Genomic DNA, 136,442 nt, shown 5'->3' with positions numbered 1-136,442 from the left:
TAAATATTTAAAAATTAAATCAAAATTAGAAATATCCTTATTAACACTGTTTTTTCAGTCAATAAATCCTTAAAAGGTCTTATAATTAAGGATCTTGTGACCTCCTGAACCACACAGTAAAAAGGGGAATGGAACTCACCCTTCCCATCTATGCAGAAAATAAAAAGAAATAAATCACATCATCTAAAAAAAAGTAAAATCCCATTTTAAACCCATTAAAAATTCCTCCCCAAATCCCCATTCTGGCAGAGCAGGGAAGGGACAGTGGATCAAGGGAGGGGGCCCCGGGGTGGGACAATAAATGATGTTTGCAGCGCCAACCAGGGGGAAAATCCCACTGCCAAAATCAGGGGAAAATCCCACTGCCAACCCCGGGGGAAAATCCCATTTCCAGCCCCAGGGGAAAATCCCACTGCCAAAATCAGGGGGAAATCCCACTGCCAACCCCAGGGGAAAATCCCACTGCCAAAATCAGGGGGAAATCCCACTGTCAACCCCAGGGGAAAATCCCACTGCCAAAATCAGGGGGAAATCCCACTGCCAACCCCAGGGGAAAATCCCACTGCCAAAATCAGGGGAAAATCCCATTTCCAGCCCCAGGGGGAAAATCCCACTGCCAAAATCAGGGCAAAAATCCCATTTCCAGCCCCAGGGGGAAAATCCCACTGCCAAAATCAGGGGAAAAATCCCATTTCCAGCCCCAGGGGGAAAATCCCACTGCCAAAATCAGAGGAAAATCCCACTGCCAAAGCCGGGGGTGGCAGCTCCGGGAGAGCTCCGGAGGGGATCGGAACTCACCTGGCCGGGGGCAGAGCGGGGACATTGGGAGGGACCGGGGATAAAATCCATCCTGGGGACACCGGGAGGGACCGGGGATAAAATCCATCCTGGGGACACCGGGAGGGACCTGCCGGGGGTAAAACCCAGCTGGGACACCCGGGAGGGACCGGGGATAAACCCAGCCTGGGGACATTGGGAGTGACCGGGGTTAAACCCAGCCCGGGGACATCGGGGAGGGACCGGGGATAAACCCAGCCCGGGGACATCGGGGAGGGATCTGGCAGGGTATAAAACCCATCTCCAGGGACACCGAGAGACGGGGCTGGGACATGCTCACCTGGCTGCTCTCCTTGGGATGAAAAAGCCAAAGGGATGTAGAGCTTTCTGCTGCTTTTAAGGAGAATTTCTCTTTCCCCTCGGATTTACCTGCACAGGGGATGCACAAGGTGAGCAGCAGTGCAGAGAGAAACAGGGATTTGGGAAGGTTTTGTAGAAACAAGAGAAGTATCAAGGACCGAACCAGGGATTTGGGAATGTTCAGTGCAGACAAGAGAAGTAACAAGGGCTGAACCAGGGATTTGGGAATGTTCAGTGCAGACAAGAGAAGTAGCAAGGGCTGAACCAGGGGCTCCTGCACCTCTCTGCTCCAGGATTATTTTCAGCCCAGGCAGAGAGGGAATTGCAGCTGCCTAACGCAGGGTTAGTGTGACAGGGGACAGGTGACAGCTGACAACCTGCCCTGGTGTTGGGGACTGCTGGAGGAGGCACATCCAGCCCCGCAGCCAGGGGCAGAGGAGCTGCAGCTCAGGAGAAACAGGGAAGGGGACAGCAGGACATCAGAGAGGAGCCTTGGAGCTCTGTGCTCCTGCAGAGGCTCCCGGAGGGATGGAGCCAGGCTGGGGCTGGAACAGCTCCCACCAGAGCCCACCTGGGCACGGCCAGGGGCTGCTGCGCCTGGCAGGGGACCCCAACCTGACGGTGCTGCACACCCGGGACGAGGAGCTGGCCAAGGCCGAGGTCGGGGTGCTGGGCACCATCCTGGCCGTGGCCACCGTGGGCAACCTGGGCGTGCTGCTGGCCATGTACCGGCTGAGGAGGAAGATGAGCCGCATGCACCTCTTCATCCTGCACCTGGGGCTGAGCGACCTGGGCGTGGCGCTGTTCCAGGTGCTGCCGCAGCTCCTCTGGAAGGTCACCTACCGCTTCCTGGGGCCCGACCCTCTCTGCAGGGCCGTCAAGTACCTGCAGGTGCTCAGCATGTTCGCCTCCACCTACATGCTGATGGTGATGACCCTGGACCGCTACCTGGCCGTGTGCCGCCCGCTGCAGTCGCTGCAGCAGCCCAGCCGCCAGGCCTACGCCATGATCGGGGCCACCTGGCTGCTCAGCTGCCTGCTCAGCCTGCCCCAGGTCTTCATCTTCTCGCTGCGGGAGGTGCGCCCGGGCTCGGGGGTGCTGGACTGCTGGGCGGATTTTGGGTACCCGTGGGGAGCGCGCGCTTACATCACCTGGACCACGCTGTGCGTCTTCGTGCTGCCCGTGGGCGTCCTCAGCGTCTGCTACAGCCTCATCTGCCACGAGATCTGCAAGAACCTCAAGGGCAAGACCCAGAGCGGTGCCCCCGGCTCGGGGGCAGCCGCCGCGGCCGCCGCCGGCCCCGGGCAGCCCTCGCGGGTGAGCAGCGTGCGCACCATCTCCCGCGCCAAGATCCGCACGGTGAAGATGACCTTCGTCATCGTGGCCGCCTATGTCACCTGCTGGGCGCCCTTCTTCAGCGTGCAGATGTGGTCAGTGTGGGACCAGGATGCTCCTGATGAGGGTGAGTTGTCGGAATCTGTGATATTTAAATGATCCCGAGATTGTAAAAGTCGCTGTCTGTCAGCCCCCTGCCAAAGCAGAAGCCATAATTGGTCTGTGCTGGTTTCCAGGTTGTTTATTCTGTTGATCTCTCACATGTTCTGCTGCCCTGCCCAGCTCTGTCCTGCAGGGCAGCGTGTGGGGCTCTGCCCTCAGTGGGATGTGACAAACATTAAATACCAGAAACTCCCTGGGCTGGATTTACAAGAACGTGCCAATATCTGTCACCTCCGTTGGACAGTGTGTCCCCAGCCTGAACCAACAGAAAAATGCCAACACCACAGTGAGACATGGAGGGCATGAAGAAGGAGAAAAAGGACAAGGCACACCCAATTTCCTCCAGCTTGTCCCCTTTGGACCCTCATCTAGAATCCTAAAATTTTACTTTTGCACCCGTGCCACACTTAATTATTACTTATATCAAACACTCATAGCTTGTAGTTCATGCTGTAAGATTGAAAACTCTTTTCCATGGCCAGAGATCACAGCCAGTGTTTCTGGGGGCTCTGTCCAGGGGGTTCCTGACCCTGCCAGGGTCCCAGGGCAGCCAGGGCAGCCACAGGGGAGCCCTGGATTCCCACAGAAGGGGAGGCAGTGTAGGTGCTCACTTGGAAGGTTTGGACTGTTCACACAGTGAGTGGTGAAGGGACTGGGTGGGACCAGGATGCTCCTGATGATGGTGAGTGGTGAAGGGACTGAGGCACGGAGCCCTGGGGACATCAGGAATTCAGTTGGGTTTTTAACAAATAAGAGCTGTCTGTTGTCTTGTCATTTAAAAATAAAAATCATGGGGAAGGCTACAAGTTTTTTGCCCTGTAATGCTTATAAAATACAAGTTTCAGAGCCAAATCATTCCTTCCACTGGAAAAAAATACTGAAAAGTGATTTCTGGCCATCATCCATAGTGATGTGCAAAGACATCCTTGCCACGTGTCTTTCCTCTCCTCTGGGAATTTTCAGAGGTTTCAGAAGTGGATTTCTGAGTTGAGTATGTTGAATGTTTTTCCCTGTAAATCTTCAGTAGTTTTCTAGTACTGCTGCTAGAAAAAGGGACTTCACCCAAGACTGGAAGTCCTCTGGGAGATGCTTTGGGCAGCAGAGAGGCTGAAGGAAAGCCCAGAAGCTGCTGGGTCTCCCCTCTCAGAGGACGTGTCCAGCACATTGGCACTGCCAATGGAGGGTAGAGCCTGGCACTGCCAGCTTTCCATCCCCCAGGAATGCCAGTGGGATGGGAATGTGAGCCAGGAGAGCCCCCAGCTCCTGCCCAGCCCCTGGGGATGTTTCATCTCTCTCTTGCCTTGCCAGAGTCCTCCAACGTGGCTTTCAGCATCACCATGCTGCTGGCCAGCCTCAGCAGCTGCTGCAACCCCTGGATCTACCTGTTCTTCAGCGGGCACCTCCTGCAGGACGCCGGGCACTGCCAGGGCTGCTGGGGCCGCCCCCGGGCCGGGCTGCGCAGAGCCAACTCCACGGGGAGCCTGTGCAGCAGGAAAACCACCGTCCTGAGCCACAGCCACCAGGGCCACCAGGAGCACCAGGGACACCAGGAGCACCGGGAGCACCGGGAGCACCAGGCCGGGCTGCCCCTGCACGGGGACAGCGCCAGGGAGCTGTACCCGCCCTGCGATGAGGGTGTGACAGAGGCGGGCATGCTCTAGGCTGTGACACTGCCAGGTGTGCCAGGTGTGCCACTGCCAGCCAGCTGTGACACTGCCAAGTGTGGCACTGCCAGCCAGCTGTGACACCACCAGGTGTGCCTGGTGTGCCACTGCCAGGTGTGCCAGGTGTGGCACTGCCAGCCAGGTGTGACACCACCAGGTGTGCCAGGTGTGGCACTGCCAGCCAGGTGTGACACCACCAGGTGTGCCAGGTGTGGCACTGCCAGCCAGGTGTGACACCACCAGGTGTGCCAGGTGAGACACTGTCAGGTGAGACATCACCCACCCTGTTGCTGCAGAGCACGGCTCTCCCCACCTGGTGGCACTTCGGGAGCAGGGGATCCTGAATCTCCGGGAACAGGGAATCCTGAATCTTTGGGATCAGGGAATCCTGCACCCTTCAGGAACAGGGGATCCTGAATCTCCGGGAACAGGGAATCCTGAATCTTTGGGATCAGGGGATCCTGCACCCTTCAGGATCAGGGGATCCTGCATCATTCAGGAAGGGATCCTGGATCTTCGGGATCAGGGGATCCTGAATCTTTGGGATCAGGGGATCCTATCCTGAATCTTCGGGATCAGGGGATCCTGAATCTTTGGGATCAGGGGATCCTATCCTGAATCTTCGGGATCAGGGGATCCTGAATCTTTGGGATCAGGGGATCCTGCATCCTTCAGGATCAGGGGATCCTGCATCATTCAGGAAGGGATCCTGGATCTTCGGGATCAGGGGATCCTGAATCTTTGGGATCAGGGGATCCTATCCTGAATCTTCGGGATCAGGGGATCCTGAATCTTTGGGATCAAGGGATCCTGCGCCCTTCAGGAGGAAAGGATCCTGCACCCTTCGGGATCAGGGGTTCCTGCATCCTTTGGAATCAGGGGATCCTGCATCCTTCGGGAACAGAGGATCCTGCATCCTTCGGGAACAGGGGATGCTGCATCCACCAAATCCTCCTGGAGCGACCGGAGTTTTCGTTCCCAGCTGCCAGCAAAGCAGCCGGAGCACGGCAGGCGGCAACGCGCCTCCATCTGCTGCGGAGCTCGCCGCCGCTTCCTCCCCTCGCATCCTCGGGGCGTTGCTGGCCGAGCAGACCGCGGGGCCAGAGCTGTGCCCCGCGGGGCTGCAGAGCTCCTCTGGCCCGGCACTGCCCCCGGGGCTGTCGCGTCCCCCCGTGCTGGGCTCAGCTGTCCCCGCTGTGCCCGCTGGAGCGCCCCAAACGCGGCACTGGCACCGCCGAGGAGCCGCTGGCCCTGCTCCAGCTCAGCCGGGCACATCCTGACTGCCCCCGTGCCCTCGCCCCATCAGCTCCACTCCCAGCCCCATCCCGTGCCCTGACTGCCCCGTGCCCTGACTGCCCCGTGCCCTGACTGCCCCGTGCCCTCGCCCCATCAGCTCCGCTCCCAGCCCCATCCCGTGCCCTGACTGCCCCGTGCCCTGACTGCCCTGTGTCCTCTCCCCATCAGCTCCGCTCCCAGCCCCATCCCGTGCCCAGCGTCTGCCGCATCCCAGGGATGCTCCCACCCTGCTGCTGCTGCTGCTTTTGGCTGATTTTGCAGGAGCAGGGGCCCAAAACCACCCCGGGCTCGGGGAGCAGGGAACTCGGTCCTCCTGCAGGCCCAGCCTGCTCCCAGGAGATGTGCAGGAATAAATCATGGATAAGGCAGGAAAGAGCATCCATTAGCTCAGTGGAGCTCAAAAGCTGCCGAGGGTGATGTACAGGTGTCCAGCGAAGGTTCCAAATTCCCTGCCAGCCAGGGGCATTATTCCTTTCACTATCACAGGCTAAAGCTGGCAAAATAAAACAGTAAGAGTAAAATATTTTGAAATCTTCAATATTTTCACTTTTTAAGTGCCAGGCATTTGAATCAGATTTCTCAGAAGCTTCCACTCAGTGGTTTTGGCCTCACCTCCACTCACAATCACACCTCTCCTGGGTTTTCCAACGTTACCCAGGAATTGTTGGGGTTTTTGGAACATTTTCCTTTACGTGCCCTTAGAGCTGGGCCAGATCAGCACCACAAGGTCATGAAAGCAGGAGTGCCTGGCTCCCCCTGCCACTGATCAATCCCAAATCAATCGTCTCACAACCTTTCATTAAATCCCAGCGTCACTGAGCCCATTTAAAACACACTTGGGGCAGCTCCAGCCCTGAGGAAGGGGAGGCAGCAGCTCCATCCCTCCCTGTGCTGGGAGGCAGCAGCTCCATCCCCCTCACAGAGGCAGTGTTCTCATTCCCAGGCACTCTGGAAGTTTATTTCTTGAAAATTCAGAAGTAACAAAATGCAGAGTGAGGAGCAGGGACAGGGTGAGGTGGGGAGAGACCGACCCCAGCACCTGGAGCAGGGACAGAGCAGGGAAAGCAAAAGGTGGGAGACAGGGAGAGCGAAAAGCCAGTGGAAAAACTGTATTTTACATGATTTTATGAGGCTGATGAGCAAAACAACATCACTGAGAGGAGCTGCCAGCCAGCTCAGTGCAGGTTTTGAGGATCACTGCATCTCCCTCCCTGAATTGCCCATTTTGAGAGGCAAGGGGGGGGATGTTCATTTTGTTTTCATGAAACGAGGGAAAAAGGGCCATGACACAGAAGTGGAGAGCTGATTCCAGCCTGGCTGGGAGGAGCCCTCCCCTGCCCCACCCCACAGCCCTCAGGAACAGTGGAGGCTTTAAGGAAAAGCCAAGGAAGCTTTGTGGGTGGGGGTGGCACAAGCGCTGCAGCCCGTGCCAGGCAGTGCCCCAGGGGAAGGGGACAGTGCCAGCTGTGCAGCTGCTGGGGGCTCCGGGCACCTCTGAGCAGCAGCACCCTGGTGTGGCAGCTTCACCCTGGTGTGGCAGCTTCACCCTGGTGTGGCATCTTCACCCTGGTGTGGCATCTTCACCCTGGTGTGGCAGCTTCACCCTGGTGTGGCATCTTCACCCTGGTGTGGCATCTTCACCCTGGTGTGGCAGCTTCACATCAGTGTCACAGCTTCACCTCGGTGTACTCCACACCCTTGGATGCCCTGGGGCTGGAGAAGGGCCAGAAATGTGTTTTCCTCTTCTTCGGGTCCACGTTGACATAATCCATCCCAGACTTCATGTTCTCGTAGTCCTGGGCAGAGCCTGGCTCGTGGCCTTTCTCTGGGAACACCAGGGATGTGTAATTAATGTTTTCCTCTAAGCCAGGGCCCTGCAGGAGCAAAACGAAGCCCAGGTCAGGCCCCAGCACCCAGCCAGGAGCCTTTGCCCTTAAACCCATGCACCAGTTCAGGGGATCATGGAATGGGTTGGGTTGGAAGGGACTTTAAAGCCCACCCTATTCCCCTTGCCATGGCAGGGACACCTTCAGGCTGCTCCAAACCCCATCCAGCCTGGCCCTGGGCACTGCCAGGGATCCAGGGGCAGCCACAGCTGTGCCAGGGCCTCTCCATCCTCAGAGAAAAGATTTTGTTTCCTAATTTTCCTAAAGTGCCCAGGGATGTTTCCCTCTGAACAGGGGACAACAACCACCTCAGCCCTTATTTATGGAATTTTAATGTGCTTTGGTGGATTTGCCCCTCCTGATGCTGCTCTGGGGGTCTCAAGCTGCACACAGCACCAGGTGGGCTGGGGATGATTTTGCCTGTGGTACCTGAGGGCAGGAAGGGTTGTCCGAGTCCTCCGAGGTGTCTGAAGATGTGTCACTGCTCCCTTAAAAACAGGAAACATTTACCACCCCAGCACTTCCCAGAGGGATAAAGGGGAAAAGGGATCATGGGAGGAAAAGCAAACACGCTCAGAAGTGAAAATTCTGATCCACAAAGCATCAGTGTGATCCCTCCCAGCCTCACTTCCCTGGGAGAAAGGGGGCAGGCAGCAATGGGAAGAGGAGGCAGCTCCTGCTTGACCCTTCACCCACCCCTGCTTCCACTCCCGGGCTGTCCAGAGCTCGTGAGGAAGAGACATCACACAAATGCCACCCAAAAATTCCCATCCCTGTGCCAGGACAATGCCCCATTGCTGCAGAGCCCCTTACCTGCGTAGGCTGCTGATGGTTTTTGTGCCCCGGGGTGTTTCTGTGCCGTGTCCCCTCCCGGAGCTGGGCTGGGGTGAGGGCTGGGATGCTCCCCAGGGCTGCTGCTCCCCTGCATCCTGCAGGAATGCTGGGCTGCGAGCAAGAGGAGAGTGAGCCCTGCTGCCTGCTGTGCCCAGCACGTCCCAGCCCCAGGGCAAACCAGCCCTCCCCAAAATAAAGATTGCTGTGCTCTGGAGCAGGCTCATTTCCATCAAATCAATCCCTGAGATCATCCAGGGCCCTGTTCTCCCACCAGGAGAGGCTCCAGTGACAAATCACAGGGTCAGGGCCTCTTCTTGCAAGTTTGGAATGATTTTGACCCAAAGCAGAGCCAGGCTCTTTGCAAATGTGAGCAGCAGTTGGTGTGAAAGAATTCCCTGCTAGAAATTGCAGCTTCATCTGAATTAATACTCTGTGAGCTGATTCTTGGTGTTTCCCCAGCACTTTACTAAAAGAGCAATAAAAGAAAACAGTTTTGAAGCAGCACAAGGTTGTACAAAGCTCACCGGTGTGTACAACCATGTCACCCATGTCACCACAGCTCCCAGCCAGCCCAGCCCAGCCCTGCCCCTTTCCCATCCCACACCCAACCCCAAACCAGGAAATCACCAGGGAAAGACATTTTTTAATTACCAATTTTCCTGCTGAGCATGGTGTAAAGGGCCAGCAAGAGGAGAGGGTAGAGTATCAAGGTGCCAAGTGAGGTGGCAGCAGGAATCCAGCTGGACGAGAGAAAACCATTCAGTCTCACTGAAATCACCAAATTCTTTTCAATCCCCCCATGGCTTCAAGGCACATTTTAGGTTTGCTGGTAGCTTTCGGTTTTGCTTTTTGATTTTGGGGTGACGTGGCCCAAAACGTGGGGCTTGGTTTTCAGGAATGATTTGAGTTCCCTGCCCCTCATTTTTAGGGCCTATCCCCAAAAGGGTTTTCAAAAGCCTCAAGTGGGGGAATGTGGTGCTGGAGGGGAGAGAGGCACGACAGATATGATGGAATTATAGAATTGTGGAATGATGGAATGGGCTGGGTGGGGAGGGACCTTTGAAGGTCACCCCCTGCCATGAGCAGGGACATTTCCAGCCAGACCAGGTTGCTCAGAGCCCCGTCCAGCCTGGCCTGGGGTGGAATTATAGAATTGTGGAGTGATGGAATGGGCTGGGTGGGGAGGGACCCTCAAAAGTCACCCCCTGCCATGAGCAGGGACATTTCCAGCCAGACCAGGCTGCTCAGAGCCCCGTCCAGCCTGGCCCGGGGTGGTCCCAGGGGTGCTGTGAAGGGCTCTGTGCCCCGGGGTGCTGCACTCACCATGCACAAAAGCTCATCCTCCTGCTGAGGCGTCTCCAGGGCCTGGGGGGACACAGAGAGGCAGCAGGACCTGGTGGCAAGCAGAAAAATGGTCCCATTGAGCCTCACGCTGCTCCACACGAGCTGGAGATCAGGCTCAGCACTTGGAAGCAGAGGTTGCATGTTGCAGATGTGAAATAAAGGGTTTTTATTTTATCCCAGCCCTCCCCCTGTGAGAATCCCTCTGGTTCACACCATCACAGAGGCACAGGCTGTCCCTTATCACTGAATTAATGGCTTTATACAAGCTCATATCTGAGACTTGTCTGGACTTTCTGGGTCCCACCGCAACAGAATTGAAATTTGTTCTCCTTGCTTTAATACTCTCTCGTGGTGCATTTTGTTTTATTTTCTTTTTCTCTTTTTAACCCACCAAAAAAAAAAAAGAAATAAAAAGACGAAAACTACAAGATGAAAAAAAAAAATTCATGGAAAAAGTAACCAAAGGAAGGTCATGGGTTGGTGTGAGACTCTTGCTCAGTCAAGGTCCAGACAGAAATACCAGAGGTGCTGCAACACCTCAGTGTCTGAAACACCTCGGATTTAATACTGTGAGAGCTTCAATCCTGGTGAGGTTAAGAGGGTTTAAGTCAGAAAATCAGAAATCACCAATGCCTGGGCTGGGCCCCTTGGCTTGGGATTTCTGGCCATAACACTCAAGAGATTTACAATAAAAGATAGGGGTGTTCATTTTGTAAAAATAGCAGTGGGGTGTGCCTTTTGTGAGCTTTCACTTGCAAAAAAGCACTTTAAATCCTCCCTCAGTGTTATACACTTGCTATTTATAAATGGCTGATAGGGAGACATCTTCAGCTGAGGCTTTAATACAGTGATTAAAGCAGCCATGATAATTTGATTGATAGGCTGATGGATAAATTGATAGAGCAAAGGCATTATCCATCCTGTGGAGCAGATTCTATCATTTCCTCTATGACACATTTCTGAGCTTAATTCATCAAAAGCTTTCCTGATAACCACCAATCTCTTGCAAAATTCCACTCATGCAAACAGTTTGATGACTGCCAAGCTGAAAGTTCATTTCTTGCAGAAATTTTCCCCCTCCCTTACTGAATAAATCTGTCCCTAAATATCCTTCTCAACAAGCTGCCACTCTCGAAAGGCTCATTTCCTACTGTGGGGCAGGAGATGCTGCTGCAGCAACAGATAAGGATCTGAAAAATGAGCTGTTCAAAAGGAAATTGCAAAATAAACCCCAAATCCAACTATCAGCAGCTTCTGTGCCGAGGTGGCTCCGACAAGATGGAGGCGCAGATAGCGGGTGGGTATCAAAAAATCTGATTTGAGACAGCAGCCAGTGAGAGCCTGGCACCAAATGTGCTTTTTTGGGGGGCCTCAGGGAACTTCTGTGAGCCAGCAGCCTCCAAGATTTCAACCCTTTCTCAAGAAAATGCTGAAATCAAGGCTTGCAGGGAGCTGCTCCTAGGCCGGGCAGCGAGCGTCAACCTGAGGCTAAATGTGAGTGAAAGCTCCAGAATGCCCCAAATGATTTTAATCCCACTTGAGCCAGGCCCAGCTGGCTCACGGAGGCTCAGGATGGCACCAGCACATGCCAGGGGGATTCCCAGCCCAGCTCTCTCCTGCTGTTCCACCCTCTGCTCCTGTGCCATCGCACCCCCAGCGCGGTGCCCAGCGCCGGCTTACCTGGGCTCGGCTTTCCAACCTTCCCTTCCCTTCCCCACGGCTCGGGGCGGCTGGGGCTGTGCAGGCAGCAGGATTTGGGGCTGTTTCAGCAGGATCTGGGGAGGTTTCAGCAGGATTTGGGGCCGTTTCAGCAGGATTTGGGTGCAGAGCGGGGTCTGGCAGCGCGGCGGTGCCGGATGCGGTCACGCTCTACCCCCAGGTCAGAGGCACCGAGGAGCCCACACGAGTCCCATGACACCTCCCCTCTGCCAGCGGCCTCATTTTAATATATTGGGGTGTTTCTCTGCTCTTCTGCAGCTGTTTTGCTCCTGCAACCCTCCATCAATTCTCTTCCAGCAGCTTTGTCCCAAAATTCGGCTGAGCTTCCTTGGAGCCAAGCGGTGCTGGGGGAGCTGTGCCCAGCTCAGCTCAGCTGCCACCCAAAACGACCTCTGGGTGCTTCCAAGCAATCATTTTCCACGGGGATGAAGCATTTTAACATCACCTGGCTCCATGGCTGCTGGGGCTGGGTGGGCCTCCACCTGCCCACACTCTGGAAAATGTTCTGCAAGCTTTGGGGTGCAAGCAGCAGCCTGGCAGATCCCAACCTGAGAGTTCCCCAGAGGTTTGGCTGCTGCTTCATAGGAACTGGGGGGTTTGTAGCCCTGGAGGTGCCCCGGCAGAAAGGAACAAGAAATTCCCTTTTTGTCAAGGTGCCTGACTCATGGGGATGGTGCCTGCTTGCCTTTCAACATCTCAGCTCACAGCAATCCTGTCCCAGGGATGGAACATCCCAAAGGATCCCCCTGGATTAGCTAAAAGCAAAATGAGGATTTCAAAAAGCATCACCTACCCCTGGAGCTGCATCACAAGTTGGGGTCACTTCCTAAATTCCTGCTCCCACCATCCACCAGCTCCATCGTCAGAGGTTGGTCCTGCTCTCCTCACAGCTGCTGCACCCCAGGTAAATATTTTGGGGTTTATTTAACCGAAACTTGCTTGTTTGTTGATTTTTTTTTTTCAGGTGAGACTTTGCTGCTGCAGCGCTTTCAAGTGCTCGGTGGTGGATACGCAGATTAACAGGTGGGAGAAGTGTCTGATAAAGGCAGGAAAAAAGGGTTTTTTACAAAACACTGCTGGGGCACAGTGTGAATCAGCCAGGGCAGTGGCTCCACTAAAGGAAATGTGTAAGAAGGAACACAGATAACACGTTTTTAGCCTGAGAACAGGTTTTTTTAAACAAGGAAAGTGCTTCACACACAGCTGGTGAGAGGTATTTTTTTCATCCAAGGGGAAAAATCTGATTTTGATCCAACTGTGTGGGCCTGGAGGGGTGGGACAGAGCTGGGGACAGCCCCTGCCTGGCAGAGGCCATTCCTTTCTGACCAGACAAATATTGCAGGAGCTGGGGTCACCTTTCCTCAATTTCTCCAGCACAGGCTGGTCCTGCCAAGCTGAGGGACACCAAGGCTTGGAAATTGGGCATCTCTTCCCTCTGCATGGTACAGCTGGAATATGTATGAAACAAAGCCTTTTTGACCCAATTTTCTGTGCAAATCCAGCCCAGTTGCTCCCTAAACACAGAGAATAAATAACCCCACTACTTTGTTCTACTTGGATTAACAATTTTGAAGTGGCCCTACGAGTTGAACTTTAAAATTGCTTCTAAAATAACTCAAAAGTCAAAATAGATTTGCTTAGCTGCAAAAATTTCTAAATGAAAGGTCTGGCCTTGTTATGACTTTCATCTTCCTATTTTAATGCTGAATCCGCTGCCAGGAGGTTGCAGATTATGATGATCCAATTGGGGGATATTTTCCACAAAATAAACTATTTCACTTAAAGTGTTTGGCGTGTCTGTGCTGCTGCTCACCCTCACTTTTATCTCCAAAGCCCAGTGACCCTCCAGGCTGGTTTTCTGATAGGATTTTTGGGTTATAAACCATGTCTGGAACAATCCACTTGCTGTTTTCAGCTTATCTGGCACTTGCTGCAGCTGCTTTTGTTTTAGGAAGTTTCTTTCTAATCCATGAATATGTGATTAGGACAAGGAGGGAGGGTGGTACATTAAACTGCATCTCAAAAGGGAAAATAGAGAATAAATTTCTATAAAAGCCACTCAGTAAAAAAAAAATATTGCAGCATGGGGGAGTGCAGGGAATTTTCATTTGTTTTTGAAAAAGCAGCTGCATTTGCCATCGGCATCAACTGTGCTGTGCCCAACATTTTCCTGCTCACATCGAGAAATATTTGATGGATTTTTTTAAAGCTTAATCTGCCCGCAAAGCTGGGGAGAGGAGGGGCCTGGCAGCATCTCCAGGGATGGGGACACAAGATCCCGGTGACAGCAGGACGTGACTCAGCTGTCCCCAGCCACCCTGGGTACCTGTGCCTCACAGATGAGGACTTTAATTTCCTGGGTGAGGGCTTTAATTAGATAAAATAGAATTCGATAAAACAGGCTCGCTGAGACAAACAAAAAATTGATTAGCACGGTGCTAAACCCTGTTAATCACGTGAATGGGGCCGGCTGAGAACCTTTAGCACATCGGTTCTTTTAGTGCCAAAACCACGGAAAAGAAGGACAATATGGAAAATAAGGGCCTGGGAGATGGAGGCAGGAAAATCCTCACCTGCCCCCACTTGCTGCCCTCACTCACCTCCCCCATGTCTGAAGGTTTTATTTGTTCGTCAGCATTTTCTGTTTGCACTCGCTGAGGCTTTAATGAGACACCCGTGCTGGAGAACACAAAGCTGCCAGGGGACGAGCCCATCGGGGCCTGCCGAGCAAGGGGAGCTGTCTCCCATGGCAAGCTGCTCCTTCCCAGCCTTTGCAAGGGCAAACTGAGCATTCCCGAGCTGTTCATCACTGCTAATTAGTCTTTGACTATTCCAATGAGCTCGCTGGCTGATGGTACAAACACATCCCTTTCGTGCAGCTGCTGGGATTTGGGGCACCCCAGGGCCACTGGTGGCGCCCTGGGGTGGGGCTGGGGAGTGAAGGAGAAGGGAAATGTTCTTCTAAAGCCTTTTGGGGGGTTTCCACCAGTCGGATAAGGTGCTGGGGTGGGCACTGGCGCCAGGATGGGGATCCCGGTCTGCTCCCTCTGCGGGATCTCCAAAATCAGCCTGGCACCCACAGGCCCCCAGCGCCGTCCTCACCCAGAAAAGCAAACGTGACCCCGGAGCGCCCGCTCAGCCTCGCCTGGGCCGTGGCCAGTGATTCACTGAGGGTGCCCGAGCCCGGTGTTGACTCTGGCAGGGCCATTATCGAGCCTGGCACCGCGGGTATAAGAGCGGCACCGCGGCGGGCGCGGGCACCGAGCCACGCCATGAGGCGCCTGCTGCTCCTCGCCGCGCTCTGCCTGGGCCTGGCCGGCGCCCTGAGGAGGTAAGGGGGTCCCAAGGGTGCCAGGGATTCACTGCCAGGGCGGTGATGGGTGGCAGAGCTCAGCTGGGCACCCCGCGGCTGTGCCGGAGCGGTGGCACCACGCTGGGATTTCCGGGGTGTCCATCCCTCTGGGCAGAGCCTGGCGGCAGCAGGAGCGGCTGTGAGGGGATTTGTGCAGGCAGGGAGGGCAGAGAAAGCCAGGCTGGATTCCCCTTGGCACAAAAGTCCTTCCCCTCGGTGGCACCGAGCTGCCCCTGCTGCCAGTGCCAGGGCCTGGGCGCTCTCCTGCCATTCCTGCGCCCCAAAACACAGCCAGTGCCCCTCTTCTGCTGGGCCTCGGCTGGAAATGGCTGCGGGGGGCATGTGGGTGCTGAACCCCCATCCTGGCAGTGCCAGGACCCTCAGGGTGGGCACAGGATGTGGGCAGCACCCATGGGGACGACCAGGACCCTCAGGGTGGGCACAGGATGTGGGCAGCACCCATGGGAGCGACCAGGGTACTCAGGGTGGGTATGGAATTTGGGCAGCACCCGTGGGAGTGACAGGACCCTCAGGGTGGGCACAGGATGTGGGCAGCACCCATGGGAACGACCAGGACCCTCAGGGTGGGCACAGGATGTGGGCAGCACCCATGGGAGCGACCAGGGTACTCAGGGTGGGTATGGAACGTGGGCAGCACCCATGGGAGCAACCAGGGTACTCAGGGTGGGTATGGAATGTGGGCAGCACCTGTGGGAGTGACAGGACCCTCAGGGAGGGCACAGGACCCTCAGGAAGGTCATAGCACCCTCAGTGACCATGCCCTTCCCCTCAGGGTGGGCACAGCACCCTCAGGGTGGGCACAGCACCCATGGCACTGACCAGCACCCGCAGGGCGGGCACAGCACCCCCAGTGACTGTGCCCTTCCCCTCAGGGTGGCCCAGCACCCATGGCAGTGCCCAGCACCCTCAGCCCCGTGCCCTCCCGCAGGGTGGCCCAGCACCCATGGCAGTGCCCAGCACCCATGGCAGTGCCAGCACCCTGAGCCCCGTGCCCTCCCGCAGGGTGGCACAGCACCCATGGCAGTGCCAGCACTCATGGCAGTGCCCAGCACCCATGGCAGTGCCCAGCACCCATGGCAGTGCCAGCACCCATGGCAGTGCCAGCACCCTGAGCCCCGTGCCCTCCCGCAGGGTGGCACAGCACCCATGGCAGTGCCAGCACCCATGGCAGTGCCCAGCACCCATGGCAGTGCCCAGCACCCATGGCAGTGCCAGCACCCTGAGCCCCGTGCCCTCCCGCAGGGTGCCCCTGCGCCGCCGCCGCTCGCTGCGGGAGCTGCTGCGGGAGCGGGGGCGGCTCTCGCAGCTCTGGAGAGCGCCGGGCGGGCCGGCCGCCGGCAGCGAGGACTGCGCCGCCTTCGCGGAGAGCAGCGAGCCCCTCATCAACTACCTGGACGTGAGCAGGGGCACACGGCGCTGGCAGCGCCCGCACTTGGCCCGAGCGGTGCCCGGCCGCTTCCCGCAAACCCCGTCCGGGCAGTGCCCGGCGTGCCGGGGCTCGCTGCCTGCCCGTTCCTTTGTCCCGGGGAGCGCAGGATGAGGACAAGGGGCGGCATCCATGGCTGGCACTGCCAGCGCCCTCCCTCCCTGACGCGCCCTGCACGCCCCCCGGGCACAGATTCACTCCAAAATTCAAGATACACGATTTTCAGGGCAGAGCCCCCCGTAGAGGTGGAGGGAGCTACCCAGGGGAATCCCACAGCCCCAGAGAATCCCACTCCCCTGGAAGATCCCACACCCCAGGAGAATCCCACTGCCCAGAGAATCCCACTGCCCAGGGGAATCCCACTGCCCAGAGAATCCCACTGCCCAGAGAATCCCACTGCCCCAGGAGAATCCCACTACCCAGGGGAATCCCACTGCCCAGGGGAATCCCAATCCCCAGAGAATCCCACTGCCCAGAGAATCCCACTCCCCATAAAATCCCGCTCCCCAGAGAATCCCACTCCCCAGAGAATCCCACTCCCCAGGGGAATCCCACTGCCCAGGGGAATCCCACTGCCCAGGGGAATCCCAATCCCCAGAGAATCCCACTGCCCAGGGGAATACCACTCCCCAGAGAATCCCACTCCCCCAGGAGAATCCCACTGCCCAGGGGAATCCCAATCCCCAGAGAATCCCACTCCCCAGAGAATCCCACTCCCCAGGAGAATCCCACTGCCCAGAGAATCCCACTCCCCAGGAGAATCCCACTGCCCAGATCCCCCGCCTGGTTCCCCTCAGGGCCCAGCCTTGCCAGGAAGAGGCAGAGGCCTGTACCCACCATGCTGCCTTTTGTCCTCAGTCCCCGTTGCTGTTCCTTAAATATTTGTCTCCTTTATTCCACCTGGCAGGGCACGGATCAAACACTGAGCCCCATCCGTTCCCTGCAGGCACCCCAGGTTTTTTTTACCAGCATTTCTGGCTGTGCTGGTGGCTCACGGTGCTCTCTGCCCCCTCTTTGACAGATGGAGTATTTTGGGCAGATCTCCATTGGGACACCACCTCAGAATTTCACCGTGGTGTTCGACACGGGCTCCTCCAACCTCTGGGTGCCTTCTGTCTACTGTGTCAGCAAAGCCTGCAGTGAGTGGGGAGCCCCTGACCCCAGAGAGGCCAAGGGCCATCAGCCCCAAGGCCGTGGCGACAGAAATCCAGGGGTGAAAGCAGGGGTGACAGCTCAGCAGGGGACAAGGGTGGCTTTTGGGGATGTCAGAGATCAGCCAGCTCCAGAGAACCCAGAGGGACCAGAGCATCCCTGAGTAGTCCCAGGGCTACCCCGGAGCCAGTGGGAATTGGGGACTGGGAGTGGATCCACAGGGAGTTGGGAAATGGACTGGATCCTGCAGGGAATTGGGGAATGGGGCTGGATCCTGCAGGGAATTGGGGAATGGGGCTGGATCCTGCAGGGAATTGGGGAATGGGACTGGATCCTGCAGGGAATTGGGGAATGGGGCTGGATCCTGCAGGGAATTGGGGAATGGGGCTGGATCCTGCAGGGAATTGGGGAATGGGACTGGATCCTGCAGGGAATTGGGGAATGGGGCTGGATCCTGCAGGGAATTGGGGAATGGGGCTGGATCCTGCAGGGAATTGGGGAATGCACTGGATCCTGCAGGGAATTGGGGAATGGGACTGGATCCTGCAGGGAATTGGGACTGGATCCTGCAGGGAATTGGGGAATGGGACTGGATCCCACAGGGAATTGGGACTGCTGCTGGCTGTAACCAGGGACACCAGTGCTCATCTCGGGACTCATTAAATGTTGCTGATCCTGCTCCCCCTAACAGCCCTTGCACCCTCCACCAGATTGAAATAGGAGAGGTTTTCTCCCCCCTCAAAACTCCAGCACATCCCTCAGCAGAGCTCCCATAACCAGGAATTTTGGTGACACCACGCTGCTTCATCATTTTGCCTCACTGAGGGCTCCTGGCAGCTGTGGCCATACAAAATAAAAGACATTTCTGGTGACAGATCCCATCTCTTTCCCCAGCTGAGCACACCAGGTTCCAGCCAACCCAGTCCAGCACCTACCAGGTGATAGGGACCCCCTTCTCCATCCAGTACGGCACTGGGAGCCTGACGGGGATCATCGGATCCGACCAAGTAGCCGTGAGTGACTTTTGGGTTGCCCTGCTCTGGACAATGTGCCTGGGACTTGCCCACGGGCTCGGCCCCACCACAGAACCCTCTCCCCCCTGCAGGTTGAAGGTCTGGCCGTGAGCAACCAGCAGTTTGCAGAGAGCATCAGCGAGCCGGGAAAAGCCTTCCTGGATGCTGAGTTCGATGGGATCCTGGGGCTGGCTTATCCCTCCCTGGCCGTGGATGGGGTCACCCCTGTTTTCGACAACATGATGGCCCAAAATTTGGTGGAGCTGCCCATGTTCTCCGTCTACATGAGCTCGTACGGACATGGCTTTGCTCTGGGATGTTGCTTGGAGTCTGGCATTGCTTTAGGGAGCAGGAGGGGCTGCTAAAATATAGATATTTTACTGAGATAATGAAGGGGGCTTTGGTACCAGATTGAGCATCGCAGAACTCTGGCTTTACAGCATGTGTGGGGAGAAAGTTGGGGTAAATTCATGCTAAATGGACAAAAATCCTTCATGTGTCCTCCTCCTCCCTGCAGGAACCCTGACTCCCCGCAGGGAGGAGAGGTGCTTTTTGGGGGTTTTGACACCTCCCGCTTCACGGGCACCCTGAACTGGGTGCCAGTCACCCAGCAGGGCTACTGGCAGATCCAGCTGGACAAGTGAGTGGTGCTGGGCAGGGAGGGAGGGCAGGGCAGGGCTGGCAGAGCACGGCAAATCCCTCCTGCTCCTTCTCCCTTCCTCCAGCATCCAGCTGGGTGGGACAGTGACCTTCTGTGCCAACGGCTGCCAGGCCATCGTGGACACCGGGACGTCGCTCATCACGGGCCCCACCAAGGAGATCAAAGAGCTGCAAAACCTCATTGGGGCTGTGTCTGTGGATGGAGAGGTGAGAGCCAGGGTGGGGACAGGAGGGGACAAAGCCTTGGGGACCCTTCCCTGCTGAAAGGGCCCCCCTGGGCAGCCCCTGAGCCCCCAGCTCTGTTCCAGTACACCGTGGAGTGCAGCAGCCTCAGCTCCATGCCTGACCTGACCATCACCATCAACGGGCTGCCCTACACGCTCAGTGCCCAGGCTTACACCCTCATGGTATGGCTGTGGCTCCCTCAACCCCAAATCCCAGCTGCTCCAGTGGCAAAGGTGGCCCAGTGTGTCCCCAAGGGTGACAAACCCCACCGGTTTCTGCCTCGCCACCATTCCTGGGTGTTTCCAGGTGCACGAGGCTCTCGGCTTCATCCCCAGCTTTCCACTTCTCTTCCTCCAGGAGTATGCTGATGGCATGGCCTTCTGCACCAGCGGCTTCCAGGGGAGCGACATCCCCCCTCCCACAGGACCCCTCTGGATTTTGGGAGATGTTTTCATCCGTCAGTTCTACTCCGTCTTCGACCGTGGCAATAACATGGTGGGATTGGCCCCTGCTGTCCCTTAGGGCTGTGACATCCCTGGGGCAGGAGAGGAACAGACCTCAGCAGGGCAGTGGATGTCACCCTGTCCTCCTCAGTGTCCCCAGGGGGTGAAGACACCCAGGGATGCAGTGAAGAGTCCAGCAGAGGTTCAGTCCATGCCAGGACACTGTGATATAAAAATGTCTCGAGCAGCTCTGTGATCTGCTCTGCACATTCTCTGTTTTTGAATCCTGAGCCAATAAAAACTTCAATAAACCCAAATTTCTCATGCTTCTGTCAGCAGCAGCCCAGCAGAAATCCTGCACGTCTCAAAGGGTTATACTGGGGGTTCAATCCTCCTTGCCCACATCCTGCTCTCCTCCCTGGGTGATCTGTGGCACTGCCAGAGCTGCACTCCCAGCATGGCTGGAGCTTCCCTGGGATTTCCACGGGGGCAGAGAGAAGGGGATGCTTTGCCCAGGTAGAGCAGAAATCCCTGGAGGTGGCTGTGGCAATCCCTGAGCATCCCAGGCTCAGGGCAGGAACCGAGGGAGCACTGGGAATGCACCTTTCCTCAGCTGGGGCTCGTAAACAAGAAAGGAGACCGGAAAGACCCTGGGGCTCTTTCTGTGCCACAGGACTCCCAGAGCCACCGGTGATTTCCAGTGAATTTTGCTTTGATTCCCTTGGGGAACTCACAACACAATGTGCATGGTGAGGCCTTGAAGCAAAAAGGGCAAAGCAGCTGCTGAGCCCCGGGCTGGGCTGGCTCAAAGTGTGGGGGCATGGGGGGCTGCAGTGGGGCCATGGGGCTCCCCGGGAGTCACCCTGGCACACGTGGCTTGCTGACAAGGCACGAGTGGCACTGGCTCATGAGTGATGCCCGCTGAGGCAGCGAGAAAGGGAAGCACAAGAAAGGTTATTTTTATCCAGGCCTTTGCTCTCTTTTCCCCACTGACCCTGAAGCGAGGCCAGCAGTGCCAAGGCCAGGCTGCTGGAGTGTCCATGTCCCAGTCCAGCTTGGTGGCTGCTGCAGGCCTCCCAGAGCAGAGCAGCCTTCAGGGCTGGGCCTGGGAGCTCTGGAATATTCAGATCTGGTTGTAAACTTTGCGGCTGAGCCTTGTGGTTTGCAATAAAGGGAGATATCTGCCTTACCCAGAGGCACTGATTGTGCCGCTGACCAGCGTGGGCTCTGACGTTTCCTGTGTTGACTTCACCCCTGCTGCAGTCCCAGATAAGGTGCTGGGGCTGCTGGACAAAGGTCTTCTGTCCCTCTTCCACCTTAACCCTTAGAATGCCAAGGTGCTGCCAAGGAGCTGGGGAGGAGCATCCAGCTCCCCCAGCATGACAGGGGCCACCCAGTGTCCCCAGACAGCAGCTGGCATGAGAGCTGGCCTGGCCTGGAGTTGCCCAGGACTGCTCTGGTGATGTTTTTGGGATCTCAGGGCATTCCATGCCCTCTTGGCAGGTTTGGGGGGGGAAGAGCATCCTAATAAAGAGCGATCCTTCTGCCCCCCGAGGAGGCTGAGCATTTGGATGCCCTTTGCTTCCTTCCACTTCCCTCACTCCCACGGCCCTGTAGGGCACAGCCTGTCCTCTCCTTATCCCCATAAGCCTTTCCCCCAGCTGTGTCAGCCCCAGCCTGGGTTTTATCACTTTCCTCACAGTCACAGGCCACAAAACCCACGCCTTTTCCTCAGAACTGCTGACGTGGGGGAGCAGCCAGGACGGGACTGAAGCTGTGGTCTCTGGAGCTGCTCAGCGACGCCTTGGCCATCACCTCCTCCCCACCACTGCTCCCACTGCCTTCATCCAGGCAGAATCTCAGCCCAGGGAGAGAGCAAACTTTGGGAAAATCCCTTTTCCGCGAAATCAAACAAAAGCCAGAGCTGAGGCTGATGTACCCTGGTGGGTACAGCCATCCTTGCTAAAAGCAGAAGTGGCCGTGGGCATCAGCTGCAGTTTGGGATCGACCACAAACCCCAGCCCCAGCAGCGTGGAGAGGCTTTGATCATCTGATAGGGTGAGCAATGCCCCGTCCCACCAGGGACATGTGAGAGGAACAAGGGCAGAAGTTGTTGCAGGGGAAGGTTGAACTAGAAATTCTCTGTGCAGGAGCAAAGGTGAAGCGGGATGGTGAAAAAGGGCTGAAAATGGGGATTAGGAGAGCTGCTCCAGGGAAATGTCAGCCTTTTACCCACCACTGGTGAGAACTGGCTCAGGTTCTCCTGCTTCAGCCCAGTTCCTCCCAGCGCCTGCCCTCTGGGGGGAAAAACAGATTTTTCTGGCCAGACAGGTCCCAAAATTACACCTGGAGAAGAGGGGGAGGAAGGTTTGTCCTGCTGAGTGCAACGATCCTCCCTGAGATCCCATCAGGGTCTGCAAGAGGAAAAAAAAAAAATCTACAAAAATGCTGGAAGTGGAAAAACAAAAGCCAGTGGTCTTGGAAGGATCCCAAAACCTGGGCACGGGGACCACCATTGGCTGGGGGGCTGCTGGTTGAGGATGAGGGAGGGTTCAGAGGTGGGGGACACCCCGCTCCCACTGCAAAGCCCAAATCCTACAGAGTGCTTGGCAAAGACACGGGACCTGCCCTTGCACGTCGGGAAGCAGAGCTCTGCCTTCGCGGCCGTGGCCAAGCAGGTTTTCCCACTCCAAAGAGCCCTGAGCACCCGCCTGGTGCTGGCATTGCTGAGATCCCCCAAATCACATTTACTGATTGAACACATCCTCCTGCAGATGTCACCAGCTCGGCTTCCTCTTTTTGGGGTGTTTCTGGGTGCCCGTGCTGTCTCTGGGTGCTGGGTGGGACCCCTGAGGGCTGGGGGCTGCAGGGATGACATGAGGGGCTGGAAATGCTCGTGATTCCCACCCTGCCCCTCTCCTGCCTGGAAAAGGACACGAAGCCACACAGAGCTCCTCACAGGGATCCCAGTCCCTCCTCACCCGTCCCAAAATCCATTTACCCCATCCCACGATATCAGAGCAAAGTCCGGCATGGCTCCAGGGATGCTGCCACAGCCCCGCCCGGCTTTTGTCCTCATCCCTGAACAATTCCCCAGCGGGGACGCAGATAAAGGGTCCCGGGGCGGTGGCAGAAAGGAACCGAGGGGATTCTGAGCCAGAGGAGAGGCCAAAAGTGAATCCCAAACTCCAGCAGCGGAGGAGAACTTTGTTCCCCTTCCCCATCGGACCCCGAGCCGCGGCCACTCGGCAGAGCCGGGAATCGAGGGCAAATCCATGGACATCCCAGCGCCCGGCCGCGGCTCCTCCGGGCCCGCCGGCATCTCGGCCCCTTTCTGCTGATGTCACGGAGCGGGGCCCCGCAGCCGCCTTCCCCGGCAGGGCAGGGACCGGCCGCCCCTTCCCGGATCCTCCTCTCGCCTCGCCCCCGCCCGGCCCGGTGCAGCGGAGCCGGGAGCCGCGGCTGCCCCGCCGGCCCGGCAGGTGAGCGCTCTGCAGGTGAGTCCCCGGGGGCAGCCCAGACCCGCGCAGCGGCAAAACTCCGTTTTGACTTGAAAAACATCTGGCCTTACCGAAGAGCTGGCGAAAGCTCCGGGGAGTTCGTGTGTGCTGAGACGCGAGGCTCTGCCTGTGCCCAGGATGCTGCCCGCGGCTGGGCACGGGTGGCAGAGGGGCGCAGGGGGGCTGGAGCCCACACTGAGAGCTCCCCGCTGGTATCCAAAGGGAAGGGCGCAGGGCTGGCCAGCGCATCAGGGAAAAATGCAGGGATGAGGCTGCCAGCGTTTCCATCCGTGCCTTGGCCGGCGGTGTCGGAAGCTGCCGCGGGGATGGGGCTTGCTGCGGCTGCTGGGGGATGCTGGTGCCACCTGAGGAGGGGGTTTCAGGGGTCCTGGCCAGGCTCAGAGCATGTGGGGACACTGGGACATAATGGGGACAAATTCTGAGGGGACATTTCGGGGTGCTCCTGGGCGGAGATGCTCCTTGGGCTGTGCTTGAGGCGCCAAGGAACTCCTTCTGGCTGGGGTCTGATTTAATAAATTTAATTTTCAGCAGGACCCCAGGCGTGTGTGCCAGGCCTCGGGGGCGGGACTGAGCTGGAGAGGGGGTGGGAGAAGCAGGGCTCCCAGCAGGTTTGAATGGTGATGAACCGGCGAGTCTGGGCGTGCTCCGGCTCCTCGGCAGCCGGCGGGGACGTGGGCCGGGCTTGGCACGGCGGCTTTTCTCTCCCCACCGTTCCTGGGACACGAGTGCCGGCATGGCACGGGCATGATGCTGGCACGGTGAGGGCACAGCGACATCCCGGGGTGGCAGGGTGGGAGCAGGGACAGGACCCCAGGGATCGCCAAGGTGCCACCCCCAGAACCCCGCGAGCCCCTCTCGCCCCACAGGGCCTGCCCATGGATGCCAGCAAGAAGGTGGATCTGAAGATCATCATCATCGGAGCTCTGGGGTAAGGAGCTGGCGGGCAGGGAAGCCCCCCGCGTGTGGTGGGTGCCCCCTGCCCACCCCAGAGCCTCACCAGTGCCCCTTTCCTCATCACCAGCGTGGGCAAGACCTCCCTGCTGCACCAGTACGTGCACAAGACGTTCTACGAGGATTACCGCACCACGCTGGGCGCCAGCATCCTCACCAAGGTCCTCGCCGTGGACAGCACCCCCCTGAAGCTGCAGGTGAGCGGCTGAGCTGGCACTGCCCCGGTGCCCACCCTGACCCCAGCTCTGTGTGTCCCACCCTGGCCTGCTGTGCCCAAATGGCACCAGGGTCACGAGGAGCACAGCCCGACTTTCAGAGACGACTTTCAGAGACAAATTTTCAGAACTGATTTTCAGAGCCTGATTTTCAAAGCCTGATTTTCAGACTCCAATTTTTACAGGTGATTTTCAGAGCCTGATTTTCAAAGCCTGATTTTCAGAGCCAATTTTCAGAGCCCGATTTTCAAAGCCTGATTTTCAGACTCCAATTTTTACAGGTGATTTTCAGAGCCTGATTTTCAGAGCCGATTTTCAGAGCCTGATTTTCAGAGCCGATTTTCAGAGCTGATTTTCAGAGCCTGATTTTCAAAGCCTGATTTTCAGACTCAAATTTTTAAAGGTGATTTTCAGAGCCTGATTTTCAAAGCCTGATTTTCAGAGCTGATTTTCAGAGCCTGATTTTCAGAGCCAATTTTCAGAGCTGATTTTCAGAGCTTGATTTCTAGAGTCTGATTTTCAGAGCCCAGATTTCAGAGCTGATATTAAGAGCGGATTTTCAGAGCCGATTTTCAGGGCCCAATTTTCAGAGCTGATTTTCAGACCTGATTTTTAGAGCCTGATTTTCAACATCCATGAACTGCACTGGAATCCCACAGGATTTCTGAGGACTCAGCTCCCCTTGAAGCTGCTCCTCTGGGCTGCAGCACCCACCCTGCTCCTGCCTTGTGCCCTTCTCTGCCCTAGATCTGGGACACAGGGGGACAGGAGCGATTCCGGTCCATGGTGTCGACCTTCTACAAAGGCTCCGACGGCTGCATGCTGGCCTTCGACGTGACAGACAGGGAGTCCTTTGAGGCCCTGGACAACTGGAGAGATGATTTCCTGGAGAAGGTCATTCCCAGGGAACACGATTTCCCCATGGTGGTGCTGGGGAACAAGATAGACCTCAGTGACCGGCAGGTAAGGGAGGAGGAGGGAGAGGAGGATGAGCAGTGGTGGAGTGTCGGAATCTGAGGTATTGATGACTCTGAGATTGTAAAAGTCTCTGTCTGTCAGCCCCCTGCCAAAGCAGAAGCCATCATTGGTCTGTGCTGGTTTCCAGGTTGTTTATTCTGTTGATCTCTCACATGTTCTGCTGCCCTGCCCAGCTCTGTCCTGCAGGGCAGCGTGTGGGGCTCTGCCCTCAGTGGGATGTGACAAACATTAAATACCAGAAACTCCCTGGGCTGCATTTACAAGAACGTGCCAATATCTGTCACCTCCGTTGGACAGTGTGTCCCCAGCCCGAACCAACAGAAAAATGCCAACACCACAGTGAGACATGGAGGGCGTGAAGAAGGAGAAAAAGGACAAGGCACACCCAATTTCCTCCATCTTGTCCCCTTTGGACCCCTCATCTAGAATCCTAAAATTTTACTTTTGCACCCGTGCCACACTTAATTATGACTTATATCAAACACTCAGAGATGGTAATTCACCCTGTAAGGTTGAAAACTCTTTTCCATGGCCAGAGATCACAGCCAGTGTCTCTGGGGGCTCTGTCCAGGGGGGTTCCTGACCCCTCCAGGGTCCCAGGACAGCCAGAGGGAAGCCCTGGATTCCCACAGTGAAGTCACCACCCCTGGAGGGATTTAAAACTTGTACAGATGTGGCACTTGGAGACGTGGTTTAGTGCTGGGTTAATGATTGGACTTGATGATCCTAAGGGTCTTTTCTAACCCAAACAATTCCATGATTGGGATGCTGTGGGGTCCTAATGGCTTTGTGGGCTGATCCTTCACCTCAGAACCAGCCTTTTTCTTATCCTCACATAAACCAGAGCTCCAGGCAAGGAGTTTATGGAGCACTCCTCCAGCACTCTGGGAGGGGATGAGAACATCCTCCTGCTGCTCTCTGGGGCACAGACTGTCCCCACCAGAGGCAGCAGGAATGACAACCTCGGGCGCTGCCAGCACCCCTCACCCCCTGGATGGGTGAGGAGGGTCCCATGTCCCATCCCTGAGCTGTGGCTCCACCCTGCTGTCCCTCAGGTGCCCAAGGAAACAGCCTCAGCCTGGTGCAAGGAGAAGGACATTCCGTATTTCGAGGTCAGTGCCAAGAACAACATCAACGTGGCCGAGGCTTTCGAGACCCTCGCGAAGCAGGCGCTGAGCACGGTGAGCACCCTCCAGCTCCGAGCTGTGCTGGGGGAGGATTTGGGGGAAAAACCGGGCTCAGCCAGGGCTGCTCTGACAGATCCTCCCGAGCGGAGCAGCTCCTGCTGCCACAGAGAGCCCCGGGGATGAGAAACGCGGAAATGTTTGATCCCAAACCAGCAGGAGCAGGAATTGCCACAGTGATGGGAACGCGGCGTGTGGCACCCACAGCGCGGCAGCACTGTCCTCTAGCGGCCGTGCCACGGGGACAGCGGTGTCCCCAAGCCCTGTGCCAGGTGTCCCCAAGCCCTGTGCCAGGTGGCTTTTGCCAGGGTTTTGCCAATAGTCACAACCCAGGGCTGATCCTTGGGGCCATCGGTGTCCCCAAGCCCTTTGCCAGGTGGCTTTTGCCCAGATTTTGCTGTTAGTCACAAGCCAGGGCTGATCCCTGGGGCCATCGGTGTCCCCAAGCCCTGTGCCAGGTGTCCCAAGCCCTGTGCCAGGTGTCCCCAAGCCCTGTGCCAGGTGTCCCAAGCCCTGTGCCAGGTGTCCCCAAGCCCTGTGCCAGGTGTCCCAAGCCCTGTGCCAGGTGTCCCAAGCCCTTTGCCAGGTGGCTTTTGCCCAAATTTTGCCATTAGTCACAAGCCAGGGCTGATCCACGGGGACATCAGTGTCCCCAAGCCCTGCACTTAGTGGTTTCTGCCTGGATTTTGCCATTAGTCACAAGCTAGGGCTGATCCATGGGGACACTGGTGTCCCCAAGCCCTGTGCCAGGTGTCCCCAAGCCCTGTGCCAGGTGGCTTTTGCCCAGATTTTGGCATTAGCCACCAGCCAGGGCTGATCCACAGGGACATCGGTGTCCCAAGCCCTTTGCCAGGTGGCTTTTGCCCAGATTTTGCTGTTAGTCACAAGTCAGGGCTGATCCAGGGGACATCGTTGTCCCCAAGCCCTATGCTACATGGCTTTTGCCCAGATTTTGGCGTTAGTCACAAGTCAGGGCTGATCCCTGGGGACATCAGTGTCCCCAAGCCCTGTGCCAGGTGTCCCCAAGCCCTGTGCCAGGTGGCTTTTGCCCAGATTTTGCTGTTAGCCACCAGCCAGGGCTGATCCATGGGACATTGGTGTCCCAAGCCCTGTGCTACATGGCTTTTGCCCAGATTTTGGCGTTAGTCACAAGTCAGGGCTGATCCCTGGGGACATCAGTGTCCCCAAGCCCTGTGCCAGGTGTCCCAAGCCCTGTGCCAGGCGGCTTTTGCCCAGGGCTGATCCGCTCAGGCTGCCTGGGGGCTGCGGTCACTCATCCTTTCCCTTCTCCGGTTCTTTTCCAGTACAAAGGGATTTTTGAGAGTTATTTAACCGACTCCATCAAGCTCACTCCCAACGACAAGCCCAAGCAGAGCTGCTGCTGACCCCGGCGCCGCTGGAGCCCGCCATGCCCACAGGGACTGGCCATGCCAGGGCACAGGACGGGCACCGCTGGGCACACCAGGGCCGGCTGCCTGCTCATCCAAGGATTTGCTGCTTCCCAGGGCTCTGGAGCTGCTCTCCCCATCGCCTCAGTGGCACGGTGGCACCCGAGCGGGCGATGTCCCCGCGGTGACGGTGCCAGGGGCGCGGGCAGTGCCCCCGACGCCTCTGCAGAGACCACGGCCTTGGCACCACGGGTCACCCGTTCCCAGAGCACAGCCTGGTGGTCCCGCGGCTCAGGGTGACACGGGCTGGCCTGGGGGGACAACTGGGGCTGGTGGCCTCGGCACAGGGACCAGGCAACTATTCCGTGCCTCAGTTTCCCCTCCTCTCATATCCCCCATCAAACACCTTCCCCCTCCCGCCTCACTGGGGAGGATTCTCAAAAAAGCTGTTTGTCAGGGGTATTCTGTTTTTTTTTTTAAAGGAAATTAAATATTTCATTTTTATTTATATTTATGTGTTGCAAAATGCTCCCCAGGTCCCGGAGCAGGAAGGTGGGGTGGGGGCCCCAGACTTTCCTCCCTGAGCCTGTTCAGCTTCTCAGGGCTGGGGGATGCATTTTGGGTTTGGCTTTTTTTACTATTATTATTATTATTATTATTATTATTATTATTATTATTATTATTATTATTATTATTTTCTGGTGCAAATTTTGTGCCGGGGAGAGAGGAGGTGTGCAGTGGCTGTGCAGAGGTGGCGTGGGTCGGTCCTTCTGTCAGCAGAGGGAGCTGAGGGCAGAGGTTTTTGAGTGTTTTTTTTTTTTTTTTTTGCTCTCCAGGCCATTTAATGTCTGTCTTGCCCTCAGTGTCCTCTCTTCCTCCTTGATTTTTTCCCCAGGTTTTGCATCATCTCCGAGCTTTGTTTTGGTGTCTTTTGCCCCTTTCCACTGCACCTCATTTGCTCCCAGACTATTTTTTTGTGTTCACTGCATGTCCAAATCTCCTGGATTTTTTTTTACGATTGACATTTCACTTGATCATACCTCATTTTCATAGTGTTACAGATCCATTCTTTTCACAAAATTCCAATGGGGATCAAAGGGGCAAGCTTTGGTCCACAGCCCTGCCCTCGCTGGCATGCCATGCCTTTTGCTGGCTTTGGTTTGGGCCGAGGTTATTGAAATTTTTTCTTCTTGCTTTGCAGGCCATTTCACATCTGTCTTGCCCTCAGTGTCCTCTCTTCCTCCTTGATTTTTCCCCAGGTTTTGCAGCAACTCTGAGCTTTGTTTTGGCATCTTTTGCCCCTTCCCACTACACCTCATTTGCTCCCAGACCATGTTCTTATGCTCACTGCATGTCTCAATTTCCCTGGTTTTGGGTTTTTTTTTCCTTTCAATGGTATTTCATTTGATCATATCTCATTTCCAGAGTCTTTGGCACTCAGATTCCCAGGGAGGTCAGCAGGGACCCCTCCTGCCATCCCTCCATCCCCCTCCAGCCCCCCGCACCCACTGCAGCGGTGCCGCAGCTTCCCGCAGGCTGCCCTGGCATCACCCGGGGCTGCCCGTGGGGACAGCACCCATGGGTGGCACTGCCAGGGGCTGGGGCTGGCAGGTGAGCTCAGGAAGGGTGAAAGCTGAGCGAGGGCTGGGCACGGGGGGCGTGGGGGCTGCAGAGCTGGAGCTGGAGAGAACGGAGAGTTCCCACCCTCGTCCTTACGCAACGCTTTGCCTGTTTATCTGGGCACTGGGCCGGGGAGAGGATTTGTCCCTTCCTATGAGGAGGAGAGGGGCATTAACTATTTCCTGCCCACCTTCTGGACGCCCTCTCCCCACCCTGTCCCTGCCCGGAGCCGCCCAGCATCTCCCGGTTGGTCCTGGCACCCGCCGGGGCTGTTGGGACGGCTCTGCCGGGCACTGGCCGTGCCAGCAGCGATGTTGTTTCTCATCACACCCTTCTCCCAGCAGCTCCCAGCGCTGGCAAACAGGAACCTGATCTGTTTTAGCCCAGCACGCAGCAGTTCGGACCGCCCGGGCTGAGCAGGTCACACAAATGCACCCAGGGGAGGGGATCCTCCCTGAGCCGGGGCTGGCAGCCCTGGCACAGCCCGGGGCTGCTGTGGGTGCTGCAGCCCGTGAGGGGAGGAGGTGGTGCCGGGTGGGAGCTGCAGGCTTGGCTCAGGGTCCGGCTGGATGCTCTGGACAGGGCTGGGGTCACACCTGGAGCTGCAGGCACAGCTCTCTGCAGAGCCCCCGGGCAGGCTCAGACTTTGTGCATCATTCCAGACGCGGGACTTGGGACTGTGAAGGATGCTGCAGCCTCGGGAGCTGGCAGGATCTCCGGTGGCATCACCACCGTGTAGAAATCCAACACAGCTCGCAGGGGTGCAGCACCGTGCTGGAGCCAGCTACTGCCCTCCAGCTTTTCCTCTCCCTCCATCCCTGCTGGCCAGGCAGCCCTGGGACAGCCAGGAGAGCGGGCAGGGTGGCACGGTGCCAGGCAGGATGCTGGCAGGAGCAGCCCGAGGTGCTAAACTGGTAACACTATCCCGCGGCCGAAACCCGATAATGGACAGGGGGAGATTTGCAACACGTGGGATTAACAAGGTCAGCTCAAGATTTTCTCAGGGTGAAAATCAAAGGGGAAAAATATTTGCCTTGTGTGACTCAGTGAGTTCCTGACAAGCCACCTGAGTTCCTGAGCTCACCCCGGCGGAGAGCCCGGCCTGTGGCCACTGCTGAGGAGCCAGACTGAGCCCTCCTGGCCACAGTTTAATATCCAGACACTTCCCAGCTGCTCTGCTGTCCCTACAGGCTTTCATTCCCAGCAAAAATCAGTAAAATCCCACCCTGGTGCTGGTCACCAAACACCAAGCCTCATGCAGAAGATCTGCCCTCAGTATTTGAGGAATTAGCACCCCACACTCACCCTAAATCCCCGACTCCCAGTTTGCTTCATTGTTCTGAGGTTCAACGACCCCTGAGAGCTCTTCACCAGCCCTCACCCCCCCTGCTCTGACAGCCCAGCCTGATGGAGCCTGCCCTGCTGAGCCCGGCTGGTTCCAGGGGGGTGGGAGAGGGTGGGTTTGCATCACAAATCCCCCTGCAGGGCTGGCAGAGAGTGGCTCCTCCGCTGCTCCTTCCCGAGACACATCCCAGGCACAGGCAGCAGTGCCCAAGAATGACAGAATCGATAATTCAGGTTGGAAAAGCCCTCTGAGATCATCAAGCCCACCATGAAATGATGTGCCTGAATGTCCACCTACCCCAGCCTGTGGCACCTGGAGATGGGTGGGATTAAAATCTTTTACTGAAATGTGAGGATTTAAATAAAGGCACTGGAAAATACCTTCAAAAGCTGCAAAAAGAATCAAAAACCACCAAGTTTTCCTGCTTGTAAGCAGAAGCCCCATTAACCTGGAGCTGGGACTGAGGGTAACGCAGTGGCTTCAGCCACTTCAAAGCTGACCTGATAAACGCCAGCGGTTCAAAGTTCCAGGTAAACTTTCAAAGGCGTCAGACGTGAAAAACAAAGCCAGGGCATCACGCAAACCTTATCTCTGTCCCGTGGTGCCACCGGCCGCAGGGCAGTAAACACCTCCGGAGGTGTCAGCACGGCCCCTGGGTCACCGGGGCCACTCCTGGTCGCTGTCACCCGGCAGCGACCGGCTCGGGGTGGTGGCCTGGCCTGTGGCACACTGCGATTTCTTTCCAAGAAAGCTCCTGGTGCTGCGAATTACCTGAAGGATTGCTGTGCCTTTCCTCAGTCGCCCCCGGAGTGAGGGGGTGGCACTGATGGGGTTGGTGACTGTTCCCCCAAGGTGTGACTGTCCCCCCAAGGTGTGACTGTCCCCACAAGGGACACACAATCAGCCCAGGTTTGAGGCACAGCTGTCCCCTCATCCTCAGCCCCGCTGCCCACCCAGCCACAGTAAATGTTGGTGCTCCTCCTTCCCCCCAGCCCACGGGAGCTGCTGTCCCGTGTCCCACCCCAGAGCACTCCCGCGTGTGGGGCTGTGTGGGGTCACAGGCTGTGCCTGGCCCCGGGGCTGGGACAGCGGGCTCTGGGGACACGGAGGGCTCCGAGCCAGCACGGGGGAGGACTAGGGGCTGTGGCAGTCCGGCAGCCAGCGCTGGGACATGCTGAAGTCAGCAGCCAGCCCGAGCCCCAGGATCAGCATCAGCGTCAGGATCGGGATCAGGATCGGGATCAGGATCAGGATTAGGATCAGGATCAGGATCAGGATCGGGATCAGGATTGGGATCAGGATTGAGATCAGGATTAGGATCAGGATCACGATCAGGATCAGGATCAGCATCAGCATCAATATCAGGATCAGGATCAGGATCTGGATCTGGACCAGGATCGGGATTGGGATCAGGATCAGGATTGAGATCGGGATCGGGATCTGGATCAGGATCTGGATCAGGATCAGGATCAGGATCAGCATTGGGATCAGGATTAGGATCAGGATCCGCATCAGCATCAGCATCAGGATCTGGATCTGGATCAGCATCAGGATCAGGATCAGCATTGGGATCAGGATTAGGATCAGGATCAGGATCCGCATCAGCATCAGGATCTGGATCAGGATCAGCATCGGGATCAGCATCAGGATCGGGATCAGGATCAGCATCAGGATCAGGATCGGGATCAGGATCAGGATCAGGATCTGGCCCTGCCAGCCTGGCATGGGGCTGCCCCACTGTCCCACTGCGTTCCTCTGGGTTTTGCAAAGCCCCACAGAGGTGCTGAGGGCTGTGGGAACAGGATCCCACCGTGGGACAGAGCCCGGAGCAGGAGCAGCTCCAAAAGCAGCCGGAGAAACTGCGAGGGGCTGGTTTGATCAGGATTTGATCCTGACTGGTTTGATCAGGTGGGATCCTGACTGGTTTGATCAGTTTGGGATCCTGACTGGTTTGATCAGGGTGGGATCCTGACTGGTTTGATCAGTTTGGGATCTGAACTGGTTTGATCAGGTGGATCCTGACTGGTTTGATCAGGTGGGATCCTGATTGGTTTGATCAGTTTGGGATCTGAACTGGTTTGATCAGGTGGATCCTGTCTGGTTTGATCAGGGTGGGACCCTGACTGCTTTGATCAGTTTGGGACCCTGACTGGTTTGATCAGGGTGGGACCCTGACTGGTTTGATCAGGTGGATCCTGATTGGTTTGATCAGGGTGGGACCCTGACTGCTTTGATCAGGATGGGATGGGATGGTCCCACGCCAAGGGCCGGGCAGCAGCTCCGCGGTGGCCGGGGCAGCACCGAGCAGGGCTCACACGGGAGGCTGTGGCCCTTGGCACAGGGCTGGGCACCCCCTTCCCATGGGAATTGCAGCGTGAGTTGGACCTGGCGAGCAGCAGCCGCCTCAGCCTCCTGCTCCTGCTGCCCGAGGAGGAGCTCACTGTCCAAATTGCCCAGATTTGGGTGTGAGGTAGGCTGGACTCTGTCCTGGGTGAACAAGCAGCTCCTCAGAGTGTGGACAGACACAAACAATGGTGATCTGCAGCTCCACTCGTGCTCAGCGCAGGGGAAATGTGGATTTGATCACTCTTGGTGACCATTTCCCTCTGTCCCAGGGTGAAAATGTGGGGAACAGAGAAATGTGGATTTGCCCAACCTGTGAACTCTTGGTGACCTCTTCCTGCTATTCCAGGATGAAAATGTGAGGAACACGGGGGAAATGTGGATTTGGCTCCTCTCACTGCCCTGGCTGAGCTCGCTCAGATCTGCGTGAGGCCATCAGTGATGAACAACACAGAGAATAGAAAATTTCAGTTTTTCCAAAGCTGCTGAATGGAGTTTCAAGATTAAATACTTCAAATTGTGTTATAAAGTTGATTCTGGCCCATTTTGGTATCACCAGCATCCCTGGGGATGGGGCTGCACCAGAGCAGAAGCCAGGGCAGCAGCAGAGCCTCCCTCAGGCCCTGGGTGAGGCTCAGGGTGGTGAATCCCTCTCCCACCAGGTTCCACCTGGACACTGCATCCCTCCGGCCCCAGATGCTTTATTTATCTTTAATTCCCTTTAACCAGCCACTCTTCCAGGGCAGGCTGGCACCTCAGCTGGCCCCTGGCCTCATGACAGGGCTGCAGCACCAACACTCCTAAAACTCCCCAAAAAGGCAAAGCAGGCAGCACTTTCATCTAAAATCTAAAATCTGCCTGCTGATCTCTCTGGCCAGAGACGACAGGGCCTCCTCCTGCTCCAGCTCCTCACGTCCAACACCTGAGCTCCTGGCAGGCATGACCTCAGAGCCCTGAACAATTTCAGATTTATTTCAGGGCTTATCTCCCTCCCATCGAAGCGTTTGGGCCTTAATGAGTTGCCCAAGGGCACACAGCAGCAGTGATGGGACCACAATGACTTTCCCCCAAGGAAAGCCTCACGTTCTCCTCCACACACCTTCCCAATTTTTTTTTTTTTTTTTGAGGGAAAATTCCTTTTTTTTTTTTCAGATTGGGAAACCTCCCTTCACAGGAATTCAATGGTTTAAGTGAAAAAGCCTCATTTGGGTTGACTCTGCTGGGTCAGAGTGGGCAGGAAGCCTTGAGGGGTGGGGGAGGCAGTGCCTGGAGCCAGCCCCCAGCCCGAATTCCAGGAGAATTGGATGCTCCACTGGCACCCCTTGGCTTGGGGGCCCCCAACACTTCAGGGCTGCTCCAAGGGTAGGAATTTTTGATGCTGGGGCTGCTCCCACCCAGCCCCAGGAGCTGCTCGTGGCCCTAGGCCTCGGGCAGACCTTGCTGAGCAGATTTGGAGCTCCCCAGATAGCTTACACCTATTTTACAAATAAGATAAGAGCCCTTGCTCAAGGTGACCTGAGGGTTGTCCAGAGAGCAGGGGCCAGTCCCGGGTGAGGGCACACTGCCCAGGTGTGTGCCAGGTGCTCTCTGCGGGCTGGGCAGTGTTTTTTGGAGGTGGAGATCCTTGTGGTGCTCCAGAGAGGAATCTGGGTCGGTGGGGTTGGCTCTGACCACCCAAACGTGCTCTGCTCCCCAAGCCAGGGTGTCTCACCCCACAAATCCTTCACTTTGGGGGTGTGCTGCAGCCCCGGGAGGAGCTCCCCAGTGCAGAACAGGCTGTGGCAGGGCTGACCCCACAGACACGCGCGGGTGACACGGTGCCAGCAGCGGGGTGGCCATTCCCTTGCCTCTGGAGATGTCCCCACAGGGCTGGGGCAGGCTGGAAAAGCCCTGAGGAGCTGTGACCCAGCAATTCCCTCAGAGATGAACCCCAAAACCCCAGAGCCTCTCCCAGCCCCGAGAGCTGAAGGGCCCCGAACGCCCCCGCTGAGCCACGGGGGCAGCTCGAACCTCCCGAAGCCTTCCTGCATTCCAGCCTTCATTTTGGTGCTGTAAATAATCCTGCTGCCTCCTCTGGAGCACGGTGTTCCTCATTCCTGCCCGGATCAGGCCGCTGTCCCCTGTGCCAGCCAATGACACCGAGCGGGGGTGGCAGTGCCAGCGGTCCCCTTTCAGGTGGCAGCCGTGGCTCCAGCCCTGGCACCACGGAGCCAGCGGGATGGTGGCATCCAGCCCGGGCCCTGCATTCCTGGGAGAGCAGGAAATGGTGATAACCAGCCCTGGGAATGGCAGAGCTCTGTGCAGTGCCCCTGGTGACACTGGCAGTGCCAGCCCCTGCCCACCCTCCCGACAGCTCGGAGCATCCTGCAGCTCTGGGCACGGCCATCGCCTGCTCCAGGAATGGTCACCTCATTCCTGTAGGAATTTGGCAGCCCAGATCTCTGCTTTCCCACCTGGCTGAGGGGTTTGAAATGCTCCTGAAGGGACAGACAGACAGGGAAGCAGGACACCCCGCCTGTGTAGGTGTCACAGCCTGAGCACGCGTCAGCCATGAGGAACAAGCCCCCAGCATCTCTCGGCCTGTCCAGCACCTCCCAGATCCTCATGGAAACCCCAGATTCCCTCCTCAAAGGCTGCCCCGCTCCACCTGCAGCATCTCCATCCCCAACCCCATGTCCTTCCCACACCTGGGCCTGCACAAGCCCTGTTTCCTCAGCAAAACCACCCAAAAACGAGGAGCAGATCTGGCTGCAGGGGTGGGGATGGGGATGGGAGGGAAGGATGGAGAAAGGAAGGCTCCTACAGGTGCCATCATCTCCCAGGAACCAGCTCCCTCTGCCCCAGGGCACGGCTGCCTGCCCCTGCTGCCCCCAGCCCCAGCCTCCCACTGAATTATTACCACTGAATTATTACCACTGAATTATGGCCCCGTTAAGTTCAACGTATCTGCTAAAATTAATCATCTGCAAATGAATCCACACATTCCAGCACATGGAATGCTGCTATCAGCCCAGGAGATAACCAGCTCAGCACTCTGCGCAGCCCAGGCTGACCTGGGGAGTCCCTGGGGTGTCTTTCCATGTCCCAGTGCTCCCCAGCTTCCCAAACACTCATCCATGCCTTGCACACCATCCTGGATGCTCTGGGGGTGGTCACGTCCTTGGGCCACACGTGGGCAGTTTGGTCAGAGCAGAAAGAGGCAGAATGGGCTGTATTTATAATTACTGAAAATGGAATTTGACCAGGACTGCACCTCCCACACCAGAAATGCCCCAGGACCATCGGTGGCTGCACAGGGCTGGGCTCTTTGCAGGGCAAGACTTCGTTTTATCCTGATCACACCCAGCAGGACTTTGGAATAGCAGCTCCTGCCACAGGCAGCAGGAAGCAAGAGGGAATCCATCCGTGCAGGAGGGACAGGGAGAGCATGAAGGCCTGGTGTCATTCCCTGTGGAAAAACCACCTCGCACATGGTTGAGAACTTCATTGGCTTTTGTGAGCACTGGGAGGACAAAAATCCATCGTGCTGGACTCCAGCCCAGCCAGCATCCCAGTCCAAACCCCAGCAAGTGCAGCACTGAGTCCCTTTGGGGTGGTTTTGTGTCCCAGAATGCCCAGACAGCACTTTCCTGCCTGTGCCAGGGGTCAGTGGCACTCCATGGTCCTGGCGTGGATCTTGCTGGGCCCTCCCCGTGCCTGGTGCACAGAGCAGCTCCGAGGATGAGCAGCACCAGCTGCTCCTGTTTCCCTCATGCTGGGAGCCAGCTTTGGATTGTTACCTTTTGTCTTTCTCCAGTGGAGCTTCGCTAGGAAAAATGCCCTTTACTCCTGGCAAAAGTCCCTTTTGGCACGAACACTCCAGCTAATTAACCCTGCACATTAGCCCTGGAAGTTAATTAGCATCATCTGGGATGCTGTTCCCCCTCTTTCCATGGTGCAGGATCCCTGTGGATGCTGGAGCTCTGCATTCCTGGGATTTGCTCTGTGGCAGGAGCCTTTGGGAACACTCGTGGGCTGCTCGTGCTGCCGTGCCACGCATTCCTGTCCCACAGGGCTCCGCTCCTATCAGGCTGTCCTGTAAGAAAACCCCACTCGACAGGAGTTATTAATGATATTTACAGGATAACTGTAACTCGGCGGTGATTACCTCTGTGGGTCAGATGGCAATGAATCAGCCCCCTTCCCTCGGGCACCCTCTGTGGGTGTTCCTCTGGCGTGCTCCACACACCATGATTGATCTCCACACGATGAGCTTTCTTGGCAGGAGCTGCTGATGCCTCGAGCGTGCACAAGGTACCAGGAATTTTTACTCTGGGGGTGAGCACAGCCCGCACCGCTGCCTTCCCCCTCTGCTCAGCCCAGCCCTGCGTTCCCTGCCCTTCTACCCCTCTCCCACTCCCTTTTCCCATCGTTTTCCAGCACATCCCGGTGGCTCCCGGAGGAGGGAGGGCAGCAGAGCCACACTGTGAACACCCCGTCCTTGGGGACAATGGGAACACGAGGGATCAGTTCCTCCACAACAAAAAACCCCCTGCAGCTCCCTTCTGGTGGCCAATTCCTTTGGGGACATGTCCCTGTCCCATTCCTCGTCCCATTCCGTGCTGATGTCCCTGTCCATCTCATCACCTGCAGTGTCCTGGCTGGTACCTGGCTCCTGCACTCTCAGATCCCTCTGGGAGGAGAGGAGAGGTGTACAGGAGCCTGGAGAAGAAAGAGAGGAGATCAGGATCTTGGAGAAGAGAGATCAGGATCCTGGACACGAGAAGAATCCAGGAGCCTGGAGAAGAGAGGAGTCCAGGAGCCTGGAGAGGAGTCCAAGAGTCTGGACATGAGAAGAGATTAGAATCCTGGAGAAGAGAGGACTCCAGGATCCTGGACACGAGAAGAATCCAGGAGCCTGGAGAAGAGAGGAGTCCAAGAGCCTGGACATGAGAGGAGATTAGGATCCTGGAGAAGACAGATTAGGATCCTGGACATGAGAAGTGTCTGGGAGCCTTGAAAAGAGAGGACTCCAGGATCCTGGAGATGAGAGATCAGAATCCTGGAAAGGAGAGAAGATTGGGATTTTGGAGAAGAGAGATCATGATCCTGGAGATGAGAGGAGTCCAGGATCCTGGAGAAGAGAGATCAGGATCATGGAGAAGAGAGATTAGGATCCTGGACATGAGAAGAGTCTGGGAGCCTGGAGAAGATAAGAGATCAGGGATCCTGGAGAAGAGAGGAGATCAGTGATCTTGGAGAAGAGAGGAGATCAGGGATCCTGAAGAAGAGACAGGATCGTGGAGAAGAGACGAGTCCAGGAGCCTGGAGAGGAGAGGAGATCAGGATCCTGGAGAAGAGCATCAGGATCCTGGCCCCAACTCAGCACAGTGGCGCTGCCATGGGTTGGACACGATGGCAGCACGGGATGAGCCGCGTCCCCCACTCTGAGCTGCCAGCTCCTCCGTCCCAGGAGCTTTTCCAGCTTCAAAATCCTCCTCCCCCAAAACCCTGGCAGCTCCCACGCCAGGAGATGGAGCAGCACCTCCGGGGCGGCTCCCGAGCTGCAGCTCCGGCCGGCCCCTCCCCGCACATCAGGGGCGTCGGGAGCGGACCCCGAGCGGAGCCGGCGGCCGGGCGTGGCTCCTGCGGGGCCGTGCCTGCGAGGCTGCCGGCGGACAGCGCATCCCCGAGCGCTCGCACGGCCCCAGCCCTGGGCAGGCAGCGGCGCTTCCCCTCTCTCCCCCGCTCCTCTCATCCCTTGGAACGTGGAAGTGAGAGAGGCTCCGCTCCCCGCCGCGGGGTCGGGCGCTGGCACAAAGCGCCCCATTGTCCATCCCGGGGGAGGGGGACGGGTCCGAGCTCCGAGGCCGGGCAGGCGCTGCCCAGCGCGGCGACAAGAGCATCTCCTGCCGCCCCCGGCCCGGGCAGCCTCGGGAGGGGCCGGAGACGGGAAAACGGGTTATTGTCACCCCGAGCACGGAGTCACCCGCAGAGGGGATCAAACGGCCCAGGCCGGAGCGGGAAGGGGCGGGGTGAGGGGGGGACATCCAAAAAAGCTCTTCTGCCTCTTCAGATCTCCCCTTATCTCGCCAGGCTATCTCCTGGGCTTAGCCCGGGTGTACCTGCTCAAGCCAATCAGGTGCCGAGCACAGCCCTCGGTCCCCTTGACTGGGGTGATTTATAAATGACTCACGGGCTGCTTGGAGCGCAGACCTCTGCACAGCTCCTGCCAGCACCTCTCCTGCCCCATCCGCACCCCCGCGCCATCGGCCGCTTCCCCGGGCGCAGGTACCTCCAACAATCGGGCTCTTTGTCTGGGTGGGCGTGGGGGGTTTACACTCCGCTTGCACAGCCACTGGGTGTGAGGCGCACTATTTGGAGAACTGCTACTTCTTTTTTTCTCTCTCTTTTTATTTTTTTTTTTTTTCCCTTTCCTTTTCCCCACTTCTCTTTTCCTCCCTTCTTTCGCCAAGGGGATTTACGGCGGCAGATTTACTCAGGAATTAGCAACACCAACGATCCAGCGGCTTGATTTATTGTGAAGAGAGAGGCTGGAAGAGCCAAATATGTGAATTAATTATTGCTAGAATAAATCCTGCCATCTTATCCTGCCTGGTTCCTGCTGAGATGTGCGGAGGGATTTGCCCGATATAGGACAGGCAACACTGATGAGAAACGCTCAGTTTCTGGACCCTTGTTATGATCAGAACTTTCTGTGCGTGGGACTGTGGAAAGCGGTCCCTGCCCTGAGGATGTTGCAGCCCCAACCGGGTGTTGCACATCCCGGGATAGAGGGGAGGGATGTGGAGCCCAGAGCCTGCAGGCAGTGGTTGGGAAGCAGTGGTTGGAAAGCACTGGCTGTGCACAGGAATCCAGCCCAGGAAAGGGGATTTGGCTGTGCGGGGCATCCTGTGCCCACAGTCAGGTTAGGAGGGAATTACAGAGCTGGGAATGAGGAGTGCTCCCAGACTGAGACCTGTCACACTGCAGGCAGGGTCTCCAGCTCCTCCCAGTGCCCTTTCAAGGGATGTTTAGGTCCAATTTGGGCAGGCTCCTTCATATATAAGCAAGAGGAAATATTCCCTCAGTCTTGCTCCATGGTTGAAAATTGCAGTTCCCACAGCTGGGATGCTTTCTGCTCTGACCTAAATAAATTTGTCCACACCTTATTTGTAAGCAGGCTGAAACCTGGAGCTGAGGACCTGTCCTTCTTTCCCTCTGAGATAAGTCCCTGCAGTGACATTTGTCCTGGTCACGCCGTGTGTCTGCCCCGGGTCAGAGATTCCCAGCACAGAAATGCTGTCCCATCCTCCACCTCCGGGACAGCATGGACGGGGTGACCCCAGAGGTGTTTTTCCTTCTCCAAGAGTGGATCCACAGGGGAGGGATCATGTGGAGGAGTGAGCTCTCAGCAGGCACCCCAGATCAGTGCTGGCAGGAGCTGCAGGAGCGCTGCAAACTTTGTAATTCCTCTGGATTTGCCTTGCCCACCTGCTCTTCAAAGGTCTGTGTCAGAGACAGGTGAAGAACAGAGATTGTGGCACAGAGGGACAACAAAGTCTCACTTCTTCCTTTAAAGCCCTTTCCAGTTCACTCCTGCCCATCCCAGCTGCCTTTTCCACGGGAAGGGGATGGAGACAACACTTCCAGGGACTGGGCTGAGATGCTGTTGGGGTCAGGCCCTGCCCTGCCACACTCTGCCAGGTGACAGCCCGGGGGTACAGCAGGGCAGGGAAGCTTTTGGGATGTCCATACAGACATAGATATTTGGGATGGATATCCCAAAGCAGCACCCCGGGCCATGTGCCCGATGCCTCGCCCCAGCCCAGCCCTTCCTTGCAGGGCTACGGTGCTGATGCAGCTCCAACAGCAACTGAGAGTTGGGGTGGGGTTGGGAAAAAGTGGGTAAATCAAACAAATCCCACGGAAAGTGGGTCCAACCTGGGCATTGCTCCTTGCTGTCAGTGCAGGGCAGATCCACCGTGCCCAAAGCGTTTTCTCCCTCACAACAAAGTGCAGGAGCCGAGCTGCTGAGTAGAAACATTTCACTTAATAAACACCCCGTGAGCCAAACACTTTGGCTTTACCCTCAGGAGCTGGCAGATGCCTGCAGATTTTATTCTTCTGGTTCCCGGGCACAGAGCTAGTTTGGTTAGAAACTCGTGTGAAGTGGTACATCAAACATTGGCACCGGCCCAGCAGCGGCAGAACAAGAGCTCTGCCCGCGGCCTGCGCTGGGCTGGGTCACTCACAGCGAGAAAAGGACCATCTGCCCCATGAAATACCTGATGAACACCCCAAATATTGCACCTGAGTGGAGAGAAAACGTTGGTTTAATGCCTGGTGTTGCGTGGTGAAGGTGCAGGAGTGGGAGAGTGGGCTGGGGGATCCTTGGGGACTGTCAAAGCCCACCCTAGGTCAGGAGTGGCTTTGTGTGGTGAAAAACTCCTCCAAGCCATGCTTCCCAAGAAAGGCTCAGCAGTCTCTGTTGTTGGGTCTCAAGGCAGTTTATTGCAAGTTATCTAAAAGATTTTCTTCTGGGGCTGCTGTGGTTTGCTCACAGCTCAGGCAGAGGCACACACACACCCTGACATCCTCTCTGACCCCGACTGCTGCTTCTCTCCCTGCCAGGGCTGCTGCTGTCTTTTATATGGTACATTACGTGTGACATGGTTACAGTTTTTCCCAATGCCTGTTACCTATATTAAATGGTGATTTTCTATCATTTATATGGTACATTACGTGTGACATGGTTACAGTTTTTCCCAATGCCTATTACCTATATTAAATGGTGATTTTCTACTCTAAACCAATCTGTGAGTGCCAACATCACCAAGAACATGGAGGTGAGGAAGGAGAAAGAGGGAGGACAGGGCAGGCCCAGATCCCAAATCCATCTTAAACCCTCTGACCCCCATGTACAAAACCAAAACCCCCCTGTACAGCACTCAAAAATTCTTCCCTCTACTTTGTGACTACTTCTACTCTAATATCTAAACTTTTGTGACTTCTTGTTCTTCCTGCAAGGTTGGTAACTCATTCCATGGCTCAAACCCAAAATCACAGCTGTTTCCAGCTGTGCCAGGGTCTCAAATGCTTCTGACCGGGGCCTGGAACCTCCAAAAATGTCTGAGGGATGTTTTGAGTTCCGACAGGGGATGAGGGGCAGCCCAGGGCAGTGGGATGGGAGGTGGGGGCTGGAGGGAAGCAGAGATGTCTCCTCCCGACCCTGCACACCCATCCCGTGCCTGCCCAAAATCTATCAGAGCCCGTTAGCACCTCCTTTCACCCCCTTCTCCCTCTGGCTCCTATTCCTCCAACCATCCCTGTGGTTCCTCCTGGAAAATGGACTCGAAAATGCAAAGTTTTGACTGAACTTTATGGATTCTGGCATTTTGCCTTTTCTGAAGCATGGATATTTTTCATAACTGATTTATATGCTCTTCTGGTGTCTTCCTCTTCTATTTCTAATGGGTAAAGGTTAAGGAAAGGTTAAACCCCAGGGACAAAGGTGTGTGGCCAGTGCATGGCATCAGCCCCCTGAATACAACCCCTGCTTCCCTGCCCCTGCCTCTTCCCCCTCCCCAGATTATTGAGAATTATTTTTTCCCCAAAATACTCATGCCAGAAATGTGGGACTGCAGATGTGCCTTTATCACTACCAGCTTTTCCTCCTGAATCAGTTCATTTGTAGGTGAAGCCTTTGACCATCCAGAGCCAAAGCCAAAACAAACCTAAATCAACCAAATTCTAAGCGTGAAAAAGAATTTGTGCCCAAATGGCCCAGCTGAAGACTCTGGGATCCCTTGGTAGTCAGTTCCTGGCATGGTCCATCAGCTGGACTCGGTCCTGGCATGTTCCCAATGCCAGGAAGTTGCAGGGAGTGACCGGGGAGTGCCAGTGCCCGATGGCAGAGGTGAATTATACAACATCTTCTGAAATACCTGAGCTGAGTGACAGCAGGAACCTCCTCCTCCTCAGGCAGAGGGGAGCGGGTGTGTGGCAGGAGGGTGAGGGAGAGTTCAGCCAGGGGGAGCGCCTGGCGCTGCAGAGCCTGGCACCGCCACATCTGGCACCGCCACATCTGGCACCGCCACATCTGGCACCAAGAGCAGCTCTCCGGGAGGAACTGGTGGCTTTCCCTGCTGACCTTGCAGGACCTGGGCCCTTTCCCTGCGCCGCCCCGGGGCTCCTGTGGCACCTGCAGCCGCAGCCAGGCGGGAGCTGAAGGCACCGGTCTGGGGGCACAGGAGTCAAGACCTTGTCCTGGTGTTGCAACCAAACCCTTGCACCTGTGCCTGTGCTCTCGCAGCAGGCCTGGGCTGGGGGAAAGGGGGGAGCTGCTTTTATGGCCCTTTCTTGGGCAATGGGGCCAGGAAGGGGTTTTGGAGGGAGATTCACACGGGATTGGGAAGAGCTTGGACCTCTGAACCCAGTCCCGAAGCAAACAGCACGGAGGGCTGGGTGTGCCTCGTGCAAGGGGGATGGAGAGGGGGCAGGCAAAGGAGGAAGTGTTATGTCCAGAGCGCTGATTTTTAATCCCTAAAATTAAGAAGCAGCTGGTTGAACGGGACATCCGTCCATCTATTTGGGCCCTTGTGTCACGCCTAAGGCAGGGATCAGATGGCTCTCCCACCAAATTTTGACTCATTCCTTGGACTGGAGCTCCTGTTCTGTGCCTACGTCAGCGCAGGAAAGTGGCTTTGTGCCAATGGCTCCTATCAACCCCAGCCAGGAACCTCAATGTGACTTTCCTCTTCCCAAGCACGGCTATCACCAGCACGGGGACAGCAGATAAGAGCTCAGTGAGTGCGTTTGCAGAATGAACTCTGGGAGAAAAGGTCCATGCCTGGCATGCACAGCCTGGCTGTTCCTGGCAGGGCTGGGATCAGCCAGGTCTGGACCGAGGGGACGCTCCTGACCTGCTGGGACAATGTTGGTCACCCACATCACGTTGCTGGAGCACAGCAGCTCTGCTCTCATGTGTTGTTTGCTCTGAGTATCACATCCCATTTGTGTACTCAGCGAGGTCAAATTTTGCATTTCTGAGCATCACCCACTGCAGGGATGGGCTGCCTGAAAACTCGTGAGCTCTTGGAGCTCTTCTCCCAGACTTTGTCCTTTATTTCCATGCTCAGACTGGAAGAGAGATCTTGAAAAACCTGGTCCCTGCAATGCAGCAGCTGACTGGCACTCGGCTCTCCCCTCCACACTCATGGAATTGCTCCGGGCTGCTGCCCCAGCTGCAGGGTTTAAACCAGCTCTGCAGCTTGCTCTGGGCTCATCTCACCAGCACCAGGCCAGCTGGATTTGCCTTTTGTCCAAGGAGCAGCCAGGCAGCTCCTCGTGCTCTTTAATGCCCAAATCTCAGAGGTTTAAGCTGCTGTTTGATCTGGGCAAGGCTGTGATAAGCCAAGTCAAGAACTTGACTCTGTCCGGGACGCTGACATCACGAGCCTGTTTGTTTAAGATGGAATTTAATCATGGGGATATTTTCCCCTCTATACCTGCTCTGTTTATTATTTTTCCTGATTGCCAGCACTTTCACTCAGTGGGGGAATTTCATTAAAGAGCTGGGGTTTAATTGGCTGCTTGGGTCTGTCTGGTGGCAGGAGGGATGGAGATCAGAGACACCACCAGGACCTGGGGTGGGATTGTCAGCCCTCAGAAGCTGTTGCTGAGCGTGGACCTACAAAATATTCACCAAGGAGAACTGGAAATTCCGAGCAGAGCTGTGGGGCTGGGAGGAAGGCTGGGAACAGACGCAGGATCACAGGAAAAGTGGGAAAGCCATGTCTGTTTATCAGACAGGCTTTTGGCAGGAGGGACTGGGAAGAGCCCAGGACACTGGTTAGCGCCATGATCCAAAGGCAAAGCTCGTCCTTGCTCTTAGAGGGGAACCTGCAGGGGAAAAGGAACAGCAGGGATGCCCTGCAGAGGGCACAGGATGGGGCACCCGACACTGCAGGAAGAGGGACGGGTCTCCCCTGTGCTCCAAAGCCGTGGGCTGGGGTCGCAGATCAGAGCTGGAATCACAAACACCCCGCGGCAGGGGCAGTTTTAGGGCAGGCTGCTCTCTCTGGCCGCTGTGATCTCTAAAGGAGCGGGGGTGATGACCTCCCTTTCTAGAGCCATTAGCCGCTATTTGCATAATGATTCTGTTGACCTAAATTCTCCCCAAAGTTTCGGCTCCCTGCATCATCCTTTCCTTCCTGCCCTGTCCTGCTACAATCCCCTCCTGTCCTCCACTCCGAGGCATCTCACCGGTCCTGTGGAAGGACATTTCGCCCATCCCGGTGTCCAGGTGTGCCCTGACTTTCAGCAGCACCCAGAGAGGGGAGGGGAGGCTCCGGCACATCCAGATCACTCCATTAACTCTCAGCAACCTGGATGCTGCTTCTCGATGCGTTCTCCTGCCTGAATCACCAGCTTTTCCCACCCCCTCTTCTCCTCCTGCGTTGGGCAATGACCCGCTTAGATACACGCCAAAACAGAAATAATTACCGAGATCCGCGGTGTGTATCCGACCACTTCCTCCCTCCCCTCCCCGCCCGGCCGCTTCGGGGTGATTCTCCCCTCTCCCCAGGCAGATCTGGGTAAAATCAGGGATGCCTGAAGTTCATCATCCCTCTGGTGAGACCCAGATACCGGGCAGGACTGGTCTGCCGGGATGTTTTGGCATCTTCATCACTGCCATGAGTTAGCAACAGTTATCTCCCCGAGCATCACTTCCTAGAGGAACCCGGGCACTCACCCACGGCCAGCGAGGATTGGGAAGGCTCTGGAATGCCGGGCAGGCTGGGCAGTGTGGCAGGAACACCTCGCAAGGGATCCAGCCCTCAATCCCGGTGCCGGCATCAACCAGGCTGCCAAAGCTTTGCCAACGCCGCGGATGGTGAAACCGAGCCATGGGAAAGGTCAAGTGCCTCGCCCGGGGCAAAAAGGCACTCCCGGAGCCGGGATGGGCACCCCTGGCCGCCTGCCGGGCGAGCCGGGCCGCTCGTTCATTAGCAGCGCTCATTAGCATCACGGCCGAAGAGCCGCGAAAGCGCCGGGCCGGGGAGCAGCAGCAGCCCCCGGAGCGGGGAGAAGCCACACCCGGTCCTGCCTCTGCCACGGGGAAACTATTTAGGGTGGAGGAGCTGGGGAGGGCTCCAGACGCTGGAGGTGTCCGTTCTCTTAGAGCGCAGGTGGGGCCGACTCCAGACACATTCTTGGCTTTGCTCTTGCTATTTATTTTTTTGTTTTGTTTTTGTTTTTTGGTTTTTTTTGGGGAAAAATCCAAATGCTCCAGAGATGAGCCAGGCCAGGCCTCGTTATGCCATCGAACGTCCTGCCTACTCTGTCAGCCTCTTCGACGAGGAGTTTGAGAAGAAAACCAGAACTTACCCCGTTGGGGAGAAACTGAGAAACCTTTTCAGGTAACAGGGAATGCAGTAGAATGTAAACCAGATTTAGTCAGGAACTGGGGGGGATAATTCAGACCTGGGAATACAGATCCCATTTTTATCCTGGGGAACTGTGATCTTCAGGGGTTTGATGGATGAAAGGTATGGGAGAAATGCAAATTGGGCTGAAAAAAATGAAATTGGTAGATGCACTGAGTGCATTTGGGATCTGGGGTCCTGTTTCCCAAGTTTTGTTTTTTTTTTAATAGTGGAAAAAGCACAATTGGTGATGTAGGGACATGTGGATTATTTTTTTTAAGCTTTCCAGCTGTGATTTCCTTTTCTCAGCTTTCTGTTTGAAACCAATACCACCTTAAAGAAAGGCTTATAATTATGTAAACAAAGGTTAATAACCCTGCTGATCATGTTCTTGGAAATTATCTCCACTCCTCAGGTAAAGGAAGGTTATAATAGAGAAAAGAGAAGGCTCAGAATGTGGTGAGGGAGAAAGGTTGAGACATTTCTAGAAAGATCATTCCTTACTTCCAGCTCATTCGTTTCCTCCCTTCTTTCATTTTCAAATTCTTCGCCTTTCAAATCTGCTTTCATTTTTTATCTCCCTTGTAGATGTTCCGCTTCCAGGTTCAAGCTCACCCTCTTCCACCTGTTCCCAATACTGACGTGGCTCCCCAAGTACAAAATCAAGGATTACATCCTGCCTGATGTGCTCGGCGGGATCAGTGCAGGCACAATCCAAGTGCCACAAGGTGAGAGTCCCTCCCTGCCTGTCCAAGAGGGAATCACGCTTTGCCAGCTGGAGTAAAGCCCTGCAGGTGATGCTGGTGCCCCATGGGGAGGGTTTTGTGTTTTACTGACGACCCCAAGCTCTCCCTCCAGCCCTGTATTTCCCTGCCTGTGCCCCTCGTGTTTTGCAGGGATGGCCTTCGCCCTCCTGGCCAATCTGCCTCCTGTCAACGGGCTCTACTCCTCCTTCTTCCCCCTGCTCACCTACTTCTTCCTCGGGGGCATCCATCAGATGGTGCCAGGTGAGGATTGCCTGCCCAGCACGGTGAAATGCTGGCTGGGAGTGCTGCTGTGTACCCCAGCACTGGGACATTTGTGCAGGATGTCCCCACAGTCACCCTGTGCCACCTCCCGTGGGGCTGGGGGTGCTGAGTGACTCCTTGAGTGTCGTAATCTGAGGTATTGATGATTCTGAGATTGTAAAAGTCTCTGTCTGTCAGCCCCCTGCCAAAGCAGAAGCCAGAATTGGTCTGTGCTGGTTTCCAGGTTGTTTATTCTGTTTATCTCTCACATGTTCTGCTGCCCTGCCCAGCTCTGTCCTGCAGGGCAGCGTGTGGGGCTCTGCCCTCAGTGGGATGTGACAAACATTCAATACCAGAAACTCCCTGGGCTGCATTTACAAGAACGTGCCAATATCTGTCACCTACGTTGGACAGTGTGTCCCCAGCCTGAACCAACAGAAAAATGCCAACACCACAGTGAGACATGGAGGGCATGAAGAAGGAGAAAAAGGACAAGGCACACCCAATTTCCTCCAGCTTGTCCCCTTTGGACCCCTCATCTAGAATCCTAAAATTTTACTTTTGCACCCATGCCACACTTAATTATGACTGATATCAAACCCTCAGAGCTGGTGATTTATCCTGTAAGATTGAAAACTCTTTTCCATGGGCAGAGATCACAGCCAGTGTCTCTGGGGGCTCTGTCCAGGGGGTTCCTGACCCCTGCCAGGGTCCCAGAGGGAAGCTCTGCATTCCCACAGTTGAGCACAGCCCCAGGAGCCTTCCTCTCCCCAGAGGGAGTTCCTGACCTCCCCGTGCTGCCTGCAGGAACTTTTGCTGTCATCAGCATCATTGTTGGCAACATCTGCAACGAGCTGGCTCCCGAGTCCAACTTCCAGGTCTTCAACCACACCACCAACGAGACCAGCGTGAACTCCACGGCCCTGGAGGCGGCCAGGCTGCAGATCTCTGCCACCCTGGCCTGCCTGACTGCTGTCATACAGGTGAGGCTCTGCAGTGTCCCCAACCCGCCCTGGAGCACAGGGGCTGGGGGCAGGTGCTCGGAGAGGCCCCGCTTCTGGGTGGATGATGCCTCTAAATTGAGATTTTTGGGGCATTCTTGGTCTTGGGGTGGAATTCTCTACGTGGACAATCCAAGAATGGCACTCTTAGCCGTGAGAATGGGTGGATGATGGATGAAAATAGAGATTTTTAGGGATTTTTTGGTCTTGGGGTGGAATTCTCTATTTGGACAATCCAAGAATGGCACTCTTAGCCCTGAGTGGGGGTGGATGATGACTCAAAATAGAGATTTTTTGGGGGATTTTTGGGGCATTTTTGGTCTTGGGGTGGAATTCTCTACGTGGATGATGACTCAAAATAGAGATTTTTTTTGGTCTTGGGGTGGAATTGTCTATGTGGACAATCTAAGAATTCCACTTTTAGCTCTGAGTGGGGGTGGATGATGCCTCAAAATTGGGATTTTTGGGGATTTTTTTGGTCTTGGGGTGGAATCCTCTACGTGGACAATCCAAGAATGGCACTCTTAGCCATGAGTATGGGTGGATGATGGATGAAAATAGAGATTTTGGGGGAGTTTTGGTCTTGGGGTGGAATTCTCTACGTGGACAATCCAAGAATAGCACTCTTAGCCATGAGTATGGGTGGATGATGCCTCAAAACAGAGATTTGTTTTTGGTCTTGGGGTGAAATTCTCTATGTGGACAATCCAAGAATGGCACTCTTAACTCTGAGTACAGGTGGATGATGGATCAAAACAGAGATTTTTGGGGATTTTGGGGCATTTTTGGTCTTGGGGTGGAATTCTCTATGTGGGCAGTCCAAGAATGACACACTTAGCCCAGAGCTGGGGTGAATAATGGATCAAAATAGAGATTTTTGGTCTTGTGGTGGAATTCTCTACATGGACAATCCAGGAATGGCACTCTTAGCCCTGTGTGGGGGTGGATAATGGATCAAAAATTGAGATTTTTTTTGGTCTTGGGGTGGAATTCTCTACATGGACAATCCAGGAATGGCACCCTTGGCCCTGCTGTCCCATCCCTACCCCGGCACAGCCCTGCTGCGCGTGGGCGAGCCGTGTGTGCTCTCCCCGAGCATCGCCCTGCCCCACGGGGGGCTGTCGCTGCTGTGACCACATCTCCTCTGTCCCACCCTAGCTGTGCCTGGGCTTCCTGCAGTTTGGCTTCGTGGCCATCTACCTGTCCGAGTCCTTCATCAGGGGCTTCATGACGGCGGCGGGGCTGCAGATCCTCATCTCCGTGCTCAAGTACGTCTTCGGCTTGACGGTCCCGTCTTACACCGGGCCCTTAGCTATCGTCTACGTAAGTGGGGGCTCTGCACAGCCACCTTCCTCCCCCCACGGCAGCACCGCCACCCCTGCCAGGGAAACGGGGCCCAGGAGAGCAGCAAAGGGCTGGGGGAAGGGGGATCCCTGCCCCAGCAGCGTGGTTGTGATGAGGAATAATGAAATGGGAGGAATAATGAAATGGGAGGAATAATGAAAAGGGATTGGGATCTAGGGGGGGGATATGAGCTGTGTTGCTTTGCAGCAGGAGTCTTGCAGAGTTGTTAGCAGCAGGAATGTTTCCTCAGAGCAGGTTTGGCCGTTCCTGTGGGGTTTCCTGTGCGTTGCATGGATGCATCCTGTGCTGATGCAGCCAGAGCTGTATTAAATCACCAGCACAGGCCCATGGCTGGGGGCTGATCCCTCAGTTTTTAGCACTGCTCATGTCTCAGGGTGTTGATTGTGGTAGAAGTGTTGTCCATTGTTCTGTCCATGTTGTCCAGAGTGTCTGGCTCGCCGTGACCCCTTCTCCCCTTGTCTCCCCTTCAGACGTTCATTGACATTTGTAAGGGTCTGCCCCAAACCAACCTGGCCTCCCTGGTCTACGCCTTGGTCAGCGCTGCTCTCCTGATCGTCGTCAAGGAGCTCAACCTCAAGTACATGAAGAAGATCCGGGTGCCCATCCCGATGGAGATCATCATTGTAAGTGACCCCTGGGCTGTCCCTGGGAGCCTCCCCTGGCCTCACAGCCCTGACACTGCTGCTCTCAGCAGGGCCACCACGCAGAGCATCTGCACAGTGAGTGTGACACAGCCCCCACATGGTCTGGGGTCAGGAATGGGGCCAGCCCCAAGCTCATCCCTGCACTGCATCCTGGTGATGCTGAGGGTGAAGAGAATAACCCCTGCTGGGGCTGTCCTCGCCTTCCCCAGTCCAAACTTGGTGCTGGTTTTGCTCTGTCAGCTTTGGGAGCGTGGCAGGGTTGATGCTGTGAGCCAGCCCAGCTCTTCCTGCTCACAGCTCTTCTCTCCCTGTCCTTGCAGGTGATCGTGGCCACCGCAATCTCCGGCAGCTTCAGCATGCCCAGCAAGTATGGCATGCCAATAGTGGGGAAGCTCAGCATGGGGTAAGTGCTTCTGCAGGTCTGATTCACCTTCCAGACAGTTTTCCTTCCTCCTCCTCCTCCTCCAGCTTGGAAAACACCTCATTCTTCCCTGTAATCCCAGAGTCCCCTTCCCGGAGTGTCAGCGTGCCCTGTGACACAACCACCCCCATCCTCAGGAGTGTGGGCAGGGGCTGTGTCACTCCTGAACCCTCCAGCTCCTCACCAACCCCCCAGCCCCCCAGCCAGTGCTGCCACAGCTTCTCACCTGTGCTCTGAGTGCAGGTTCCCAGAGCCCACCCTGCCCCTGGTCAGCAAGTGGAAGGACATGGTGGGCACGGCTTTCTCGCTTGCCATCGTGGGCTACGTGATCAACCTGGCCATGGGGAGGACCCTGGCAGCCAAGCATGGCTACGACGTGGACCCCAACCAGGTATTGCTGGGGCTGGGGCAGCCAGGGGCTGCTGCCTTTGCTCTCAGGCGTGAAGGGAAGAGCTCAGACGTGCTGCTCCCAAGGAGGCTCCGTGGCTTTGTGCCATGTGGGGGGGAAAAGGACACGGCACAGCTCTGTCCTGTGGGCTGGAGAGAGGCTGGAAGAGGGAAAGGAGCTTTAGGCTGGGCTCTCTCTGCCTTGCTCCCCCTCCAGGCTCAGCGTTTTGGCAGCTTGCTGAAGCACGGGGAGGTGCGTGCGCTTCTCAGGGAGCAGAGAAAGACCTGGATTCCTGGTGTGTCACCTAGATACTCTGGGAGGCAGGACATTAAATAATCCTCTTTTGTCATCCCTGGCACAGTGGCAGCTTTCAACAGCAGCCACACATACCACATGGAGCCCTGCCCTGAGTGTGTCAACAGATGACAGCGTGTTTATGTGGAATTGTGCTTCCAGGTTTCCCTGCTACACCAGGTTCTATCCCAGATCTTACTGGGAGGAAAGAGTCTGGGATGCACTGCAGGGAACCCAGAGCCTGCCCTGGCCACATAAACCAGCCTCAGGCCCCTTCCTCTTGCCATGTGCCAGCAGGAAGGGCATCTGTCCTTTCTGATGGGCATTCTCCACACCTCCACAGGAAATGCTGGCCCTGGGCTGCAGCAACTTCTTTGGATCCTTCTTCAAAATCCACGTGATCTGCTGCGCTCTCTCTGTCACCCTCGCCGTGGATGGGGCAGGAGCGAAATCCCAAGTTAGTTCCTCCTCCTCCTCCTCTCTTCCTCCTCTCTCCATTCCCCCTGGATCACAAAGTGCTGCAGCTGCCACATGTTGCCAGCCTGACTGAGCAGCTCTGGAGAAGTTTCACACCCAAGTACTTCAGGCTGCTGCTGTTAAAGCAGAATTTTCTCCCTCCCCAAGCCCGTTTTGGTCCCTGATTTAGTTCTCTGGGTTGGGCACAGAAGCAGAGCTCTGCAGTCCCACTCTGGATCCCTGGACCAGTGAGGGAATTTTGGGGTTATCTGTGAGATCTGCAAACCCCTGCCTGTTTTCAGAGGCAAACATCCTCTCCCATAAAATCCTGCAGTGCCCAGTTGTGCCCCTGACTACACCCAGGGGAGCTGTGGGAAGCCTGATGTTTGCAGAATGATTTGCTTCCCTCTTTGCAGGTGGCGAGTTTCTTTGTGGCTCTGGTGGTCATGGTGACAATGCTGTCCCTGGGAATCTACCTGGAGCCTCTTCCAAAGGTAACACAAACATCTGTGCAGGCAGAGCCATTGCAACACCCGCTCACCACACCCAAACACAGCCCCGCTCCAAAAAACCCCGATGCAAAAAGCAGCATGGGACAGCTTGTTCCTGGCCTGGGCACCTGTCTGGAATCACAAAATCACACAATTCCAGGCTGGTTTGGCTTGGAAAGGACCTTAAGCTTCATCCCTGCCATGGGCAGTGACACCTTTCACTGTTGCTCCAAGCTGGCCTTGGGCAGGGATGGGGCAGCCACAGTTTCTCTGAGCAAATGTAAGTGTAAATTATGAATTATAAATTGTTATTAAATATGAAATTATAATGTAAATGATAATGAAAGAATCATCCAAATGACCCTGCTCAGATCCAAGTGAGATCACCCTTGTGATGGGGGTGGCCCAAGGCAGGCAGATGGTGCAGAAAAGCATCCACTGCCAAACGTGGCACATCCAGGTGCTGGCTGACACCATTCCCTGTCCTCCACAGTCCGTGCTGGGAGCCCTCATCGCTGTCAACCTGAAAAACTCCCTCAAGCAGCTGGCTGACCCCTTCTACCTGTGGAAGAAGAGCAAGCTGGACTGCGTGAGTGCCTGGGGTGGCAGGAGGCATCACCTGGCCGGGGCAGCGTGAGCAGGACAGACCCCAGGAAAGTCCTTTGTGAGGTTTTGGGGTTATGAGTCCCTTGCAGGAGGTGGGTTTGGCTCTCTTGGTGAGATGGTGCTGCCTGTCCTGCCCAGCTGAGCACGCTGCTGCTCAGAGCACATAAGAGCCTGAACTCTTACCTGCTGTGTTTAAATGCCAATCAAGTGCGGAGCCTGTTTGCCCAGAACTAGCCAAACCGGCCCTGCTCAATATCTGGGAGTCATGACTTAAAAACTCACACAATGGCCCTCCAGGCTGAGGAGAGCCCTTCAGAGTGATAAGGACTCCAGGCACTGGTTGATGTATAAACCCAGGCAGGGGGTGGCGGGGGAGTGAGAGCGGAATTTGGAAATGTCTGACATAAAAAGACAGTGTTTGAACAGGACTCCCACGGCTGAGTGCCGTGTGTGGACACGGAGCCAATATCCTGTCAGGGCCCGACAAACCCCCTGATCGGGGCAATCAGGGGTCCAGAGGGGCTGGCCCCAGCCATGAGGAGCTTTCCCAAAATCCTGCTCATACAAGTGCTGGAGAAGAGCTGGGTTATCAATTTGGGCACATCTCTGAATGGGTTCTGCTGCTGTGGGGTGAGAGGGGAGGTCTGTGGGCTCCGGCAGCTCAGCTGCTGCCCCTTTACCAGAGCACAGATGGACCCCACAGGCTTCAGAGACCCCAAAAACCTGGGCAGACCCCTGAGCGTGGACTGAGTGGAGATGGATGGTGCTGCCTGAGGAACACCCTGGCAGATGCCAATGGAGTGAACGGGATTCCCCTGACCTTAATCTCCTTGGAATTTGAACTGGATTCGGTGTCCTGTCCCAAAATGGGGTGCACCATTACTGGGTGATGTCAGATCATTGGTGTTCATCGCCTTAATGCCAGCTTGTTTCAGGACAGCGAATTCCAGCCAATTCTAATGAAGCCTGGATGGATGGATGGATGGATGGATGGATGGATGGATGGATGGATGGATGGATGGATGGAAGCTCTTCCTTGCTATTTATGCACAAAATGAATATAAATTAAGATATTGAAGTCATCAAAGTTACCCTTATTCATCCAAGGTCAGAGTTAGTTTTTATTAATTTTCAGGATGGGATTAAAACAACCTGATAATGATTTTCAGAGGGGATGTTTAAATGCAGGGCAGGACTGATCTCATATGGAGCGAGATGCTTGAGTGCTAACACGTAAAAATGACAAATGGCAGAGCTGTGAGCTGGAGTGGGGCAGGTTTTGGTCTCCTCTGTCACACCTGCTATTGAATCCTCTCTGTGTTCAGGCCATTTCTAGCAGGTGCTCAGGCAGGTTTCAGAGAGATGATTTCTGATTTTCTTCTGAACTGCTCTGATGGACAGCAGGAGCTGCTCAGGGCTGGAGCAGGGAGCAGCAGATGCTGGGATCTGCTTCCTGACAAGCCAAGGCTGATCATTTTTGGGTGGAAGGCACGGGGAGGGCGCTGGAGCAGCCGTGGAGAAATGCCCCAGCTGCTTTTATGGCTGACAGGAAACTGGGGCTCCTGGCAACCTTCCCAGCAAGGACGGCTCACTCTAAACCATGCAGCACCTGCAGCACTGGAACAGCTGCAGAAGTCAGGGTTTGGCCTATTCATGTTGAGCTGGGAGGGTTTGAGAGTCCAGGATAGCAGCACAGAGACATTTCCCCGTCCATTTTTTCCCCATGCATTTTTTCCCCATCCATTTTTTCCCATCCGCCTTTTCCCCCATCTACTTTCTTCTATCCATTTTTTATCTGTTTTTTCCCCATCTGTCCATTTTTTCCCCATCTGTCTGTTTTTTCCCCATCCATCCATTTCTTCCCCATCCATCCATTTTTTTCCCCGTCCATCAATTTTTTATCCATTTTTTCCCCCATCTGTCCGTTTTTCCCCCATCCATTTTTTCCCCCATCCATCCATTTTTTTTCCCCATCCATCCATTTTTTTCCCCCATCCATCTATTTTTTATCCATTTTTTCCCCCATCTGTCCATTTTTTCCCCCATCCGTCCATTTTTCCCCCCCATCCATCCATTTTTTATCCATTTTTTCCCCGATCCGTCCATTTTTTCCCCGATCCATCCATTTTTTCCCCGATCCATCCATTTTTTCCCCATCCATCCATTTTTTCCCCATCCATCCATCCATTTTCCCCATCCATCCATCCATTTTCCCCATCCATCCGTCCATTTCCCCCCATCCATCCATCCATCCATCCGTTTTTTCCCCCATCCATCCATTATTCCCCTATCCATCCATTTGTTCCCCCATCCATCCATCCATTTTTCCCCCATCCATTTCCACCCATGCCCCCATGGTTCAGCTCTCCTCTCCCTTCTCTCCCTGCAGCTGGTCTGGCTCGTGAGCTTCCTCTCCGCTTTCTTCCTCAGCCTCCCCTACGGCGTGGCGGTGGGCGTGGGATTCTCCGTGCTCGTCGTGGTTTTCCACACGCAGTTGTGAGTACCTGCTGGCCCCAGGAGCCACGGGAGATCTCCCAGGGGCAGAAGGAGGGACGGGTGATTTTTCAGGAGCGACCTCTGGCCCGTGGAAGGCGCGGCGGGAGCCCCGGGGAGTGCAGGTGTCCTGCCCGGAATGTGCAAACAGGAATGGCAGGCGCCGATTTACTGCCTGCATTCCCGCTCCCGTGCACATCCCAGGGCAAGGGGGAGCCTCGAGGTATTTGCTTCACCCCACACAGTTCCCAGCTCATAAAAAGAGCGAGTCCTGTCTGCCTGCAGGGCCCTGGCGTGAGGGCTTCTCACCACTTTAAATCCATCACTTTTAATCTTTCTTAATTTCCCAATCCGGCATCTCAAAATAGTGACTCTTTTTTTTTGCCCTGTAGACTCTGCAGGGGTGAAATGTAAGAGTTTTCACACAGCAAATGTTCAAATCCTGGGATGGAACATGAAGCAAAAGCAGTTTTCCTTCCCCTAATGCTGATCCCTTCTTTTCTGCAGCCGCAACGGCTCTGCCCTGGGCCAGGTGACTTCCACTGACATCTACAAGAACCCCAAAACCTACAACAAGGTGAGCTGCAGATAAAACATCCTCAGAGAAAATGCTGTTCTTTGCCGTTGGTGCCCAGGCTTGCTCTGAGCTCCTGTCTCTGGTGCAGGTCCATGAAGTTAATGGGATTAAAATTGTCACCTACTGCTCGCCGCTGTATTTTGCCAACTCGGAGATATTCCGGGAGAAAATTATAGCCAAGGTGAGCAATTCCTTAACAAATCCCTGCCTGAAGCCAGTCCCAAACCGCCCTTGCTCTCTCCTGTGTTGCTACATGGGGATAATTAAGCTGTGGATGATCATGAATCATGGTCACCTCCACTCTCTGCTCCTCAATCTTCCTCTCCCTGATACTCAGGGCTGTTGGCAGAGCTCATTTTAGAGGTTGTGCCCAAATCCTGGCAGGTTCCTCCTCCAAGCTCTGCAAAAACAGGGACATCCTTCTATTCCAAGTCTCTCCCTGCATGTGCAGGTTCCCCAAGTTCCAGGAGATGTTCGGATGCCATCAGGATCACCCCACTCCAGTACCCAGCTGGTGCCCCAGGCTGGGAAATGCCAGGAAGGAACAGCAGCTCTTGACTCTTGGAACAGACTTTTTAAGGAAAAAAATCTCTCTTTCCCACAGACAGGGGTGGATCCTGGCAAGGTGTACTTGGCCAGGAGGAAATTTGTGAAACAGCAGGGGAAGGGCACAGCACAACCACCAGCAAAGCTCCTAAAATTCCTGCTGAAGGAGAACAAGGTAACTCAGCTCCTGAGTTCCCAAAAAGGTCCCTCTGTCCATGGGAATGACCCCAGGTCCCCATCAAAGAGCTCCTCTTGACATGGGATTTCCTGCAGTTTTCTCCTGGCCACATTTCCCACTTCTCATCCCCTTTCCTCCCCACCTTCATCTCCATTCCTCCCCAAACCTGAAGGTGCAGGAGAATTGGGAATGGCTGGGATTCTGGAGAGGAGGCTGGAATGGGAACATGGGGAAAAATCTGCAGAAACCAGGCAACATTGGCCTCTTTCTCTGGGGCTGTGTCAGCAGTTCAGCCCCAAGGTGCCCCTTCAAAGCCCATTTCTCAGTCACCCCAGCCCCATTTCCTTTGCAATGCTGAGCAGTTGATTTTGAAATAAATGATTCATGTAAATTATCCTGACTAAATGCAGCCCCAAGGGACAGCCAGGCTGGAGTTAGTCCAGACTCAAACCCTTCATGTCAGTGGGTAGAGGTGCAGTCACCTGCCAGGACCCCACCTGTGCCCTGCCTGACTCTGCCTCTCCGCCCTGCCGCAGACCTTGTCTTTGCAAGAGCTCCAGAAGGACTTTGAGAGTGCTTCTCCAACAGACACCAACAACAACCAGACCACTGCTAACGGTGCCAGCATCTCCTACATCACATTCCGTCCTCCTGCCCCCGGGGCTGGCCCAGGGCAGAGCCCCGGGGAGCTGGGCAGCAGCACCACCCTGCAGGGCAGCAGCGACCCTGTGCTGACAGCCCCGCCCTACATCAGCTTCCACACCATCATCCTGGACATGAGTGGGGTGTGTTTTGTGGACCTGATGGGCACAAAAGCGCTGAGCAAGGTGAGTTCTGTGCTGCCAACACAGCTGGGTGTTGGAATCTGAGGGATTGATGATTCTGAGATTGTAAAAGTCTCTGTCTGTCAGCCCCCTGCCAAAGCAGAAGCCAGAATTGGTCTGTGCTGGTTTCCAGGTTGTTTATTCTGTTTATCTCTCACATGTTCTGCTGCCCTGCCCAGCTCTGTCCTGCAGGGCAGCGTGTGGGGCTCTGCCCTCAGTGGGATGTGACAAACATTAAATACCAGAAACTCCCTGGGCTGCATTTACAAGAACGTGCCAATATCTGTCACCTACGTTGGACAGTGTGTGCCCAGCCTGAACCAACAGAAAAATGCCAACACCACAGTGAGACATGGAGGGCATGAAGAAGGAGAAAAAGGACAAGGCACACCCAATTTCCTCCATCTTGTCCCCTTTGGACCCCTCATCTAGAATCCTAAAATTTTACTTTTGCACCTGTGCCACACTTAATTATGACTTATATCAAACACTCAGAGCTGGTAATTGATCCTGTAAGATTGAAAACTTTTCCATGGACAGAGATCCCAGCCAGTGTCTCTGGGGGCTCTGTCCAGGGGGGTTCCTGACCCCTGCCAGGGTCCCAGGGCAGCCAGGACAGCCAGAGGGAACGCTGCATTCCCAGAGCCAGGCAGCAGGGACCTTCTGCTCTCTTACACAAAAGTGTTTATGTGCCTCAGTGCACAGAGTCACAGAACCACCAGGTTGGGAGAGATCTGAAAGATCATCGAGTCAACCCAGCCCCAACACCTCAACTCCACCCTGGCACCCAGAGCCACAGCCAGGCTTTGTTAAACACACCCAGGGATGGGGACTGCACCACCTCCCCAGGCAGAACATTCCAGAACTTTATCACCTTTCTGTAAAAACTTTTTCCTGATATCCAAGCTAAATTTCCCTTGGTGCAGCTGAGGCTGTGTGCTCTGGTTCTGTCAGCTCCTGGAGAAGGAGCCCAGCCCCAGCTGGGCACAGGCACCTTTCAGGAGCTGTGCAGAGTGACAAGGTCACCCCTGAGTCTCCTTTTCTCCAGGCTGAGCACCCCCAGCTCCCTCTCAGTGCTTCCTCACAGGGCTTGTGTTCCAATTGTGTGGCTTTTCCTCTTCTGCATCTGTGATTTTCTCCTTCAGCCCCAAAGCTGAAAGAAGTCTTTATGCATAAGCACAAAGCTGGAGCAGCAGTGTTTTTAATCCTCTCTCTCCCATCTCATCCCTTCCAGTTGTGTTCCAGTTACCAGAAGATTGGGATTAAAGTGTTCTTGGCAAACGTGCAAGGTAGGAACCCCAAATAATACATTTCCATGGGATCTACCCCCATTTCTGAGCTTCTGACAAACAGCAGATCCTTTTCTGTTCTTTATTCAAACTGTAAGATGTCAGTCCTTTGCTGGACCAGGCCACAACAGATTAAAAAAAAAACAGAAGAAAGGAAAGAGAATCACTGTTGTCTGTGTGTGAAATCAGTGCTTTCATTTGGGAAGTGGTAAAGCTGTACATCTCCACACTCAGCATGCAGGGAAACAGATCCCCACACTCATTTCTGCTGCAAACCTGCTTCTTCTGAGCCTTGCCTTAGCTCAGAGGACCCCAGCAGGCACAGAATCCCTCCTCTGCTTTCCTCCTCGTTCAGCTGTCTCCTTTCTCCAGCCCAGGTGTACAATGACATCAGCACAGGGGGAGTGTTTGAGGAAGGAGGCCTGGACCGAAGCCACATCTTCCTGACCATCCACGATGCTGTTTTGTTTGCACTGGCCAGTATCAGAGAATTTGTCCACCCGCCCATCTTGGAAGAGGTAAATTTGCTCCCCAGCCCACAGGATTCTCCTGTTTGCCTTCCAGGCTGCGTCAGCACAATGGAAAAATAACAAATTGCTACTGCAAAGCTTCATGTTTATCTCAGGTGGTAAAGGCCTAAATCCAGCAAATTATTTAATATTCCAGCTGTTGTGTACGGGCCCAGCACCTTGGGATGGAATGGATTTCCATGGGAATTCAGAAGTGTCAAAGCTTTACACAAACCCTTGGCTGAGAGATGAGTGCTGTGCCAGCCCGGAGGAGCCAGGAGAGCTGTTCCAGCACTGTGCCCTCAGTCTGGTGCTGGTTGGAACAGGCAAAGGCAGAATTTGGCCCCCAGTAATGAAGAAATGAAGGCAAAGCTCGTGCAGCTGGAACAGCATCCATGAGTGCTCCATTGGTGGGAGAACAGGAGGAATCCGAGGCAGGGTTGTGGCCCATGCTGGTGGCACAGTGTCAGACAGGCTCTGTCCCCAAACAGGGCTGCTTTATTGTGTGCCAGCTGGAGCTGACACCAGTAGTTATCTCCCCTGGAGGAGTTAAGGTATCTCCTATCAAACCAGAGCGATAGGCAAGCGCAGATAAACACCTGGAGCAGGGCTCCTCCTGTGCCCCTTCTCCTGGGCAGCTCCCTTGGAGCATGGGTCACCCTTTAGGCCTGGCTTAGTCATTGTTGTCACTCCTTTTGACCCTGCACTCTGCTAATTTGTGCTCTCAACTCTTCCCTGCACAGAGGCCGACCCAGACAGAGCTCTCCATGTATGACGAGTCTGTGGATGAGGGCAGTGCAGAGTACAAGAACCTGGAGGAGGTGAGTTGTAGTGCCAGAGGTCACTGCAGCTGCGGCTGTGAGGCAGAAATCAGAACTTCTAATTGGGATTGATTAGATACCAATGGGCTGGGATGGGAATTCATTTGGATTAGATGGGAAATCATCTGGAAGTAACTGCAGTGCTTCAGAAAGTTAATTGCAAATATAATTTTAAATCCCTGTCATGAGGAGCTCTGGGAGGAGCTGGGTGAGGAGCAGGCAGGGCATCCCACAGAGGAGCCACACAGCTCAGGGTCAGCCAGACCTGTGGTCTCACACACTGGGGTGAACTTGGAGAAGCAAGCCTGGTTCATGCCCAGAGGAGTCATCAGTGAAGATTTTCAGCACAGGCTTTGTCGTTGCTGCAGCAATTTGCACCCACATGTGGGTGTTGGCAGGAGATCCCCTCCAGGGCTGCCCTTCCCCGTGCTGTCCATGCCCAGCTGGAAGCATGGAGAAAGGCTGGAGCTCCTGGGGGTGTTTGTGTGCCAACGACACCCAGCTGTGTCACTCTGGCACCAGCCCTGACCCTGCTCATCCTCTGTGCCCTTTAGGAGATGTTTGGGAGCATGTTCCACTCAGAGACCCAGACAGCTCTGTGAGCACAGCGAGCTGGGCAAACCCTCCAGAGGAAAATCCTCCTTCCCACCCCTCCGTGGAGAGCTGTGCTTCTGCCTGGGGATCCAACGGGTTTGCAACGGGAACATCAGCCTCCAGAACTGCCAAATCCTCCCTGCTCTGCTCGTGGCACTGGGAGCAAAGGGCTCCAGAGCAGGCAGAGCCAGCTGGGGAAGCAGGAGCTCAGGAGATGCCAGCTCATGGGTTGCAGAAGTGGAGCCAGCTGCCTGAACTCCTCTGTCCCTCCCCGTCCTTCTGCCCACGCTGGAATTGCATCCCCTGGGCATCCTGCTCCTTGTCTCTCCCTCCTCCCTCTTCCCCCCAACACAAGCAAACGCTGAGAGCCCTTCAGGGTTTGCTTCACGAGGTGTGGCGGGGCAGCTCTGCCAGCTGCTGCTGCTCTCTGATGTGCACTGACCCCCCCATTTCCCTGCGTGTCTCTCTCCTCTTCTGTGTCCCAGCATCCCAAAAAACACTGCCTCGGACCACTGCTGCATTTCTGACACCCCAAAGACCTCAGGACACTCTCAGCAGGGCTAAATTCTGCTAATATATTAGCAGAGGCTATATATGTATATATATATATATACATTTCACCTTAATATACATATATATATATATATATATACATTCTAGGGCTATATATATATATTAGCCCTAATATATTAGGGCTAATATACTTTTTTTCATAATAATAGGACAGGCTTCTACACAAAAATAAGAATTCTTTTTCATGTGCATGTTGTCCTTGCCTGCCCAGTGGGCTGAGTACAGGAGAACAGATTCTATTTTAAAATGCTATTTCTCTATTTTAACACTCTAAAATATTACAAATATAAGCAAGTTTTAGCGTATGGTTTTGAAGTACACAGACGTTATTGAGCTGATTGCTGAAGGCTTCCTGGGAAGAGAATGTGGGGTTTTCCTGCAGCTCCCAGATGCCTCATTTTTAAGGAAAATAACTCTTCCTGAACCATCCTTGCTAGACAGTCACTAAATGAAACAACAGCAGCCTGCCAATTTGGTTTTGTGTAACACCTCAATAACCAAGTCACCATTTCTCTACCTCAGTTTCTGATTATGTGGTGCAGGAGAGTAATAAAACCAAAGGAGGGCAGAAAACCCCACTAGCTGATGGTTATTACTTGTTTTAATCTTAGACAACGGTGGTTTCTCCAGAAATCTCCATGTATAGCTTGTTTTACTCGGTGAAAGCAAGAGATTAAGTCTCCTAAATTATCTTTGAGGGTGATTCCTCGTGGCCTTTTGTACTGCCTGAGTGCTCCTTTTAAAAAGTGCTGATTTTGAAAGAAAGGTAACAAAGAAATTGGTGCAGAGCAACAAGAAGCTGTCCTGATCAATATTTTTGGGTCTCTGAGGTGGCATCAAATGAAAAGAAGGAAGTTCCAGTTCCCAGCTCTATGTTCAGGATTCATTACAGGAGGTTGATTTCCTAACCTGGGGTCTGACAGGCCAAATGCAGCAATCCTCAATCTGGTTTATGCAGAGGCATAAACCAGATTGTATTTCCTGAATTTCCTACAAGAAATGGGATGGGAGGTCGCGAGAAAGGGCTCAGAAAGAGCAGCAGTGGCTCTCCTGCAAATCATGACCCAGGCAGAAGGAAATCCCATTTCTGTAGCCAAATTCTGGGTCAGTTCTGGCAATAAATGTAACACCAGCAGGTAAATTCCGCTGCTGGAAGCACAATGTGGCCAAAGTCATAATTCTCAAGTGCCTGGGGATAGAATTAGGGGAGCTCAAAGTCATGCTGGAGAAATATTTTCACTTCAAGTAAAATATTCCCTTTATTACTCTTAAGTAACAGTGAGGTTGATGCGTTTTGGCTCTGAAGCCTTACTTGGTAAATGCATGATGTATAACCAGCTCAGAAATGTTTGTAATTTATTTAATTTAATGTTGGTTTTGTTCTTCTTCTTTTTTTCTTTTTTTTTTTTTTTTTTTTGATAATAAAGAATATGCGAACAATCATTGTCTTCTTCTGCTGACTCAGGGGCAGGATTACCATGGCTGTTCCCATCTGGTCTTTGGCATTCTGGGACAGGTCATGCCACGGGAAACTGGGATAAATCTTCACATTCCACTCAGAACAGCTGCAAAGAAGGGAATAAGAAGTGTTGTGTCGTGCTAGCTGGTAGAATCAAGGAAAGAAGTGACACATTTTGAAAAGCAGGTGGATTTAAAATCTGTCAGGAGTGGGGCTGCACAACACAGAGACTCCCTGGGCTGTCCCTTGGCCAGTCCTGGAATCACTTGTGCCCCCAATGAGCCTGGGGTGGTTATTCTCCGCAGGAACTCCTTTTATCCCCGTCCTTTTGGGAGCAGCACCCAAAATATTGGGAAGAAATTCTTCCCTGTGAGGGTGGGCAGGCCCTGGCGCAGGGCGCCCAGAGAAGCTGCAGCTGCCCCACCCCTGGAATTGTCCAAGGCCAGGTTGGGACGGGCTTGGCGCAGCCTGGGACAGCGGAAGGTGTCCCTGACACGGCAGAGGAGGAATGGGATGGGATTTAAGATCCTTTCCAAGGCAAACCATTCCCTAACTCCGCGACCATTCCCTAACTCGGCGCTTCCCCCGGCCGCCGCCACATCCGCCACAAACTACAGCTCCCAGCAGCACCCGCGCGAGGAGCGGCTTAAACCCGCCCCTGCTCCAATCCCATTGGTCATCGTGCTTACGACGCGTGCGGCGATTGGCTCCGGGCCACGCCCGTCAGCTGCGGGCGCGCTGGGCCGGTGATGGCGGGCGGGCGGCGGGCGGTGCTGGCGGCGCTGCTGGCGCTGGGCTCGGCGGTGCTGGCGCTGGCGGCCGCCGTCCTGCTCCGCGCCTTCGTCCTGCGAGCCCCGGCCGCGGTCCCGCGGCTCTGGGCGCGGAACGCCGGCAGCGCCGCCCTCAGCGCCGGCGAGCGGCGGGAGCTGAAGGAGGCGCTGCGAGGTGAGGGGGCCCGGCGCTGTGAGCCCCCCTCGCCCCGGGCCTGACTCCTCCTGAGGGGGGACCCGGGCACGGGGCGGGTGTGCAGGCGGCCGCTCCCCGGGTGCTTTCCCTGCAAGGAAGCGGGGGTTGGATGCCAGCAGGACTGAGGAAGGGATTGGAAATCTGTGCTGGGCGCTGCTGAGGCCACGCCTTGAGCGCCAGGTCCAGCTCTGGGCGCTGCGGTTCAGGAAGGGCTGGAGCGAGTCCAGGGAAGGGAATGGAGCATACTGAGGGAGCTGGGAAGGGTTGGGAGAATCCTGAGGAGTTGGGAAGGGTCTGGAGAGTCCTGAGGGAGCTGGGAAGGGTTTGGAGAGTCCTGAGGGGGCTCAGCCTGGAGCAAAGGAGGCTCAGGGAGAATTTCTGGCTCTGCACAACTCCTGACAGGAGGGGACAGCCGGGGGGATTTGGGATCTCATCCCAGGGAACAGGGACAGGAGGAGAGGGAACGGCCTCAGGCTGTGCTGGGGAGGCTCAGGTTGGACACCAGCAGGAATTTCCTCATGGGAAGGGTTGGAAGGGGCTGCCAGGGGGGTTTGGAGTGCCCATCCCTGGAGGTGGCACTGAGTGCTCAGGGTGGGGATTGGGCACAGCTGGGACTTGATGATCCCACAGGGATTTTCCAGCCTCAGGGATCCTGTGCTTCTCCTGAGCCAGCTCTCACCCTGTGTTGATTTTCTCTACTGTTTCCTGCTTGTACACAAAGAATTTTGCCAGACACCCATGAAGGCGTTTCCAGACATGCCTTTATCCACTGGATAAGTCACTGTCGGGATTTTCTCCCTTTCTTGTTCTTGCTCACCACTGCTGTGACCAGTCCTGGGCTGTTTGTGCTGTCTGACGTAGAAGATTTGAGGGGTTTAGCTCTCAGTAGGGCTGGCACTATGCAGGAAACCACAATCTGGCATCAAGTGATAAAACTCTGTGTGTAAACCTCATACCTTGCTGATTTGTAGGATTTATTGCCTAGCAAATCATGTTTGCATTCCTTTTTTAATGGGAAAACGAAGGCTCACAATAGATGTTTGTATTAATTCATGAATCACAAGACCTCAAAAGAATCTGTAACCTCTCCTGGCAGCTGCTGTTTGGAAAGGCAGCTGGGCTGAGTTACTCCCATGTGCTGCAGGACAGGGACTGGATGTTGGAGAGCCTGTTTAAATGACAGGGCAGACCAAAAGGGCCAACAAAAGCCCTGTCTGTTTATATAGGTTAATTTACAAAGCACTATGGAGGTGTAATAACCATCACAACCTGCTTAACTCTTGAGAAAGAGCCTTGGACTGCCAACCCAGCTGCCTGTTCAGCTGCCAGAGGAGCCTATGGCTCTGGGGAATCAGATCACCCAAGCCAGTTGCAGCTGCTCCTGGACAGTAGCATTTCTAAGGATGTCATTCAACACTTCAGCATGAAAAGTGGAGTCAAATTGTCTGGAGAGATACCTTGGCTGAGCTGTTAGGAAACGCTGTGGCTGCATGTGCACGGCCCAGCTGAAGCACATCAGTCTCCTTTTGATGGTGGCAGCTCTTGCTGTGCTGTGAAATAATGTTTAAAGCCTGGAAAAACGCTCAGGAGCATAAATGTACTTCCACTTTTGAAGGGCAGTTTGAGCTTTGTTTGGTTTTGGTGCTGAGTGATTTCTGTCCTGTGTTTCTTTGAAGGGGCCATTAAAATCCCAACTGTGTCCAGGTCTCCAGAGGATTTGAATACAACTGCCATGGCAGAATTTGGGAGTTACATTCAGAAAGGTACTGAACTGTCAGTCTTGGCAATCTCTGCTGCTCTATTTTCATTCTCATAAACAAATTGAAGAGCATGTATCATTCCTGAATATAAAGGAAGAGATTTTTATATTTTTCCTGAAGAAAGTCCTGTCAGAAATGTCACATGTATATCCCCTCTGCAGCAGTGGTTTGGGGGCATCATTGGCCCCCATAAGGTTCAAAAGACTTTTTGTAATGATGGTTTTTGGTCCTTGAGATAGCTAAATGCCACATAAAAAATAAAAGAGGATAACTGCTGCTGCTTCAACCTAATTTTTTGTCTCCATGCAAAAGAGCTGCAGCACTGTTGAACAAGAATTCTGCTTTTGTTTAGGAGAACTTCAAATCCCAAGTGAGATGGATTGGCAGAAGTGTGAGAACTTCTATTTTCTACTGTGGCCAGTCTTACTGACAGTCTAGCTACCTAGCTGACAACTATGGAATAATGCTAAAATTGGCCATTATTGTTAACTTTTTCTTTTACACGTGTCTTTAATTTTTTTTTTCCCTTAACAGTCTTCCCGGCTGTATTTTCTTCAAAGTTCATCCAACATGAAATTGTTGGGAAATACAGCCACCTGTTTACAGTTCAGGGCTCTGCCCCTGGCCTGCTGCCCTATATGCTGCTGGCACACATGGATGTGGTGCCTGCTCCCCCTGAGGGCTGGGATTTCCCTCCTTTCTCAGCTGCAGAGCACGGAGGTTTCATCTACGGACGAGGAACGCTGGATAACAAAAACTCTGCCGTTGTACGTGTGCTGGGTAATGTCCTTCCACAGAGATACAGCCTGGGAAAGGCACAGGGAGCAGCCCGTGCTCTTGGAACTCGCTCTGTTGTCTCTCTCTTACCCCTTTTTCTGGTAGGGATAAATTCCTAGTTTGGATCAATTCCAAGAAATTGATCCATTTTCCAAGTCCTGATCAATTTTCCAATTTCCAGATCAATTCCAAGTCCTGCAGTTTTCCTAAAGATGGATTAGAGTGACCACTGTTACTGAAGAAAAGAGGGTTAAAACTCATGAGGAATCAGGAGGATCATATTCACAGATGCAGATAAATTTGGTTAAATGCCATATTAAAGTTTTATGCCACAGGTGCCCATAGAATTTGTGGCTGCCCCATTCCTGGGAGTGTCCAAGGCCAGGTTGGAGCAGCCAGGGATAGTGGAAGTTTCCCTGCCTGTGGCACTGGATGAGCTGTAAGATCATTTCCATCCCAAACCATTCCATAATTCTCTGTCAAATTCTCTGTCAAACCAGGGATGGACCTTTTCGTTTTTCCAGGTGTCACAGGGGCACTGCAAGCCAAAACTGGCCCTTTGCAAAGGCTTGAGTTTCAAATTAAATCTGTTTATTTAATAGGATAGACAAACAACCCTGCAACTTTTGTGCAGCCTGCGGCAGAACAAAGAGGTGTTGTACTAAACACATTTGGGAGGAATGGATTCAGAAAAGATTGGGAGAGATTTCTCATGGGGAAAAGGTTGATTGAAAAATTAATAGGAAAAATGTCCCTTTGTGACTTTGATGATGACTTCCGTGGCAGCCCTGTATTTAGATTTGAACAGATTCACACAGAACACACTCCAAGAAAGTTTCAGGATCTTTAATCATCAATTTCAAAGCCTTGAAACTTTAAAGTTTAGGTTGGTGCTTCATTCTGCTGTGAACTGCACAAGTAACTTCACAAATTACCAAAACCAAAAAAAACCAGCAATTTGAAGTGAACATGGCAAAAAATGGGTGCTGACAATATAGAGGTGATACGTGAAAAATTAATTAATTTAAATTGGAAAAGAGATGGAATAATAGAGTAAATGTATTGTTTTTAATATATATATATATATATGTATATATATATTGCCACAGCAAATGGTAGATTTGATTTCTCATCCTTCAGATTAAGTTTCCTGTTCTGTTTCTGTCACCTTGGCACTTGTACAAAACACGCAGCCTGGATTTGGTGTCTCCAGACAGAGCCAGTCTGGGTGTGTGACAGGCACTGTAAGGGAACAGTGAATTCTTGCATAATTCTGGCTCTGGGGGGCTCCTTGTGCAGTTTGTCCCTGAACCAGCTGGACATGAAATCCAGAGCATTATTGATCTAAACCACCGTGGTGCCCTGATTTTTAAGATTTTTTAAAACTTTTTAAGTTTACATTTTGTTAGATAATTTTCTCACACAACTTTCTATAAACAACCTATTATTTTACATTCCTTCATAAGGGTAGAGAAACTTAATATACTAATAGTTTATCCAATATCTTTAGAGAGGTGACACATTGACTCTCCAATCCATTGTCACCTTTAAAAAAATAGAAATACTAAAATCAAAAAATAAACACTCTCTTTTTTCACCTTACAAATAACAATAACTCACATTGTACTTTCCCATATCCTATAGCAACACCACTGCAGTGTCTTTTCTAAGGAACGGGAATATCCTCAGTGGGAGCTGTAGGAATCAAAGCTTAGCTGTGGCTGTGAAAGCATCACAGTTCTGTTCCATCACACTGCATTCTGTTGCATTTATTCGGCTTTTCTTGCAGGGCATTCTGCAAGCTCTGGAGTTCCTGCTGAGGAGGAATTACAGACCCCGCCGCTCCTTCTATGTTGGCATTGGCCACGACGAGGAGGTATTTTCTTTCCTTTCCTTGAAACAACAACAGCCTGTTTGCATTGTTCCTCTAGGTAACAAGGCTTAATTTTGAAACATTGTTTAGCTGGAAAGTCTTTCCTGTTTTTCTTGGTGTAGTGGTGGGGAGATACTGTGTCAGGCCCCAGGTCACACTTCTGGACTGATTATTTGGCTTGGAGTGACATTCACTGAGGGTTTGGTGTGATGAGCAAAGGGAAAAGAACATTGGAGGGTGTCACTTCAAATTCTTTCCTGCAAGGAAGGTGCAGCAGGAATTCCATTTTGGAGACAAGAAAAGCTGGGTTGAGATCACATGGTTGTGCCAAATGTTCAGAAAGAACTGACCAGTATGTCCAGTGGTCCAGAGAAACAGGGGAGGTGGGTTTAGTTATGCACTGTCAAAATATAAAGACAAGGAATTTTAAATTGTTGAAATAAATAGGTCTGCAATTGCTAATCTGTGGAGTTTATAGCTCTGAGATATCAAAATGAAAGCAGCAGACAGCGACTCATCAGTGAGAGCACTTCTCATCATGGCTATAAATTAATCTGCTATCAGGCCATTAACAATCTCCAGTTAATTTTCCTGGAAGAATCTTTTATGATTGCTCTGCAGCTGTTCCCCAGGGGATTTCATGCACTCTTGGTGCTGTAGCCAACAGCAAGGTGCTTTCCAGTTTTCCTCCCAGTGTTCTGGCTGGATCTGATCAGTTCCTCTGCCTGGATTGCACAGGTGTCTGGGCTGAAGGGAGCAAGGAAAATTGCAGCTCTGCTGGAAGCCAGAGGAGTGAAACTCTCCTTCCTGCTGGATGAGGGCAGCGCGGTGCTGGATGGCATCATTGCAGGGGTGAAGAAGCCAGTGGCTATGTAAGAGTGACCACCAGAATGTGATTCATTTTCAGTCATTAATTAGTGATAAGTTACTTTGTTGATGTCCCTACAGAATGTTTTCAGGACGTGTGGCAGCGTTGGGGCTGCTGGAGCTGCAGCAGTGGCACAAGGTGCAAGGCAGGGACCTTCAGCCTCTGCCTGCTGTCCCTCACAGGCATGCTGACAGAGGCACAACGTTCCACTGAGCATTTTAATTCTGTGCTCTGGAGCTCTGCTCACTGCAGAGGCAGCCCAGCCGTGAGCCCTGCTGAGATCAAAACACTGTGTTAATGATTTGTTGTTGCTGCTTGAGTGCTTTTTATCATACTAAAACTATGCAGAGTAGTTATTTTTATCTACAGTCTGTGTGTGTGTGTGTGTGTGTATGTGTTTGGAATTACATTAGTCATTTATTTGTTAATTAATTAATTTATCATTGTGCAGGATTGCTGTCACAGAAAAAGGTTCAATGACACTGAACTTCACTGTGGAAAAAGAGCCAGGGCATTCATCCTTTCCTCCTAAGGAGACAAGTATTGGCATTCTGGCAGCAGCCATGTCCAGGTGAGAATTTCCCTGTCACCTGATGTCAAAAAACCTCCTGAATCACTGATATGTGACTTTTTAAATGTTTCTGTTTAGAGTCTTTTTCAAACTGCTGTTGTTCTTTGTAGCTCACTTTGAAGGGCAGAAATGAAACTCCCAGTCAGGGAACAATTGCCAGATGTCTGCAGAGTCTTTGCACTTCAGCTGTTCCAAGTGTCAGCCAATTCTTTAAAAGCAAGACAAGTGCTGTCTGCCCTAATTTACTCTGTAGCAACAGAGATTCCTTTGTTGGGGTGGCAGGATTTCTCTGGAATTTGTTCCAGCCCATCCCTGCTACCTCAGCTGGGAATTCTCCAAGCCAATGAACATGGAATAGAGTCATAATGTGACTGCAGGAATCTCTTTACATCTCTGTGTAGATACCAAATTGGCTAAGAAATACAAATTATAGAAAAACTGAGTATGTCCAGAAATGGTGGTATTTGTGTGCTATTTTTCTAGATTTCCATGCATTTATAGGAGCCAGTATTTGGGATTTTTTCAGCTGTTTCTCAAAGGAAATCTTTGCATGTGACTGGAACGCCCAGAAATCTGTGGAGCTGTGCTTGCACATTCACTTACCAGGAGAGCAGAGTGTGACTGCATCTCCAGTAACAGGGATACATTTCACAAATCAGATTCCTGACATCCTTCTGGAGCAATAACAGCCAGAGAGTTGCTTTTTAACCTTTTCAGTGTTGAAAACATTAACAATTTGTTTTGTAGGCTGGAGCAGAATCCCTTGCGCAATCTGTTTGGCTACGGCCCAGAGCTCATGACTATGGAGCACCTCGCAGCAGAGGTGAGGACAGAGGCAAGATTTCATCCCCAAATTTCTACAAGAGTAACCAAATGAAAAATTTAGAGCACAGCTGTGTAGAAAGCATAAAAAAAGCTGATTTTTCTCCCAGATTATTGTTCCTGCTGGAATTGTTTTGTCCATATTCAGGTGACTCCACTGTGCTCTTGACAAATTAAAACTTTCTGATTTGTGGTTTTGTTTCTTCCCTTTAGTTCAAGTTTCCTCTCAACATCATCATGAGCAATTTGTGGCTGTTCTCACCTATTGTCAGCAGGTAAGAAAAGAGATCCTTGATAAACATCCTCAGCCTCTCACCCTTAAAGGGTGAAGGCATTTCTAATCTTCCCAGGAAATCAGTTATTTTGTAGTTTAGATAATTCAGTGGTTTCCTGTTAATAACCACTTTCTTAATTGAATAAGCCATCATTCAGCTTATTGCCTGTGGAATTATGGTACTTGTTTTTTAGCAATATTCAACTTGCTAAAATTGTTTTTATTTGTTTCTATTTTTGTAGAGTGCTTGCCTGGAAACCTTCCACCAATGCCTTGATCCGAACCACCACTGCAGTCACCCTGTTCAATGCAGGAATCAAGGTGCTTTCATTTGGGTTTTTCTCCATTTAATTATGATGAGACAATTAGGATATTTAATTTCAACCTATTTTTATATCCAGTTCTAAGATCAGTGTGGGCTCTGTGTGGTGCCTCAGTCTCATTCTTACCTCAGATGTGGCTTGGATTTGGCTACAGTTGGAAATAATTTCCTTTCAGAAGTATCTGATCTTTGTCCACCACTGTTAATATTTCAGCATAGACAAGAAAATGTGGTTTCTGCATAATCCTACAAAGGCAATATTTGAAATTGTCCCAGTCACAAACACTTCCCTGACCCAGACATTTGCAGCACAGGTCTGGGGTTTGCCTGAAGTGTGTTAAATGTGCACCTTGGACTGAGAGATAACAGCAAGATCCTGCCCTGATAAGGAGGGGAACTGTCCAAAAATACTGGAGCCCTGGAAAACAAACAGGCTGTGTTTGGTCTGTGACTGAAAAGCATCACTGGACAGGAAAAGATGCAGTGGCTGAACAGTGACACGGAGTGGCCAGGAGGAAAGTGACACCCTGGTTCCTTGGGCTTTCTCCTGAAGATTACACATGTTTTTGTTTAACAAAGTTGTAAATAATCAGTCTGTAGATAAGAAGAGTTACGTGTTCAATAAAAATCTGTTGTTAAGTGACTTACATTTACCCAAATATGAAGCATGTAATGTGACAATGTGGTAAAGATATCACTTAAAAAAATTTCTCAGTATATACTGAAATTCTATACTGAAATTCTGTACTGAATTTCTATACTGAATTTCTATATGATACTGAACTTCTCAGTATAAGTTTTCTGAAGGTAGAGGGCTTAGCTCAATATAAAAACTACAGAAGTAACAACTAATTTCATGTCTCCTAATTTGATGAATATTTCTTTGTGTATTTATCTGCACTTTAGATAGGATTTGCAGTGTTTTAACACAGAAAGAGACATCACACTTGGTGGAAACAGTGCAGCACCTGAGGCCTGCAGTTGTTGGAGCAGTTCTGAGTTTTCAGTTGGCATTTTATTCTGGTTTTTCACTTCCTTTTAAACTTTGGCCATTCCTTTTTTCCAGGTGAATGTCATCCCTTCCTCTGCAAGAGCCACAGTGAATTTCAGGATCCACTCAGCTGAGACAGCTGCTGAGGTAGCCCTGCTCAGATTTCCTCAGCTTTTGTGCCACAGAGCACGTGGATCACCTGGGCTATGGAATGGCTTTGTGACCTGGGAGAGTTTGGGAATCAGACACCTCAGGAGGTCTGACAGGCCTGCCCGGCTGTGAAATGTTGTCAGTACAAAACCTCTTCCCTCCCCAAGCCTTTGCTGGAAGTTTCTTTCTCTGGAAGCTTTTTCTGGATTATTTGAATGCCATAATTTCCAAGAGCATCAGGTTGAGCTGTTCCAGGGCTGAAGCAGTTCAGGAGTCCCTTGGGACAGTGCTGTGCATCTGATTAAAAACTTCAGCTGAAGTATCAGCCATGCATGCAGAAGAGGCACTGACACACACTTTCAGCCTGTATTTGCAGCCACAACTGACAGTTCCCAGACAGATGTTTTCTGCACAGCTGAACATCTGCTGATGTCTCTAAGGGTTGCTTTCTCACTTCTCGTGCTGCTGTTGTCTCTGTGTTTCACCCACAGGTGCTGGAGGCAGTCAGGAACACCATTGCTGATGAGAGAGTGAAGATTGATGTGGTGGAGGCCTTTGACCCCCTGCCCATCAGTCCATGGGATGAGCAGACATTTGCAGTCCATATTTTTCAAAGAACCATCCTGGACACTTTCCCAGATGTTGACAGTGTAGTCCCAGGTGACAGCAGGCACATGATCATTATTGTTTCCTCCTCTGCTTTTCCCTCCCCCAGGACTCCTTGTTTCCATTTGCTGTGTGCTCCTCCACCCCAGCTGTTAACTGCTGGAAACAGCTGGTTTTTCCTCTTTTTATTCCGTTCCCTCTTTATGCTTTAAAAATTTTAGTGTTGTTTTTTAGTAGTGGAAGTAAAAAAGCAAACAGGAAGCTGACAGAAACAATGAGCCTTGAATTGGGCTCTCTGCACATACAAAGGGATCTCTTCAGGGAAGAAAGGAATTGTGAGGGAGAGGAGGAGGTCTTCTTGCTTTAGTTCTTCTTTTATTGTTTTCATAGCTGGCAGAGCCATTCCTGTTTTTCTGTATTGTTCCTTATGATCCCAGCCCCTTCCCTTTCTTGCAACTCCTTCCTAGCTCTGCAGTTGTTGGATTGAATCTTGAAGTTTTAATTTTTGGGGAGTCTGAGGCTGTTCTTAGGTTAAGTTGTGTGTTTAGCTCCTGCTCCTGAAGGAGAGAGTGTTCTCCAGCATGTGCCAATCAATGTTTCCAGTGATGCTTTTGGTGCAGGCAGTGCAGGACTGTTATCACTTGCTTTTCCTCTCTCCTGGGGAAAGGTGGGTCACTTTTTGGAGTTCAGTTGTTCCTCTCCTGCAGAACAAGCCTGAGGTTTGTTTTCCAGGCACATGCATTGGGAACACGGACAGCAGGCACTTCACCAACGTCACCAAGGCCATTTACAGGTTCAACCCTCTGCTCCTGAAACAGGATGATCTCCCCAGGTACTGAGCTCTGCTGGGCAGCTCTTGGGGTGGGCCCAGGGAAAGAGGAGATCCATGAGCAGAAGGAAACCCAGCCTTGTGTACCTTGGCCTCCCACACTGTCAGGCCACCCATTTCCTGCAGATTTGGGTGCTGGGAATGGAAATTACCCTTGTATATATTACCCTGGGACACTGTCAGCCCTGGCTCTTCCTTCCTTCAAATGCAGGCAGGACCCATTCAGGTGTTTGATTCTGTGGTGCTGAGTGGATCTTTTGTGTGCTGCAGCAGTGTGAGAGGTGTTGTTGTGGTAGTTGGCCTTGTCCTGCAGATTTATCCACCTATTTGGACACTTGCCACCATGAATTGCTTTGAAATTTCCTGAAATTATGTGATAACAACATCATCATGCAAGGGATTGTTTGCTTATTTAGATTTCTCATTTTATTGAGGTGCAGACGATGCAGGAGTTGAGTGTTTTGCCTCTACAGGAATGGCCAAGAAATGGGCCATTGGGATTGTTTCAAGATTAGATTTTTAGATGTTTTCCAGCCTTAGCTGTTGGGCTCTGAGCCTTTGAATCAGTACATTTGGGTTGGTTACAGTGCAGTTTTTGGTCTGTATTGCTGTGCTTTTCTGTTGTGCACTACTTTATGAAGTCAGCAGCCAAACAGGGTGCTGGGTTTGTGCAATTGGGTCAGAAAGTCCCCCTGGACTGAAAAATGTCCTTTTTCTTTCAGGATCCATGGGTTGAATGAGAGAATCTCCATTGAGAATTATGAGAAACAGGTGGAATTCCTCTTTCAGCTGATCAAGAACTGTGACATTGAGACACTTCCAGAGCCCCACGCCAACTCCCACGAGCTCTGAGAGACTTCTGGGAAGAGCAGCTGCAGGTGGATTCTGGGACAGGGGGCTGAAGATGCACTTGTGTATTGAGCTAGAGCTGAAATTTGGGGGTTTTTAATATTGTGGTTTCCATACAGATGGGAAAAGTGCTGGTTGTGTGATAGGAACCTGGCCAAACCCAACAAATAACCCCGAATCCTGCTCTCTGTGGTCTGATGTGCAGCCATTAATCTGACATTAATTTTTTTTCAGCACTTTAAGCCTCTGAAATGGGTAATCACTAAAAATCTAAGCTATAATCAGCAGTCACTCACCAGTGGAAGGTGACTCAGCCTGTGTGCTTCTGACAAACTCCTTTTTTATGGTGAATGGCTCTTTCTCAGGTGAGGACTCTGCCAGGAGCTCACGGGGAGGGTTTGTGGCTTGGTGAAAGGGTTCCTGTCACTGGTACAGCCACACTGAGAGCTTCTTGCACTGCTGCTGGGCACTGCTGCTTCCCAGGGGATTCTCCCAGGGGATGCTGTCACCAGCATCCATGGTACTCTGAGCCAGGGTCAGTGCTCACCCCCATGGCTGCACTGATTTCTGACTCTATTTTCAGGTACTCCAGAGCTTCCATGTTGTTGTAACTGAAGAGGTGCTGAAAACTTTCCTTCCCATCATTTTAGTGTTTTTATTTTCCCTCCCTGACACACGGTGTGGCTCAGGGTCTGACTGGGTGTCAGAAGAAGGGATTGCAGCTTTAAATAAGGAATTAAATCCCTGTTGTCTGCTCGTGTCTTTTCCCACTGAATCACTTTATGCTTCTCCTTTGTTTTTCTGAGAACTTGGTTGTGAAAGATATGAAGCCCTTCAGTTCTCCCAGTTCAGAGGGATTGGAGGTTTGTTCCCTCACTGCCAGTACAAGCAATTTCCACTTTCCTGCTCAGTTTTTTGGGAATCCTGGGGAAGGCAGGCCATGGATGTTAACTCTGCTTCATCTTGCACTTCTTGCCTACCTATAACAGCACTCAAGGGTTCAGCATTCTTTTGGCCTTGACAGTTGGGGTTACCAGTATTAATTAGAAAAATAATTTATTTACTCAGTTAATTAAATTAATTCTATCAATAAATAGTTAGCCAAAAAAAAAGCCTGAAAGCTGCTGTGTGACAGTGGCAGTGTCTGTGCTGCAGGGACCAGTGCAGCACCTCTTGCTGCACAGATGTGTCTGTTTTTCAGAGCTTGAATTATGCACTGGGATGGGTGGATGTTCTGCTCTAAATTCATACTGTGAAATGTGCTGGAATGTAGAGGAAATACCCTGAAATGTATCCTGAAAAACACTGATGGAACTGTGATTCCAATTCTTTCCGTTCACCGTTCTCTTATTTATTTGTAGTCTGATCTTATCACTGTGCCCAGAGGGCTCCAACTGTATCACTGAGTAATTGAAACAAAACTGACAGTTTCATCTAATAAAATGAGGAATGTGAATTCTTTTCTGGTGATTATTTAGTCTTTTTATGTAGCTGTGTAATTGCAGTGAAGTAATTTCCACACCTGAGCAGTCCATAAAGTTTCCATCAAAACAAACCCACCTATTTTCCAGCCAGCTTTAATCTTTGCTCCCTTTTCTACACAAAATCAGCTCACCCTGGCCAGGCATTGTTGGGCAGTAAATAGTTTGCATCTTTTCTGGTTTGCTGCACTCTGTGATTTGTTCAGCCACGTGTCTGTGGCTCTTTTGTGGAGGTGTCACTGCTCCTGTGAGCTCCTGTGTGCAGGCACAGCAAAAGTGATGTGTCAGGGCACAGCACTGAATGGGACCCAGCCCTGGCAGTGGGAGGTGCAGAGAAGGATTTGTCGTTGTTTTTTCTCTGGCAAATCTCTGTCAGACTGAGTTTAAAGCCTTTGCTTTGGCTGTGGCTGTATGATGGTTGTGCTGGCAGTCAGAGGGACTGGAAAAATGGGAAAATGGGGAGAAAATGGAAAAAAAAATCTCATGAGAGAGCACAGGTTGTGAAAGTCCTGACATGGGTCACACTGTTGTGGTGTGAAAGGATGGATTTCTTGCCTGTTGTACCAGAAAATGTATCCTAAAGACATAAAATATCCTTTATATTCTGTAATCTTCCCCCATCCAAAATCCCCTCACCTCTGTTCTGGTGAGGATTGTTTCTTTAAAGGACGAAGATGCATTTTGCTGCTGAAGGAAGCGTGAAGGGCAGGGGGTGCTGGGAAGGCAGGGCTGGGTTTGGCAGCTCCTGTGTGAACGTGTGCTGTGAGATTTGCTGGGGCAGCTCCTTGCAGAGCTCATTAAGTGCAGCTCATCAGCCAGGCCTGGGACCTTGCAGTGCCTCTGCACTGGGGACGTGCTCAGCAGAGCTTTGCTGCAACCTCAGGGGCCACCAGAGTGCTTTAAACAGAGCCTGTCCTGCAGGATCCACCGGGCAAACACCACGTTCCCATCCTTACCCATTTTCCCAGTCCCTTCTGATGATTATCCCTGATTTTCCATGAGGCAGCTTTGCCTTTGTGCTTTAAGCCTCTTTATTTTATCACATTTGCTGGCAGGTCGTGGCTGTGTGACACAGCTCCAGGGAGGCACTCAGTGTTTGGTGTCTGCACACACCTCCTGACTGAACAGATCCCTTGCACCCCATTTCACCTTGCAGATGTTTCTGAAAACATCTTTTCCTAAGTGGGGTGTGAAATTCCCATAAATAATAACAACAATATGAATGATGCCTTTTCTGTTGAGATCACTTCCGAGCTTGCATGGTGTGAGCAGTTACTGGAGAGTGCCAAGCACATGTGAAAACACAGATTAATGATTCCAGGAGCTATTCTTTTTGTGTTGCAGTGAGTCACTGTGCCTCGAGCAGGGAGAGCAATTACCTCTGACTCAGAAGAGGAAGGAAGAGCCTGATTTTCTGCTCTGAATTCAGGTAACTCAGTCATATTGACAGATATGGTTGGAGCAGTGTGTCAGCCCGATTCCAATTGTCTTACATCCATAGCAAGTTCTTTTTTCCCCAAGTCTACAGCGTTGATGTTCCTGTGCCAGCAGTGACTCCAGGTGAGCTGTGTGCTGTGTCAGGCTGCTGTGTTCCAGCTGAGCTGGGCCTGCTGCACCCTGGGGAAAAGAAAAGGTCACATCCCACACCTGCATTTTCTAAAGAAAGCTCTGTTGCTGGGCTCTCTTTAACAGAACTTGGTTTATTTTCAGCCCCAAGTGGCCGTGGGGAGCTCAGGCTCAGAGCTGGAGGAACGAGGTGTTTACAGAGTTGTTTCCTCCAGCTTTGCATTTGACACTTGGATTTTTGGGTCCTCTTTTGCAGTTTCATTGGATATTCCATGGAGCTGCTGAAATCCATTTTCTCCAGCAGGTGCTGTGAAAATTTCTCAGTCTCAGTGGAGGGAGACATCCACTGAGAGAGCCTGGAGGCTGCTCAGCCACAGCCTGGGTGCCCTTTGCTGTGAGAGAGGAGCATTCCTCACCTGCAGCTCAGCCTGTGACCCTGAATTCTCTGGTTTTCACTGCTCTTTCTGCTGCTGCTTGAACCCTGCACAAATTCTTGCCAATCCCTTCAGTCCTTGCTAGTGCTCTGGAACTTTTACAGAATTTTTGTCCCTTCACTCCTGAATTCAGGCTCTTGAATTGTGAAAAATGCCAATCACTTGTTTTTTTTTTTTAAATTTTAAAAGTTTAATAATAATAAAATGGTTATAAAAATAATAATACAATTAGAGTAATAAAGTTTAGAGTTAGGACAATTACAAGACAATAAAAAGCAAAGAATTGCAGATGTCTGGATGCTCTTGGACACTAAGTCACAGAAAGCATGGCTTGTGAACAAAGGAATCACCTTTAAAACAATACATTGTTGTTTATTCCTACATCCTTCATGGTTATGCATACATTCTATTTAAAACAAGAAACTCTGACTGTTGTATGTCAGCTGTTTCCTTTAATCCCCTGGCATCTTCGAGTCTGAGCAAGGCCTGAAGAAATTATTTTCTTCTGATAAGAAGCCATAAATTCCTCTCCTTTGGAAGATTTAGGTGTTCCTCGAAGCGAGTATCTCCTTCCTAAAAAGAAAACTCCCCTACATACATAGTCTCTATTTTAACATTATGTTGGAACCTAAAACTATATTTAACACACTACTTAAGAGAATTAATACAGTATCACTTTCTAACATTACACATATAATATTAATTGTAATAGTTGCAAAAAGCCAATCATAAAAATATGCATTTTCCACATGACTCAACCCTTTAGAGATGTGCTGCCGTGAGGTCTCTGCAGCACTGGCAGCTCTGTGCCACCATCTCGGGGCCTGTGGTGGTGCAGAAGTGCTGCCAGGGTGCCGAAGCCCACCCTAGGTCTGGGGTGGCTTCATGTGGTGGAAAAACTTCTCCTCCAGCCCGTGTTTCCAAGAAAGGCTCAGCAGTCTCTGTTGTTGGTCTCAAGGCAGTTTATTGCAAGTTATCTAAAAGATTTTCTCCTGGGGCTGCTGTGGTTTGCTCACAGCTCAGGCAGAGGCACACACACACCCTGACATCCTCTCTGACCCCGACTGCTTCTTCTCTCCCACCAGGGCTGCTGCTGTCTTTTATATGGTACATTACGTGTTACATGCTTACAGTTTTCCCCAATGCCTATTACCTATATTAAATGGTGATTTTCTATCTTTTATATGTACATTACCTGTTACATGGTTACAGTTTTTCCCAATGCCTATTACCTATATTAAATGGTGATTTTCTATCTTTTATATGGTACATTACGTGTTACATGTTTACAGTTTTCCCCAATGCCTATTACCTATATTAAATGGTGATTTTCTACTCTAAACCAATCTGTGAGTGCCAACATCACCAAGAACATGGAGGTGAGGAAGGAGAAAGAGGGAGGACAGGGCAGGCCCAGATCCCAAATCCATCTTAAACCCTCTGACCCCCATGTACAAAACCAAACCCCCCTGTACAGCACTCAAAAATTCTTCCCTCTACTTTGTGACTAATTCTACTCTAATATCTAAACTTTTGTGACTCCTTGTTCTTCCTGCAAGGTTGGTAACTCATTCCATGGCTCAAACCCAAAATCACAGCTGTTTCCAGCTGTGCCAGGGTCTCAAATGCTTCTGACCGGGGCCTGGAACCTCCAAAAATGTCTGAGGGACGTTTTGGGTTCCCAAAAACAGCAGCAGGGGCTGCTTTGGTGGCTGAGCAGCTCGGGGGGGGCTCTGTGACCCTGCAGCAGGGGCTTGGCTCGGCTGCAGCTCCCGCAGCTTCCCGGGGCAGCGGGAGGCAGAGATAAAGGCTGGGGAAGGGAGGGCCCTGCTCCCTGCAGATCCCTCTGCTGATTGCAGAGCTGAGCTCAGAGCGGTGGTGGGGGGCCCAGAGGAAGCTGCAGTCACTCCTCAGCAGGAAGGAAAATCACCACATGGAAGGGTGGTTAGAGCAGGGGGCAGGGGACAAAGGGAAAATGCTCTCTGGCACTCAGGGATTTGCCATGGGGTTGGTCACGGGGCAGGGGGTCTTACAAGTGACATTTGAACCACGCAGTTTTTCCTAGGATCCCTCTTTGAATTTATGTTTTTAACCCAGCACAATGGTGTGGTTTATTGCAGCCCTGTAAATACTCAGATCGCTTGAACATCGTGCCTGTCTTTGCACTACAGAGATGATCCCGTGGAGTGGGAGTTCAGATATTCTGGAGCTGATATCCTTGCACTTGCATTTTTAAAGTTGGTACTGCAGGACTGCCTTGTTGTATGTAAACATGTTAATCCAAAATCCTCTTTGGGATTTTGGGAAGTGAGAGGGTCTTTATGGAGCAGGAAATAGGGGAGAATTAAGAGATTATTGTGTTTTTTTCATCATCAGTCTCTGGTCTGGCCAGCCTTGTGGTATCAGTGTTTTCTTCAGCCTAATTCTGACTATAAATGAATTCCCTCCCAGCCCATAACTGGAACAAAGCTGACATGTGAGGCACATCCCCAGTGGCTCCATGTCAGGTGTCCCTGTCCCTGCTGCCCCACCGGATCCGCTGACCTTGTGGAGCACAGGAAAGCCAGGCCCAGGTGCTCTCACGTGGCCACCAGCCCCAGGGAGGGACCTGCCAGGGGCTGCCCTGTGTTTGTCACAGCACGTGGGGACACAGGAACACAGCTGGGACCTTGGAAAAAAGGATGGACATGGGTTTGTTTGCTTCCAGGCTGGCAAAACAGAACTTCCTGGATCTGCATTTCTCCCCCAGCTCAGGGCCAGCTGCTGACGTTTTGCCTGCCCTCGTGAGCTGCTGGTGCCCTGCAGTGACATCTGAAAGGGCAAATCCTGTTCTGTAACCTGCTCAGGTTTGTTTTCCTGCTGAGATTCCTGCTTGCAAGGAATTAAGAGCCCTGTTCCCTCCGGATCCTCGCTGAGGAGCAGCTGGAGCTCCATTGAGGTTGTGACAGGCAGTGGTGGAGCCAGGACAGGGAGCAAAGGCACTTCTCAGGGCACTGACATTTCTACATCAGGATTTTTTGAGTGACTTTGGCCAAACCCTTTTACCCTGCTGGATTCTCCTGCAAATCCCTGAGGCCATTCCTGAGTGCTGGCCCAGAGCTGGGCAGTTCAGCAGTGCCAGAATCACATGGGCACCACATTCCACGAGACATTCCATGATCCAGCACGGCTCAGTGGTCAACTCCTTCCTTTCCAAACATTTTTTGTTGCCTTTGCTACCTGCTCCCTGCAATTGGAAACCAAATTTCCTGCCCTTTCATCCTCTGCTTTTTTGATGTCAGCCTCGCTGGGGGGAGTTTTATCTATTTCTGTTTTCTTGTCTCAGGCAGCTTTTGTCCCCACACTTCCACTTCCTGAGCCTGCAGCTGGGGAGCAGCGAGGTCACATTTGGGTGCACGTGGTTTTTGGGGAGGTGAGGGAAGAATGGAAGCTCCATCCCGGGGGAGGGATGGATTTTCTGAGTTAGGAAGGAAAGATGAAGGTGGAAGCAGAGCCTTGCAGCCAGGTTTGTTTGGACAAAGGAGAATGGAGGCTGGGCTGGAGGCAGGGTTTGGAACTCCAGCCACAGCTGGAGCATGGAAGTGGCTGTGGCTGGAGTTGTGTCTCTGGATGTCTCAAGTTTTCCATGAGGTTTCTTTGCTGGTGGAGGTCCTGAGGATGAGTGAAATGACCTCGAAGGCTCCTCATGCCTTGAAATCCCAGAATCCCAGGATGGTTTGGGTTGGAAGGGACTTTACACTCATCTGTCCTACCCCTGCCATGGCAAGGACACCTTCCACTGTCCCAGGCTGCTCCCAGCCCCATCCAGCCTGGCCTTGGGCACTGCCAGGGACCCAGGGCAGCCCCAGCTGCTCTGGGCACCTGTGCCAGGGCGTGCCCACCCTCTCAGGGAAGAATTCCTTCCCAATATCCCATCTATCCCTGTCCTCTGGCAGTGGGAGGCCAGTCCTGTCACTCTCTGCCCTATAAAAATTCCCTTTCTCAGGGCTGCTCTCTCTAATCATCTGTCCTGTTCTGCTCCACAGGTTCCTGTCATCTTCTTCTCCAAAAGCACCAAATACTCCAGGAGAACATTTCTCCTCCAGGAGAACACCTGGCTGTGCCCGGCTTTGACAGGAGCAGACAGAACTGAAGCAGCAGAGCCCAGAGCTGTGGGGCACAATGGATCCACAATGGATCCCTGCCCAGGACTCCTTCAACTTCCTTAAGGAATGAAGTCAGCAGCTCCAGGCATGTCTGGATCCCTGGATCCATGTGGGAATGTGGCTCCCTGTGGCAATCCAGGGCATCCCTCTGGCTGCCCTGGGACCCTGGCAGGGGTCAGGAACCCCCCTGGACAGAGCCCCCAGAGACACTGGCTGTGATCTCTGGCCATGGAAAAGAGTTTTCAATCTTACAGGATGAATTACAAGCTCTGAGTGTTTGATATAAGTAATAATTAAGTGTGGCATGGATGCAAAAGTAAAATTTTAGGATTCTAGATGAGGGGTCCAAAGGGGACAAGATGGAGGAAATTGGGTGTGCCTTGTCCTTTTTCTCCTTCTTCATGCCCTCCATGTCTCACTGTGGTGTTGGCATTTTTCTGTTGGTTCAGGCTGGGGACACACTGTCCAACGTAGGTGACAGATATTGGCACGTTCTTGTAAATGCAGCCCAGGGAGTTTCTGGTATTGAATGTTTGTCACATCCCACTGAGGGCAGAGCCCCACACGCTGCCCTGCAGGACAGAGCTGGGCAGGGCAGCAGAACATGTGAGAGATAAACAGAATAAACAACCTGGAAACAGCACAGACCAATGATGGCTTCTGCTTTGGCAGGGGGCTGACAGACAGAGACTTTCTACATTTTGGAGTCATCAATACCTCAGATTCTGGCAGCTCCTGGGCTGCCTCCCCTTCCCCTACACTCTTGCAGTGTCCCAGCCACCCTTCCCGGCCCAGAGCGTGTCTCCAAGGGCTGGAGCTGGGGTCACATCACCACCCTGAGCAATAACTCGCTGCTGGCTGTTTCCTGGGAGGAAAGGAAAGGCAGGAAGGAAAAACAACTGCTCAAAATTTCCACTCATGACAAGAAAAAAAAAAAAAAAAAAAAAAAGGAAATAAAAGGAAAGCATGAATCAGAGGAGCTGGTTCATTCAGGAACACAGAATTGTACAGAGCAACAAGGACCTGGCCTCTGTAGCAGGAGTTTTTATGCTCTTTATTTATTTGTTGTGGGACAGTTTGGCACAAGTAGAGGCAGAGTACGTGACAATATTGCTGAGCTTTTGTTCGGAGCTGCCCCAGCCTGGCAGAGGCCTGAAATCCAGTGGGCACCACTGAGCACGCTGGGCTGCATCCAGCCCTGCCTCCCTGCATGGGGGTGGCATTGCTGGGCACCCCTGGGCACCCCTGAGCTCCCAGGGGGCACAGCGGGGAGAGAGGGAGCTCCAGAGAGCCCCGAGAGAGCAGGTAAAGGTATGGGGATGGAGGGATGGATGGATGATGGATGATGGATGGATGGATGGATGGATGGATGGATGGATGATGGATGGATGGATGGATGGATGGATGGATGATGGATGGATGGATGGATGGATGGATAGATGGATAGATGGATGATGGATGGATGGATGGATGATGAATGATGGATGGATGGATAGATGGATGATGGATGGATGGATGGATGGATGGATGGATGGATAGATGGATAGATGGATGATGGATGGATGGATGGATGATGAATGATGGATGGATGGATGATGGATGGATGGATGATGTATGGATGATGGATGGATGGATGGATGGATGGAGGGATGGGCAGACGGATGGACAGCAGGGTGGAATAAAGAATGGACAGCAGAGTGGATGGAAGGACGGATGGATAGAAGGACAGACGGACAGACAGACAGAGGGACGGGCAGACGGACAGATGGACGGACGGACGGACGGACAGACAGAGAGAAGGGCAGATGGACAGAAGGATGGACGGACAGATGGACAGAAGGACGGACAGAAGGACGGAAAGACAGACAAGAAGGACAGACGGACAGACGGACCGGCCGCCCCCACCGGCCCCGCCTGGGCCCGAGGCCCCGCCCCCGCGCGCCAAAGGGGCGTGGCCTACACGCACGGGGGACGCGCTGCGCGCCGGGGGGCGTGGCCAGACGTGACGCCACGCGCGCCGGGCCAATGGGAGCGCGGCTTGGCGGGGCGGGCGCGGCCGCCATTGGGCGGCGGTGATGTCAGGGCGGCGCGGGGCGGGGCCCGGCGGGGCAGAGCGCGGGGCGGCGGCGGAGCCGCGGGTGCGCAGCGGGAGCGGAGCGGGAGCGGAGCGGCCGGCACCGGGCGGTACCGGCACGGCGGGACTCGGTACCGGCACCGCGGGCACGGGACCGGCACGGCGGGACTCGGTACCGGCACGGCGGGTACGGGACCGCGGGGCACGGGCCGGGCGGCAGCCCCGCTCCGCTGCGCTGCGCGCATTCCCGCGGGGATCCGCTCCGGAGCTGGCGGCTCGCGGGGCGCTGCGGGAGCAGCCCCGGCCGCGGGGATCGCCCCGCCACTGTGCCCCGCAGCCCCCGGGCGTGCGGGAGGACAGCGCGGGGAGAGGAGGGGCACGGCGGAGGTTGGGCACGGATCGCTGATCCCACGGGAGCGCGGGGAATATCGGCTTTCCTGCCGTGTGTTTCAGGTGACGGACGAGCTCTTGGGAAAGCACGTTCGATCCCCAGGCCGCCCAAATGCCAGCCCCCACCCTGCAGCCTGCCCAGCGCCGTGAGTAACCCTCCGTGGGTTAACCCTGAGTAAGGGTGAGAAACTGCTGGGCGAGGAGGAGGAGGGCGGCAGTGGCGCTGGAATCCTGCTGGAATCGCTGGCTCTTCTGGCAGAAAGCCCGCAGGAGCCTTCCCACTGGAATTCTGCAGAGGGACAGTGGCAGCAAGAAGAGCCTGAGTGGGATCACGTCTAAAAGCCAGCCCTCTCCTTCAGTGTTCCTTTAAGCTTCTGTGTCCTTCACTTCTTCTGGTTTTCCCTCTGCCCCATCACGTCTGCTGTTAAAAAGCCGGGAAGAGATGCAGTAAAGCATCACCCATCTCGGGAGGAAAGCTGGGATCCCGCCCGGGCGGCTGCTGCAGCACAGGGCGCCGGAGAGGAGCAGAGCCAGGGGGAATTGCTGCCGGTCCCCTGCCCTCGCCTTGCTCCGTGTCCCCATCCCGGGCGCTGTTGATGGGGATCTCTGCCGCAGGAGCAGGCTGTGCACTGCCGGGCGGGCGAGCAGGGCTGGCACGGCGCACCCCTAGATGCTGGGAAGGCCGTGTGGGTAAGCTGCTGGCAGAAGATCCCTGCTGGAGCAGCTGCTGGCTGTAGGCCCAGCGCGCCAAGGCCCAGCCGAGCGGGTGCTGCAGCATGACTTCCACGCTGGAGCACAAGGAGAGCGCCCAGGCCAACGGGGCCGTGCTGCCCGTGGTGCCCGGGGACTGCCCCGAGCCCACCCAGGGCTTCCTGGCGCCCGGCGGCACCGGCGTGGAAGTGGTGGTGCTGGAGTCCCGTGCCAACGCCAAAGGGGTGAGGGAAGAGGATGCCCTGCTGGAAAATGGCAGCCAGAGCAACGAGAGCGATGACACCAGCACGGACCGGGGTCCCGAGCCCGCCTCGCCCCTCAAGGAGACCTCGTTTTCCATCGGGCTGCAGGTGCTGTTCCCCTTCCTGCTGGCTGGCTTCGGCACGGTCGCTGCTGGGATGGTGCTGGACATCGTGCAGGTAGGGCTGGCACCCTGCGGGGCAGGGCTGGGTGCCACAGGGGACTGCCAAGGCTGGGTCAGGGCCTGGGAAGGGGGGAAACAGCTCCCTGGAGGGCTGCTGGGGAGGGGGAGATGGGGGGCTCTCCATCACCTTGTCCCAGCCCTGGCTTTGCAAATTAAACTCAGTTAATTTAAGGGGATGGGAGAAAAATGAAGAAAGGAGAGGGCAATGGCTCAGAGGAGGAGGAGCAGCCTGGGAAGTGAGAGCACTCTGTGCATCACAGCTGGAGATAAATCCCTTCCTTGGTGACATCCCAGCTCCTTTTGTCCCTTTCCCACCTCGGGTGCTTGCTGTGCTGGTCCAGGCTCGTGCCAGCCAGGTCAATGTTTCCCTCGGTGTGTGCCAGGCCCTGTGGCTCATTCCAGAGCTTCCTGCACCACTTCCCTGCACTCTGGAGGCATCCAGGGATGACAGGAGTGTTCCCCCGAGAGGTGCAGGTGACATTTAGGAGAGGCCAGCAGGGAGCTGGCAGTTGCCTCTGGATAAAAACCAAGGTGTTCCCGGTGGGAACGTGCCAGCCTGGCTGTGTTTCCATGCGGGAATGCTGTCCTTGGAAACGGAGGCTCCTGTGCATTTCCCAGGCGTGCCTGGCAGCAGATCAGCTGCTGTGTGCCCTGAGCGCCAGGCTGGGCAGAGCCTGAGGCACAAAACCAGGCTCATCCAAGCTTTGGGATGGGGGACGCAGATTTTGGGAGCTGTGGGCACCCAAAAATGCTCTGCTGGGAGCTGTTGGCTGGGCTGAGGAAACAAACCCTGGTGCAGTGGGCAGGGAGAGCTCCAGTGTCAGCCCCGGGCAGCTGGGTCAGTGCCAGGAAGCCAGAAGGGATTTTTTGGGATTTGTGCTGCCAGGAAGTCAGAAGGGTTTTTTTGGGATTTGTGGGTGGCCAGGCAGCCTCTCCTGGTGCTGTCCTGCCCACAGCAGCAGTTCCTCTGCGTGCCTTTGAGCTCTGCTCATGCCTGTGGCCTCTCCTGGTGGGACCTGCCGGGACAGCTGGGAAGTGACTCCAAACAGGAAAGGCTGGACGGGGGAAATTAATCCGGGAGAGTTTTACTGGAATCGTTTTCTGAAAAAATAAGCACATTTCAAGCATGTTTTCCCTTCGCAAGGTCCCTGCCTGGCTCTTCTGGAAGTCCCCCAAAGTGATTTGAACCCAAGCTAAAATTTTTCCTGGAGCTTGTGAGCAGGCAGGGCTGGGAGACTGCGTTCTGCTGCCTCGAGGAGTGTAAATTTAGGAGTAAAACTTTATCATTCCATTACTGGGGAATAAAACTTTGTAATTTCCCATGTCCCACAGCAGCTTAGCCTGTGCTGCCAGCAGCTCCAGCTCCCTTCAGCCTTGGCATGACCTGAGCCATGGGGGAGGATTTTTCCAGAGCCTCCACCACCCCCAGATCCCCCCCAGTGCTGCGTGGGATCCTGGGCACATCCTGGAGGATCCTCTCTGCTCTGTTTGCCTCCCTAAATCCAGCTGATTGCCCTGGTGCTGTGCTTCTCAGAGGAGCTGCTACAGGGATTTTAACACCTCCACGTCCTGAACTGAAATTCTTATTTCATCTTCTCTTTATCCTTATTTTCTTGGCTTTTTAAAATTTTTTTGTTTTGTTTTGTTGATTTTTTTTTCTCTTTTTTATGTTATAGTGGATTTTTTTGTCTTTTACTTTTAAATATTTTCTGCCTTTTTTTAGAGTTTTTTTGGGTTTTGCCTTTTTTAGGTTTTGGTGGAGGTTTTTTTGCCTTATTTAGGGGTTTTTTCCCCTTTTTAGGTTGTTTTTTTCCTCTTTTAGTTTTTTTTTAATGTTTTTAAGGTTTCTTTTTTGCCTTTTTTAGGGTTTCTTTTTTTCCTTTTTTTAGGGTTTCCTTTTTGCCTTTTTTTAGGTTTTTTTTGCCTTTTTTAGATTTTTTTGGTCTTTTTTAGGTTTTTATTTTTGCAGCCAGCGAACTGCTGAGCTCTGCAGAAATCTCCTTGCTTTTCTTCCCCAAAGATGCCTTTTCTTCCCCAAAGATGCCTTTTCTTCCTTTCTCCAGGAGCAGCCCTGCCCTAGAGCTGCTGCAGAGGCTGCAGCTTGCAGGGCAGCCTCCCCTAAAGCTGCATTTACAAACCAGGCTTGGGACAAGCTGATGAGAGCTGGAGCTGGTGCCTGGCCCTGCCCCTGTGTGCTGTCCCTCAAAATTGTTATAATTTTGAAATTAAAGATCTCACAGGGAAAATATGGGGATAGGAATAACAGTTCTTTACTAGGAAAATTAAAATACAAATGCAATAGTACAAAAAAAAACCCCAAAAGAAACCAACATTGCCAGAGTCAGTCAAACCCAAAAACAGCAAACCACTGCCAGAGTCAGGACAAAAGGAATAGGAATAACAGTTCTTTATTGGGAAAGTTAAAAATACAAATGCAATAGTACAAAAAACAACCCAAAAAACAAACCATTGCCAGAGTCAGTCAAACCCAAAAAAACCAAACCACTGCCAGAGTCAGAACAGAGTCAGGACAAAAGGAATAGGAATAACAGTTCTTTATTGGGAAAATTAAAAATACAAATGCAATAGTACAACCAAAGCAGTGTCAGGGTCAGAGCAGCCCTGTCCCCTGTGGGTCAGGGAGTGGCTCAGCCCCATCCCAGGGGGGCTCAGCCTCCTGCAGTGCCAGCTGTGCTTCTGCTGGAGCAGGATCTGCACAAGGGGGAGTTTTCCTTGGAGCTCCAGGGCTGGGGGAGATGGGCCTGGGCTCCTCTGGGAATGCAGGGGGAAGGAAGCTGCTCCTCTGGGAATGCAGGGGGAAGGAAGCTGCTCCTCTGGGAATGCAGGGGAAGGAAGCTGCTCCTCTGGGAATGCAGGGGGAAGGAAGCTGCTCCTCTGGGAATGCAGGGGGAAGAAAGCTGCTCCTCTGGGAATGCAGGGGAAGGAAGCTGCTCCTCTGGGAATGCAGGGGGAAGAAAGCTGCTCCTCTGGGAATGCAGGGGGCAAAGGCTGTTCTGGTATCCCAAAATCCCAGATTGTATCCAGGTAGGAATTCTTGGCTCCTCCCCTGGGCAGAGCATCTCCCCATGGATGATGGAATTTTCTCGGCCATGCAGGGACACTCACTGGCCATGAACAGGAGATTGTTAATAATTAATGGCTCATGAACAGAAGATAATTAATAATTAATGGCCCATGACCAGAGGAGATCTCCTGGAGGGGGGATTGGTTTGTGGAAGAGATGAAGAGAACTGCCCAGTGAGCAGAGGAGAGCTGCCCCAGGGGAAATTCCTCTGGCAGAGGGAAATTGAATCCACACTTAACCCAGGACAGGGCAGTGGTGCTGCCACGGGGAGTATATATATTTATATATACACATATATAAAAAATAGATAATGATATAAAAATATAAATAATATAATAATATTATATAATATATAATAAAAATTAAAATATATAATAATTATATATCTATATAAATAACAAAAATATTATCGAATATATAATAATATATATATAAAATATATACAGTAGATAATTATATATCACTATAAATAACATAATATTATAGAATATATAATAAATATATATATAATATATAATAGATGATTATATATCAATATAAATAATAGAATATTATATAATAAATAATATAAAATAGAAATAATATATAATTTTATATCAATATAAATAATATAATAATATTATATTTTTTATATAGACTCTCAGGCTGTGTCCCTGAGAGTCAGCTTGGCGTGAAATCCCGGAGGTTTGGGTGGATCCCATTCCAAGGCAGGGACACCTTCCCCATGCCAGGCTGCTCCAAGCTCAGCCTGGCCTGGGGCACTGCCAGGGAGGAGGAGGGCACAGCCCCTGCCAGGGTCTCTGCAGCCTCACCCGGCCCAACCAACGTCAGAAACATTAAAGGGATTTTTGTCACTGCAAAATGGTAAATGGAGGCGAAGCCAATGGGAAGAAATTACAATGTCTGACTCAATTTGGAAGGCTAATGATTTCTTTATTATAACTATGCTAAAATACATTAATATACTATATAAATGAAATACTAAAACTACAAACCTGCTTTTCTAACTACCAAATCTCACAACTCAGAATCCTCTGTTGAGAGTCCAGCCCCAGGCTCAAACAATCCTCACCAGAATCCAGCCCAGCACTCACCCCTGGTAAACAATTGTCCAAACACATTCCACGTGGGAAAACAAGGAGCAGAAATAGAAATTGTTTTCTCTTTCATTTCTCTTTTTGCACCTCTATGAAAATCCTGAGAAGAAAATGTGCTTACCACACTGGAAAACCCCTTTTCCCTTGGAGAAATCCCACTCCACCCATCCCAAGCTTGCCTCCACTCTTTTTTCTTTCATTTGCCTGCAAGGAGTTTTCGAGAGCAGCTCGAATTTGGTATTGCAAAGTGTCAGAATCTGAGATATTGATGATTCCAAAATGTAGAAAGTCTCTGTCTGTCAGCCCCGCTGCCAAAGCAGAAGCCATAATTGGTCTGTGCTGTTTCCAGGTTGTTTATTCTGTTGATCTCTCACATGTTCTGCTGCCCTGCCCAGCTCTGTCCTGCAGGGCAGCGTGTGGGGCTCTGCCCTCAGTGGGATGTGACAAACATTCAATACCAGAAACTCCCTGGGCTGCATTTACAAGAACGTGCCAATATCTGTCACCTACGTTGGACAGTGTGTCCCCAGCCTGAACCAACAGAAAAATGCCAACACCACAGTGAAACATGGAGGGCATGAAGAAGGAAAAAAAGGACAAGGCACACCCAATTTCCTCCATCTTGTCCCCTTTGGACCCCTCATCTAGAATCCTAAAATTTTACTTTTGCACCCGTGCCACACTTAATTATTATTTATATCAAACATTCAGAGCTGGAAATTGATCCTGTGAGATTGAAAACTCTTTTCCATGGGCAGAGATCCCAGCCAGTGTCTCTGGGGGCTCTGTCCAGGGGGTTCCTGACCCCTCCAGGGTCCCAGGGCAGCCAGAGGGAAGCTCTGCATTCCCACAGCAAAGCAGCAGGAAAATGCACCTTGGTGGCTCCGAGGTGAGGGTGGGAAAAATAAACACAAAATCAATGAACTCCTGCCTCGCCCAGGCTGGCAGGTGGATGGAAGAAGGAAAGCTGGTGGCTCTCCTTGTCCTGCAGGGAAATCCGTGTCCCGTGAGCCTGGCAGGGTGGCACTGCCAAGGGCAGCTGGCAGAGGGCTGGAGCCTCCTCCTAGCCTGGGAAACGGCTGAGTTAGCACAGCTGGGAGGGAAAGGTGGCCTCAGGGGGCCAAAGTGGAAAAAAGAGTAGATAAAATTATATATTTTCGTAAATTTTTATAATTTTATTATATATAATATAATATTGTATTATTTATATAAATATATAATATATTGTATATTATATATTGTATATTATATATTATATATTATATATATTTTTCTATATTACCCAATATATACAATACATTACAATATTATATTAATAATATAAACTAATTATAATATATAATAATGAAATATTATTTATATTGATATTATATATTATATACATTATATATATCATATATATTACACAATATATGCTATATAATATATAATTCTAATATATAATAATAAAATATTATATTTTATATTGATATTATATATTATAATTATATAGAATATATATATTACATAATGTATATTATTTATAATAATATAATATTATTTATATTATATTATTATAATCTATTATTATTAATATACTAATATAATATATATCATTATATATATTTTCTCTATTATATAATTATATTAAATAATTCTGTGTATATTTTTATTATATAATAATGGCTGAGGGCCTTTGCTGTGTCGTGCAAATATATATCTAAAATTATATGAAATATATTAATATTATTATATATAATATTATTATACTATATGATATTATTATATAATATATAACATATATTATATAATACATATACATATATAATATATATCAATATTATTATATTCATATCATATAGTATAATTAAAATATTAATAGTATATTGATCTAGTAATAATATAGTAGAATTAAAAATTAGTATAATTTAAATATTAATATTAATATATATTATATATATTTCATATGCAAATATATATTTTTGCAAGCCACAGCAAAGGCTCTCAGCTGAGACTGACCAAACTCCAGCACCCAAATCTGCCAAAACCTGCAAGTGTTGGGCACAGCCTCTCCATCCCTCCCTGCTGTGGCCCCCGGCTGTGTGACATTTTGTGGGCACAGCTGCCAGGCAGAATTCCCCGTGTGGCAGCAGGGAGGGCACTGGGGTGTGTGCCCCGAGCCCAGGCTGGCATCGCCCACGCTGGGATTTACTGGTTCTGTTTTTTTGCTGGTTTTAATTTTGCAGCACTGGGACGTCTTCAAACAGGTGACCGAGGTGTTCATCCTGGTTCCTGCTCTGCTGGGCCTGAAGGGGAACCTGGAGATGACGCTGGCATCCCGCCTGTCCACAGCTGTGAGTGCTGGGGGCACAGAGAGCCCTCCCTGGGCAGGGGTGGTGGCTGGGCAGGTCAAATTCCCAAATTTTGGGCAGGGAAGGCACAGCAGGGTTGCACAGGGCTATCTCTGCATCTCTGGCAGGTCAGGTCCTCTCCTCTCTGTCCTCTTCCTCTCCTCTCTGTCCTCTTCCTCTCCTCTCCGGACAGAGGCTGAGCTTTGTTTGCCCCTTCTCTCTGGGGAAAAAACAAACAAAACAAATCCCTTTGTGTGACTCCCTCTCCATTGTTGGGATTTTTGCTGTCCTGCCCGCAGGGACCTTGTCCCCCCTGGCCACGTTCTGGCCACGGGCTGCTCAGGGGGAGTGCCTGGGACACTGTTGGCACTTGTGTGTCCCCCCTGGGGCTGGCAGGAGCAGCCCTGGCAGAGGAACCAAGTCAGGAATGCAGAACTTTGCCCCATCTGCCCTGGTGGCTGCAGGGGGGTGACAGGGACACCAGCTCAGCTCCTGTCCTGCTGCCTCCTGTCCCCAAGCTGACCCCCAGAGCCTTTGGCCTCTGCCTTCCCTCCCGTGCCTCCTTAAAATCATGGAATCATGAAATGGGGTCCTGGAGGTGCGGAGCCTCTCCAGGATCATCCAGGTGCCCGTGCTGGTGGCCCAGGAGGAGCCTGGTGGCCCAGGAGGGTCTCTGCTCCCAGGGCTGTTTCAGGAGCTCCTCTCTGCACAGCCTGCAGTGGCTTCTCAGACTCTGGGTTTCTAATCAGTGCTGCTTTAAGGCACCTCAGAAATTCCTTTCACAATTAAGAGGCAAAACTCCCCCGTTAGTTAAAGGATTAAGTGATTACAGCCAGGTTATGTTAATCCCAGCCTAATTGCCATGTGGCTGGAATTTTAAGGTCAGGCTTCACATGGGGCTCAAATTCCTGTGCTGGCTGTGCTGCTCCAGTCAACTTTTTGTTGGTTTTCCCCCAAATTTCTTCCTCCTCTCTGCCCAGAATGATTTGCTTCAGAGATGGGAGCATCTCAGTAAAGCACATCCAGCAAGGAGAGCGTGGGGATTAATTAATCAATGATTTCTTGTTTTATTTACCACCTGAGAGGAGGAAATTGCTGCTGTGGTGTTGTGCACAAGTTTGGAGAAGTTTAGGATGCAGTACTGTAGGTTTGTGTGTCATAGCATGATTACACTGTAGCATGAGTCCATAAAATTAAATTATTTAAAGATTGGGTCAAGAACATAAATATCCTTGTTGGCAGTGTTTTATTGGTCAATAAATCCTTGAAAAGTCTTGTAACTAGGGGTCTTGAGACTTTCTGAGCCATACAGTGAAGATGTGAGCCAAACTTACCCTTCCTGTCTATGTAGAAGATACGAAAAATAAATCCCATCATCTGAGAAACTCAGAGGTCCCATCTCTAACTCATTAAAAATTCAAAATGCATTCCTTCAAAATGCACTCCAACGTGCATTTCCCACTCCAGTGTTTGAGCCTCTCCCTTGTTTCCTGAGCTCATCAGCTTCTAAGGGTGCAAACTGGATATAAATTCACCCATTCTTCCCTCAAAGACCCTGGAGGTGGCAGGGAGGAGCAGAGCTGGTGCCCTGCAGCAATTCCTCTGGGTTATTTTGGATCCTACACCAGGAATTAAAACCATTTCCACCTCCTGCTCCTGGTTGGTATCACCCACGGTGATATTTACTGAGTGGTTTTTTTTATCCTACTCATCCTGCTCAGCCTCTCCCTGTGCCAGCTGAGCCCTGGGCCAGGGCTGCCTGCTCCTGTCTGTGTCCCCACGTGTCCCCAAGCAGGAGGGATTGCTGCCTGCTCCTGTCCAAGTCCCCAGACTTGTTTGCTCAGCTTTTCCCTGGACCAGGAGAAATTGCTGCCTGCTCCTCTCCAAGTCCCCACATGTCCCCAGCCAGGAGGGATTGCTGCTTGCTCCTGTCTGTGTCCCCAGCCAGGAGAGATTGCTGCCTGCTCCTCTCTATGTCCCCACGTGTCCCCAGCTCTGTTTGCTCAGCTTTTCCCAGGAACAGGAGGGGAATTGCTGCCTGCTCCTGTCTGTGTCCCCAGCCTTGTTTGTTCAGCTTTCCCTGGAGCAGGAGGAATTGCTGCCTGCTCCTCTCCGTGTCCCCAAGCAGGAGGAATTGCTGCCTGCTCCTCTCCGTGTCCCCACGTGTCCCCAGCCTTGTTTGCTCCCTGCTCCTCTCCATGTTCCCAGCTCTGTTTGCTCAGCTTTTCCCAGGACCAGGAGGGATTGCTGCCTGCTCCTCTCTGTGTCCCCAGCTCTGTTTGCTCAGCTTTCCCCAGTCCCAGGAGGGATTGCTGCCCGCCGTGCCCCAGTGCTGCTGCTCTGACCTGGGGCTCTGCCCCTGGCCCGAGGGGCAGCCTGACCCAGCTGGGTGCCAGCCAGGCGTGGCTGTGCCAGCAGAGTGAGAGCCATGAGAGCAGCGTGGGGCTGCAGGGGCACAGAGGGATCTCGCTGCTTTTGCAGGTTTTTGGTTGCTGTTGATTCCCCTTGGCTCCCTTTGCTGCTGGATTATTCTGCTGTAAGAGCTGAGGGTTTGAGGTCCCCTCCTGCTCCTGGCACGCAGGAGTTTGGCTGTTAGCAGGTGTGAAGTGCTGCCAGGCTGTAATTAATGCTGTCTGATTTCCTCTGGCAGGCTAATATTGGCCAAATAGATACACCCAAAGAGCTCTGGAAGATGATTACGGGGAACATGGCTCTGATACAGGTAAGCAGAGGGAAGGGCAATATTTACAGCTGGGCAAGCCCAGCTTTGGCAAGTGTGGGAGGTTTAAATGCCTGGGTTTTGCTGTTTGCTGTCAATATTCTGTGTCTCATGGGGAGGCAGGTGGCACCTCTGTGGCCCTGCAGGTTGGACTGGCTGTTGCCATGCTGGATTCTGATCCCCCTGGGTGGGGTTTTCCTTCTTGGAATCATAGAATGAAATCATGGAATGGTTCGGGTTGGAAGGGACCTTAAAGCTCATGTCAGTTTTTGGCTTCCTTTTTCTGCCTCTGTTGGGGTGGGGATTGAAGGCACTTCAGATGGCATTTAATGTTCAGACTCAGGTGTTTGTTATTTCTATCAATGGTCCAGTCTCACAGCAGTGAGTTCTGCAGTCTTTCATTAACCAGGCACAAAATGGCCAACTATCTCTTGTTACAAGGTCATTTGAGGCTAAACTATCCAATTAAGAAATGACAGCTAAATTATTTTCCTTTTTAACCCAATAACTGATCCCTTGAAGCCTGCACTGTGGACTTTTCTGACAAACCACCACCCAAACCCATGGAGAAGAAGGTGAAGAACAACCTGCCTCCGCCCTAAAACCTCCATCTTGATTCATATTTATTTCTATATTCTAAAACCCCAAACTCTAAGTTTTTCATCCTGTGACATTACACACTTCTAACTAGCTCCACACCCATAATCCCAGTGCTGTTAATTCATTTTGGAAGCCTTCCCCACAGCCTCGGGTCAGTGCAGTGCTCCCCTGGGAGTCAGAGTCCGTCAGCACAGAAAGTCTCAAATTCTCAGCATGCAGAACTCCAACCAGCTGATGCATTTCTCATGGGCAGCGACACCTTCCACTGTCCCAGGCTGCTCCAGCCTGGCCACGGGCACTTCCAAGGGTGAGGCAGCCACAGCTGCTCTGGGCAACCTCTCACAGAATTCACAGAATTCACAGAATCACCAGATTGGAGAGACCTGAGAGATCATCGAGTTCAGCCCAGCCCCAGCCCCTCAACTGAACCCTGGCACCCAGAGCCACATCCAGGCTTTGTTAAACACACCCAGGGATGGGGACTGCACCACCTCCCCAGGCAGAACATTCCAGAACTTTATCACCTTTCTGTAAAAACTTTTTCCTGATATCCAAGCTAAATTTCCCTTGGTGCAGCTGAGGCTGTGTGCTCTGGTTCTGTCAGCTCCTGGAGAAAGAGCCCAACCCCAGCTGGGCACAGGCACCTTTCAGGAGCTGTGCAGAGTGACAAGGTCACCCCTGAGTCTCCTTTTCTCCAGGCTGAGCACCCCCAGCTCCCTCAGGGGTTCCTCACAGGGTTTGTGCTCCAAACCCATCACCAGCCTCGCTGCCTGCCCTGGACACGCTCCAGCTCTCCCACACCCTGGGGCTGTTTTGGTCTCTTGCTGACCCTGTGCTCTCCATTTCCAGGTCCAGGCCACCGTGGTTGGCTTCCTGGCCTCCATCGCAGCCGTGGTGTTCGGCTGGATCCCAGATGGGCACTTCAGCATGGACCACGCTGTGCTGCTGTGTGCCAGCAGCGTGGCCACTGCCTTCATTGCCTCCCTAGTCCTGGGTGAGAGTCACCCCTCTGTGCACCTCTTTTTGAGATTTTAAACTCCCCTTGGCCTTATCCTGGGTTTTTGGGGGTTTTTTGCCTCTTTCTGGCTGCAGGCATGATTATGATTGGGGTGATCGTGGGCTCCAAGAAGATGGGGATCAATCCTGACAACGTGGCCACGCCGATCGCTGCCAGCCTGGGGGACCTCATCACGCTGGCTCTGCTGTCAGGGATCAGCTGGGGCTTGTACAAGGAGCTGGGTGAGGAGCAGCAAAAGGCAGCAAAAAAAAAGCAAAAAGTGTCTCCCTGGTTCTTGCTGGGTCTCCCTCTCATTTCACCCTCTTCCTCTGCAATCATCTTTTTTGGGGTGTGTGGGGTTCTCTGGAGCTCCCTCAGGCCTCGTTCAGGTTAGGGGAGGGGATGGAGCTTCTCGCTGCCTTGCACACCTCCTCCTCTCCAGCTGGGGTGCTCAGGGAGAGGTTGGCCCCTTGCAGGGGCTGGGCTGGGGCTGGAGCAGTGGGAGAAGGCAGATTTGGATTCCATCTGCTGAGCTGTCAGCTCCAGCTGGGGATCCTCAGGGCAGGGCTGAGCTGGAGCCTCCCAGGTTCCTCCTCCTTCCTCCTCCTCCTTCCCTGGGACTTGGGGCCGTGACTCAGCCAGGTTCATCCAGGGGTGAAGGAAGCAGCGCTGGGAGATCCTGCCCAGGGCTGGGAAGTGGGGATGAGCAGCTGGAATTGCAGAGATCTCCCCCAGATCTGCTGGTGAACACATCCAAGCCTTTTTCAGGCTACAGCTGCGACGAGGAACCACCAGGTCCTGCAGAGCCCAGGCTGGCCTGGACTTTCCCTGCTCTTCCTGGAGCTCCTGAGGGACGTGGTGAACTCAGGGTCCTCAAAACAGGAAAGGTGGACAGGACAGAAAGCACGTCAAACCAATATGATTAATGCTACATTCTGCATTTATTCAAGAGAAGATGGTAGTTTTTATACACTTCTATATAATTTACAGTTTACAAAGGCACTCTGATTGGCAAGCTAACATTGTTTGTCTTTGCTCTAATTTACACTCATATAGCTCATTATTTTGTAATTACCTTAACATAATTTCTGACTGTGCCACAATTAATTTCTTACTGTGTCAAAGGCTCCTAGGCCGCGTCAAGGCCGCTTATCAGGCAATCTGGGACAGTAGGGAAAAACCTCCACAATTTGTAAAAGTTGTAAAATTGGTATGATTTATTTCAGTTCCTTAAGGACATGTGCACTTCTGATAATTCTTGTGTCTATTTATCTTCTAACCTGTTGCACATGCATAAAAGATATATGCATATGCATTAAACTGATTTATTAATTTTATGGGCCTGTGCAGTTTTCTAGTCAATTCTCACTCCAGACATTAATCATGCCCCCTCTCTCTCTCAGAAATTCTGCAACAACGTGGCCTTGATTTCTCTGCTTCTTCTCCTCCTTGTCCCCCCTGCCCAGAGAGCAAAGTGTACGTGAACCCCTTGGTGTGTGCCTTCTTCCTGTCCCTGCTGCCCATCTGGGTCGTCATTGCCAGGAGGAATTCTGCCACGCGGGAGGTGCTGTACTCGGGCTGGGAGCCCGTCATCGTCGCCATGGCCATCAGCAGGTGGGCTGGCCCCGTCCCCAGAGCCCCCCTGGCCTTAGCCCAGCTCTGACCTCCCCCCTCTCCCCCTGCAGCGTCGGGGGGCTCATTTTGGACAGGACGGTGTCGGATCCCAACTTCGCTGGGATGGCAGTTTTCACTCCAGTCATCAACGGTGAGTCCTGTCCCGCCCCGGGGCTGCAGCTCTGGGCAAACTGGGATGGGTGGGATTGCAGGCACTCCTTCTCTCGTGGGCACACAGGTCTGAGTGCCCCCGTGCCACCCTGTGCTCTGGGCAAACTGGGATGGGTGGGATTGCAGGCACTCCTTCTCTCGTGGGCACACAGGTCTGAGTGTCCCCGTGCCACCCTGTGCTCTTTGCAAACTGGGATGGGTGGGATTGCAGGCACTCATTCTCTTTTTGGGAGCCAGGGGCACACAGGTCTGAGTGTCCCCGTGCCACCCTGTGCTCTGGGCAAACTGGGATGGGTGGGATTGCAGGCACTCCTTCTCTCGTGGGGCACACAGGTCTGGCTGCCCCTGTGCCATTGTGCAACCCTTTCACCCTTTGTTCTTTGCAAAGTAGGATGGTTTGGGATCTCAGGACACTCATTTTCTTTTAGGGCACACAGGTCTGGCTGCCCCTCTGCCACCTTTTGCTCTTGGCAAACTGGGATGGGCTGGGATTTCAGGACACTCATTTTCTTTTAGGGCACACAGGTCTGGCTGCCCCTGTGCCACCCTTTCACCCTTTGCAAATTGGGGTGGTCTGGGATTTCAGGACACTCATTCTCTTTTGGGGCACACAGGTCTGGCTGCCCCCATTGCCGCCCGTTCAGGTGACAAGCCTAGGAGGCTATTCCCCAAAAATCCACATTTCCAGGGACTTCTTCATTTCCTTATTCCTCCTGTCTGGGAGAACACCCCCCGCCCCATCTTCTAAAATATTTGCCTTGTGGCACCTGGCAACACAAAGATTTGTATTTGTGCCTTGGAGTCAGGAAATCTGATTGGTTCTGGTGCAAAGTTTTCACTTCCTTTCTGCCTGCTGAACCAGGAAGACTCATTTTTAAATTGTTTTTTTACAGTAGGTGGAGTTAATTTTCAGCCAGTGCTGGAGGCTTTCGCAGCTTCATGTGAAAAATAATATTTTGAACTTCCTGTGTCTGTTCTGGTGCCTGACTCATCATTTTTCTTCCACCCCCAGCTGCAGTAACAGAAGTGCTTCAGTTTTACTCAGGGAATTGAGGGGGAAAGTCACAGCTTTGTCCCAGCTCCTCACATCCTGCAAAAGTAGAATTGGGGTCAAAACCAGACTGTTCTGCATAATTCCAGCAGCTGGCAGTTGCAGCTGTGCTGGCTGTGAGAGCAGCTCCTGTTTGTGCCTGCAGCAGTGTTGTGGCTGAGGTGGTCACAGTACAAAGCAACCCTCGCTTTTCAGAAGGCTTCAAACCCCGTTTTGCCATAGCATGCATGCTTCTCAGGCATTCTCACAAAACTCCTAAGCTGACACTTTACTCACTGGTCAGGAAAGACAAACGAAGTGCTCATTGCAGTAGGCAGCTGCAGGTTTCTCTTTTTCATTTTTCTCTTCTCTTCCTTATTTTGTCTTACTTTCTCTTCTTCTTTCTTTACTTTCTCTTCTTTCTTTACTTTCTCTTCTTCTTGCTTTCTTTACTTTCTCTTCCTTACTTTCTCTTCTTTCTTTCTTATTTTCTCTTCTTTCTTATCTTCTTTCTTTCCTATTTTATCTTCTTTTCTTTCTTACTTTATCTTTTCTTTCTCTTATTTTCTCTCTTCTCTCTTCTCTTCTTTCTCTTCTCTTCTCTCTCTTCTCTTCTCTTCTCTTCTCTTCTCTTCTCTTCTCTTCTCTTCTCTTCTCCTCTCCCCTCCCCTCCCCTCCCCTCCCCTCCCCTCCCCTCCCCTCCCCTCCCCTCCCCTCCCCTCCCCTCCCCTTTTCTCTTCTTTCTCTCTTATTTTCTCTTATCTTTCTCTCTTATTTTCTCATTTTCTCTTATCTTCCTTTCTTATTTTCTCTTATTTTTATTTTCTCTTCTTTTCTCTTCTTCTTTCTTTCTTACTTTCTTTTCTTTCCTCTTCTCCTTTCCATCTTGCTTTCCACGCCAAACAACCTCGGTAGGAAATTCTTTCGGTGCTAAACACAGATCCTATTCTCAGCTCACAGAATCCTCTGTCCAACCTCTCACCCAGGTGTGGGTGGCTCAGAATCTGCTGTCCAACCTCTTCCACAGGTGTGGGTGGCTCACAGAATCTGCTGTCCAACCTCTCACCCAGGTGTGGGTGGCTCAGAATCCACTGTCCAACCTCTCACCCAGGTGTGAGTGGCTCAGAATCTGCTGTCCAACCTGTCACCCAGGTGTGGGTGGCTCACAGAATCTGCTGTCCAACCTCTCACCCAGGTGTGAGTGGCTCAGAATCTGCTGTCCAACCTCTCACCCAGGTGTGAGTGGCTCAGAATCTGCTGTCCAACCACTTCCACAGGTGTGGGTGGCTCACAGAATCCACTGTCCAACCTCTCACCCAGGTGTGGGTGGTTCAGAATCCACTGTCCAACCTCTCACCCAGGTGTGGGTGGCTCACAGAATCCGCTGTCCAACCTCTTCCACAGGTGTGGGTGGTTCAGAATCCACTGTCCAACCTCTCACCCAGGTGTGGGTGGCTCACAGAATCTGCTGTCCAACCTCTCACCCAGGTGTGGGTGGCTCACAGAATCTGCTGTCCAACCTCTTCCACAGGTGTGGGTGGCTCAGAATCCTCTGTCCAACCTCTCACCCAGGTGTGAGAGGCTCAGAATCTGCTGTCCAACCTCTTCCACAGGTGTGGGTGGCAACCTGGTGGCGGTGCAGGCCAGCCGCATCTCCACCTACCTGCACATGAGCGGCGAGCCCGGAGACGGCCCCGGGCCGGCGCCCCGGCGCTGCCCCAACCCCTGCAGCACCTTCTGCAGCTCAGGTACGGCCCGGGAAATGCAACCCCCTTGTCTTGGCGTGAAAAGTAAAATTACTGAGGGGTTTTAAGTCAGAGATGTCATTTATTAGGAAAAAGGGAATAAGGAATTAAGTACGTGTAATAGCACTGCTGACGGAGTTAGAGGTATAACCTGAGACTTGCTGGCTAGGGCGGTGGTGGCAGTGGTGGTTTTGTTGAAGCAGTGGTCACACACACACAGAATCCCAGAATAATGAGGTTGGAGGAGACCTCTAAGATCATCAAGTCCAACCTATGCCCTGACACCTCAACTAGACTACAGCACCAAGTGCCACATCTATTTTTTTTTAAACACATCCAGAGATGGTGATTCCACCACCTCCCTGGGAAGACAATTCCAGTATTTTATTATTCTTTTGGTGAAAATTTTTTTCCTAATATCCAATCTGTACCTTCCCTGACTTAGCTGAGGCTGTGTCCTCTTGTTCTGTCAGTGCTGCCTGGTGGGAGAGACCGACCCCACCTGTCTGCAGCCTCCCTTCAGGAGCTGTGGAGAGCAATGAGGTCACCTCTGAGCCTCCTCTTCTCCAGGCTAAACAACCCCAGATCCTCCAAACATTCCTCACAGGGTTTGTGTGCCCCTCTCCAGCCTCGCTGCCTCCTCTGGACGTGCTCAAGCATCTCAACGTCCTTCCCAAACTGAGGAGCCAGAGCTGGACACAGTCCTGCAGACTGATGTCGTTTCTCTCTGGAGGTTTAGTGTAGAGAAGGTTTTAGCTGTTCTTCTTGGAAGAGGGGATTGCAGCTCCAGGTGGTGATGGAATACACCCCAATGTTATCACCTAGGACACCCCTCCCTCCTGATGATTGGAATTCTGAAATTAGGGGGCTCGCAAGTAAAGATGTGTAAAGCAGTTCTTTACTGGGGAAATTAAAATATAAATGCAATAGTACAAAAAAAAACCCAAAAAACAAACCACTGCCAGAATCAGAACAAAAGATATGGGAATAGAAATAACAGTTCTTTATTGGGAAAATAAATAATAAAAATGAAATAGTACCAAAAAACCCAAAAAACAAACCACTGCTGGAGTCAATCAAACCCAAAAAACAAACCACTGCCAGAGTCAGAACAGAGTCAGAACGAAAGGAGTAGGAATAACAGGTTTTTTACTAGGAAAATTAAAATACAAATACAATAGTACCAAAAAAAAAAACCCTGCACAAAGGGGAAGTTTTCCTTTGAAGCTCCAGGGCTGGTGGGGATGGGCCTGGGCTCCTCTGGGAATGCAGGGGGCAAAGGCTGTTCTGGTATCCCAAAATCCCAGATTGTATCCAGGTAGGAATTCTTGGCTCCTCCCCTGGGCAGAGTATCTCCCCATGGGATGATGGAATTTTCTGAGCCATGCAGGGACACTCACTGGCCATGAACAGGAGATCATTAATAATTAATGGCTCATTAAAAGAAGATAATTAATAATTAATGGCTCATGTACAGAAGAGCTCTCCTGGAGGAAGGATTGGGTGTGGGGAGATGAAGAGAACTGCCCAGTGAGTAGAGAACTGCCCCAGCTCTGACACATTAATAGAATGCAGACATTGCCTTGCAGTCTAGACAGTGGGAAAAAACCCCCACAACTTGTAAAAGTTGTAAAGTTGGTATGATATATTTCAGTTCCTTAAGGACGTGTGCACTTCTGGAAATTCTTGAGTCTATTTATCTTCTAACCTGTTGCACATGCATAAAAGACATATGCATATGCATTAAACTGATTTATTAATTTTATGGGCTTGTGCAGTTTTTAAGTCATGTAGATATGATATTTATAGTTCATATTTCATTTTTCTGTTTGTTTTAGTCTCAAAGTTAGTGGTAGGCCTCTTTTTATCTCTCCAATATTATCTGTGCAGTTTTGAGTCTTCCTTGTTCACTCTCTGTAGGTCGTTTTGTGAGTACGCAAGTTAAAAGACTAAACAAAAAATCCCCAAAATTGGTATTTACCCTGAATTAAATTTCTAACCCCCTGTTTCAGAAGGGACCCACAGGATGATCCAGTGCAGCTCCACACCCCAAAATCCCTGCCAGCCTTCAGCTGGGTCATGGTTTGGGTGGGAGGGGACCTTCAATCTCACCCAGTGCCACGAGCAGGACGCCTTCCACCAGCCCGGGTGGTTCCCTGGGACACTGCCAGGGTTTAAATCAGGTCTGGTGTCCCCTCTGCAGACGTGAACTCCCGCTCTGCCCGCGTGCTCTTCCTCCTGGTGGTGCCCGGGCACCTGGTCTTCCTCTACACCATCCACTCCATGCAGGGGGGACACACCACGCTCACCCTCATCTTCATCGTGTTCTACATGACAGCAGCGCTGCTCCAGGTGAGCTGGGGGCCCTCGGGGCTGGGCTGGCTCGGGGGACACGGCTGTCACCTGCCCTGGGGACAGACGGACAGGGGCTGTCCCTGCCAAAGGTGCTGTGCTGGGCAGAGGATCCCTGGGCAGCTCTTCCTGGACACACAGTTTTTCCATCCTGCCGTTCCTGGGCAGTTTAAAGTCTGCCTTTTGTCTCCTTTAAGTCCTTTTGATGGTGTCCTCATCTGTGCTGGGGGGTGATTTGGCAATTTGGAAAGGCCTGGTGATGAAAAGAGGATGTGGATTTTTTTTTATTTTAGCCAGGGGTGGTTATTTTTGCCATGGGGTTATTTTGCCCAGGGGGTTATTTTGGCCCAGGGGGGGTTATTTCGGCCGTGGGGTTATTTTGCCCAGGGGGGGTTGTTTTTGCCCAGGGGGTTATTTTGCCCAGGGGGGGTTATTTTGGCCCAAGGGGGGGTTATTTGAGCCGTGGGGTTATTTTGCCCAGGGAAGGTTGTGCTCCCCGTGGCAGGCAGAGCTGCTGTGGCACGCAGGGCTCAGGAGCTGTGGCTGTTCCAGGTGCTGATCCTGCTCTACATCGCTGACTGGATGGTGCACTGGATGTGGGGCAGGCACCTGGACCCCGACAACTTCTCCATCCCGTACCTGACAGCTCTGGGGGACCTCATTGGGACAGGGCTCCTGGCCCTCAGCTTCCACGTGCTCTGGCTCATCGGGGACCGGGACTCCGATGTTGGGGATTAAATCTCCCTGCTCCTCCCTTCCCGCAGCTCTCCTCCTTCCATTTGTTGTTTCTTTGCTTCCCCCTCCTGCCACCCCCCCACCATCCTGGAAGATTTCACCTTTGATACCAGATTCTCATTATTTTCAATGGGAATTTTACGTGGTTTATATTTCAAGTCAAGTTTGTACAGAAAAATCGATCTAGTTTTAGGAAGGACAAACAAACAAACAAAAAGTGTAACGAGACAATCACTAAGTGCAATTTTCGTAGCAGTCATGTCTGAACCAAGGTTCCAGTGAAGTTCCTGCTCAGTCGGATCATGCAGGGAGCCCCCCCTGCCCCCTCCCTCGAGGTGAAGGGCTGCTTTTTTCGCTTCATAAGCGTTTTAAACCCTGCAGGTCGAGCTCAGGTTTGTTCAGCTGAGCTGGCACCTTCCAGCCAAGTGCAACCTCATGGCTCAGGGCACGGGGTAGCCCTGCCTTGGCTCTCTGAAGCTCCAGCCTGGGGCCACATCCAAAAATGGGGAGTGTCTATGAGGAGGGTGATGAGGAAGGCTCCTGTGTTCACCCCAGGAATGTGAGTGAGCTGATCTGAGAGCCCCTGGCTGGGCTCTGCTGGCAGCTCCAGGCTCCCTTTTGCCACCCACGCTGCTTCTGCCTTGGTGAGCCCAGCTCAGCTGCTCTGAGCTTCTCCCAGAGGGGCTGGGAGCTCTGCCCACACCATCCCCACTGCCAGGGACCCTCTGCAGGACCTGCTGGAGCCCTCCTTGTGCTGCTCCCTTTCCCTCAGTGCACCCAGAGGGGCGCATGGATGGACAAACAGCTCCTGGTTCTGTGCCCAGCTTTCCTTTTGGCTGCTGACGGGGCCCTTGCAGGCAGGAAGGGATCCCTGGGGAACTCTTCCTGGACACCTGGACACACAATTTTTCCATCCTGCCATCCCTGGGCTGTTCCCCTGGGCAGGAGCATTTTGCTCCTGGTGTCTGTGGGATTTCCCTGCCAGCTGCAAAACAGCTGGGCATGCAGGATGAGTGGAGCCCTGGCTGTTGGGGCAGCTCTGTGGCACAGGAACCCCCCTGCCCGTGTGTGGAGCTGGGATGGGGGCTCAGCCCAGCTGGGGGGGCCCGGCTGAGCCCTGGCAGTGCAGGGTTCCCTCCTCTGCTGCTTCCCCTCCTGTTCCTGTGCTCTTCTCCTCGGGGCTGCCTGGAATTCCTGCTCTTCCCCTTAGGCCACGCTGGCAGGGCGGCAAAAACCAGAGCTAGGGGCAAACCAAGACCAAAGTTAGTCCAGGCTCACTGTGCCAGGCCAGGAGCTGCGTGCAGAGCTGGGCCTCGCTCCAGAGACGAGTTGGACAAGAGGGTCGGGATGAAGTTTGGACTAAGTTCTTTTTCAGCTCCAGAGATGAGTTGGAAAAGGCTCAGGATGAAGTTTGGATGAAGTTCTTTTCCAGCTCCAGAGATGAGTTGGAAAAAGCTCAGGATGAAGTTTGGATGAAGTTCTTTTCCAGCTCCAGAGATGAGTTGGAAAAAGCTCAGGATGAAGTTTGGATGAAGTTCTTCTCCAGCTCCAGAGACAAGTTGGAAAAGGTCAGGATGAAGTTCTGGATGAAGTTCTTTTCCAGCTCCAGAGACGAGTTGGAAAAGGTCAGGATGAAGTTCTGGATGAAGTTCTTTTCCAGCTCCAGAGACGAGTTAGAGAGGGTCAGGATGAAGTTTGGACTAAGTTCTTTTTCAGCTCCAGAGATGAGTTGGAGAGGCTCAGGATGAAGTTCTGGATGAAGTTCTTTTCCAGCTCCAGAGAAGAGTTGGAAAAGAGGCTCAGGATGAAGTTCTGGAGATCACGGGGCAGGTGGAGCCAGAGCAGGGCTCCTGGCTGCTCCAGCCCTCCCTGGAGCTCTGCAGACCCTTCCCTGCTGCTGGTGCTGTGCAGGAGGCAGGGCTGGGCTCCAGGCTGCTCCTTCTCAGCCCCTCAGAAGAGCAGGTGTTGTATTTTGGGATGATTTCCCCCTTTTTCCCCCTTGTTAATCCACCCTCAGGCTCAGTCCCCCTCCTCCTGTGCTCCTTGTCCTGGGTGGGAGCAGCTCTGACCCTCCTCTGTCCCCTCTGGGGACATTTCTCAGATCTCCTTTGGCCAAAGCTGTGCTCAAAGGGAAAAAAAAACCCAACCACAAAACAAACTTTGTCCCTGCTGTGCTGAACTCTCAGCCCAGGGACTTCTGGAGCATTCTCTGCAATATTTTCTGGAGTATTTCCTGGAATATTCTCAGCTGCTCACCTGATTTCTCTGCCTGATGTTGAGGAATAAATGCTAGACTTCCTCCCATTAACACTTCAGCTTTCATGGATACAGAGGGCAGCTCTGCTGGCCTGTCTGGTGTCACATCACCACTTAATCCCCCAGGAAAGGATTCCCTAGAGGAGGAATCTGCCTCTCATGGTGGGGGCTGCTGGGGCTGGGAGGGTCTGTTCATTAAATATGGTCAAAAGTGTGCTTGGGGAATGGTCAGGGAAGAATTTAATTTAAAATGAGGAATATTGATTAAAAAAACAACAAAAAACAAACCTCTTCCCACTGGTTGCACTCCAATGCATGCCTACTCTACAGCTGCCTGCAGATGAAAATCCTGGTTTACTCTTTTATTAAAGGAAAAAGACTGTCTTAATTATTTATAGTTCCTATAACTGACAGATGTTGACCTAATGGATAAATTATATTTGGTTAAATAAAGATGACATTTATTTATGTGGACTGTGGTGGGGTTTCTTTTGTTTTCTCCTTCAGGCTGAAGGCCCCTCTCAGGTTTTGAAGCTTATTGAGCCCAGGCTGAAGCTCTTTTGATAGGAGAAAATCAAATAAATTGCTGGGCATGGAGCAAGGTGGGATTGGTGTGAGTGCCAGGTGACCTCGGCCCTGCCCCTGGTCAGGTCCTGGCAGCTCCTGGAGGGTCCTGGCAGGAATCCAGGTGTTCCTCCTGGCAATCCAGGTGTTTCTTTGACAATCCAGGTGTTCCTCCTGGCAGTCCAGGTGTTTCTTTGACAATCCAGGTGTTCCTCCTGGCAATCCAGGTGTTTCTTTGACAATCCAGGTGTTCCTCCTGGCAGTCCAGGTGTTCTGCTGGCAGTCCAGGTGTTCCTCCTGTCAATCCAGGTGTTTCTGGCAATCCAGGTGTTCTGCTGGCAGTCCAGGTGTTTCTTTGGCAATCCAGGTGTTCTGCTGGCAATCCAGGTGTTCTGCTGGCAGTCCAGGTGTTTCTTTGGTTTCTTTGGCAATCCAGGTGTTCTCCTGGCAATCCAGGTGTTTCTGCTGGCAGGGTTGGATAAAACCTTTTCCTGACTTAGAGATGGGGTAACTGAGAGGTGTTTTCAAAGCTTTTATTTTATTTTTAGTCTTGTGAGAAAGGTGAGACAATGTAAATGTTGTGATTTATGCTGTTACAATTAGAAGCTATTTCTTAATTACAAAACACTATAAGTGTTTTTGTAGTTTATTAACATTTCGTTACACTATGCTGTAGATACTTTAAAGTTATTTATCTAAAATTGCTCTTCATAAATCTTATTACATTGTACCTTTCATAGTTCTATTTCTCCAAAGTACCTAATCTTATTTACAAAATCATCTTTTGAAACTTTTTTCTAGCTCAATTTCTGTCTCAGCAACATCTGTGCTATTCCATAACATTTCCAAATCAGCATTTCCTGTCTCAGAGTTTGCATACAAATACATGCTTTACAAACTTTCTGTCACACCCTAAAAACTCTACAAAGTCATTTCCCACATCCCAGCAACAGGGAACCTCGTTTCAAAATGGAAATCTGTTGGGAGAGGTGTTTGTGCACGTTTGTGGGGTGCAGGGAGCGTGGCCTGGGGTCCTGGGGTGCCTGGGGCAGGAATTTGGGGAGCACAGGGGTGAATTTGGGGTTGCAGAGGATGTGCAGGGCTGGATCTGGGGGTGCAGGGCTGGATTTGGGGGTGCAGAGGTGTCTGGGGCTGGAATTTGGGGTGCACAGGGCTGGATCTGGGGATTCAGAGGATGTGCAGGGTGGGGTTTGGGGTTTTAGGGCTGGATTTGGGGATACAGAGAGTGTGCATGGCAGAGTTTGGGGGTGCACAGGGCTGGGGCTGGAATTTGGGGTGCACAGGCTGGATCTGGGGATTTAGGGCTGGATTTGGGGATACAGAGAATGTGCATGGCAGAGTTTGGGGGTGCACAGGGCTGGGGCTGGAATTTGGGGTGCACAGGCTGGATCTGGGGATTCAGAGGATGTGCAGGGCAGGATCTGGGGGTGCACAGAGCAAGGTCTGGGGGAACAGGGGTGCATGGGGCTGGGGGTGCTCCCAGCAGGACCTGGGGGTGCTCAGAGCAGATCTGGGGATGCACAGAGCAGGATTTGGGGGTGCTCAGAGCAGGATTTGGGGCTGCTCAGAGCAGGATTTGGGGATGCTCACAGCAGGATTTGGGGGTGCTCACAGCAGGATCTGGGGGTGCTCACAGCAGGATCTGGGGGTGCTCAGAGCAGGATCTGGGGGTGCTCACAGCAGGATCTGGGGGTGCTCACAGCAGGATCTGGGGATGCTCGCAGCAGTATTTGGGGGTGCTCGCAGCAGGATTTGGGGGTGCTCACAGCAGTATTTGGGGATGCTCACAGCAGGATCTGGGGGTGCTCGCAGCAGTATTTGGGGATGCTCACAGCAGTATTTGGGGGTGCTCACAGCAGGATCTGGGGGTGCTCAGAGCAGGATTTGGGGCTGCTCACAGCAGGATTTGGGGGTGCTCACAGCAGGATCTGGGGGTGCTCACAGCAGTATTTGGGGATGCTCACAGCAGGATCTGGGGGTGCTCACAGCAGGATCTGGGGGTGCTCACAGCAGTATTTGGGGGTGCTCAGAGCAGGATCTGGGGGTGCTCAGAGCAGGATCTGGGGATGCTCGCAGCAGTATTTGGGGGTGCTCACAGCAGTATTTGGGGGTGCTCGCAGCAGGACCAGCTGGCACAGGCGCTGCGCGGGGCCGGATCTGACGCTGGCTCCGGCTCAAGGCAGCGAACTACAGATCCCGGCACCGCGGGCGGCTCGGGCGCCGCCCCGGCCGAGCCTCACATGACGGGGCCGGGCCGGGCCGGGCCGGGATGGGGCAGCGCGATCGGATGTTCAAGGTGCTGGTGGTGGGCGACGCCACGGTGGGCAAGACCTCGCTGGTGCAGCGCTACGCCAACGACAGCTTCAACCGGCACTACAAATCCACCGTGGGAGGTGAGCCCGACCCTCCCCGGGCTCCGGCGCTTCCCGGCGGTTCTCGGGTGTTCCCGGGGGTTCCCGGCGGTTCCCCGGGTTTTCCCGGGGGGTTCCCGGGTGTTCCCGGCTGTTCCCGGGGGTTCTCGGGTTTTTTCCCGGGGGGTTCCCGGCGGTTCCTGGGGTTTTCCCTGGGGGGTCCCACGGTGTTCCCGGGGGGTTCCCGGGGGGTTCCCGGGTGTTCCCGGGGGGTTCCCGGGTGTTTCCTGGGGGGTTCCCGGGTGTTCCCCGGGGGTTCCCGGGTGTTCCCGGCCGTTCCCGGGGGTTCCCGGGTGTTCCCGGGAGGTTCCCGGGGGTTCCCGGGGTTTTCCCGGGGGTGCTCCCGGGGTGTTTCGCGGGGTGATTCCCGGGGGTGTTTCCCGGCGGTTCCCGGGGTGTTCCCGGCGGTTCCCGGGTGTTCCTGGGGGGTTCCCGGGGGTGTTTCCCGGGGGTGTTTCCCGGGGTGTTTCGCGGGGTGATTCCGGGGGTGTTTCCCGAGGGGTTCCCGGGGTGTTCCCGGCGGTTCCCGGGTGTTTCCCGGGGGTTCCCAGGGTTTTCCCGGGTGTTTCCCGGGTGTTCCCGGCGATTCCCGGCGGTTCCCGGCGGTTCCCGGGCTCCGGCGCCGCGCCCGTCCCGGTGCGCATCCCCAGCCCGGAGCGCTCCGCGCCCTCGTCCCGCGGCACCGCGCCCCGCTCCCCCGGCGGTGGCTTGGGATTCCGGGGTGGGAGCAGCCGCCTGTCGCCGGGCTTTGTGGGGTGTTAGCTGGCAGACCTTCTCCGCCGAGCCCCCGGGGGATGCTGGAGCTCTGCCCGGCTCATTTGGGGTGCCCCATCCTTCTCCCACCCTCTGGAATAACCACCCCAGGAGCTGTAAGATGGATAGGCTAAGGTTCCAGGCTCAGCTTATCCCAGTAAAACCAGCAGCAGCACTGGTTTGGCATTAATTGAACAGCCCTGAAGTCCTCAGGAGCTTCTGTCCTTGTGCCAGAATCATTTGGATGCCCCATCCTTCTCCCACCTCCTGGAATAACCACCCCAGGAGCTGTAAGATGGATAGGCTGAGGTTCCAGGCTCAGTTTATCCCAGTAAAACCAGCAACAGTGCTGGTCTGGCATTAATTAAACACACCCTGAAGTCCTCAGGAGCATTTGTCCTTCTGCCAGACTCATTTCGGGTTCCCCATCCTTCTCCCACCCTCTGGAATAACCACCCCAGGAGCTGTCAAATAGATAGTCTGAGGTTATAGGTTTATCTTATCCTAGTAAAACCAGCAACAGCGCTGGTTTGGCATTAATTAAACACACCCTGAAGTCCTCAGGAGCATTTGTCCTACCAGGCTCATTTGGGGATGCCCCTACCTCTTGGAATAACCACTCCAGGAGCTGTAAGATGGATAGGCTGAGGTTATAAATTCAGTTTATCCCAGTACAACCAGCAGCAGTGCTGGTCTGGCATTAATTAAACAACCCTGAAGGCCTCAGGAGCATTTGTCCTTCTGCCAGACTCATTTGGGGTTCCCCATCCTTCTCCCACCCTCTGGAATAACCACCCCAGGAGCTGTCAAATAGATAGTCTGAGGTTATAGGTTTATCTTATCCTAGTAAAACCAGCAACAGCACTGGTTTGGCATTAATTAAACACACCCTGAAGTCCTCAGGATCATTTGTACTTGTTCCAGACTCATTTGGGTTGCCCCCACCCTCTGGAATAACCACCCCAGGAGCTGTAAGATGGATAGGCTGAGGTTCTAGGCTTAGTTTATCCCAGTAAAACCAGCAGCAGTGCTGGTCTGGCATTAATTAAACAGTCCTGAAGTCTTCAGGAGTTTCTGTCCTTGTGCCAGGCCCATTTGGGGTGCCCCTACCCAATTAATTTGGCATTAATTTAACAGCCTGGCCTCGCTGCTGAGGGCTCAGCAGCTCTTGGGAAGCTCTGTGAGGAAGAGGCTGGGAATGGGGCTGAGCAGGATTTTGGTTCTTTGTGTAAATGAATAACCTGGAAGGAGCAGGAGCTGCCAAGGGTTTACCCAGGAAACCTCCCCCAGGACCCAAAATCGGGGGTGTTGAGCTCAGCTGTTTAAATCTTCTTATTCCTGACCCAAGAGGGGATGGATTAGAGGTGAAAACCCTGGAGAGGCACAGAGCTCCAGGCTGTGCCCAGCAGGAAATGCTGCAGACTGGTGGCTGGGGCTTTTCTTTTTGTACTTTGTTCCTGGTTTTGGTCAGTCCCAGCCCAGCTAGGTCTGGCTGCCAGGTTGAAACCCCGACACATCAGGATCTGAGAACAGCACAGAGCTTCCCCTTTTGACTCACTGGTGACAGCAAATATGGGGGGATCCAGCCTGGCAGGGACCTCACAGCTGCTGTCACCCCTTGAGCACAGACAACTTTCCCTGTTTTAGGTTAATCTGGGGTGATTCATCCTTGCAGGGACCTCACAGCTCCTCTCACCCCAGAGACAGGGACATCTTTCCCTGTTTTAGGCTAATCTGGGGTGATTCAGCTTGGTAGAGACCTCACAGCACCCCAAGGACAGGAACATCTTTCCCTGTTTTAGGCTAATCTGGGGTGATCCAGCCTGGCAGGGACCTACAGCTCCTCTCACCCCTTGAGCAAGGACACCTTTCCCTCTTTCAGGTTAATCTGGGGTGATCCAGCCTGGCAGGACCTCACAGCACCTCAAGGACAGGAACATCTTTCCCTGTTTTAGGTTAATCTGGGGTGATTCAGCTTGGTAGGGACCTCACAGTTCCTCTCACCCCATGGTCAGGGACACTTTTCCCTATCCCAGGCTGCTCCAAGCCCTGGAATTGTGCTTGGGCTGTGGCCCTGCTGGAGGATGGGGAAGGGCCCCGTGCCTGGGGCTGTGCTGGGGCTCTGGGAGATGGGGAGAGACTGTGCAGGATGGTGCAGAACAGCCCTGAGCAAATTTCCTTCCTGCTTTTTTGGGAATTCTCCAGTGGATTTTGCACTGAAGGTGGTTCAGTGGTCGGAGTCGGAGACGGTTCGGCTGCAGCTCTGGGACATTGCAGGTATTTTGAAGGTTTTTTTAATGTTCTCACTGTTTTGGCCTTTCCTTTCCTTTCCTTTCCTTTCCTTTCCTTTCCTTTCCTTTCCTTTCCTTTCCTTTCCTTTCCTTTCCTTTCCTTTCCTTTCCTTTCCTTTCCTTTCCTTTCCTTTCCTTTCCTTTCCTTTCCTTTCCTTTCCTTTCCTCTCCTCTTCATTTTCCTTTCCTCTTCATTTTCCTTTCCTCTTCATTTTCCTTTCCTCTTCATTTTCCTTCCTTTTCCTTCTCCTCCAAAACCAAATCCCAGCTGCCTGTGGTTTCCAGGGGCAGGACTGCTCTGCTTGGCTGCCTCGAGCCTGCTGTAGTCATTTAAATATTTAATTAAAAACCCACCTGCAAGGAATGCAGACAGCAATTCCTGCTGAGCCTTTCCTTTCTGTTCCAGAGCAGGGGGAGCGTGGAACTGCCTGGATATGAGACCGCTCATGTTAAAATCCAAATTTCTGGCACGAGACACACTCTGAGGGGCAGAATTATAAAAGCTGGAGTGGGACGAGGGGCAGAGAAAGGAATTTCCCAAATTCCCTGGCAGCAGGAGGGCTGTGGGCAGCAGCAGCAGCTCTAAAATGGATGTGGAGCAGGGAGGAAAACAGGGCTGTGGTTTCCTCTGCTGCTGCCTGGAATCCTCAAAAAGGCACCAGGAAGGAGAAGTTGGCAGAGGGAGCAGCGCAGCGAGAAACTGCTTTCAGTTTTGGCCCCCCAAAAAAAGGAGTTTGAGGTGTGGGAAGCAGAGCTGGCGCTGTGCCCTTGTGGTGCCCAGGTGGGAACGATGGGAATAATGTGAATTTTGGGAATGCCCCATCCCTGGAGTGTCCCAGAGCACAGGGGAGGGGGTCCTGCCCCCCTGGCATGGGGTGAATTTTGGTCCCTTTTAACCCAAACAAACCCAGTGTGTGTTTTGTGGCTTTCTCTGTGTGTTTGTGTGGGGTTTTGTGTGTGTTTTGTGGGTTTCTCTGTGGGTTTGTGTGGTTTTTTGTGTGTATTTTGTGTGTTTCTCTGTGGGTTTTGTGTGTATTTTGTGTGTTTCTCTGTGGGTTTCTGTGTTTTTTGTGTGTATTTTGTGGGTTTCTCTGTGGGTTTGTGTGGGGTTTTGTGTGTATTTTGTGGGTTTCTCTGTGGGTTTGTGTGGTTTTCTGTGTGTATTTTGTGTGTTTCTCTGTGGGTTTCTGTGTTTTTTGTGTGTATTTTGTGTGTTTCTCTGTGGGTTTGTTTTTTGTGTGTTTCTCTGTGTTTCTTTGTATGTATGCATGGTTTTTCTGTGTTTCTCTGTGGGTTTTTGTGTGTTTTGTGGGTTTCTCTGTGGGTTTGTGTGAGTTTTATGTGTTGCTCTGTGGGTTTATATGGTTTTTGTGCGTTTCTCTATGGATTTATGTCTATCTCTGTGGGTTTTTCTGTGTTTCTCTATGGGTTTTTGTGTGCATTTGTGTGTGTTTCTCTGCGGGTTTGTATGGTTTTTCTGTTTCTCTGTTTTTTTTATGGTTTTTCTGTGTTTCTGTGTGCTTTTTGTGTGCTTCTCTGTGGTTTTACATGCTTCCCTGTGCATTTTTCATGATTCCATGACCCGACCCCTGCCCAACACAGAACCTCCCAGGCCGAACACACCCTAAATCCCAAAACCCCTGCAAGAACACCGCGTCAGCACAACACCAGCACGATAAAAAAACCCCAAAATAACAACTCTGGGCCGTTTTTCCCCCGGCTGTGACCCCGAAGGGCAGGAACGTTTCACATCCATGACCCGGCTGTACTACAGGGACGCCTCAGCCTGTGTCATCATGTTTGATGTCACCAACGCCAGCACCTTCAGCAACAGCCACAAGTGGAAGCAGGACCTGGACAGCAAACTGCTGCTGCCAGACGGGAGCCCTGTGCCCTGCCTGCTGCTGGCCAACAAGGTGGGCTTGGGGGGTTTTGGGCGGTTTTGGGTGGGTTTTGGGTGTTTCTCGGGGAGTTTGTATGCTTTCTGTATGGTTTTTGTGTGTTTCACTGTGTGTTTCTATGGTTTTTGTGTGTTTCTCTGTGAGTGTGTGTGGGTTTTGTGTGGTTTTCGTGTGTTTTGCTGTCAGTTTGTGTGGTGTTTGTGTGGTGTTTGTGTGTTTCTCTGTGAGTTTGTATGATTTCCGTATGGTTTCTGTGTGTTTCACTGTGTGTTTCTATGGTTTTTGTGTGTTTCTCTGTGAGTGTGTGTGGTTTTTTTGTGGTTTTTGTGTGTTTCTCTGTGAGTTTGTATGCTTTCTGTATGGTTTTTGTGTGTTTCTCTGTGAGTTTGTGTGGTTTTTGTGTCTTTGTCAGTTTGTATGATTTTTGTATGGTTTTATTTGGTGTTTGTGTGGTGTTTGTGTGGTGTTTGTGTGGTTTTTGTGTGTTTCTCTGTGAGTTTGTATGCTTTCTGTATGGTTTTTGTGTGTTTCTCTGTGAGTTTGTATGCTTTCTGTATGGTTTTTGTGTGTTTCACTGTGTGTTTATATGGTTTTTGTGTGGTTTTTGTGTCTTTCTCTGTCAGTTTGTATGATTTTTGTATGGTTTTATTTGGGTTTTGTGTGGTTTTTGTGTGTTTCTCTGTGTGTGTGGTGTTTGTGTGGTGATTGTGTGGTGTTTTTGTGGTTTTCGTGTGTTTCTCTGTCAGTTTGTATGATTTCTGTATGATTTTATTTGGTTTTTGTGTGTTTTTTGTGTGTTTCTCTGTGAGTTTGTGTGGGTTTTGTGTGGTGTTTGTGAGTTTGTGTGGTTTTTGTGTGGTTTTGTGTGGTTTTTGTGTGTTTCGCTGTGTGTTTCTATGGTTTTTGTGTGTTTCTCTGTGAGTTTGTGTGGTTTTTTTTGTATGATTTTTGTGTGGTTTTTGTTTGTTTCTCTATGAGTTTGTATGATATTTGTATGGTTTTTGTGCATTTTTGTGCATTTTTTGTGTGTTTCTCTATGTGTTTCTATGGTTTTTGAGTGTTCCTCTGTGAGTTTGTCTGGTTTTTGTGTGTTTCTCTGTGGGTTTGTCTGGTTTTTGTGTGTTTCTCTGTGGGGTTGTGTGGTTTTTTGTATGGTTTTTGTATGTTTCTCTGTGAGTTTGTATTATTTCTGTATGGTTTTGTTTGGTTTTTGTGTGGTTTTGTGTGGTTTTTGTGTGTTTCTCTGTGGGTTTGTATAGTTTTTGTGTGGTTTTGTATGTTCCTCTGTGTTTCTGTGTGGGGGTTTGTGTGGTTTCTGTGTTTCTCTGTGGGTTTCTATGGTTTTTGTGTGTTTTTCTGTGGATTTTGTGTGTTTCTGTGTGGGTTTTGTGTGTTTTTCTGTTTATATTCCTTTGTGTCTCTGTGTGTTTGTGTGTGGGTTTTGTCTGTTTCTGTGTTTTTCTGTTTGGGTGTATTTCCCTGTGTTTGTGTTTCTGTTCCTGTGTGTTTGTGGGATATTTGTGTGTTCCTGATATGTTTGTGTGGGGTTTTGTGCATTTTTATGCATTTCTCTGTGTTTCTCTGTGTGTTTGCATGTTCCTGTGTGTGTATTCCTGCTTATTTCTGGATTTTTCTGTGTGTGCACAGCAGAGAACACCTTCAGCACTCACCTTTGCTGTCACCTTTAAACCTTTCCAGGCCCCTCCTAGAATTTCTTGCCTTTCCCAAGGATTTTTCTCCGCAGCCCTGCTTTACAACCCTTTCCTTGAAGAAACCTCTCCTAAAATCCAACACAAACCCCCTCTGGTGCAACTTGGGGCCTTTTCCTCCCTGTCCTGTCGCCCTGAGCACAGCTCCTGTCACAGAGACAGAAATTCTGCTTTCCACCTGGATCTAGGGCTGAGTTTTGCTCTCTGCATTGGTTTCTCCCTTTTTATGTTGTATTTTCCCTTCATTTCCAACCCTGCTTTTTGCTCCCCCTGTGCCAGTCCTGGCTCGGGAGCCCTTTCCAAATTCAGTTTGAGACTCAAAAATGGGGTGGCTGGGCAGGAGAGTGGCTTTTCTTACCCACTGCTCCACAAATTGCACTTCAATAATTATTTCCTTTGATTGAAACTCCCTGACAGGAGGGGACAGCCGGGGGATTTGGGATCTCATCCCAGGGAACAGGGACAGGAGGAGAGGGAACGGCCTCAGGCTGTGCTGGGGAGGCTCAGGTTGGACAGCAGCAGGAATTTCCTCATGGGAGGGGTTGGAAGGGGCTGCCAGGGGGGTTTGGAGTGCCCATCCCTGGAGGTGGCACCTGGAGGTGGCACTGAGTGCTCAGGGTGGGGTTTGGGCACAGCCGGGACTCGATGATCCCACAGGGATTTTCCAGCCTCGATAATTCCACGATTCTGAGCTCTGCATCCCTTCCCCAGCTGCACCTGCTGGGCCATTCCCACCCTCCCTGGTGGGGCCAGGACAGGATAAGGGGACATCACTTTAATCTGTGCCTTGGGAGGCTCAGGTTGGACACCAGCAGGAATTTCCTCATGGAAAGAGTTGGAAGGGGCTGCCAGGGGGGTTTGGAGTGCCCATCCCTGGAGGTGGCACTGAGAGCTCAGGGTGGGGATTGGGCACAGCCTGGACTCGATGATCCCACAGGGATTTTCCAGCCTCAGGGATCCTGGGATTCTCTTCTGAGGCAGCAGCTTTGCCAGGATCAGGGAATCCTGGCTGGCTGCAGCCACGAGCTCTGGGCCAGGCTCTCCCTCTGCCTCCGTGCCCATCCCCTGGCATCGGTGCCACCACACCCGTGCCACCTCTCCCGGCTGCTGGGAGCCCGGGCAGATTTTTGGGATGAGGGACAAGGCTGGGAACTCCATTCCAGGCGTGCTTGGCTGAGGTGTGTCAGTGACTGAGATATCAGATAAAGAAATTGCTGCTTGCAACGGCCCAGCGAGAGCCTTGCCCCGAGATGTGGGAGCTGTGGGGGCTGAGCTGCCTCCCCCAGCCACGGACGGGCCCCGCCAGCTGCCACACCGGGGGGGAATTCCTCCTGGGAGGGTGGGCAGGCCCTGGCACAGAGGATCCACAGAATTCCAGGCTGCCCTGTCCCTGGAAGTGTCCCTGCCCATGGGATTGAATGATTCCTTCCAACCCAACCCGTTCCAGGATTCCCTGGGCTGGTTTGGATGGGATATTGGGAATAAATCCTTCCTGGGAGGAGCTGGGATGGAATTCCCTGAAGAGCTGGGGCTGCTCCATCCCTAAGGCTGTCCTAGACAGGGTTGGACAGTGGATCAAATAGATCCAAAGGATAAAATGGATCAAATGGATCAAAAGAATAAAATGGATCAAATGGATCAAAATAATAAAATGGATCAAATGGCACCCTGGGATGGTGGGAGGTGTCCCTGCCCATGGGATTGGATGATCCCTTCCAACCCAACCCATTCCAGGATTCCCTGGGCTGGTTTGGGTGGGATATTTGGAATAAACCCTTCCCTGGGAGGGGCTGGGATGGAATTCCCAGAGAATCCATGGGTGCTCCAGCCCTGGGAATGTCCCAGAATAGATTGGACAATGGATAAAGTGAATAAAATGGGCAAAATTGGTAAAAATGCACCCTGGGATAGTGGGAAGTGTCCCTGCCCATGGGATTGGATGATCCCTTCCAACCCAACCCATTCCAGGATTCCCTGGGCTGGTTTGGATGGGACATAGGGAATAAATCCTTCCCTGGGAGGGGCTGGGATGGGATTCCCAGAGGAGCTGGGGCTGCTCCAGCCCTGGGAGTGTCCCAGGATGGGTTGGACAGGGGATAAAGTGAATAAAATTAATAAAATGGGTAAAATGGATCAAATGGCACCCTGGGATAGTGGGAAGTGTCCCTGCCCATGGGATTGCATGATCCCTTCCAACCCAACCCATTCCTGAATTCCTTGGGCTGGTTTGGATGGGACATTGGGAATAAACCCTTCCCTGGGATGGGCTGGGATGGGATTCCCAGAGGAGCTGGGGCTGCTCCAGCCCTGGGAGTGCCCCGGGCTGGGTTGAGCAGCCTGGGACAGGGGAATTGTCCCTGCCCGTGGGTGACTTTGGGGTCCCCTCCGAGCGGAGCCAGGCTGGGCTCGGTGGCCCTGAGGTGCCTCTGTCTCCTTGCAGTGTGACCTCTCCCCGTGGGCAGTGAGCCGGGACGAGGTCGATCGGTTCAGCAAAGAAAACGGATTTTCGGGATGGGTGGAGACGTCTGTGAAGGAGAACAAGAACATCAGCGAGTCCATGAGGTAGGAGCCGTGCCCCTGCCCTGCCCGGAGCCCCTGGCAGTGCCCAGGGCTGGCAGCACCTGGCACAGGGCAAGGCCCCTGCCCAAATCCAGCTGCCAGTGCTGTCCCACTCCTTAACCCCATTTTTTCCTCATTTCCTGCAGTTTATCTCCTTCTCTGTCAGCCAATATTCTTTTCTTAGAGGAGCGTCACAAAATAACTCACACATTCACGCTAGGTGGAAAAGAGAGTAAAAGGAGAGAACTTGATTTCTAATTCTTTGTTTCTAATTTGTTACTCTGATTCTTAAGATTTTCTAAAGCTCTCTGAGTTTATATTTTTTAGAGAACTTTTTCACATAATTTCTATAAGCAACATATTGTTTTTACATTCTTTTATGGGGGTGGAGAAACTCGATGTACTAGTAGTTTGTTTAATGTCTTTGGAGAGGTGGCTTATTTACTCTTTAATCCAGTGTCACCTTTAAGAAAGTATAAAAGTTAGAGTCAGAAAAATAAACCTTCTTCTTTACCTTGCAAATAGCAGGTGGCTCACGTTGTGCTTTAACGTGTCCTATAGCAACACTAATTCTTTATTTTAATTCTTTATTTTAATTCCAAACGTGGCAGGGGATTGGAGGATGAAATTCCCACCTCTCCACTGCTCAAACCAACAGCCCAGCAATTCTCTCTCCTCACAAAGAAGAATGTAAAACAATCATTATTTACATGAGCAGTGTGAGAAACTGTAAATATGTAAACATCAGAAGGCATAGAAAACTTTTGGAAGCACTTTAAAACTTTCAAAAGGACAAGGTGACAATAGGGCAACTGGGAGGCATTTAAAAAACTTTTATTCAAATAACCAAAAGCTGCCAGTTGTTTATTTGCAGAAAACACTTCAGTTTGTCCCCCTGCAGCCTCTGTCCAGGGGCCAGAGGAAGCCTCTCATGAAAGGTGTTTTTCAAAAGAGACTATTTTCCTCCTGGAGCAATTGTGGAGTATTTCAATGTATAAAGTAATTTTTCCATCTATTTTGCCAAAGAGAAGTTTTTAATATAACTATTTTTTAGTCTCATGAGAAGAGTGAAACAATACAGGGGTTATAATTTACGTGATCACAATCAGAAGTTAACAATTTCTTAATTACAAAAACACTCCAAGTGTTTCTTGGCCTGTCAGCTTTTTGCTACACGATGCAGTAGGCCCTGAGAACTCTCTGCAAATCCATTTCCTGCACTTCTGAGCTTCGCTTTTTAGTTTTAATTTCTTTTCTGCAGTGCATAACTCTCTGCAAATCCATTTCTTGCACTTCAGGGCTTTGCTTTTTAAAATTTTTTATTTCTCTTCTGAAAAAAAAAAAAAAAAAAAAACCAAAATCAAACTCAGGACTTTTTTCCCCCAGGGTTCTGATTGAGAAGATGATGTCCTCATCCGCGGGAGATGGAAGCTCCTCCTCTGCTGGCACTGGGGATTACATCAACATCAAGGAGACCTCCCCTCCAGGCTGGGCCTGCTGCTGAAGCCACTGCAGCTCTGATGGGCTTCTCATCATCACCATCATCATCATCATCATCATCGTTACCATGGTCACCTTGCCCTGAACTGTCCCTGGTTTGGTGTTTTTTCCTGATATTTTGAACTTTTCAGTGGCTGTTTCCTCAGCAGAGCCCTGCTGCAGTGACTTGGAGCGAGGGATGGAAGAAGAGGATTGGGAATATTCCTTTTTTCTCTGCTGCTCTGATGGAGCACAGTCCATGTCCAGGCAGTGCCTTGCATTACACTGAATTATTATTTTTTTTTTAATTTTGAGCACTTCCCTCTCTGGCAAGGGCTGGCAGAGGGATTTTGTTAATTTTCTGCACCTTGAAGCCCTCCCTTTTGGGGACACAGCCCAGCCCAGGTGGATCCCCAGCTGTGGGATCCCAGCAATCTCTGGGATGCTGGATCTGTGTCCTGGGGGGAGCAGCACATCCCAGCAGTGCCCAAACCCCTGAGGATGAGGAGCTGCAGCACTGTGGAGTTCTGGGGCTCAGCTGGGACCTGGAGCAGCACAGTTCTCACTCCCCTGTGGGGCAGAAACCCCAAAATTTGGTCAGGAACTGCTCCTGTCCTTCCTGGACCAGCACAATCCCCAGTCCCCTGTGGAGCAGACACCAAAATTTGGTCAGGAGACTTCCTGGACCAGCACAATCCTCACTCCCCTGTGGAGCAGAGTTCCCAAAATTTGGTCAGGAATTGCTCCTGCCCTCCTGGACCAGCACCATCCTCACTCCCCTGTGGGGCACAGTTCCCAAAATTTGGTCAGGAGCTGCTCTAGCCCTTCCTGGACCAGCACAATCCCCACTCCCCTGTGGAGCAGACCCCAAAATTTGGTCAGGAATTGCACCTGCCCCTCCTGGACCAGCACAATTCTCACTTCTCTATGGAGAAGACCCCAAAATTTGGTCAGGAACTGCACCTGCCCCTCCTGGACCAGCACAATTCTCACTTCTCTATGGAGCAGAGTTCCCAAAATTTGGTCAGGAGTTGCTCCTTCCCTTCCTGAACTACCACAGTTCTCACTGCCTTGTGCAGCAGAGTTCCCAAAATTTCAGGAGTTCCTCCTGCCCCTCCTGGACCAGCACAGCCCCTACTCCCCTGTGGAGCAGAGTTCCCAAAATTTGGTCAGGAGTTGTTCCTTCCCTTCCTGGACCACCAGAGTTCTCACTGCCTTGTGCAGAAGAATTCCCAAAATTTCAGGAGTTCCTCCTGGACCAGCACATCCCCTACTCCCCTGTGGAGCAGAGTTCCCAAAATTTGGTCAGGGATTGGTCCTGAACCAGCACAATCCCCACTCCCCTGTGGAGCAGAATTCCCAAAATTTGTCCTGGAGCTGCTCCTGCCCTTCCTGCCCCCAGCCCCTCCTGCTGCCCCTTTTTGGCCCCTTTGTGTGACCCTGGGCACGTTTTTTGGGACAGCCTCCACCCCCCAGCCCAAAGTGCTTTTGGCAACTGCTGCTCAATTGCCTTCCCAGCATCCAGGAGGGAATTTGGGGTCGGAAACAGCTCCCTAAAAACCCCCCTGCTGTTTTAGTGGGGCTGGGGAAGAGGAGGAGGAGGGAAAAAAAAAAAAAGACTTTGTGGGATAAAAGGAAAGGAAGGAACCACTCCCCGTTTCCCTCTGGTGCCACTTTTCCCTTCCACATCCCAGATATTGGTGGTGGAGAGCAATTCTGGCCAAAAAATTGGTACAAATCGAGGAGAATTTATGGGGGAACTCAATTTCAGGGTTGGAGTTTTGTGTGTTTAATTCTGGATTTGCTGTTCTGTGATTTTCTGGTGGTTCACGGTCGCCCTGCTCACGTTTTGGGTTTGGATTTCAGCAAAAGGCCTTCAATAATTCAATTTTTTTTTTACCTTCTTGAGTGGTTTAAGTGGGAGACAGGACTAGAAATTGCTGTGTCCTGGTTTCTGCTGAATTAGGGCTGCTTTGCTCTGGTAAATTATTCCTCACTGCCTGGCTGTTGGTAAAACAGGTACTCATCACCTTCACTAAAAAAATCTGATTTTCATTCTCTGGAGCTGAAAAGAATTTAAAACGAAACAGTGAGGGTGAAGAAATTTGGGATTATTTGTGCTGCACTTTTTAATGCAAAGCTGAAGTACCTGGGCTAGGGTTCTGCCACGCAAATATTGCCAAATTAGGGGTTAGAGGTGCTTAAAAATATCCTTTCCTGTACTCTTGGTTTTAGAAATAGGGAGAGCTGGTTAGCAGCAAAATGGAAGTGCCTTGCTGAATTTTACTTCATTGTCTTAAACAAACAAACAAACAAACAACAAAAAAAAAAACAATAGAAAAAAAACCCAGCAAAAAAAAATATTTTTAATACTATAAATATTTAATCCTATAAATATTTCTAGTTCTTTGTAGAACATGAGAGAAGTGCCTAATTTTTTAAAGGAGCTGCCACGAAACCCCTTAAGATTCAGGCGTTATTTATTGATTTTTGTACTTGAAATGTTCCAGCCAAGAGCTCTCCTCAGAGGTGGAAAACCCGGCCCAGAGCAGCTGAAAATTCCCAATTCCTGCCCCGTCCAATGGAGCTCGAGTAGAGCTTGAAAAGAATTCAAATGATGCTGAAATTGTGATTTCAATGATGCTGAAATTGTAATTTCTCCTCTAAATCTGGCCAGGTTTGTGTTGTCAGCTACAGAACCGTGGCTGGAGATTCCCCCAGTGCCATGGGCAGGGACGTTCCTTTGGATCATCCCTGCCAAGGCCTCCTCACAGGGAATTTCTGGGAATTTTGCAGGAAAAATTCTTCCATCAGCACTTTGATACCTCCCAGGTGCCTGCAGCTCTTCCTCCAAAAGTGCCTTTTAAGAATCAACCAAAAACCCAAAGGAAGATGCTTAAAAAAAAAAAGAGATTTAAAAAAAAAACCTCTTTAAAAAAAAAAACTTTAAAAAATCTCTTAAAAAAATCTCTTTTAAAAAATCTCTTTAAAAAATCTTTTTTTTTTCAAAATCTTTAAAAAAAAATCTCTTTTTTCAAAAAAATAATCTATTTTTTAAAAAATCTATTTCACAGCATTTCTGTGCTGCCCTTTGGTTTCCAGTCCCCACGTGTGCCTTGGGGAGGTTATTTTCCCACATTTACCGTTGGTTAACATCTGAAAAAAATGGCAAATAAAACCCCCCACAAGCTGCACAAAAGGAAGAGTCATTGCCTGAGCTGGGTGAAAACCCCAAGCAGGCAGGAAAACGATTTTCCTGAGCAGCTGGGGGTGTTTGCAGAGATCTCCCCATGCTTCAAAAAAGCCAAATAAACCCCAAAAAGTGCCCCAAATTTAAATCTGGTTTAAATGGATTAAACCAGATCCAAAATCCCCATCCAGGAACGACGTGGGAGGAGCAGGGGCTGCGCCCAGCTGAAATAATTCTGATTTTTAAAACCCAGAATTATTAAAAACTGGAAGGGGAAAGCCAAAAAAAAAAAAAAAGGCTTAATTTACTTTTTGTTGATTTAGGGGAGTAAAAACTTGAATTTTTCAGGTAGGAATCAGAAATGATCTTTATTCTGCTTCACTCGTGGCCTCATCAGGAATGAGGATTTTGGGAAATGAAGGAATTTCCTTTTCCCTGCTCTCCCTCCGTGCCCTCTGTGTGACTCTGGGCCAACTGTTCCCGTTTCCTTCTCTTTTCTCCTTCCTGGAATTTCAATTTGTGGCTCTGAGACTCAAAACCAGATGAATTTTAAGGTGTATTTTGTGCCTTGGTGGCTGCACTTGGTTTCTTCACACAGCTGGAGAATTTTACTGCAGCCTCAACAAGTCAAAAAATGTCAAAATTCAGCTTTTTTTTTTTTTATTTTTTTTAAATTTCTTGCTGTTTCACAGTATTTTAGAGGCAGGGTCCTGACCATTGTAAAATTCAGTATTATGGTTGTGTAAAGAGGAAAAAAAATGGATTTTATTCTACATCAGTCAATCGCTGGTGCAGCACTGCAACAGTTTGAAATAAAAATTGGATATTGCTCAGTTGGTAGTTGTTGTTTTGCTGTCTCGACGGTGCTAAGAAACGAGTTTATGAGTTGAAAATAGGAATAAAAACAACAAAAAGGTACAAAACACGAGGTATGAACTGCCCTGCATTGCCAGGAAAACAAATTCCTCTGAAATATCCTCAATTATTGCGTTTTTATTGGGCTGCAAAAACATTCAAAACTTGTTCACCTGAGTCAGCTCCTGTGGGGTTTAATCCAATATTTCCAGCAGAGAATTCCTTGATGTGGTTTCTGCACCTTCCTCCCCGGGGCTCCTTATTTTCATCCGTAATTCAGTGTATTTTGGGCTTCTTTATTCCACCATCAGCCGGGTTTTCCTGGGCCTGGATGGGATGGAGCAGAACAGCCAGAATTCCAAAGGAATTCCAATGGAACTCCAGCAGGGCATGAAATGAACTCAAAATTATGCTAAAATTTTAATTTCTCCTCTAAATCTGATCATGTTTGTATCATTAAGCCATCTTCTCACAGTTCCCAATGTATAAAAATAGGATTTAAATGCTGTTTTTACTCAAATGGAGGGGTGAACCTCCAAAGATCAAAATGCAAAGCAACAGTGAGGAGCTGCATTTTAATGACCGTGTAAAACATTTAATTTATTCTTGGTTAAAGCATCTGATTTTCTAAGCAAAATGAGTGATTTTGGGGGTTTGGAGGGAATTTAAAGTGTAAAAAAATCAACTATTTTCAGTGGGCTTTGCATGAATTGTGCTGATTTGCACGGGGAAAATGGTGCTGGTGAAAGCAGAAAAGTGATAAAATTAAGGTAAAAATTAGGTAAAAATTAAGGTAAAAATTAAAATTAAATTATATATAAAAAAATTAAAATTCCCTGCCCTCAGGGCTGATAAAAACCCACAGGGGTAAGTGGGGAGGATAAGAAATTGTGGATATTTGTTATAAGTTGAGTCTAAGCACAAAACCCAGCCTGGTTGGGGGAAAATCTCCTGGAATTGGGTGTGGATTGGGACAATTCCATGACAAAGGGGCCGGATGGCCCCGGGCGGGCGCTGCCCTAACCGGGGCTGCCTAAGTCGCGATAGGCGCGACAGGGAGGGAGAAAGCGCAGGAAAAACAAACAAACCAAAGGGGAAAAAAGGAAAAAAAAAAACTGAAAAAAAAACCCAAAGAAAAAACCCAAAGAAACCAAAAAACCAAAATATTATAAAAACAAATCCAAAAAAACCCCCAAACAAACAAACAACAACAAAAAAACCCCCAAAAACCCTAAAAAACCCCAAAAAACCCAAAAAAACCCCCAAAGATCCCCCAAAAAAACCCCAAAGATCCCCCCCCCAAAAAAAAACAAAAAACAGAGCAAAAAAAAAAAAAATCCAAAAAACCCAAAAAAATCCCCAAACAAAAAAACCCAAACAGCCCAAAAAAAAAAGAAAAAAAGAAAAAAGAAAAAACCCAAAATACACACACAAAAAAAAACCCCAAACCCAAAAAAACCCCAAACAAACAACAACCCCTCCAAACAAACCAAAGGGGAAAAAAAAAGGAAACAACAACAACAAAAAAAAAAAAAAAAAAAAAAAAACAGAAAAAAACCACCAATAAATAAATAAAAAAAAAAACAATAAAAAATAAATAAAAACCCCCAAAACCAAAAAACCAAACATAAAAAGAAATAAAAAACCCAAAAAACAAGCAAACAAAAAAACCCCAAACAGAAAAAAAAAACCAAACCAAAATACACACACACACAAAAAACCCCCCAAAACCCCAAAAAAACCAAACAAACAACAACCCCCGCAAACAAACCAAAGGGAAAAAACCCCAAAGAAATAAAAAAACCGAAAACAAAATCAAAAAAATCCCAAATACACAGTGAAAAATCTCAAATACACACTGAAAAACCCGAAATACATGCCTAAAAGAAAACTCCAACAAAAACCCCCCGAACAAAAACCAACCAAAGAAAAAAACAACCCAAAACCCAAATTAACTCTGTGGAAATATCTTCAATAATTGCGTTTTTTTGGCGCTATGGGCGGGATATAAAAATGCAAAACTCGTGCACCTCCGAGTCAGCTCCTGTGGGGTTTAATCCAATATTTCCAGCAGAGAATTCCTTGATGTGGTTTCTGCACCTTCCTCCCCGGGGCTCCTTATTTTCATCCTTAATTCAGTGTATTTTGGGCTTCTTTATTCCACCATCAGCCGGGTTTTCCTGGGCCTGGATGGGACGGAGCAGAACAGCCAGAATTCCAAAGGAATTCCAATGGAACTCCAGCAGGGCATGAAATGAACTCAAAATTATGCTAAAATTTTAATTTCTCCTCTAAATCTTATCATATCTGCATCATCAAGCCATCTTCTCACAGTTCCCAATGTATAAAAATAGGATTTAAATGCTATTTTTACTCAAATGTAGGGGTGAACCTCCAAAGATCAAAATGCAAAGCAAAAGTGAGTTGCTGTGGCAGAAGCTGCCATTTTAATGGCCGTGGAATAATTTTAATTTTTTTCTTGGTTAAAGCATCCCTTTTTCTAACCAAAATGAATAATTTTGGGATTTCTGGGGAGTTTAAAGTGTAATAAAATCCAAAATCTTCATTGGACTTGGCATGGATTGTGCATGTATTTAATTGCTGACTCGCACAGGGAGAAGTGGCGGTGGTGACAACATTGCTGGTGCCAAAATCTGCCGCCGAGAGCGATTTTTTTGCGTTTCCTCATAATAAAAATTAACGACACCGACCCCGCGCCCGCGGCCGCCTTTTCCCTCCAAAACCGCGCCGGGCCCGCGCGGCGAATCTGCGGCTCGGGCCTTGAGGCGCCGCAGCGCCGCGCAGAATTCCCGGAGAAACGGGAAAAAATTCCAGCGTGGCGCCGGTGCCGGGGGCACGCGGCGGGCGCGGCGGGAGCGGCGGGACGGGGCGCGGCGAGGCGGCGGCGGCACCGGGGGCCCGTGGCGAATCTGCCGCCGCCGCTCCGCCGCGTGCGGGCCGCGCCGCCCGCCCTCCCCGCGGGGACAGTGGGCGGGCCCTGCGCGCCGTGATGGTTCGAACGAGCCAATAGGGCGCGGGCTCTCGCGGGCTCCGGCCAATCGGAGGGTGAGGGGGGCGTGACCGGCGGGGTCGGCGGCACCGCCCCCCCGCTCGCATCCTCTCGGCGGGGCGAGCGCGACCATTTTGCGGGGGGGAGCGGCGGGAGCGGGTCCGGCAGCGACACCGGGACCGGCAGCGGGAGCGGGGAGCGGCACCGGGATCGGCGCCGGGAGCGGCACCGGGGAGCGGCACCGGCGGCGGCGCCTGACGGGGGAGCGGCGGCTCCGCAGGCGCGGCCTGAGGCGCTGGGCCCAGCGCTCCCGCTCGCTCCGGGCGGCCTCCGCGGCCTCCGCGGCCCCGTTTGCTCCGCGCCCGGCCCCGCGCGGCCCGCAGCGCCGGGAAGATGTCGCGGCCCGTCAGGTGAGTCCCGGCGCCGCCGCCGCCGCCGGGCCGGCCCGGGCAGCGCAGGCCGCGCTCAGGCCGTGCGGATTTCTCCTCTATTTCCCCTTGTTTCCCCCCTGCTCACTTGGCACGGCCACCGCGGCCGGCACCGCGCTTCCCCCCGCGGGCCGCGCCGGGGCGGGCGCGCTGCCGCTGCCCCGCGTTTCCTAACGGGGAACACCGGGGGTTTTGGCCGCCGCCGCGACCCACTTGGCGCGGGGCGGGCGCTGCCGGGGCCGCCATCCGCGGGCCCCCGCGGGCGGCGGGGCCGGGCGGAGCGCGCTGCCGGGGGAGGGGAGCGGGGCCATCCGGCGAGGGTCCGGGGCACGGGGGCTGTGCATGGGGAACCACGCGGAGGGGAGGAGCCGGCGGGAGCCGCCCCCTCGCTGCGAGCGCCGCCGCACGCCCCGCTCCGCCCGGCCGCGCTCCGGGCTCGCCTGCCCGCCGCTGTTCGCCGCCGCGGTTGCCCTCTCCGAGCCCCCGGCAGCCGGGTGGGTCTGGGGTCGGCGCTTTGGTGTCGGTGGGATGGAGCGTGGTGGGTTTGGGAGTGTGCGGCACCGCGAAGTGGTGCCCCAGGGAAAGGCTGGAGCTGTGTCAGGGTGGGGGTTTGGGATGTTTCTTCGCCCAGAGGGTGCTGGGCACTGCCCAGGCTCGCCAGGGAATGGGCACGGCCGCAGAGCTCCAGGAGAGTTTGGGCAGCGCTGCCGGGCATGCCCGGGGTGGGATTTTGCAGGGCCCGGAGCTGCGCTGGATGATCCTTGAGAGTTCAGTCCAGCTCAGGATATTTTAATTCCCTTGTGTCTGTCAAAGCTTTGCCAAAGAGGTGGCAAAAGAGCGAACTCGTGATTGAAGTTGTCTTTATAGCAAAGGTGTGAAGTTTCCCACGGTGTTCTTCTCTTGCTTTGTAATTCCTTCATTCTCAAATGGCTGGCTGGAGTTTTATTCCCAGTTGGAGTTTTATTCCCAGTTGGAGTGAGTTTTATTCCCAGTGAGCCTGGCATGGGCTGTGGATGTTGGGTGTTTTGGCTAATTTAACTAAAAAGTACAAATTAATTGTGACAGCGATGCATCTATACACTTAGAGATGACAGCATTTGCATTTGAGTAATAGTTCTCATAATGCGGAATTTAAAATCTAAATGGAACCCAGGACTGCTTTGCTGAGTAGGGGAGTGGCTCAATGAAGGGTGAGCTCCCAAATTAGTGGTGATGTGTCTCTGCTGCCTGAGGGGACGCTTCAGTGTTGGAGATTTGTTCCAGGTGAGGAAAGGCTGCTGTCTTTAAAAGCAGAGCCTCCGAGCTTGCTGGAATTAAGTATTTTTGCGAGGATTTAAAAAAAAAAAAAAAGAAAATAAAACACCTCTGTCCAGTCCTGGAGCGTTGTGAGAGGTCTGACTGCTCTCAGCCTCAGCTCTGCAGGAAAAATGAAGCACCAAAGTCCAGCAGGTTGTTTAGAGCACAAAACCTCCTGGCACGTGGCAGGATAGATGCAGCAGTCCCTTATCTCCCTGGATTTAATAGCCCTCCCAGGGGAAAAAAGGTAAATATTCACTGGCTGCTACATTATATTGCTCTGCTAGCTAGAAAACTCTGCCTGTAGATTGAAATCCATTCATGAATTAATGCTGGAATGAACTTTTTTCTGCCTGTCTTTGCTGGTTTTTGGTAAAATGGAAGCCTGGTGCAAGGTTCTTCATCAGAGGAAGATTTAGTGGTGGGAGAGTTTTTCTCTAGTCCGTGTTCTTTGAATTAACTGGTGATGTCTGCTGGTTTCTGGTGAATATGTGTGCACCTAAAGCAGTGAACTTCATAAAATCCATCCTATATCCCAAGTGTTTACTCCACTTGTTGAGAAAATTGACCTGTGGCTGAGTCTGGCTGTTAATATCAGTTATTTAAAACTAAGTAGTAATAAAATCCTGCCTATTTACAGGCTTCTTGTGCCTGGCACTGAGAGCCAGGTACTTCCTGCACAGTTCATTTCTCCTGGGTGGATAATGATGGGTTTTCAGTGTTGTTAGAAAAAGGCAAGGAGTAAAAACTAAAAGAACCTGAAATTACTGAATTTCTGCATCTCTTGTGTTCTGCAAAGAGAGCTGGGGCTGCTTATAGGGATAAAACAAAACAAAATTAAATACTTGGAGTCACTGTGTTTTTCTATATACAGCATCAGTTAATGTGTTTAAAGTCAGAATTTTGCCTTCTGGTACAACCTTTCTTCTGCTGTTTCTCACTGGTCACTTTTACTTGCTGGTCATCTCCTGCAGGCTTTGCAAATTGAGATGTTGTGGGCAGGGGTGGAAATCCCAGGGTCTTTTTGGTCATTCATTTCAAGCTTAAAACCACTTAGGAATTTATCTCAGTGCTTCAAGGCTTTACATCCTTCATTTTTCTGGATTGGAATCCCAGCCTGCTGTTGGCACTGCAGTGGAAGGGTGAAGTTTTACTTGGAGAAAAAAATATATCTTTAAAAGATAACTTGCTGCCAGTGTTGTCACTGGGCAGTGTAAAGTAGAAATATTGTGATTGTAGAAAAGTTCCTGTGGGATTGCAGGCAAGCAACAGTTCCTTGGGGATTGACACTTAATAAAATGGAATGATGCTGTGTGGTCCAGGGATGGATGAGTAAAAAGCTGATTCTTGCTCTGTTTCAGGCTGAAGAGAAACAGAGGGAAGGTGGAGGTACAAAAAAATTCAAAATACCAGGGTGGGGGAGTGAGCTGGGTGTTTGGGTTTGGTTCCCCTCCTGCTCTGCATCATTTCTGTAGTAAAATCTCAATTCTAATTAGAGTCAAATAGAGAATGAGCACAAGACTGCTTTAATTATTGCTGCAGAAATCATAGAATTGTTTTTTCCACCTTGACCCTTCAGAGAAACATTAAATCAGGAATTGGAAATGTGACAGTGGCATGAACAAAAATTGTCACTGTGGCAAAAATCCTGGAACAAAACCCTCCCTTCCCCAGGCACATCCCCTGGGTCACTCCCTCCCGGTCTGAGCGGGACAAAATTCCACTTTAGGGACACAATTACTGGCAATTTTTGATTTACATTCCTATTCCAACAAGGAGCCCTCCTGAACATTGCCTCCTGACCCATCTCATGAGTGAAAAGATGAATTTTATTCTCATAATCATCAGAAGAATAATTAAATTATTAAATAAGGAATCTGATTTTATGTATCAAGTATTGGGTTTTTTCCCTATGAAAGAATAAGTGAGGTGAAAAAAGCAGAGTTCCCACATACAAACAAGACTTTTAGACATCACTGAGCTACTGAACAAGATGGAAATGGCAGATTTTTCCACCTTGATCCTTCAGAGAGCATAAAATCAGGAATTGGGACACAATTATTGGCAATTTTTGATTTAAATTCCATTCCAGCAGGGAGCGTTCCTGGGCGTTGCTTCCTGATCCATCTCATGATGGGTCAACACGAATTTTGTTCTCATAAACATCAGAATAATGAAGTTATTAAATAAGAAATCTGATTTTATGTGGAGTTCAGAGTTGTTTGGATCCCTGAAAATCCTGCAGGTGCCACGAGCAGAGCCTGACGTGGGGAGTCAGCCCAGACCCAAATCTGAGCTCTGTAGTGGGCATTTAATTATTTTAATTTAATTTATTAGTGAGCATCAAATTGTTTTGTGGCGTTCAGAGTTGTGTGGATCCCTGAAAATCCTGCAGGTGCCACTCACCTCTCAGTGGTGGGTGCCAAGTCCAATTTTTACCCAAATTTTGGGTCCCTGATTGTCACCAGGTGCCCTGTGCCACCTCCTGATGGTGATTTTAAATCAATGTTCATGGAAAGCCCAAACCCAGCACTGCAGATTTGCTTTGCCCAGCTCTAAAAATCCCTGCAGGAAACACTTGGGGCTGGAATTTGTATTTTTTTGTGTATAAAAAAGGCACCAAAAAGTGCTTTTAGTGGCAATATTTGCTGATGATAATGATCTTGCCTTTACCTGAGAGTGAAACCTGACTGCTGAGGAGGGGCTGGAGCTTTGCTCACAAATTCTGAGAATTTTTGGCTACATTGGTTAAATCAAGGCTGTACTGAAAAAAAAAAAATACAAAAACCTCAATAATCATTTCATCTCCTTGCCTTTGCTCTGTTGGATTGAGGGTGGGTGTTTGTATGCAAACATTCTCTTAATTTTGGATTTTTGATGACTCCTTTTAGCATTGCCTTGCAGGATTATATGTTGTGGATTTTTTTTTTTTTAAATGTGGATTTCATCTGTGGGTTTTAATGTCTGTACAAATATCTGGGAATCTGTGCATTCCCTTAAAAAAACAAAAAAAAAAACCCACAAAAAAAACCCAAACAAATAAAAAAACCCCACTGATTTTTCTACCTGATTGTAGGGCTGTGCTGATGTTGATTTAAAAACTGAGGGTTTAGGGATTAAACTGAAAATTAAGTATGAGAATGACATTCTTTTTCTCAATTTTATGGGCATTTTGTGATTTTTTTTTTGACATGTTGTTGTTTTTCATAATTCCAAAATTTCACTTTGGCAGGCATCAAGAGCAGTTTGCAAGAATTTCTGTGCATTTCTGAGCTGTAATTAAATTACTGAAGTAATTTCACTGAGTGCTTCAATCTCAACATGTTGATGAGCTCCTGTTTATTCCAAAAATAAACAGGAATGTTAATATTGACATATTGACATATAACAGGAATGTTAATATCCAATAAATTGGACTGACAGCTGTTACTAAAAACTGATCTCTGAAGGATCAAGGTGGAAAAACTTCCATCTTGTTTGTATCTCAGTGATGTCTAAAAATGTTGTTTATATGTGGAAATCCTGCTTTTTTCATCCCATTTATGCTTTCATAGGAATAAACTCCAATATTGATACATAAAATCAGATTTCTTATTTAATAATTTAATTATTCTGATGATTATGAGAATAAAATTGATGTTGACCCATCATGAGATGGGTCAGGAGGCAACGTTCAGGAAGGCTTCTTGTTGGAATAGGAATGTAAATCAAAAATTGCCAATAATTGTGTCCCTAAAGTGGAATTTTGCCACACTCAGACCAGGAGGGAGTGACCAGTGCAGGGTGCTGTTGGATTGGCTTGGATGGGATTCAACCTGTACAAATCTTCTCTTCATTTGTCTTTTTTGGGCTGTTTTTTTGGGGGATTGGTTTCATTTTTTGGTTTTTAAATTTCTTCAAGAGCCTTGGGTTGAAATAAAACCAATTTTACTCCTGCATCCTTCTGTAAGCCATGAGTTAGAGCTTCTCAGAAGGGCAACTTAAACTTAAACTTGATTCACCTGTACAAATCTTGTCTTACTTTTTGGTATTTTTGTGAATGTTTTTGAGGGATTGGTTTCATTTTTTGGTTTTTAAATTTCTTCAAGAATGTTGGGTTGAAATAAAACCAGTTTTGCTCCTGCATCCTTCTGTAAGCCATGAGTTAGAGGTGCTTGTACAGGACAACAACTTATTAATTTTATTTGCCTTATTGGTATTTTTTGGGTGTTTTTTTAGGGATTGGTTTCATTTTTTTGTTTTTAAATTTCTTTAAGAGCTTTGAGTTGAAATAAAATTAATTTTGCTCCTGCATCCTTCTGTAAGCCATGAGTTCGAGCTGCTCAGAAGGGCAACTTAAACTTGATTTTAGATGGCTCAGCAGTGATGGCTTTGAGGTGTCTTTGAACTGGCTGAGTTAATCAGCAATTAATTAATGATAATTAATGAACTGCCAGTGAATGCAGCTGAGTTTGGGGAGCTCAGTGTGAATTGTGCTGTGAGCAGGGGAAGGGAAGGAGGATGAGGAAGGATCCGTGTGCTGGGTGGAGTTTCCAGCTGAAGAGCTGAGCTCACGTGGTGATTGCTGCAAAATCCCATTTTTCCTTGGCTCCGTGGGAATCTCTGTATTTCCAGCTCCTCCCAGCCCCGTCAGTCCTTCCAGGAGGGGTTTGGAGTCTGAGTTTGAGGCATTTTCAGCTGAAATTTCATTGAATTTTTGGCTGTCTGGGTTTCCTTTGGTCGCTGTTTTATATGGCAGTTATCTTTTCAATAAAAGAGCTGGGATCTGATATCTTGTCAATAAAAGGGTTGGGATTTGATATCAATAAAGCAGCTGGGATTTGATATCTTGTCAATAAAAGAGCTGGGATTTGATATCAATAAAAGGGTCGGAATTTGATATCAATAAAATAGAGTTGTGATTTGATATCTTGTCAATAAAACGGTTGGAATTTGATGTCAATAAAACAGCTGGGATTTGATACCTTGTCAGTAAAAGAATTGGGAATTGATATCTTGTCAATAAAACAGTTGGGATTTGATATCTTATCAATAGATCAGCTGGGATTTAATGGACAAGGTGCTGATAAAATAACCAACAATTCCCATTTTGGTGGTTTCAGTAAGTTCAAGATTATTTGATTTTGTTGACTTCCAGATCAGTGTAGCTCATTCAAAAAGCTCCTGGAAACTCCAGTGAAAACTTCAAATGCTTTAAAAACAGGGATCGTATGGGAAAATAAAAATTGGAGGAGAAGGTGTGACAGCAGGCGAGCTGTGAGAAGCAGAAATTCCAAAGGGAGCAGTTTAGAAATTTTTGATTTATAATCTTTGTGTATTTATCAAAAAGAACATTCACATTCTGAGACTGCAATCCAGATTATTATAAAATCTCCTCAGGAAAATGCTATTTAATGTACTTTGTGTTCACTTCTGACTGCAGAGGTGGAGGTGGCTGAATTATCCAAGTTTTCTTGGGATGTTTTTGGGCTACAAATGCAGCACTGGAAACAAGGATGGGACATTTCTTGTTCCTTAAAGCTTTAGTAGCTCTGAAGTGATGAATTCCTGATTTTTTCTTCTTCTTTTTCACAGGAACAGGAAGGTGGTCGATTACTCCCAGTTTCAGGAATCAGATGATGCTGGTAAATGACTTTTTTTCCTTAATCTCCTTGGGCTGGAGCAGCTCGTTATTGCCATGCATATTAATTGTTCTGCTTCTAATCACATCTTCAACTCCAGTTCCAAGGAGTTTGTGTTCTTCACAGCCTGAACTGTTAATAAGTATTTGAAAATATAATCATTCTCATATGTTTGGTATTAAACAAACAATGGTGCTCGAAATCTTATTATTTAATGCTGGTATTGTTGTAGTGCCTGGAGGCTGTTGGCAGCAATGCTTTCCTTGCTCTGTGTTATGTTCTGGGGCAGAGGCTCCTTGATGCCACTTTTTCCACAGGAAAAGATGTTTTCCATTTATTTTATGACTCCAGTTGAGCTCACATTATCAAGCATTTGAGGGGGATTGCAACTAAAAAAAATATCATCGGTGTGAATTAACAAAATAGTGCTGGATCACATTTGGAAGAAATGTAATCTCTGAATTAAAAGTCTGGATCCCATTTCTAAAAAAAAGATATATATAATCTGCAAATTAACAGAAATTTTCTGGAATATATTTTGAGTTCTTGGAGGATAAACTCAATGCTAAGGTTGCACTGATAATTAAAATGAGACAGATATTCACAATTCTTAATTATAGTGGTTTTATTAATGAAAAAAGGTATTGTGTAATAGTTGTAAGGAGTTCTACTGAAAACTTCCGTTTAATAACATCCTTTATCCCATGACAGGGCAGTGCTGTTAGAATCATGCAGAAATACATATGGATGTTAATTTTTAATAAGTTTAATCATAACAAAATGTAAAATAAATCCTGTGTCCTCTTGGTGAGGTTTTTTTGTGTTTCCCTGGGTAGAAACTTCACTGTACAGAACATTTTCATGGTGCTCAAATCAAAGCTCAAATCGATGGTTTCAGCCAGGACTTTGCTTCCACCAAAGTTGTTTTGAAGTTTTTCTTTTTGATGAGCATGAAATGCTCAGTTTGAGTTGTGGCTGAGGAGAGCAGTTGGCTGGGAATGAGTTTGATCCCAAAACTTTTTGTCCTATCCAGATGATGATTATGGAAGAGATTCAGGTCCCCCATCCAAGAAAATCCGTTCATCTCCCCGAGAGGCTAAAAACAAGAGGAGATCTGGGAAGAATTCTCAGGAGGACAGGTAACAACAACAACAAAAACAAACAAACAAACAAAAAAAACACAAAAAAAAGCAGCTTTTCATCTCTCAGCAACATTGCTCAGAGCCTTGTCCTGTGTGTGGGAAGCAGCATTTCCCAAGAGCAGTGAAATTCCAGTGAGACTGGGAGCTCAGTCAGGGCAGGTCAGGAGTGGCTCCGTGTGGTGGAAAATCTTCTCCTCCAAGCCGAGCTTCCCAAGAAAGGCTCAGCAGTCTCTGTTGTTTGGTCTCAAGGCAGTTTATTGCAAGTTTTCTAAAAGATTTTCTTCTGGGGCTGCTGTGGTTTGCTCACAGCTCAGGCAGAGGCACACACACACCCTGACATCCTCTCTGACCCCGACTGCTGCTTCTCTCCCACCCAGGGCTGCTGCTGTCTTTTATATGGTACATTACGTGTGACATGGTTACAGTTTTCCCCAATGCC

The 136,442-nt window shown here is 51.3% G+C and overlaps 9 protein-coding genes across 19 annotated transcripts in view; 8 read left to right on the top strand and 1 right to left on the bottom strand.

Annotated features, from left to right (window-relative positions):
- The first annotated feature begins 1,472 nt into the window (after nt 1-1,472).
- On the top strand, nt 1,473-4,295 carry AVPR1B (arginine vasopressin receptor 1B). The gene is made up of 2 exons (XM_077789026.2): nt 1,473-2,599; nt 3,943-4,295. Exons 1-2 carry the CDS (start codon nt 1,666-1,668, stop codon nt 4,293-4,295), a joined length of 1,287 nt encoding a protein of 428 aa, XP_077645152.2. The 5' UTR covers nt 1,473-1,665.
- Nucleotides 4,296-5,564: 1,269 nt separating this feature from the next.
- On the bottom strand, nt 5,565-15,705 carry RHEX (regulator of hemoglobinization and erythroid cell expansion). 2 transcript variants are annotated; one of them, XM_085561352.1, is made up of 6 exons: nt 11,339-15,705; nt 9,638-9,707; nt 8,966-9,054; nt 8,294-8,425; nt 7,910-7,968; nt 5,565-7,468 (listed from the first exon to the last, which is right to left on the bottom strand). In XM_085561352.1, the coding sequence occupies exons 2-6, from the start codon at nt 9,652-9,654 to the stop codon at nt 7,262-7,264; spliced, it is 504 nt and encodes a 167-aa protein (XP_085417478.1). In that variant the 5' UTR covers nt 9,655-9,707; nt 11,339-15,705; the 3' UTR covers nt 5,565-7,261. The 2 variants fall into 2 exon arrangements, with proteins under 2 accessions (XP_085417478.1, XP_085417477.1); XM_085561351.1 differs by having other exon boundaries at nt 9,638-15,705.
- CTSE (cathepsin E) lies at nt 14,606-20,011 on the top strand. Its single transcript, XM_077789027.2, has 9 exons — nt 14,606-14,708; nt 15,993-16,146; nt 17,198-17,315; nt 18,223-18,341; nt 18,434-18,633; nt 18,859-18,981; nt 19,067-19,208; nt 19,310-19,408; nt 19,584-20,011. The coding sequence occupies exons 1-9, from the start codon at nt 14,650-14,652 to the stop codon at nt 19,746-19,748; spliced, it is 1,179 nt and encodes a 392-aa protein (XP_077645153.2). The 5' UTR covers nt 14,606-14,649; the 3' UTR covers nt 19,749-20,011.
- A 3,098-nt stretch (nt 20,012-23,109) lies between these two features.
- RAB7B (RAB7B, member RAS oncogene family) lies at nt 23,110-28,414 on the top strand. 3 transcript variants are annotated; one of them, XM_085561350.1, is made up of 6 exons: nt 23,110-23,151; nt 24,057-24,118; nt 24,212-24,338; nt 25,104-25,319; nt 26,390-26,515; nt 27,823-28,414. In XM_085561350.1, the coding sequence occupies exons 2-6, from the start codon at nt 24,066-24,068 to the stop codon at nt 27,901-27,903; spliced, it is 603 nt and encodes a 200-aa protein (XP_085417476.1). In that variant the 5' UTR covers nt 23,110-23,151; nt 24,057-24,065; the 3' UTR covers nt 27,904-28,414. The 3 variants fall into 3 exon arrangements, with proteins under 3 accessions (XP_085417476.1, XP_021391011.3, XP_085417475.1); XM_021535336.4 differs by having other exon boundaries at nt 23,110-23,166; XM_085561349.1 differs by having other exon boundaries at nt 23,110-24,118.
- A 10,920-nt stretch (nt 28,415-39,334) lies between these two features.
- SLC26A9 (solute carrier family 26 member 9) lies at nt 39,335-63,767 on the top strand. 3 transcript variants are annotated; one of them, XM_077789028.2, is made up of 21 exons: nt 39,335-39,484; nt 46,491-46,617; nt 47,212-47,351; nt 47,520-47,630; nt 48,438-48,613; nt 49,790-49,954; nt 50,467-50,619; nt 50,961-51,043; nt 51,305-51,452; nt 52,087-52,200; nt 52,616-52,693; nt 53,184-53,279; nt 55,686-55,792; nt 56,297-56,366; nt 56,455-56,547; nt 56,971-57,087; nt 57,627-57,917; nt 59,149-59,203; nt 59,576-59,721; nt 60,456-60,533; nt 61,088-63,767. In XM_077789028.2, exons 2-21 carry the CDS (start codon nt 46,493-46,495, stop codon nt 61,133-61,135), a joined length of 2,394 nt encoding a protein of 797 aa, XP_077645154.2. In that variant the 5' UTR covers nt 39,335-39,484; nt 46,491-46,492; the 3' UTR covers nt 61,136-63,767. The 3 variants fall into 3 exon arrangements, with proteins under 3 accessions (XP_077645154.2, XP_085417480.1, XP_085417479.1); XM_085561354.1 differs by lacking the exons at nt 60,456-60,533; nt 61,088-63,767 and having other exon boundaries at nt 59,581-59,721; XM_085561353.1 differs by lacking the exons at nt 39,335-39,484; nt 46,491-46,617; nt 47,212-47,351 and having other exon boundaries at nt 47,360-47,630; nt 49,790-49,899.
- A 127-nt stretch (nt 63,768-63,894) lies between these two features.
- On the top strand, nt 63,895-76,273 carry PM20D1 (peptidase M20 domain containing 1). 2 transcript variants are annotated; one of them, XM_085561355.1, is made up of 13 exons: nt 63,895-64,104; nt 65,802-65,888; nt 66,591-66,652; nt 68,452-68,538; nt 69,274-69,407; nt 69,855-69,974; nt 70,722-70,797; nt 71,010-71,071; nt 71,313-71,391; nt 72,459-72,530; nt 73,025-73,193; nt 73,872-73,971; nt 74,691-76,273. In XM_085561355.1, exons 1-13 carry the CDS (start codon nt 63,909-63,911, stop codon nt 74,818-74,820), a joined length of 1,374 nt encoding a protein of 457 aa, XP_085417481.1. In that variant the 5' UTR covers nt 63,895-63,908; the 3' UTR covers nt 74,821-76,273. The 2 variants fall into 2 exon arrangements, with proteins under 2 accessions (XP_085417481.1, XP_021390993.1); XM_021535318.3 differs by having other exon boundaries at nt 66,420-66,652.
- Nucleotides 76,274-83,222: 6,949 nt separating this feature from the next.
- Nucleotides 83,223-107,247, top strand: SLC41A1 (solute carrier family 41 member 1). 4 transcript variants are annotated; one of them, XM_085561358.1, is made up of 11 exons: nt 83,223-83,748; nt 84,971-86,037; nt 92,450-92,557; nt 95,205-95,276; nt 96,723-96,867; nt 96,966-97,112; nt 98,337-98,484; nt 98,556-98,635; nt 101,299-101,433; nt 103,634-103,782; nt 104,335-107,247. In XM_085561358.1, exons 2-11 carry the CDS (start codon nt 85,684-85,686, stop codon nt 104,518-104,520), a joined length of 1,524 nt encoding a protein of 507 aa, XP_085417484.1. In that variant the 5' UTR covers nt 83,223-83,748; nt 84,971-85,683; the 3' UTR covers nt 104,521-107,247. The 4 variants fall into 4 exon arrangements, with proteins under 4 accessions (XP_085417484.1, XP_077645195.2, XP_085417482.1 ...); XM_077789069.2 differs by lacking the exon at nt 83,223-83,748 and adding an exon at nt 84,519-84,648; XM_085561356.1 differs by lacking the exon at nt 83,223-83,748 and adding an exon at nt 84,546-84,689.
- Nucleotides 107,248-109,581: 2,334 nt separating this feature from the next.
- Nucleotides 109,582-124,484, top strand: RAB29 (RAB29, member RAS oncogene family). Its single transcript, XM_021535319.4, has 5 exons — nt 109,582-109,751; nt 112,728-112,799; nt 114,548-114,729; nt 118,864-118,985; nt 120,369-124,484. Exons 1-5 carry the CDS (start codon nt 109,628-109,630, stop codon nt 120,484-120,486), a joined length of 618 nt encoding a protein of 205 aa, XP_021390994.3. The 5' UTR covers nt 109,582-109,627; the 3' UTR covers nt 120,487-124,484.
- A 3,135-nt stretch (nt 124,485-127,619) lies between these two features.
- The window catches only part of NUCKS1 (nuclear casein kinase and cyclin dependent kinase substrate 1), a 13,035-nt gene continuing 4,212 nt past the window's right edge, over nt 127,620-136,442 (top strand). Inside the window, exons 1-3 of one of the 2 annotated variants that reach the window (XM_021535320.3) lie at nt 127,620-127,926; nt 134,815-134,864; nt 135,895-136,000. In XM_021535320.3, coding sequence (XP_021390995.1) covers nt 127,910-127,926; nt 134,815-134,864; nt 135,895-136,000 — 173 coding nt within the window. In that variant the 5' untranslated portion in view covers nt 127,620-127,909. The remainder of the gene's footprint in view (nt 127,927-134,814; nt 134,865-135,894; nt 136,001-136,442) is intronic. The other variant, XM_021535321.3, reaches the window with a different exon arrangement.

Source organism: Lonchura striata, chromosome 26, assembly GCF_050655825.1.
Source record: "Lonchura striata isolate lonStrDom1 chromosome 26, ASM5065582v1, whole genome shotgun sequence".
In the NCBI taxonomy this organism is placed as follows: Eukaryota; Metazoa; Chordata; class Aves; order Passeriformes; family Estrildidae; genus Lonchura; species Lonchura striata.
Note: the sequence above shows the minus strand (reverse complement) of the source record. Positions and strands in the feature narration are given on the sequence as shown.

Coding starts and splice junctions, on each gene's coding strand:
- PM20D1 (XM_021535318.3), top strand. CDS start 63,909: ATGGCGGGCGGGCGGCGGGCGGTGCTGGCGGCGCTGCTGGCGCTGGGC. Junction 65,889..66,419: donor TGGGAGTTACATTCAGAAAG/GTACTGAACTGT, acceptor TTCCCTTAACAG/TCTTCCCGGCTGTATTTTCT. Junction 71,392..72,458: donor TGTTCAATGCAGGAATCAAG/GTGCTTTCATTT, acceptor CCTTTTTTCCAG/GTGAATGTCATCCCTTCCTC.
- SLC41A1 (XM_085561358.1), top strand. CDS start 85,684: ATGACTTCCACGCTGGAGCACAAGGAGAGCGCCCAGGCCAACGGGGCC. Junction 98,485..98,555: donor GTCGCCATGGCCATCAGCAG/GTGGGCTGGCCC, acceptor CTCCCCCTGCAG/CGTCGGGGGGCTCATTTTGG. Junction 101,434..103,633: donor CAGCACCTTCTGCAGCTCAG/GTACGGCCCGGG, acceptor TCCCCTCTGCAG/ACGTGAACTCCCGCTCTGCC.
- AVPR1B (XM_077789026.2), top strand. CDS start 1,666: ATGGAGCCAGGCTGGGGCTGGAACAGCTCCCACCAGAGCCCACCTGGG. Junction 2,600..3,942: donor CCAGGATGCTCCTGATGAGG/GTGAGTTGTCGG, acceptor TTGCCTTGCCAG/AGTCCTCCAACGTGGCTTTC.
- CTSE (XM_077789027.2), top strand. CDS start 14,650: ATGAGGCGCCTGCTGCTCCTCGCCGCGCTCTGCCTGGGCCTGGCCGGC. Junction 17,316..18,222: donor CTGTGTCAGCAAAGCCTGCA/GTGAGTGGGGAG, acceptor CTCTTTCCCCAG/CTGAGCACACCAGGTTCCAG. Junction 19,209..19,309: donor CTGTGTCTGTGGATGGAGAG/GTGAGAGCCAGG, acceptor GCTCTGTTCCAG/TACACCGTGGAGTGCAGCAG.
- SLC26A9 (XM_077789028.2), top strand. CDS start 46,493: ATGAGCCAGGCCAGGCCTCGTTATGCCATCGAACGTCCTGCCTACTCT. Junction 51,044..51,304: donor GTGGGGAAGCTCAGCATGGG/GTAAGTGCTTCT, acceptor CTCTGAGTGCAG/GTTCCCAGAGCCCACCCTGC. Junction 56,367..56,454: donor ACCCCAAAACCTACAACAAG/GTGAGCTGCAGA, acceptor TCTCTGGTGCAG/GTCCATGAAGTTAATGGGAT.
- RHEX (XM_085561351.1), bottom strand. CDS start 9,735: ATGGGACCATTTTTCTGCTTGCCACCAGGTCCTGCTGCCTCTCTGTGT. Junction 7,969..8,293: donor ACCATCAGCAGCCTACGCAG/GTAAGGGGCTCT, acceptor CCTGTTTTTAAG/GGAGCAGTGACACATCTTCA. Junction 7,469..7,909: donor ACAACCCTTCCTGCCCTCAG/GTACCACAGGCA, acceptor TTGCTCCTGCAG/GGCCCTGGCTTAGAGGAAAA.
- RAB7B (XM_085561349.1), top strand. CDS start 23,805: ATGGTGATGAACCGGCGAGTCTGGGCGTGCTCCGGCTCCTCGGCAGCC. Junction 24,119..24,211: donor ATCATCATCGGAGCTCTGGG/GTAAGGAGCTGG, acceptor CCTCATCACCAG/CGTGGGCAAGACCTCCCTGC. Junction 24,339..25,103: donor GCACCCCCCTGAAGCTGCAG/GTGAGCGGCTGA, acceptor TCTCTGCCCTAG/ATCTGGGACACAGGGGGACA.
- RAB29 (XM_021535319.4), top strand. CDS start 109,628: ATGGGGCAGCGCGATCGGATGTTCAAGGTGCTGGTGGTGGGCGACGCC. Junction 112,800..114,547: donor GCAGCTCTGGGACATTGCAG/GTATTTTGAAGG, acceptor GTGACCCCGAAG/GGCAGGAACGTTTCACATCC. Junction 118,986..120,368: donor AACATCAGCGAGTCCATGAG/GTAGGAGCCGTG, acceptor TTTTTCCCCCAG/GGTTCTGATTGAGAAGATGA.